General features: G+C 38.9%; 8 protein-coding genes across 16 annotated transcripts; 4 read left to right on the top strand and 4 right to left on the bottom strand.

Annotated features, from left to right (window-relative positions):
• The first annotated feature begins 603 nt into the window (after positions 1–603).
• Positions 604–4519, top strand: LOC308398128 (uncharacterized protein). Its single transcript, XM_080884568.1, has 3 exons — positions 604–789; positions 1240–1315; positions 1439–4519. Exons 2-3 carry the CDS (start codon positions 1241–1243, stop codon positions 3293–3295), a joined length of 1932 nt encoding a protein of 643 aa, XP_080740694.1. The 5' UTR covers positions 604–789; position 1240; the 3' UTR covers positions 3296–4519.
• Positions 4520–8591: 4072 nt separating this feature from the next.
• On the top strand, positions 8592–11316 carry LOC308398369 (uncharacterized protein). Of its 2 annotated transcripts, none has more exons than XM_080884945.1 (4): positions 8592–8691; positions 9746–9824; positions 10123–10341; positions 10993–11316. In XM_080884945.1, the coding sequence occupies exons 1-4, from the start codon at positions 8595–8597 to the stop codon at positions 11189–11191; spliced, it is 594 nt and encodes a 197-aa protein (XP_080741071.1). In that variant the 5' UTR covers positions 8592–8594; the 3' UTR covers positions 11192–11316. The 2 variants fall into 2 exon arrangements, with proteins under 2 accessions (XP_080741071.1, XP_080741070.1); XM_080884944.1 differs by having other exon boundaries at positions 9083–9824; positions 10993–11315.
• On the bottom strand, positions 10996–18127 carry LOC308398368 (G2/M phase-specific E3 ubiquitin-protein ligase). 4 transcript variants are annotated; one of them, XM_080884940.1, is made up of 14 exons: positions 18070–18127; positions 17557–17749; positions 17364–17476; positions 16501–16810; positions 16184–16263; positions 15951–16006; positions 15812–15839; positions 15705–15724; positions 15268–15357; positions 14861–15171; positions 14529–14716; positions 14019–14191; positions 12588–12802; positions 11614–12080 (listed from the first exon to the last, which is right to left on the bottom strand). In XM_080884940.1, exons 2-14 carry the CDS (start codon positions 17747–17749, stop codon positions 11845–11847), a joined length of 2013 nt encoding a protein of 670 aa, XP_080741066.1. In that variant the 5' UTR covers positions 18070–18127; the 3' UTR covers positions 11614–11844. The 4 variants fall into 4 exon arrangements, with proteins under 4 accessions (XP_080741069.1, XP_080741067.1, XP_080741066.1 ...); XM_080884943.1 differs by lacking the exons at positions 11614–12080; positions 12588–12802 and adding an exon at positions 10996–11086; XM_080884942.1 differs by lacking the exon at positions 11614–12080 and having other exon boundaries at positions 12670–12802; positions 14008–14191.
• Positions 18128–21657: 3530 nt separating this feature from the next.
• Positions 21658–33133, top strand: LOC308398895 (uncharacterized protein; the record flags this gene model as incomplete). Its single annotated transcript, XM_080885762.1, has 11 exons — positions 21658–21697; positions 22445–22716; positions 23038–23224; positions 23455–23497; positions 23701–23779; positions 24832–24954; positions 25147–25263; positions 25793–25835; positions 28340–28446; positions 31645–31761; positions 32742–33133. 11 exons carry the CDS (start codon positions 21658–21660, stop codon positions 32748–32750), a joined length of 1137 nt encoding a protein of 378 aa, XP_080741888.1. The 3' UTR covers positions 32751–33133.
• A 130-nt stretch (positions 33134–33263) lies between these two features.
• On the bottom strand, positions 33264–43525 carry slc7a6 (solute carrier family 7 member 6). The gene is made up of 10 exons (XM_080884215.1): positions 43273–43525; positions 39096–39678; positions 38880–39005; positions 37585–37729; positions 37346–37469; positions 37149–37252; positions 36922–37018; positions 36499–36648; positions 35949–36132; positions 33264–35853 (listed from the first exon to the last, which is right to left on the bottom strand). The coding sequence occupies exons 2-10, from the start codon at positions 39583–39585 to the stop codon at positions 35786–35788; spliced, it is 1488 nt and encodes a 495-aa protein (XP_080740341.1). The 5' UTR covers positions 39586–39678; positions 43273–43525; the 3' UTR covers positions 33264–35785.
• A 1395-nt stretch (positions 43526–44920) lies between these two features.
• adgrg1 (adhesion G protein-coupled receptor G1) lies at positions 44921–76206 on the bottom strand. 5 transcript variants are annotated; one of them, XM_080885341.1, is made up of 15 exons: positions 76079–76206; positions 55657–55726; positions 54382–54653; positions 53872–54058; positions 53599–53638; positions 53317–53395; positions 52252–52374; positions 51943–52059; positions 51443–51485; positions 51226–51332; positions 50940–51055; positions 50596–50858; positions 50418–50517; positions 49914–50191; positions 44921–46459 (listed from the first exon to the last, which is right to left on the bottom strand). In XM_080885341.1, the coding sequence occupies exons 1-15, from the start codon at positions 76169–76171 to the stop codon at positions 46332–46334; spliced, it is 2016 nt and encodes a 671-aa protein (XP_080741467.1). In that variant the 5' UTR covers positions 76172–76206; the 3' UTR covers positions 44921–46331. The 5 variants fall into 5 exon arrangements, with proteins under 5 accessions (XP_080741467.1, XP_080741466.1, XP_080741470.1 ...); XM_080885340.1 differs by having other exon boundaries at positions 44926–46459; positions 53599–53641; XM_080885344.1 differs by lacking the exon at positions 76079–76206 and adding an exon at positions 62778–62825 and having other exon boundaries at positions 44927–46459; positions 53599–53641.
• Positions 76207–78903: 2697 nt separating this feature from the next.
• syap1 (synapse associated protein 1) lies at positions 78904–84576 on the bottom strand. The gene is made up of 9 exons (XM_080884753.1): positions 84273–84576; positions 83907–84025; positions 82691–82757; positions 82038–82111; positions 81762–81901; positions 81415–81566; positions 79885–79934; positions 79622–79775; positions 78904–79517 (listed from the first exon to the last, which is right to left on the bottom strand). The coding sequence occupies exons 1-9, from the start codon at positions 84472–84474 to the stop codon at positions 79387–79389; spliced, it is 1089 nt and encodes a 362-aa protein (XP_080740879.1). The 5' UTR covers positions 84475–84576; the 3' UTR covers positions 78904–79386.
• A 294-nt stretch (positions 84577–84870) lies between these two features.
• On the top strand, positions 84871–87270 carry phospho2 (phosphatase, orphan 2). The gene is made up of 4 exons (XM_080885380.1): positions 84871–84951; positions 85466–85543; positions 85747–85841; positions 85921–87270. The coding sequence occupies exons 2-4, from the start codon at positions 85473–85475 to the stop codon at positions 86484–86486; spliced, it is 732 nt and encodes a 243-aa protein (XP_080741506.1). The 5' UTR covers positions 84871–84951; positions 85466–85472; the 3' UTR covers positions 86487–87270.
• The last annotated feature ends 17169 nt before the right edge of the window (positions 87271–104439 follow it).

Raw genomic sequence — 104439 nt, 5'->3', positions numbered from 1 at the left:
TACAAAACACATGCAAAAGACAAAACACATACAAAATACAAAACATATGCAAAATACAAAACACATGCAAAATACAAAACACATACAAAATCCAAAGCACATGCAAAAGACAAAACACATGCAAAAGACAAAACACATGCAAAAGACAAAACACATGCAAAATACAAAGCACAACGGAAGTGCTCCAGGACGCTAGGGGCAGTGTTGAGTTTTTGTTACCTAGTGGCTACATAAGCCATGAAGTTTCTAATGACCGGATTTGGTGTGTGGCAGTAAAAGGTAAATGAACCTTTTTTTTAAATTATTTGAATATATATTAGTGTTTGTGTATAAATCAACAACTAATACACATATGTATGGAAGCCCGTTTCCGCCACTAAAAAAAAAAAAAAAAAAGATCCATAACTCGAAATTTCGAGTTATCTTTCTCGAAATTTCGACTTATTTTCTCGAAATTTCGAGTTATTTTCTCAAAATTCGGACTTATTAACTCGAAATTTCGAGTTATTAACTCGAAATTTTGAGAAAATAACTCGAAATTTCGAGAAAGATAACTCGAAATTTCGAGAAAATAAGTCGAAATTTTGAGAAAATAACTCGAAATTTCGAGTTAGCGCTGCCAATAAGAAATCTACGTGGCTGATGTCATTTCCTTGTTACCCGGAAGGATATGGCGCAAAGGGGTGCGCACTCAAAACTGGATCGTGTCGTGAGCTGCTGTATTAACAACAAATGGCGCCAGGTTCTTCAGTTTTGAATGCCTTCCTACAAATGATAACTGGATAAAAGGTATATAAAAACAGTGTGACAGCGATTGTTACATACAAAGTTGAATAGAATGCAACGTCAGGGTTAACCAAAGGTACCTATAAGGTTTCTGTTACACGCTAATGACACCTGTTACGTCTGATGAAACAGACGTTTTGCTGAAAGCATGCGTAATAACTATACAGCACTGTATAAAACAAAATCACAAATCACCCAAAACAGGGAATATGACTGACAACTATATAAATAAGGAACAAAACCAATAAAACTGTAACCAGACAACTGAGAAAATGTGGGATTGACTGTATTGTGATGCTGATTGTAGTTACAGTGCAAATGGACACTTAAAAATGCAGTTCCCACTTCTCCACCATAGTCAGAGCTCATAATGTAGGTAGGCACAGATACTTTGACGATAATATGGTGGCTTTATTTTAATTTTGTAATTTTAATTTACATCCTTCCTTACAGCATGGGAGACTTGACTGAATTCTTGAAACAAAGAGAAGTCTCTGAGGAAATTATACAGACCTTGGAGAATGAGAAGGTACTTAATTCCAACAAGATACTGGTTGAAATGCAACTTTTCCTCATTGTTCTTAAGTTAAAAATAGAATTGTATTTTCAAGGCTGGTTGTTTCAATAAATTAAATTATTTTTCCATCTTTAGATTGATGCCAGTGTCATAAGTCTAATGACAGATGAGGAGCTGAAGACTTATTTGCCATCATACGGTGATCGTCTAGCAGTATTTGGATTTTGCAGACGGAGGGGCAGCAGCCGCAAGTCAGCGCTTTTTGAACGGCTGAAATCCAAACTGTCCAAAAGAAAATTATCTGAAGAGGATGGCAGTAGCACACGGCAAGAAGAACATTCCCAAACAACCCATAAAAGAAATGCTCTGAAGAGAAATAGAAAAATAGAAATAGGATGGATGCATTATGATGAAGACACTGAGGTTTTCAAGCAGGTTAGAGCTAGACGAGGAGGAGGAACAAGAAAAATAGACATCTGCAAGGATGCCAAGAAAAGGGACATATTACAGGTTGCAACAGGCCTGTTCTTTCCAGATGGAGGAAACATTCAGGGGCCCTTAACAGATTTTGACTGTGATCTGAAGGATTATCAAGAGATGATAGTCGATGATGCATTGACAGTAGGAGAACTTTATCATGTCACAAAACTTAATATCCTCAGGTTCTACCTCACCACAAAGAAAAAACAAAATGACAGCCTTCAGAGCTCCAACCCAGGTTTGCATCCATCTTCAGAAATTGAAGCGAGTCCTCAAAACCAAACCTCTTCTTTTACTGTCACTACAGTCCAAACATCTGCTCCATTTGAAACAATCAGCCATGATGTGACATACATTGAAGACACTCCAAACGATAACCTTCCACAATCTTCCACGCAGTCTCTAAGCGCTAACACTTCTCACAGCAGTGACATTATTTTTGTTGGCCCCTTTTCTGACAGTGAGCCAATAAATTTGGATGACACCCTGATTTTTTCTCCACAACCTGGTCCATCCAGTGAGAGAGTGAGGAGAGTAGTGGTGGTCCACAGAGGGCAGGTAATGTCAGAGCTCATTTCACATTTTAGTGATAAGGACCTTGAAGATGTCGACATCAAAATCCAGGTCTTACTGCCTGATGGAACACCTGAAATGGCCCATGACGATGGGGGAGTTGTGAGAGACTGTCTTTCAGAATTCTGGAAAGAATTCTATGACCAGTGCACCACTGGAAACGTTTACAAAGTGCCCTTCTTAAGGCATGATCTTGGGCAACCGGAGTGGGAGAGTGTGGGCAGAATCATTGCATTTGGATGGGTTAGAGAGAAATATCTGCCTGTGAAAATTTCACCTGCCATTCTGGAACAAGCTGCCTTTGGATATGTAAAGAGTGATATTGTGGAGAATTTCCTTAAGTTCATGCCTGACTCTGAGCGTACAGTGTTAGAGGCGTGGCGATCAGACTTTAGCACCGTGGACCAAGAAGAACTTATAGACATACTTGATAACCACAGCTGCAGAAAGATACCAACAGCCTGCAATGCCACTGAAGTCCTATTGGAGCTTGCACACAAAACACTTGTCCAAGAGCCTGCCTATGTTATTGAACAGTGGGCAAGAACACTCAGCACTGCATGGGAAAGCCTTTGTGATCTATCTTCAGTTTATGAAACCCTCCAACCAACTGTGAGAAAAGTTCTCAAGTGTCTCACTTTCCCTGAAACAATGACGGCTCACCAGAAGCTGATTCAGAAATATCTAACTACATATGTGAAGAATGCTGAGAAGGAACATTTGTGTTTGTTCCTCAGGTTTTGCACAGGTTCAGATTTACATCTGGGAAAGAACATCATCATTGGGTTTAACGAACTGAAAGGTTTCCAGAGACGACCTGTGGCACACACATGTGGGTGTGTACTGGAGCTGTCGATAAATTATGACAGCTATCCTGACTTCAGATCGGAGATGAACAGTGTGTTGGAATCAAATGTGTGGGTTATGGACATTATCTAAAGGTTTGATTCACGGACAATGGCTTAAAAGCCATTGTTGTTTTACAACAGATTATATTTGAGTTGTGAACTAAGACTAAAGTGTTCCCATGTGAATGTCACAGCAAAGGTTTCAGGTGTTTAAAAACTGAGTTCCAAGAAAAAGTATTTGGTGAAATACCACTGTAATGCAATTTGAGGTACTTCTTTGTGTTTCTGTGTTTTCCTATTACAACTGAGGCAATATTTTTCTAAACACTTGTGAAATGCATTTCTGCAGAGGTCTCAGAGTGGCAGTCTGGAGACCATTTATAAGCATTCCCATTTCCTCAGTCAGCATGTGTGCATGTGAACAATGAAAGCAGTTTTTCCACCTTTTATTCATTTTTTCTATTATTTGAATCCAAAATCAACTTTAAAAAATGCATTAGGTTAATTTTAATTTGTCAAATTTTATTAATGTAATGTCAAAAGATGACATGTATTGTAGTGGTTCACCAGAAAATTAGAGATTGAGACCCCTGCAATATGTAGTGTATAGTACATGTAGGAGATATATGCAATATCTCCTACATGTTTTATCATTGTGCACACATTTTACAGTTTACAAGTCAGGTTTTACTTTATCATTGTATTTTATTACAGTTATGTTTGTACAGTTCTGTTTAGCCATCTGGGTTATGGTGACTTTTGCTAAATTGAATGGCCATAAGGCACACCTATATGCTTTTATTTTGGATTTCTGTGAAATCAGCAATTGCTTAGCTGAAGGTTGATTTTTGGTTGGCTTTTCCTGATTTTTGTAATGGAAAAAAACCCCTGTGTATCATAGCCCCCTTTTTCAAAACTACATAGCCGATGGGGTAGTTATTTAAAAGATATTTTCCTATATTTCTGTTTTCATGTTTGAGCCTAATGTATTTGCTTCATAGTGGTTTTAGACCACACGTTCTTATTCTTTAATTGTAGGATATTGTTATCAGATCTTGCCATATTATCCTCAATCTCTTTTTATTGTCCCATTCTTTTTGTATTTTTAATAATAATTGAACTTTTGCAAAACATATTGCATATTTTTGTTGAGTGTATTATCGTACTTTTTCCAAGTCTTGTGCTTGCAATTAGCTTTTTATAAGAATACTTTAAGGTTTTTTGTGTTACTGTAAATACAGTACAGTTATTTTGTTTTAAGACAAGATGATGGCAAAAGATCTGTGTTTTATAATAAAGTGTTCAATGAGACAAATTACATCTTTAATTTTGGTAATTTCTGGGTTTTTATTATTCTGAGGCGCAATCCGAAAAAGCATATTTACAAAAAGTTGAAATCATAATTCCAAGGTGACATGCGCTGCATATCCTCCAAATAGCAGGTCTAACAGACATTATGTTTACATATGTTTTAATAATAAGGCTTTTAAAACAAAAAATTGGTTTGTTAATTGAAATAAACCATCCAAAAAAAAAACAACCCTCCAAAAATTAAATACAATTTTTATAGCCTTTTTCAATTGGCCCTGTTCGTGAAATACATTTTCAGGCCCTCAAAACCCATGTATGTGTGCCCCAAAAACGACAACCATCCAAAAATTAATAACTCATAAAAGTTTACAATTTAAATATGAAAATACAGAATTAAAAATGCATAACGATGTCTAACCTTTAAGGCAAAAGCTCCAACTCAGTAAGCATCAACTGCCTTAGCTTTACATACAGATCCACTGTATGAAACACATCATCTGAGAAGTCCAGGTTATGTTCTGACATGAGTTCTACACAGAGATGAAAGACATCCTCTTCACATGGAAAGTCTTTGAACACGCATTCTTCAAGGCAGGCTTCAACTTTGTCCATATTGACATGTTTGAGACAGTCCCTCGTAGGGCTGAACGATATATCGCATTTGCGATAATATCGTGACATGATCAAGTGCAATTTTCTAACCGCAAAGGCTGCGATTATACTGCGATTATATTATACAATTCATGGGCTGCATCCTCCTGAGGCCGCATTTGTAGACCGATTACGTCACAGCGACGCGCCGAAGGCTGTCCAAATTACTACCATATCCCAGAATTCATAGCGCGGCCCAGCCAAACTCCAGTTTCCAGCAATGGCGGCCGCTACTAAGTTTTAAAATTACTCATACTAATCTTTCTGGGTCACAAAATAAACTTTTAACATATTTTCAGGCGAGAAAGTAGTTGTGTAAACATCAAATATCTGCTCGGTTTATCAAGATATCCCATATTTGCAAAAGTGCTTCGACGTTTTCAGAGGCGTCTGCTACCCACCAGCTCGACAGCTAGCCGGGAGCTCGAGGGTTACTGATGCGGCCGAGAACGGCACAACTCCCGGCACATCATTTTCAGATCACCGCGGAGTTTCGCTGCTCGGGTTAAACGTAATATATAAGTCACTTAGACAACCTAAAAATGTTATTGTTGGGCTTTTTTCAGTGTTTTGTTTGTTCGTGAGTAAATCGGTTTGGCTGAGATTAAAGTTATTAGATTAGATAAAATAAAACTTTATTAATCCCCCGGGTGGGTTCCTCCTTGGTTTTCACACAGCTGACTAAACGTCAAACAGAAAACTTATTAAACAGAAGTATGAGACAGTCGAGAATTTACACCAGTGTCTGGTTATATTTTAGATAGCAAGAAGCAGACGGCCGAGTTTATTAAACTCCACCGAGACAGCGGTGACGCTAATCAGAACTAGCCTTCTGATTAGCTAATCATAAGGCTAGACCGTCCAATTTCACGCCTTTAAACTTTAAAGGCGTGTTTGTGTGTGTGTTTATACAATTGCTATTATGTTTGCACTTTATGTGTAATGTTACTGACTGCAGAGATCAGTAAGATGTGTGTATTTTTTATTTATTAGTTTTATTTATTTAATATTATTTTTTAATTGAATGACTGTCTAGTAGTTCACAGATGTCGAAAAACTGAGTGTGGTAAAGCCACTGATTTTTTTTATGTATATTTCTGCAATCTGCACATTGTACTGACTTTCATTTTAATGTTTACACCAGGGTTCCTTGTCAGCACTTTATGCTCAGATGTTTGTAAGCTAAAAATAAACTATTGTGTATGTTCAAATATACTGTTGTGATTGAAGAAGTTAAATAAAAATGTCAGTCATCAATTCATGCATCACCTCATGTCATCATAACAGAGGTCTGTCTTCCAGGAAAGAACAGTTTAAAATTAATGTAATATAGTATTGGCCATACTATATGATGTATTGCTTGTCTTTGTTTAATAATACAGAAGACAAATACCTTAAAAAATAATCGCATATCGCATCGCAATCGCAATATTGGGGCAAAAAATCGCAATTAGATTATTTTCCATAATCGTTCAGCCCTAGTCCCTCGCGCCATAAATGTCTGGGAGGGCATACATAAAAGATGGTCGGCCATGAGGACTTCGGGAGTTGTGGACTGGGCGCATTCTGTGGTCATTCCAGGCCAAAGCAACTTCATTTAATTCTTCCTAGATGAAAACAAAATGAACAAAAGAAACATTTTCAGGCATACAATATGAAAATGTTAATGTACAAAAGCACAACTAACTTCTACATTGATTTTCTTAGCTTACACACCATTAATTTAGCTTTGAGCTACATTAATGATATATATCCGTATATATACACACACATACCTATACACACACACACACACACACACACACACACACACACACACACACACACACACACACATCATGAACAGACAGATACTTATTTACTTAGTTTTGACCCACCAAAAATGCTAACCGAGTACAGAGAGAGGCCTAAACACATAAATAATCAATGTGTTATAATGTATAATTGTGTTCCTTGATATATATGTGGAATTTTTTTTTTAACAAAACAGTTTAAAAAAAAAAAAAAAAAAAAGCACTACTTTTCACGTGTACTTTAATATATCTGATGTTTCTATAATATACAAAGGCCGTGTGAGTTGTTACAAATTAAACAGTTACAATACATGTCGTTTACACAATCACCTATGTAAACTCACCTGTATAATGTGAAGAAAACAGAACTGGACCAATGATTTGTCCAAGAAAGAGTCTGAGAAGTGGCCATCCTCTCTTAGTTTGTCAAATAGTTCAATCCAGTACTGGATACACTGGCTTCGTAAGATTAGCCACCATCTTTCAATGCGTTGATTTCCTGTACTTGCTCCAAATATGACGTGCTCTCTTTCTGGTTCATTGTCTGTAAAGTGCAAAAATCGTTGCATGTGAGCCACATGGACGTTTTCTGTTCCTAGATCTAATCTCACTCGATCAGGGCAACCACCTTGTTGAATCACGGCATCCATGAAGTAGCCAGCAATTACTCTCGGGTCATTATTTGTCTTGTAAGCGTCTAGCCATATTATACTCCTTGAAAATCCGTCAATGCATCCACTGATTGCAATCCCAAATGGCTTCAGTTTATCGTAGCCGTCGATATGCCACACATAGTTGGGGCCTCTGCTATGATACACTCGCCTCCGCAGTCGTCTACGTGACCTCAAATCCACACCTTCTCCATCGAATAAACGGAGCAGAAGACGAACGGTTTCTCTGTCAGTAACAATGCCATTCATCCAACACTTCTGGTGCATCCAACGATACCCATGACACTGTCCTGAGGTTGCCAATTGTGCTGCCACCTCTCCCACCTCTGTTTTGTTCTTTCTGCGCCAAAGTCGGTTGTTGTGTAAAATCCTTTCAAGTGTACGGAGGCTGATAGTAATGCCATGTGATTCAGCTAATAACGCAAGAATCTCCTCATTTGTGAAGCCACGCTTAAAATACTCAGCAATTTGTGAATTCATGATCCGTATCTATAATTAGCATTTCTGTAGCATTTGTAGCTGAGGGCTTCAGCTTCCGGGTAACACGGAAATGACGTCATTCACATAGATTACTGATTGGCAGAGCTAACTCGAAATTATGAGAAAATAACTCAAAATTTCGAGTTATTTTTCTCATAATTTCGAGTTATTAAGTCGAAATTTCGAGTTGCTAAGTCGAAATTTCGAGTTGCTAAGTTGAAATTTCGAGAAAATAACTCGAAATTTCGAGTTAAGTATCCTTTTTTTTTTTTTTTTAGTGGCGGAAACGGGCTTCCATACATATGCTCTCAATTGTGTAATTTAAGTTATCTAGGTAGTTGTGTTTTGGAAGTTCAGTTTTACGCTAGCAACGTAGCTGTTGTGTTGGAAATGCGTCTGTGTATATACACTTTAGCTTAGGTCTGCCCTTTTCCGTTTTAATACTCCATTTTAAAAGAAAAATGCTGTTTGTTTCAGGGTAAGAATGTTTTGTCCATATTGTGGCCATAACGTGAGAGAAGTTGTCAAGTTCTGCGGTTCATGTGGCAAACATATTGAGTTTTTGGCGTTTGTCAACAACAGTAAGTATTTCACAAATAACATATATAAAAAAGGTTGTCTGAACCAGTTCACAAAGCTGCCATTTGGCTGTTTACAGTTTATTTACATTTGAATGCAGTCCTTATTTACTATATTATTTTTATGTTATATAAATTGCATACACATTATTTTGCAATCATTTAAACCAGTAAGGTATATATCTGTGAAGATTCTTAGTCGTCCAGGTTAGGGTTATAGTTGTAGACTTTATTTGTCTTGAATTTACTGAGGCCCAAAGAAGCAACATATTAATTTCGTTTAATAATGAGACAATACATTGGTTTTTAAATGTCATTGTTATTTAAAACTGCACATTTCTTGTCTGATGATCTATATTACCATTTCCCATCTTATTTTTTTTCTGTTTATAAGGATCAATTCAAGAAAACATTTCCATTGAAGACCTCATTCAGAAATATTTCAGAGACGGTTACTCCTATAATGAAACATTGGACATTTTGGCCTCAAAACATAAACAGAAGATCAGTCTGACCACACTTAAAAGTAGATTAAGAAGTTTATCACTGTCCCGCAAAAAACATTACTCAACTCAGGCCTTGATTTGTGCTGCAATAATAGAAGAGCTGAAGGGACCTGGTCAACATTATGGATACCGTTCAATGTGGCAGACACTGCGTCAGAAACACCATCTTTCTGTGAAAAGGCATGATGTAATGGTGATGATGGCAGAGCTCGACCCATCTGGAGTCCAAAAGCGCTCAAAGAAAAAGTTTTTACGAAGAGTTTACGATTCACCTGGACCAAACCACACTTGGCATGTTGATGGATATGACAAATTAAAGCCATATGGTTTGACTATCAGTGGTTGTATTGATGGCTATTCGCGGAAGATATTATGGTTGGTTTGCGGAGCAACTAACAGCAACCCAGAAGTCATAGCTCAACACTACGTTCAGTGTGCTTCAGAGTTTGGAGTCATACCAGTGCGACTTCGCACAGACTGCGGCACTGAAAATGGGACGATGGCAGCAATGCATTGTGCCTTACGGTCATCTCATCAGGATTTTTTTGCAGGAGCTGCCAGTCATATGTATGGATCTTCAATAACAAATCAAAGAATTGAAAGCTGGTGGTCGTACTTCAGAAAACAGCGGTAGGTTTTAAAATTTTTCAAGAAACAACTATATTAAGCAAATAAAAGTGTGGCTGTAATATATAGTCTGTGATGCAGAAGCCTTGATTTGTATTACACCACCTTTCCTTTATAGCTTCAATGTGTAGCCAAGTATAAGATAGAAAATTTAAACTGTCAATAAAGAAAGTGAGATGAATAGAAATCCAAAATGCACGCACTTTACATCAACTCAAGAAACAGTTTCATAAACGTAAGAAATAGTGAGGCTTTGAAGGATAGTGATTTTGAACTGATGGTATGTTTTTGTCTCTTCTAGAACACAGTTCTGGATGGACCTTTTGAGTGACATGAAGGAAATGCACCTCTTTAATGGTAGTCATGAACACATGTGCTTGGTGCGCTTCATTTTCATGGCTGTGCTTCAGAGGGATCTGGATGAATGCAAAAGAAAGTGGAACACGCACCTGATCCGTCCAGTTAGCCAGTCACGCTGTCCATCTGGTAAACCGGATGTGATGTATTACCTGCCTCATAGGTTTGTATCACTCTTGTCAATTTAAAATGTGAAAAATCAAAAGTCTGTAATTTAAGTAGAAATCACAAAAATGACATTTTTTTTAGCACCTTTTAATCTCTAAATGGTAAATGTCCTGTATTTGTATAGCGCTTTACTAGTCCCTAAGGACCCCAAAGCGCTTTACACAAACAGTCATCCACCCATTCACACACACATTCACACACTGGTGATGGCAAGCTACATTGTAGCCACAGTCACCCTGGGGCGCACTGATCTATGCACTTGATCATATAGTCTTCTTTTACTGTATGGTCATAAAAAACAGACACCACAGTGTTTGTACCACCCAAAATTTGGACTAAATAGGTCTACTTTTTTCACATGTTGATTCCAGTGCTAAAATTTATGAAAAGCCGTTTTATATTATCTCCTTAAATACATGACAAAAATCTGCCAATGTTTTCAGCAAGTCAATTGTTCAAGACAGGTAGTTACAGGAACTCTGACCACCTTCTAGTCTATTCAATGCCATAATACAGCCAGTGGTCTTAAGTAAAAGCATATGTTCACTTTAAGCATAATTCCCCCCCCCCCCCCTACAGAGACAAGGATGTTGTAGCGTTTTCTTAGTATTTTAATAGTAAAAATTTTCCTTGTACAAACTTTTAGGTTTGGTGGACGCGACTGTGGCCTTGCAGTTGGACATCAAGAGCTGAGCCAGTTCAGGATGAGTTCAACTCCCGATTTCTGTGGAGACCCTCACCTACAGGAATATTTTGAAGGACTAAACAGTGGCTTCAGTTCATCACAGACATTGGAATCTTGTGTGGAGAACTACATCAGACTAAAAGGACTTGCTGGGTTGTAATGCCAAGGTTCCCACACATCCCAGAACTGTGGATTCCACTTTGTGGTTATAATAATGCACCACCTGCACTTTTGTTAAGGCAAAAAAAAAATGTTTTTTGCTTCAAGTAGATCACAATTATAGTTCATCAGTTTATAGTCACTTAAAAAAATAGCCTTTGTGTTTTTCCAAATAAGAATATCAGTTGTGACGATGAGATCAAATAAATTATTTATCCTAACAGATGATATTGTGAAGACTCTCTTAACCTCCACCTTAAATGCAAGACACGTGTTGGTATTATTAGCTTTATTAATACAGGTTGATATAAAATAAAGGAGTAAAAACACTCTAATTTAAGTAATAAGATTTATTGTTAACGTTAACAAGGCAAATTACACTTTGCACTGAAATAGAAATTGTGTAAAATGTACAATATCTATGAATATATCTTTTCTAAATGCTGGATAGTAGTAAAGGGAATTCTAAAGCTAAGGGTACTAAAAAGTAATCCTTTCAAATCACAGACATTTACTTTAGCATTGTAACTAAAACAAAGGCCTTGGCCCAACAGATATCTAGCCAATTTCTTTAAACAAACCTTTTTGTATAAGAACAAAAACACAGTTGAAATGAGGACTATATTACAGTGTGAGGATCAAACTGTAAGTCGATCAATACAGACCAAAACCAGGAGAGTTTAATATTCCAAAGTCCATATCATCCTGGAACTGCTTATATGACTGAGCCATTGGTATCACAATGGTGTTTGCACATGTTTTCCCAATTGGGAAACGTGATGCATCACCAAACAGCAATCTTGGTCTTGGTTCCATTCCAGCTGGTGGAATGCTGTTTAGGCCCGTGGCAAACATCAGGATGTCTTGTAGGGAGACTGCTGTTTTGGTATCTATAATTAAATAGAATGTAGCTAAAGATAATTCTTTATTTTATAATAATTCCAAATACAAAGCAGAATATCAGAAACTTGGATCCTCAAATGTTCCAAAGTGTTATGTTTTTACTGTTTTTCCAAGATTAATAGCACAAACACCCATACCAGTTCAATATAAAAAAATATATAAAACAGCAGCTCTGTGGTGACTTACTATTGCGGTACAATTTTTCCATTTTAAACAGAAACTGTAAAGGTGATAATTTGACTCTGTTATTATTGTTTTGTTCATGCTAGGTAGCTCCCCAATAGCCACTGCTGGCAGCACATTCATCCCCCAAGGGATGAGATTCAACTGCTAAAAGACAAAAAAAGTGCTTCTGTTCTATAGCAGAAATATCACCTGACAGTTTAAACTTAAAAAATATATATCATAAAAGTAATATTCATGAAAGAGCTGCTTTATTGGTTTTCACTGATCGTAGAAATTTGTTTGCAGTACAAGTTTTGTATTAAACAAACCTTCAGCGTCTATCAGATAGTCTCGCCAGAATCCAAGCACCCTGGTTTCTTCCTGCCGTCTTGAACTGCCAGGTTCGCTCAGGACCACAGCAAACATGTCCTCTAAAAAATCAGATGTCAGCGGCTCTGGTCTTGAGCACATGAAGGGTTGGAACAACAAAGGATGCTGCTGCAGGGCATGGATTACACCAAGTGTTGCGAGGCCATCCTTAAATCTATAAGGGGAAAATTGTCATCAGCACTACAATAAAAAAATGAAAAACACTTTTTGAATGTTTTATTTTAATTATTCCGAAAGCACAATGAATTTTACAGACTTTATTGATCCTAGGGGGAAATTAGATCTCAGCATTTAACCCATCACCCTTGGGGTGAGCAGTGAGTTAGTGCTGGCTGTCTTACTCAAGGACACACCTGGTGTGTGGGCTCTCATCGAACGTGCTACCTTCTGAATCCCAGTCTGATGTTTTATCCATTGCTCCACCATGCCACCTTCCGAATTTATATTTTACCATCTGCATTTCTATTCATCAGCAAGTGAATGTTGGAAACTGGAGCTTAAGTTACTTCAGCCACAATGTTGCAAATGCATTTTCAGTCAGTACAGTACTGTAACGATGGTTAAGTGTTACTGGACAGTGACATGTTGGTTTTCTCTGCACACTGTTGTTGTTCCTTTAAGATTCATGTTTGGTTGGGCTGCAGAAAGTAGTGAGGGTGGTGTACAGGAAGGGGTGGGGTGACCTGGTTGTTCTGTGTGTGTGCCAGGCTGAAGAGAGGTGTAGTTCGAGAGCGCTTCCCCCTGAGTTAACAACCCGCTGGCTTATGTGCCGAATAAACGGACAAACTGAGACCCCAACCGTCTGGTTCTTGTGAACGTTACAGTACGGTTTATTCTCAATAAAATCAATAATGTAAAAGATCAAACCACCTGCAAAGATCAAATTTGCACTGCATTTTTTTAAAGTACCTGCCTAAACATGGTCATTGGCTGAACTTGTGTTTGCAGCTTTATCCAGTTTTATGCGGGGACTGATAAGTAACAAGAATTCTAATAGAATAAGTGTTTAAAAGTTTGAAATTTGATCTCTGTCCTCGCAGCTTCACATGATTTTTTCCATACTGAGTAAAGCACATGCATGATAACTCAAAAACTTTTTGCAAACATTAGGCTCAAAGTATAATTAACCATGGAAACTATAAGTAAAAAGGGAAGATGCAAAACTGTAAAATTAAGCAGAAACATACATATTATTCGAAAAAAAAATTGGTCAAAAGAATAGGCGGCTTCTGTAGCTGTGGTTTGTTATCAATTCATTATAGTGTTGCTTATGGTTTAAAAAACAATTTTGTTAAAAAACTATTATTAAAATACTGTAGCTACATTGCCCCATTATTTAGTATCAGTCCAAATACTTACAAATATGTTACCTTTGGATTGAGAAGTGGTTGCGGTATATGATGTACCACTTAAGGTAGTCCTTAATGATGTTGCCTTTACCATCTAAAGAGTCCGGAAATACATAGCAGCCAGCTGTCTGCAATAAGCTGCAATGCATTTCAATGCACCCATGGAGTTCCTTCAGCGTTGCAGCATTGGATATCTAGTGTTTACATAATAAAAAAAAGAAAATTGCAGTATCACAAGGTTGTTGTCCATGACGTTCACATCAAAATCATTTTAAATATAATTACTAGTGCACTTCAATGTTTGGTCTATATTTTAAAGCATGTTATTCTGGTATTGTTTTCTACTCCTCTACTTAAAGTCAAACATTTATCTTTGTTCATAATTAACAAACATTGGTACACTTAGCATGTTGATTAAAATTACAACTACTATGGAGCACAGCGTTACAATCCAATGTGCAATTAACACATCAAGCTTTGTGATAACAAAGGAAATTGTAGTTTTACAATCGAATATTTAAATCAACATACTTCCAACAGAAAAGCTTTTGTAGCTTCATCAGTTACATCTTCAATCGTGACCTCCACCACATCAGACTTTGTTGTCCCAATCAGATGCTGGTAGAGTGTCTTGGAGAGGAAGGCAGGCCCTGGACCACCATGTACCAATGATGTGGCAATCATTCTGCCAGTAAGGAAATATTCATCCTCTCTTGCAGCTGGTAATGGATTTATTTAGTTAGTTATGCTAAAATAATGCTTTAAATTATATGCCTTTTTATTTTAATAAAAAATTAATCATCCAAGCTTAACTTCAGAATGTATTAATTTAATTTTATAGTCAGATGGTATAAATTTCTCACCAGCGCTGTCAAATGTAAGAAATTTGCTGTCCTCAGGTCCATCAAAGATTCGTCGCGATCTAAGGCATTTCATTAATAATGTCAAAAATTCACGTTTAGGACCACCATTATCCATTCCATCTTCACGCTGTCCTGCATCATCGCTGAACTTCACAAGTATATCATCAGTTGGGTTGTAAGACACACGTCTAAAGCCCCGAGCTGCTCCATCCCAAACATTTGCCCTGTTTATATTAAATCTGCTGACAGATGTTTTTATTGTCTTAGACGCCAGCTCTTCGAGTACTTCTGCAGCAGACAGGCCATTTGTACTAGAACATAAAAAAATTATTAAATATCACATAAAATGAGGATGTTATTACTCACTTTTATCATATTTACATTCTCACATTTAAATGTATACTTACCTTTGTGTTTCACTCTCATCCTTTTCGATGAGAACTTCTTTGTCTGAGTCACTATCAATTACAATCGGTGCATAAACACTTGTGTATGTGCTGCAATGAAAAACATTTAGTGGGCAAAGTAGAACATTTCTTAAAATCTAAAGTTAACTAATATTTTATTGGTCTAGTGCAGTGGTTCTTAACCTGGGTTCGATCGAACCCTAGGGGTTCGGTGAGTCGGTCTCAGGGGTTCGGCAGAGCCTCCACCATGACATGCACGGCTCATTTTGTGCACCAATAAAAACATATCTATGTCTTGAATTTGAATTTATTTTTTTTTCACTAAAGAGGGGTTCAGTGAATGCGCATATGAAACTGGTGGGGTTCGGTACCTCCAACAAGGTTAAGAACCACTGGTCTAGTGTGTCAATACACAAATTTCTGTGTCCAAAACATACCTGTAGCAGGGACCTTGAGTCTAAATATCAAAAATATATGAACAGTTAATATAATTTATGTTTGTAGCCTGTATGATAATTATTAATGACATTTTTCAGAGTCTTACTTCAGAAGAAGTTTGCAAGTTTGACCCCCTGTAAAGAATTTAAATAATTTCAGAATTTACAATATAATACACAAGAATGTATTTTGGCTCCACCCTATTCACGGTCGCCGCACTGTATTCTCCACAATACAAAACTTACCTATTTCTTGAAGGTGCTCTTTCCGGCGTGCTGTGATTATCTGGAAAATCCCATACCTGATAAGTAGTAAAATAAGATTAACAGCACTTTTTAAAACTTTAAACTTTTCTTGATTATATTGGTGTATACAAACACACACACACACACCCACCCACACACACACACACACACACACACACACACACACACACACACACACACACAAAACACCGTTAAAAAAAAAAAAGACTAACCACAGTGTCCGACAGTGGGCTTTCTACTACTTTTACTTGAACTTCATTGTCCTCTTCAAATTCACACTCTGTGTTGCAATCTGCAAATATTCAATGATTCAAAAAATACAGTCTAATTTAAATATATGTATGTATTGAAAGGTATATCTAACAATTAGCAAACATATACAACACTTTGGCTATGCAGCACAAATTAAATATATTTAAAATCTGTGGCAAAATCATGTCACTCTCTGATTAACATTTTTTGGAAAAATCTTGAATTATTTTTAATATCTAAACTTTATGATTGTCACTGCTTTATCAAAATCACTTACCAGTATTAAAGAAGTCATCATGGTTACAAATGTAGAGAGTTACTCTTTGATAGGCCTTCCCTATGGCATCCTTGTATTTTTGGATGGTGAAAGGGGTGTTGGTTCCAGGAATTGTGCTAACTTCCCTTGCATCAGGGTATAGCAGTACATAGGGTCCATCGGCCATGGCCTGGTTAAAGTCCTTATGTTTTTTCACGCTGGCAGACAAGATTTGCTCAGTTGACCAGTGAGAATGAACATCAACCGGAAGTGACTTTCCTCGAACAGGTCTTATACCATCACTGGTCCTTCTCATGATGCCAATCTGTATCTAGAAATGAGATTAACAATAACATGTTTTTACATCTTTGTTCCTACATGGTCTTCCATTTTATTTCTGATCTGTAGTTGTGCTCCAGCTGTGCTATGACTCAAAAGACAACATTAGCGACTAAATATAGTTTTAACAGGGGGCATATATTATTGAAGGACTGTTGACCAAAGGCTGACAATTAAGAAATTCAGATCAGGTTAAAAATTGTAAGCCCTGTATCAGTGGTGAACTACAACCCCCAAGAGCGGCAACTAGATCGTTTCTAGTTTCTTCGACGTTCCCCGAGCAACACTAATGTCCAAGGTTGTGATTAGCTGAACACACCATATACAGGCAATGAACAGCAATCAGCCTGAAAGTAAATTAAACAGAGATAGTACGGGGGGGGTCCATAGCTGTAGAGGACATAGTTAGCCACCCTTGCAATATATACAGTTCCTTTCATATGCATATGGAAGTTTACAGTGATGCCTTGGCAGTGCTAAAGGTAATTTGGATTTTGTATTAGCAACAAAAGTGGTCAACTTCCACGTTCAAGTTTATGACATACCTTCACTGGTTTCTGTTCCTTCTGTTCCTGGTGTTTCTTTGAAAAAAATGCCTTTCTTTCCCTTTCTTTCACATCCCGAAATTTTATGAATGACTCCACTAATGATTTCCCAGCTATAAACAGAAAAAAAAAAGTTATAATTTTAGGGAAGGGACAGTTAACAAGATTTATTTAATACAAATATGTTTTTTACCCTGTGTAGACTGTATAGTTGTGCCAGTCAGGATGCTGGAACTGGTAGATGGAAGAGCTGCTGCCTCTTCACTAAGGGCAGGATTTCTCGACACAGTGCTGGTGATGTCCTTTAAAAACTTGATGTTTTTACCACATAGACTACAAAAGGCTGGACTGTCTGCCAAGAGGTGTCCACAGAAGGGACAGTACATCTGTAAAAATGACCCCATCAAATGTTTTACAAAATTAAGATTCACTACAACCCACAGAAAATACAAGTATTTCACATCTTACATTAAGACTCCTGAATGCACAGGAGATTACATATTTTATCTTAACTTTCATTATATATATGTATATAAAGTGCACAGCATGCTACTTTGGATGTTTAGCAAAGGACAGAAATCGCTAAAACATTACGTTTTCATACTTTTATCCATTTTTTAAAACCAGTTGTCTATGAGCAAAGCATAAACCAAGCGTTCATATTAATAAAAACAAACAATCAAACTAACAACAGTTTGCACATTACCTTTATTATGAGGCGTGGTGACTATCCTTGATGGTGTTTTCCGCTGGTATCCATCTCCATGTGTTTTCAACAAAATTGCCGTTTATTTTGCAAATCTAGCTCAACACTGCCCCTAGCGTCCTGGAGCACTTCCGTTGTGCTTTGGATTTTGCATGTGTTTTGTATTTTGCATGTGTTTTGTATTTTGCATGTGTTTTGTCTTTTGCATGTGTTTTGTATTTTGCATGTGTTTTCTCTTTTGCATGTGTTTTGGATTTTGTAAGTGTTTTGTATTTTTGCAAGTGTTTTGTATTTTGCATGTGTTTTGTATTTTGCATGTGTTTTGTCTTTTGCATGTGTTTTGTCTTTTGCATGTGTTTTGTATTTTGCATGTGTTTTGTCTTTTGCATGTGTTTTCTCTTTTGCATGTGTTTTGGATTTTGTAAGTGTTTTGTATTTTGCAAGTGTTTTGTATTTTGCATGTGTTTTGTATTTTGCATGTGTTTTGTCTTTTGCATGTGTTTTGTCTTTTGCATGTGTTTTGTATTTTGCATGTGTTTTGTATTTTGTATGTGTTTTGTCTTTTGCATGTGTTTTGTATTTTGCATGTGTTTTGTATTTTGTATGTGTTTTGTCTTTTGCATGTGTTTTGTATTTTGCATGTGTTTTGGATTTTGTAAGTGTTTTGTATTTTGCATGTGTTTTGTATTTTGTAAGTGTTTTGTATTTTGCATGTGTTTTGTATTTTGCATGTGTTTTGTATTTTGTAAGTGTTTTGTATTTTGCATGTGCTATGGGTTTTGCATGTGTTTTGTATTTTGCATGTGCTTTGGATTTTGCATGTGTTTTGTATTTTGTACGTGCTTTGTCTCTAGGGGCCACCGTACAATATAAATATCAATAAACAAACATGCAATATAAATATCACAATAAAATCATGCAAATAAAATCAACACTATGTACCAATACACAGATTGATAAAACATAAAAACATAAATTTCCACTGTATGACATATACATGTCATACAAACGTCCACCACAAGATGAGTATGGAGACCATGAATTATAAATAGAAGCAGACATGAAGATAGTGTTAAACCACCTGCTAGCCAATACGCCACATTGTATGCCATATCTTTTTATGAGGTATGAAGATTCATGTGCTTTTGTGCTGAAGGTTTTCTTCTGTTCTCAAACTGCTCTTCTCTAAGAGATCAGTCTGGGAGGAGTTCTTTTTTTCTCCAACTCTCTCCCCTCATGTATTGTGTATTTCATTGTTCTTCTCGTGCTGCCTCTTCTGAATTGTCTTCCCAATGTGATGTTTGTGCAATGTATGTATGGTCAGAAGGGGTCCAACTTCACTGGATGTAACATGCAGAGGTGGGACCAAGTCATTGTTTTGCAAGTCTCAAGTAAGTCTCAAGTCTTTATCCTCAAGTCTCAAGTCAAGTCTCAAGTAATGTCAGGCAAGTCAGAGTCGAGTCTCAAGTCACTGGTGTAAAAGTCCGAGTCAAGTCACAAGTCTGAAACTTTGAATTTCAAGTCCTTTCGAGTCTTTAAAAAAAAAAAAACGAAAAAATAATGTTGCAGTTATGCTAAATGTAAATATTAGACCATGTAATTTTAAAATCTGTGTTTTTCTCAACACATGACAAAATAGTGAACTTAGAAAATATACACAAATTGTGAAATTGCACCTCTTTAAAATGCAGCTCCAAGAATAATTTTCACCGACAGTTCTGAGATAAGCTGCATGTTATTCTTGGATGCGGTTGTAGGACCAGCTTTAAAATCGCATGACAAAAATATCATACACATTAAAAAAAACTGTATCACCAACGTAGCCTGGACAACATTTGCTAGTTAGATGAAGTCAGCTATCTCATCTTAGCATATTTATATGCATATTTATAATTATACGGTTCTTGGAGTGAGTGCATACACTCATGAAGTTTAGTAACTTCAGGTCACTGCAACAAGCCCAGGTACAGTTTACCGACGGATGGGTGCAGGACCTTGAAATGCACCGTGTAGAACGAAAGACCATCATACGTATCATAAGTTTACCAGTCTCACAAATTGTCGTCATAAATACACATTCCTTAACCGTTTATTAATAGGACCTTTGAGCTCAACGGTAATTAATTAGTAGTGGAAATAATTTCTGGTAGCGTTACAGAAATGTAGCAGTGACAACAATATTGTATGCTGTAATCACCGCGCGGATAGGAGGCGGCTGGCTTGACCGCGGCTCACAAATGACGGCTCACTTTACCGCAGTCTGTAATCGCACTGGGCAATTAGTGATACAAAAAACCTGTTTTATCCTGTGAATAAAAGTATATGTTTTTGTCAATGTACCATAATAACAGAAGCGAAACGCAATATTGTGTCAGGACAATTCACTATTTATGCACAATAAATAAAGGAGCATAGCGCGACAATTTCTGTTCAGCGCCAGACTTGCTTGTAACCTATATCACCAATTATGTTATGAAAATGACGTATTAACTACTAAAAAACACTGACCTTCGTGTAAATGCTTGGAGCAGACTAACCTGTGAGCTGGAGGGTTCTGGGACGTTATATTTGGTCTTTGAATGGCTGCAATCCAGGCCATCCGTCGCGTCTTTGTTACTTCGGAAACATGGCTTGAACAATTTCTCTTCAACGACGTAATCCGATAACAACCGATCTCTTTACCCGTCGGCTTCCCGTGGCTGTCATGCGACCGGCTATTGCAGTTAATAATACAACGGCTTCTTGACATTTTTGTGTTTCTTTTTATCACTGTATAACTGATTTTAATTGAAAGCCTGCGTGCGCTAGTACCGCTTGCCACGAGTTCCCAGAATCCTTTGCGGTTCTACCCGTGAATGACCTCACATTTTCAATCTCTATATAATATGCATGTTAAATTTTATATTTGGGGTAAAATATCAAGTCTTTTCAAGTAAACCGGTTCAAGTCCAATTCAAGTCCCAAGTCATTGGTGTAAAAGTCCAAGTCAAGTCACAAGTCTTAGAACATTTTTTCAAGTCAAGTCTAAAGTCATAAAATTAATGACTCGAGTCTGACTCGAGTCCAAGTCATGTGACTCGAGTCCACACCTCTGGTAACATGTACGTGTAACATTGCGGTGACAAATTAAGGCTCATCATCTAGAGTGCTAAATTGTCAGAAATGTAAGGTAGCTCAGTAAATGAACTTGTGCTCATTGCTCTGTATTATTTAAACATTCAGACCCCCAAAGGTCTTTTTAGTCATGTTTGTTTTGTCTGTGGTTCAACAGGTTTCTGTCTTCCTGTCTTCCATTTCTTACAACACATTCACACTGTTACGCATACACAACCCAACTCTGCATGGCCACAGATGCAGTATTTGTTAGTCCCGCAGTGGGAGCTTAGATGAATATGTTCAAGCTATTTCTGTTTGGTTATGTGTTTTGCGCTTATGAGTGTAAGCTTACAGTACACTTTAGTGGCAGATTTTTAATGGTGGAGTATACTGAATTAATGTTTTCTTCCATACTAAATAGTGAATTATAGGTTTGTGTAAAAACTTTTTTTCATTTCTACAGAACAGGTGTGAGCAACAGAACCCTGGCTGATGGAGAACATAGTGCGCTTCTTAATCATCCTCTCCACTGGTAAGATCACCACACAGGAACCACACTTTGTGATAGTTTGTTCATACATGTGTGCTGTATTCATGCTGTGCTGTGTCATACATTATACGTTGTTGTATGCTGCTGTGTGTAGGAATATTCACTTAGAAACATAAAAAAATAGGAGCATTTACTAACTTTTTCTCTGTGTAACCGCTATTTAGTTTGTGAGCATCTCAAACTAAATAAATAATTTAGTTTGAGGTGTGAGAATTAGAGTTTCCACTTTCACCTATACTCTTTCACTTATATAAGAGCTATTAATTATTAGCTTAAAGCACAGTACACACTGGCTTCAGTGAACTTATTTACTGATGAATCACATCTGTGCTTGTAAACTCTGATCTGAAAGACTGTAATGTAAACTCCTGCAGTGCCATGTTAAAAGTCCATCCATCTATTCATCTTCTGCTTATCCAATTCAGACTCGGACCCACACAGTGTACTGTAACTGTTTGTTTGTCTCTTTAATGTTATGGCACACACAATGCTTCCAGCTCAGCACCTTTGATTTCTCCATGGCCAGCTTTCCAGTTGGATCCACGCTCCACTGCAGGTCCCCAGCATCATTAAAGAACAAACAGTTCAGCAGAGTTCAGCAGTGTGATTCCTTCCACCTGGCCCAAAGCCTCCATGGCACTGCCCCTCCACTGCAGCAGAGCCAGAGATCACACCACTGCCACATAAGTTGAATATTTTTTTTTAATACTGTGTGCTGTATTTTAACAGTTTCCAGTAACAATGACAATGACCTGGACTGGAACTTTTGCGGCACATGGCACCATGGCAACAACCCCCTGAGCCTGAACCTCAACATCTCTACTGGCTGTAAAGGAATCTCCATTTCAGCCAATGAGAGCTTTCTGTCCATCAACGGGCAGATCACAGCCCAGTGTAGGAGATCTGAAGTGATTACCTTCAAGCACCTTGGACTTGAGTCAGGGGAGGACATCAAGTTCTGTCTGGACTGGGAGCCACTGCTGGACCAGTTAATGCTGACAGTAAGTGATAACAATTTTTAAATTTAAGTGTGGGTTCTAAATGCTATTTTTTTTTGTTTCATCATTTGACACCCATTATTTTACTCAATAACATTAAAGTTCAGGAGAACTCAACTAAAAATGAGCGTGAGGTAGTTAAATGAAAGATGTGGAAAAAGCACATGTGTATAATAATATACCACCACCACATTCTAAAAGCCATATAACAAAATGTAAAATTTATATGATGTTCTGTACACTGCATACACTACACTAGCTAAATTCAAGATTATTATGATAATTTCTGTTTTTTGTTTTTGTTTTTCCTGTTGTGATGTTCAGGTAGGAGAGAAGAAGCTTATTCTGTGCTCACCTGCAAGCCTGCAGGATTCCTGCTGCACTGACCTGAGTGATGTCCAAAACACACAAGAAGCAGACTACGGCATCCTCAATACCGAGATTAATCATGATTTCATCACCGACAAAACACGGATGGCGTACAACTTTCAAGCAAATTCCACCAACTACAGTAAGGAAGATTACACATATTGTGTCAGCATATTCTTGATAGAAAATCTATGAATGAAATATATTTAGCAAAAAATAAAATTGATGTTCTGTACTGTTTTATTTGTTCCAATAACTCAGTTTGTCTGTAATGTTGTTCATATTTAGCTTTGCTGAACCAGCATTTCAGATTTCTGTTATCAAGTGCAGCATGTCAGAATCAGAACTTTCTCTTCTTTTCTGTTTTTGCAGCAGAATTATGTGAACAGGCGAAACGGGAATCCGGCCCCAACAAGTAATTTCCTCTCTTTTCCTCACATGCACCAGTTTATTGCAGGGATATCATGGCAGGATGTTGTAGACTTGATCCTTCCTGAAGTACACAAACTTTGATTACAAACGAGGAGTGAAGACATTAGCTGTCTGATGTAATATTGCTCCATTCAAATGAAACATGACAAACTTATAATCATGGCTGTGCCTGATGTTTGTGTCCAGGTGTGCTGAGCCTCCATACGCTCACAAATCTGATGTGGAGATGAAGGAAGATTTCAAAGGCCACAGCGTCACATCACCTGTAAGACAAACACACAAAAGTTAAAGAGACTTGTCTTCAGATTAACCTTTTCTTTTCCAAACCAACCAGTGTGAGAAGGCTTTGATTTATTTTTAGAGAGTGGATGCTCTTTGTGATAGTGTGTCAGCTGTTGTATTGCAGTGTTACTGTTCTGAACTACCTCATCTTACAATCTCATTTAATTATAGCTACATTATAAAAACGATAAAATTGAACAAAATTTTATTTGTAATAAACTATACTGAAACAAAATGAAATTTATTAAATTTCAATTATTTTTCAAAAAAACATTTGCAGTTCATTGTAATTCATTTATGTCGCCCACTGTGGCACACAGATATATTTTTATAGGTTAAGAGGAACACAGAGGGCAGAAAACATGTCAGGTTTTGGATTTGTGTACACTCAGTAGTGTCAGTTATTATTTGGTGTAGTAATGAGTTTAAAAACTGGAGGAGTGAAGAATGAAGTTAGCCTTACCTTTGCTTTCTTTAGTGCTCAGGCTGTGATGAAATGCAACCTTTCCTCCTTAGACACACAAAAATGTCCCGCTCTGCAGAGTAATATCACCTCTTAAATCCAATTATTAGGTTTCTGTAGGTTTCACCTGAATCACACATCTGCAGAAGTGAGGTTTCACTTTCAGTCATACGACTGGGATGAAGATTCATATTTTTAGAGTTTGCACTGCTGACATTAGCAAAAAACCTTCTTTGCATCTGAGACTGTGTGCTTCCATTTTTAATCCAGACTTACTTTACAGCACATTTTTGAATAACCTAGAGTATTCATGCAAGTAGAGGGGAGAAGTGATGTAGTACAGAAAATAGGGTGGGAGGTTAGTCACATAAAAGTGACTGATGGCAGCATTCTACTGACGATTACAGGATGGTGTTGAAAGCTGACTTTTTTTTCCCTCTAAACGACCCTAAAATAGAGTCATTTAGTAACCCAACAATCTCAAAGCAGAGCCACAAGCAGAGCTGCAGAGTGAAGCAGGTTTTGCTTACATTGTAAAAACTCACAGTTCTTATATGTGCTGTCTTTTCCAGGCCATTGCTGGTAGACCTGTCAAGTCCAATATCACTGTCCACCTCCCTGCTGCCTTAAAACAAGCTGCGAAAAATGTTAACAATGTAGCCTGCACTTTCTTCAAGAACATCTCCCTGTTACAGGTAAGGCTGTTTGCCTTCAGTCGATACAGGCACATATGACAGGATTTCAGGTGACCTTATTTAGCTGTCAGCCTGCAATTTTTTCCAGTGTTCACATTTGCGATTCTATCTGGAATACTTTTGTTGCTTTGTGTGCAAATATTTATGCTGCATTGTGTAAGATGAAGGTCAAGTTGTGTGTGTTTGTTTCAGGAGGCTCACAAAACTGCCAAGCCTATCAATGATGTGGTGGAAATCACGGTGGAGAACGAGATCATCAGAAATCTGCCTGAACCCATTAGGATAGATTTTTACCATGAAGCCGTATCTGTAAGTTTGTGTGTTTCTGTGGCGTTTAGCCTGTATCAGTACGCTCCCCACCCACTTTATATTACTTAAAGCTACTTCCTTAAACTGACACTTACTGTACCAAATAGTAACTGCTGAATTGACTGCAATGTGCTGCAGTGCAAATATCAGTAAACACTCAGGGTGACAAATATGGCTCAGGTGCAGAAAACAAAAGCAAAATGCTGTTAAGTTCTGTAATATCAGCCTGTTGACCTCAAAGGTGCAACAAGCACAGAAACCATGTGTAGCAAAAATAGACTGCGGTCTTAATGTGCATAGTTTCTGTGAAGTAGTCACGGTGACACATGAAACTCCCTGTTTTTATGTTAACTGTGATCTAAACATTCTTTAGCATTATGGCGATACACAGTAAGCCAGATTATGTATGCAGCAAATAGGAAACAACTTTAAAGGAACTAAAATGTAAATATGTCCAACAAATGCGATATATGCAACTTCTTATTGGGAGATGTCTGCAGCTCACATCTTTGTTCCCTCTTTATTTCAGGAAAGCTATTTAAGGACATGTGTTTCTTGGGACACTAGAAAAGGTTGGAATCCTTTAGTGGCCATGCATACAGAGGTTTGCAAAAGTATTCGGCCCCCTTGAACTTTTTCACATTTTGTCACATTACAGCCACAAACATGAATCAGTTGCATTGTATTGGTCTTTCACGTGGAATTCCAAAGTGGTGTACACATGAGAAGTGGAATGAAAATCATACATGATTCCAAACATTTTTTTTACAAATAAATAACTGCAGGGTGGGGTGTGCGTAATTATTCAGCCCCCTTTGGTCTGAGTGCAGTCAGTTGCCCATAGACATTGCCTGATGAGTGCTAATGACTACATACAGCGCACCTGTGTGTAATCTAATGTCAGTACAAATACAGCTGCTCTGTGACGGCCTCAGAGAATATTGGGAGCAACAACACCATGAAGTCCAAAGAACACCAGACAGGTCAGGGATAAAGTTATTGAGAAATTTAAAGCAGGGTTAGGCTACAAAAAGATTTCCCAAGCCTTGAACATCCCACGGAGCACTGTTCAAGCCATCATTCAGAAATGGAAGGAGTATGGCACAACTGTAAACCTACCAAGACAAGGCCGTCCACCTAAACTCACAGGCCGAACAAGGAGAGCGCTGATCAGAAATGCAGCCAAGAGGCCCATGGTGACTCTGGACGAGCTGCAGAGATCTACAGCTCAGGTGGGGGAATCTGTCCATAGGACAACTATACTAGACCTCAGTGCATCGTTCGATACTGTTGACCATAATATCCTATTAGAGCGATTAGAACATGCTGTAGGTATTACAGGTACTGCACTGCAGTGGTTTGTATCATATCTATCTAATAGACTCCAATTTGTACATGTAAATGGAGAGTCCTCTTCACATACTAAGGTCAATTATGGTGTTCCACAGGGTTCAGTGCTAGGACCAATTCTGTTTACATTATACATGCTTGCCCTAGGCAATATTATTAGAAGACATAGCATACATTTTCACTGCTATGCAGATGACACCCAGCTCTATCTGTCCATGAAGCCAGATAACACACCAATTAGTTAAACTGCAGGAATGTCTTAAAGACATAAAGACCTGGATGGCCGCCAACTTTCTGCTTAATTCAGATAAAACTGAGGTTATTGTACTCGGCCCTGAAAAGCTTAGAAATATGGTATCTAACCAGATTGTTACTCTGGATGGCATTACCTTGGCCTCCAGTAATGCTGTGAGGAACCTTGGAGTCATTTTTGACCAGGACATGTCCTTCAACGCACATTAAACAAATATGTAAGACTGCTTTCTTCCATTTGCGCAACATCTCTGAAGTTACAAATATCCTGTCTAAGAGTGACGCTGAAAAACTAGTTCATGCTTTTATTACTTCCAGGCTGGACTACTGCAATTCGTTATTATCAGGATGTGCAAAAAACTCCCTGAAAAGCCTTCAGCTAATCCAAAATGCTGCAGCAAGAGTCCTGACAGGGACTAGAAAGAGAGAGCATATTTCTCCTGTATTGGCTTCCCTTCATTGGCTTCCTGTTAAATCCAGAATTGAATTCAAAATCCTGCTCCTCACATACAAGGTGTTGTGTCCCCCACAAGCCATGTGGGGGACACAGCAAACATGTGGAAGAAGGTGCTCTGGTCAGATGAGACCAAAATGGAACTTTTTGGCCAAAATGCAAAACACTGTGTGGCGGAAAACTAACACTGCACATCACTCTGAACGCACCATCCACACTGTCAAATATGGTGGTGGCAGCATCATGCTCTGGGGGTGCTTCTCTTCAGCAGGGACAGGAAGCTGGTCAGAGTTGATGGGAAGATGGATGGAGCCAAATACAGGGCAATCTTGGAAGGAAATCTCTTGAAGTCTGCAAAAGACTTGAGACTGGGGCGGAGGTTCACCTTCCAGCAGGACAACAACCCTAAACATAAAGCCAGGGCAACAATGGAATGGTTTAAAACAAAACACATCCATGTGTTAGAATTGCCCAGTCAAAGTCCAGATCTAAATCCAATCAAGAATCTGTGGCAAGATCTGGAAACTGCTGTTCACAAACGCTGTCCATCTAATCTGACTGAGCTGGAGCTGTTTTGCAAAGAAGAATGGGCAAAGATTTCAGTCTCTAGATGTGCAAAGCTGGTAGAGACAGACCCTAAAAGACTAAATAAATCAGTCTTTGCAGCAAAAGGTGGTTCTATAAAGTGTTGACTCAGAAGGCTGAATTATTACACACACACACCCCACTTTTCAGTTATTTATTTGTAAAAAATGTTTGGAATCATGTATGATTTTCATTCCACTTCTCACGTGTACACCACTTTCTGTTGGTCTTTCATGTGGAATTCCAATGCAATTGATTCATGTTTGTGGCTATAATGTGACAAAATGTTGTCACATTACAAAAGTTCAAGGGGGGCCAATACTTTTGCAAGCCACTGTATTTGACATTATTAATTATTATCTATCTGTATTTCCCATTTTCTTTCCCATAATTCCCACCAATGAGCTTTAACTGATTTATATTTTCCTGCTGCAGATTCTCTGCAGGTGAACTGGTCAAATGATGGATGTGAGACACAACAGAAAGGGGAAAACCACACTGTGTGTCTGTGTAACCATACAGCTTACTTCACTGTCCTGGTGGTAAGACACCGTTTTTCATACAACAATAAAAACAGTAATGAGATGTTGCTTATAAGTACTAAGTCGTTTTAAAGATGTATAAAATAGATGTTCTCTAGCATATCGAGACTATCTCTCCACACCGTTACATATTCCATATGTACGGGGTACGACCCCCCCCCCCCCCCCTTGGTCATGGCGTGTGGATATTTCTTTAAGACACTCCGGCACGCCCGGTGTGACCATGAGCTGGGTCCCCTCCAACACCTGCTGCTGATTCACTGCTGGCCCCTCCCACAGCATCCCTCCCATGGCTCCACCTCTGAGGCCTGGGCCAGTGGAGGTTGACTATCAAGCAGTGGAGGTTGACTATCAAGCGGCAGATGTTGAAGAGGTTTCCATCCTCTCCTTCGGTGTTGCCCACCTCTCCCTGGTCTGCTCCCTGCTGGTCCCTAGGCACAGTGTTGGGCGAGATGGGTCCCTTCAGCTCTTGATTGGAGCATGCCAGTTGTGGCAACTTGCCCTTCCTGGGGTCCCGTCTAATAGAGCGGACCTCAAAGTTGATGCTATCACGCAGCCATAGCGCCTCCTATCTCAGGTGCTGCTGCTGCCTGATTGGTCTGGTTGCAGGCAGTTGAGTGCCCTGCCCCCCAGCATTTATGGTCCCCTTCCCGCAGTTGGTTGCTGCCATGGTGGGAGTAGTAGCCTTTAGCCCTGCCCCTGGTCCCTCTGGATACCCCTTCGGGCCCTCATGTGCAGGGCAGCATGCCCTACAAGGGCGTGAGGGTAACTGCTGCCCTGCTGGTGGCCATTTTGTCGCTCGCTTTATAGGGATGGAGCTTGACACAACAGCTGCAGGCAGGGTGGGGACATGGTGAGCCTCCCCCATCTGTGCCTCTAAGGAGAGCAGGCTAAAATGGGGATGATGGCTGCAGTGTTCCCTCCCATGGCTCCGCCTCTGTGAGGCCTGAGCCGGTGGAGGTTGATTATCGTGAGGTGGATGTTGAAGAAGCTTCCTTCCCATCTGGCTGCCACTGGAGTGTGTCCCGGACGGGTGAACCCATGTCTGGGTTGCCTGATTCCGGGGCCCTCCCACAGTGTTCCCTCCCATGGCCCCGCCTCTGTGAGGCCTGGGCTGGTGGAGGTTGATTGTCAGGAGGTTGATGCTTATGACGCTTGGCTCCAGTCAGACGACCAGAGTTGCCTCATGGGACTGCCTGTCTACCCTGCAGCCACCTCGCTGTGCTGAGGGGCCTATACAGGCGTGTGGAGACAGCCGTGTTCAGTTGAGGCGAGTAGGACCTCGGAGCTTAGGCTCAGCTGTACTCCAGCCACCCTCCTCCCTCCTGACATCTTTTGAGTTGGGCCTCGTGGCCAGGACTGCTGAAGGCTGTGTTCCCCTGGCATATTGCCCGCGCTTCACCAGTTTATGCGCCAGTTGGCTCGGCCACCAGTTGACAGTTCTCCGGCCTGCGGCGCTGGCTCTCTGTCTGGGAGATTGCCCAACTGTTGCGAGTCTACGTGGCCAGCAGGGCCCACTCAGTGAGCTGACACCCATGGTGAGTCACTTCCCTGGCTTCACTGTAGCTCCAGGCTGTCTTCCCCTGGCGTGTTGCCCGCAGTTGCCGACTTACGCGCCAGTTGGACCTCGCTGCAGCGAGTGAGCATTCTCCAGCCTATTTTAGACGGATTTTCTCTGGCATGTCAGCTGCTGCAACTCCTGGCTGTGTTCCCCTGGAGTATTCCCTGCATTTGCCGGTTTACACGCGAGCTGGACCTTGCTGTGTTTGATTCTTCAGCCGGCAAGTGAGTGTTCTCCAGCCTGCAGCGCTGTGCACGAGTGTCTTGTTTGAAGTTCACTCTTGCTGCTCCCCTGTCTGCACACAGTGCTAGCGACCGCTCAGCCCTGGGGCAGACCTTTGGGTTAAGTCCCCGCTTGGCCTTCAGTGGGCTAGACCACACCTCCGTCTGTGGACAGCTGGGCGGCGCCGTGGCTGTGTGGATCGACCCTTCAGGTCGCATCCCTGCCTTGGCCCTTCATCTTTGCAGCTGTACTGCTGCTGCGGGCTGTGTTCCCCTGAGTGAGCTGACACTTGACCCTTGACTGTCCGCCAGTGTCTCGTCAGGCCCACTCTTGCTGGCCCCCTGTCTACGGATGGCTCAGAGTGGCTGCTATGCCCTGGTGGCGAACCTTGGGTCGCTCCTCACTTGGGCCCTCAATGGCCTGAGCCACCAGCCCCTCCCCTGTCGTGGATGATGCAGGTTGGCTGCTCAGCTCCTGGGACAGGCCCTGGGCCTCGTCCTACCTCGGCCATCCACTGAGTGGCCGAGATGCTGCGAAAGGCTCTTTTCCCCTGGCACTGTGTCACTGCCTAGTGCCAGGCGGGGATCTGTTGTGACTTGGCAACTCCAGCCGGTGGCTACGACTTCCCGACTGGAGCGTCATCGCGGATTTCGGTCACGGCGATAGCCAGCTGCTGTGCACGAGTGGCTTGGTAGGTTGTGTTCCCCAGGCGTATTGCCCGTGTTTGCTGGCTTTCATGCCAGTCTGACCTCGCTGGGGCGAGTGACAGTTCTCCAGCCTAGTGTAACTTCAGCCAGTGAGTGAGAGCTCCCTAGCCTGCTATGCTGGTTCCCTGTCTGGTGCTTTGCCTGTGTGTCACGGGCTTACATGGCCAGCACGGGGACACCCAGTGAGCTGGGACTTTGTGTCTGACCTCGAGTGTCTCGTTTGCGAGTTCACTCTTGAAGCTGTAGTGACAGTGCTGGGGCAGCTACTTGGCAGCTCGGTGTGCTGCGCTCCCTGGCGGTCTGCTTTGCGGTTCCCGGGCTGACCTTAATCGGCCAATCACTTGCGGTCCTGCATGACTGATTCAGGCCAGTCTGGGGTCTGCAGACTGCTGCCTCCACCCCTTGGCTCAGGCTATGCGTCTGCGAAGCCCTGACCAGGGTGGTGTGCCTGTTGGTGCGTGGTCACTGACTCCCAGCACTTTCACTCTCAGCGGTTCAGTTGCACTGTCTCCTCGTGGGGTGTCTTACAGAGTTACCCTGTACATATGGAATATGTAACGGTGTGGAGAGAGTCTCTGACTAAGAGAACCAAGGTTACACCGTAGCCTTACGGGGGGGGGGGGGGTTGTGTTGCTTTTTTTTATTTTTATTTTTTTTTTTTTTTGTGTATGAAGACCTTTTTCTGCTCATTGCACTGTCCACTTGTAGGACCTGAAGCCTCGATCAGTGTGCCAGCCCCTGGAACTCACTGCTATTCGATATGTAGGCTGTGCTGTATCTATGATCAGCAGTTTTGCTCTTATAATTTATCTTGGCAGAAAAAAGGTATGTGTGCATACAGTCTATGGAAACAGTTTTTAGATTTTTTTTTTTTTTTTTTTTTTTTTTTTTTTAAATTTACACTTAGGTAATCTGTTTCTTTTCAGTACTCCCATGCAAATATCTAGCAATGACTATTCCATTAGACACATGCCAGTATCTTCAAACACAAGGAGTTTGCATTGTATTTTGTATTCTTATACTATAACTGCATTTCTTGCATTATATAGTTCTGCTTCTAGATGTTATATTTCAACACTGTCATCCAATTAAATACACAGTACATACAATACATAGATTTGAGGATTTCAGTTTTTTGTACTTTCTCTTAAACTGGCTGCTGTAACAAGGTATTTTCTTAAGTTTTGGAATAAAGTGTTTTTGTCTTATCTTATTTGAAGAACATTTGGGGTATTTAAGTATAGTATACATATTAATATTAATATAGGATTACTGAATTATTGTAAGTGCAAGCAACAATAGAACAAGTTCATACAAAAACTTGGTGGCATTACTGTGATCTTGTGGTTAACTTGCTGAAAATAGAGATGCAGCTCATGTACCAAAATATGTGAGCCGTATCACCCTTGATGTTAATAACAGAATCGTATTACTGTTTTCTCACCACATTCTTGTCATTTAAAAACTGGAAATGTTTCTTTGTTTTGTTATGTTTTTTTTTTTAACAATTTCTGGACATGTGAACCAAATTTATTTTCAGATTAAAATACCTTTGCATGGTCTGGCTATGTTTGCACAACTGATTGTCGAGGTGTCTTAACCTCACACTATAAAGTGCTTTGAGATGACCGTTGTTGTGTTTTACTGCTATATAAATAAAATGTATTTGATCTCAAGTACAGCTGCAATCTGCAAAAAGTGAAAGAAAAGTGCTTTTTTTTTTTTTTTTTTTTTTTTTTGTTTCATCTCATCATAGATTATGCTGCCATTTGTCATTTTGGCTGTTTTTTGTTAAAATCTTTCAGGTTTGGTAAGCAAGAAGTGCTGTTTGTTGACATCATGCAGCACCCTTCACTCTACCTGAGGAACAGGTACCTGGCCACAGGAAAGACTTCAGCTTCAAATCATAATCCAACTACTCCCACAGTTAACTATGAAGAAAACTTCATGGTTAACTGTGTATTATGCAGCATTTTAGAGGCAAACAGTTTATTTATATGTACAGCAGTATGACTCTTTCTTTATCTCATACCAACTGTTGCACCTGTGTTTCAGTTTGGATCTCATATCCAGTAGATGTTCTTGTACACTGTGTCATCTTTATAAAGTCTCACAATCCAGCTTGTCACTTCAGCGTTTTCAGCATACCAAATCTAAGTGATCTGCAATTTTATACAAGCTGGAACAGCTGAGGTAGGTTTTGTTGCACACAGGTGAAACAGCTGTGGTCAAAGGTTTTGGTTTAAGTGTCACTAATGCCAAAAAATGTATTTATTTGCCATTAAAAGTCTTGAATGAATGAATTGCTCATGACTGCTTTTCACTGTGTCACAGAAACATGTATTAAAAAATAAATAAACAACTTGAATAAAAATGTAAGCAGCAAAGTGTATGAAACAAGGCCATGAGCGAAGCTGGTTTGGACCACGTAGTTGTTTGCCAACAATATACCCACCAATACAACATCACTGTAGTTCTCACCAAAGGGAGGAAAGCAGCAGTAAGATGAGCTCAGTAGTAGAACAGAATCAATACAATACCCATAGTTCATTAGATCAGAATTGTACAGCTCATGCAGCACCACCTGAGGCAAATGTTCCAATAGCTCGACTACCATGGTGAACATGACATCAATGATGATGATGACAATGACAGTGGAGACAAATATAATTTAGATCAATTACCCCAGTTGCTAAGAAAGCTTTCTACTTCCCTTTCCAAAAATAACCTTTTACTCTGCATGTTGTGTAGCTGAGACTAGACGGAATATAAGCCAAGAAAGAAATCCCATCTTATGAATGCTACGTGTAGCAGACTACATGTAGCATGCATAACATTTTATGACAGTTCATAAATTCATGTAAAAGTATCCTGATAACACCTGGAAGCTTTGAAAATAAACATGACCGTTTGTGCTTTTGTTCTGCGCCATAAATGTAATGTTGTTGATTCAAAATAATGATTAATAACTATATATTATGATAACTTGTTCGAAAATTCCTGACAGTCATTTTGATTGCTTAGAAAAGTCTCCAAATGAACAGCCACTATACTGTAGTGCAATTATAAACATCTGGATTAGAAATCAAGTAAAAACAGATGGTTTAAAATACTAAAGAATGTATATCTAATGCTCATCCTGTAATTTTTGTCCTGCTTCACTCAATTTCTCATTTTTGCTTTTAGTTAGTTACATTTGCTAGTCGAAAACATGTGGTTTAATGTTAAAATGCAGTGAGTCAAAAATAGCTATGAGACTAAACAGGGCACAACAGGATTGGACTCCTGTGCAGCTGCTGGAGCTGATCAGGCCCACTGAAAATTTAACTAAAAATGCTAATCAATCTTAATGAAACTAACTTCAAGCTGCACAGAGCAGATGAAACAGCAGGACGTCTGCTGAACATTTAGTCTAATTTCAAAATGGAAGACCCTGAACAGACTGAATGCTTTGCTTATGAAATGTTCCCGGTGTTTTTCAAGCCAGGCAAAAGATGTCACATACACAGACACACCCTTTATATTCCTGGGATAAAACCAGTCTCAGGATCATACCTCTGAGACAGGAACCGCTTTGACTAAACAGCAGTATTTGATGTACTCAGAATTAGACTGATCAATTGAGCTTCTTTTATCCATATCGCCCTGTAAAAAAAAACAAAGCAACCTCTATTATAAAACATCTACCTTGCCAAGTCACACATATTTCTACATATAATTCCACAATTCGCTACATCTTGCTTAAGATGATGGCCATTGCTGTGCAGCAAATCAATAACAGTGATCGCTCTGTGATGTTTACTCAGAATGTCCCAGGTTTATATCTGTAAGCCAGCTAGACTAGCTGTTTTTTCTGCAACTTTTCTCATTTGCAGTCAGGTTTTGACAGGACAGATCATTTAAAATAATAATTATGGAATTTTACAGACAATTTTCAAAAGCCATAAAGCAGCTACGTGCATACAACAACAGCTAGCAGACTGGACTAAAACTAAAGCTCCAAATCTGACCAAGGCACAAATCTGAAACTAAAAGGTTCTCTTTTGAGATGAAATGAAGATTCTGAGATACAAGATGTCTGGAGCATAGTTTACTTTAGGAGACAGGATGTGCAGAAGTTCCACAACTGGACTAAAGATGTGGAATGAACAAAGTGTCTGTGTGGACATGATTAAGAACAAAAAGAAATAGTGCATATTAGTTATGTGTTTCAAAAATAACAACAGTGGGTTTAAAAAAAAAAAAAAAAAAAAAAAAAAAAGGCTTACAGCATCTCATACTGTGAAACAGGGTGAGTTACACTAAACCCACCTCAGCTGGTCAGCTTGAAACACTCAAGAGTCACTGAATTCAACACATGGAAAACATGTTATGTTGGTTGAAAAAAAAAAAAAACAGCAAGAAACTGCAAGCAATGAGGCCAAGAGTAAATAAAGGCAATGACATTACAGGGATGAGTCACTGTCCTCAAATAGCAGTAGTAGTATTTTCTCCCCTTCTTCATTAGAAAATAAATAAGACCAATAGTTTAGATCAATGTTAAACACACTCACACCTTTTAGTTAGAACCCAGGAGAGAATATTAACCTGCATTATGCTCTGGTCCCTGCAGTCATGTTCATAGCACCAGTGAAGTCTCAAAGGCATATACTGTTTAAAAGGCATATAGTATATAAAATTACCTGCTAAACTTAATAAGGATTAATAATAAATAAACTGCATAACCACCTCTCTACTGCACCTTGAAATGTTTTCCCAGAACAAAAATCTTTGTTTGTTTTATACAGCTGAAGGCCACATCTGTTGGCTGTGAGGATGCACAAACTCCTGGGTTTTAAAGTGTAACAGTCTATTGACTTTTGTCCATCTCAGTCAGCACACAGAAGCAGGTGTACTGGGTGAAGTCAGTCAGAGAACCTGCAGAAAACAGACAACACCATGTTGGTTAGTTGACTCAGGTGAAGTTAAGTGAAAATGACAAATCCTTCTTGCTTCCCATGTAGTGCACTCACGCAGCAGCTTAGTGATGACAGGTGGTCGTTTGGACTCTGGCAGGTAGACACCCAGGAAGTAGACTGGAACACCAGACAGGGCAATGGCAATGCCGATCAGGGAGTTGATGGTGTCGCTGTAGAGAGGAACTGCCACCAGGAAAATGGTACAGAGGCAGAACACCACCGGGTATAATAATGAGAGCTGCAGAGAGAGTCACGAGTTCAAAAACAGATCCTCCTAAATAAAAACATAGTATGAAAATATTTGCTTCATCATTATTATTTTGGATTTTATATGAGTAAACCTACACTGTGACATTCTTCATACCTCAGCATAACATCCATCCAGTTACTGTAACTTTACTTATTAGTGAAACATTCAGCCTAATGTTGGCAAAGCAGAAAAGTGTGTGTAGAAGCTGTTTTTTTTTTCTAAAGCATTAAATAAAACCAAATTAAATCTGTTTCATTACTTTTAATACTATAATTACATATAATTAAAATGAGTCACCCACATTCTAACATTACATGCATTATATTCAAACTGAACATGGAAAACCTGAGATACCTTAAGAGGTCTGGGTCTGTCTGGCTCCTTCATGCGGAGGTAGATCTGGCCAGCGATGGACAGCCCCATGAAGAACCAGTAGCTAAAGCTGTAGTAATTGATAAGCTGGAAGACGTCTTCCACTGTCAGGTAGATCAGTGACATGACACACTGGACAGCAGACGGGGAAAATGACACCAGAATCTGAGTTTGTGTCATAGTTTGAGCAAGTACAATAGAACAAGTGTGCCAAGGGCCCCTTATGGTTTACGGCCTATGATAGCAGTTTGTATTATATCCTTTTATTTCCCAACACAAGAAATGAAACTGACACCCTTGAGTTTCAATAATGCAATCAAGGAGTAGTAATCACAGGATTCCCAGTGAGCTGTTATTAAGTAGGAGTTTCTTCCACCACTATAATCTGCATTTCTATTTACATACATTGAAGATCAGAGCAGGAATCGGAGTGAATCTCTGTATATGGATCATGGACAGAGCATCTGGAAGGTGACCCTCACGAGATCCCACAAAGAACAACCTGGACACAAAGGATACCATTTCTGCCATTTAAAGATAAATCAACCCGTAAAAATAAATGGTTAAAAAAAAGAAATCACCACAGTATATTTATTGCACTTCTTAAATCATTGCATATTTGTTTGTTCTACCTGGATGCAGCTATAATAGATGCATTGAGGCCTCCATAGCAGGACAAAGCCACAGCAATGGGAATGGTCCAGCTCATTACACCAAGCGTGTGATCAGCAAACGTCTAAGCAGTAAACAGAAACTGGTTCAACAACTTAAACTCAAACACAAGCATAGTTTTCCATTTCATTAGCTACTTTTCAGTTTGTTTACTCACCACTGCAACTGCATCACTGGCCAGTATAGCACTGACATCCAGAACAGCATAATAGGCAACATTAGTGAGGATGTAAATAATGGTGACAATCGGCATAGAGATGGCAATCGCCATGGGCAGGTTCCTGGAAAAACGGGGTATTTGATCAGGCTGAGTATTTTTGTCACATCTTTTCTACTGAGGAAAATAATAATAATATTATTAAAAAAAAAAAAAAAAACACTGAAAAGAAAATGTACTTTTCAGGACTTTTGATCTCCTCAGTTACAAAGTTGAGAGTGTCCCAGCCAGAGTAAGAGAACAGGGCAGAGTACAGCGCCAATGCAATGTCACCGGGGTCGGTAGATGATCCCTGAAAGGATGATTCGAAGTTGCCTGTGTAGCCTAAAATGGAAACATGACAATCAAAGCAACAGTCTGTGAAATCTCATTGCATTCAAATTAACAGTGATAAGATGCCACAGATACACAGCATTAGGTGTTCTGGCGAGAAGTATGTTGATGGTTCCCGAGATTTCAGTTTGGTTTGTAGCACCAAGCAGTTATAAAAGGATTCTGAGGACACATTCGTATGGTAATTAGTAGCTGACTTGAGGTAGCCCCTGCTTTATCACTCACTTTATTCTAAATGAACCTGTAATTTTCAAAATTTTATACCATATTCATTACGACATTGAACTTGCGATTAAGACCATAAAGTCCTTAGGAAAATGTTTACTGAAGCAATATCCAGAGTCAATTTGTCATAAACTTTCATGCAAAGATCTCTGCTTTACTCCTAAGCAGAAGTGTTATTATTTCTGAAGGCACTGCTGACCTTCAGAAATAATAACAATCTAAAGCAATCCATTAATCAGGATTAATGCATATCAATATGATTATACAGACCTTATCATTAATTGACTTTTTCTTTGGAACTGGAAGGATTCTCGTTTCTGTTTATAGTTTGGGTTTGTTCACCAAACACATTACAGTAGACTTTGTGTGGATGAAGTTAATCAGTCTTTGTACTGATCAAAAGAAGGACTTGAGACTGGTGGCTGCCATCTGATGATTTAGATTTTTTTTTTAACTTGTTTTTTTAATAGTGTGCATTTGCAGGCGATGACCACCACAGAGAAGAGGAAGACATCTTGACTTTACTTGAAGACTCCATAAATAGTTGTTGGCCTGACCAGGTAAACTAGAGAACTATCCAATGAGTTCCAAGACTGCTTTTGCATTGGGTTTGCTTTAAAACCTGGAGGATACATTCATTTTTATGAAAGTTCTGTACTATTTCAAGAATGGGTTTACAGCTACACTGTTAACTTTCTTCAGCTGCACTGATAATTCAGGACTGAAGTCCTGATTTAAAAGTTCCTAACTGACAAATAGACATTCCATGAATTATGCATCCAAAACAAAATTAATTTTCCTGACACCTAGAAAACCTCCAACAAGCACTAAAGCCAAGGGATCATCTGTCTGTGGATGTTATTTAATCATAATTTCCAAACTACATGAAAAGGTGAGTACTGTCGTCACCACTCACCTTGGCATAGCTTGACGATGCCAGTGACTATAATGACGATCAGGGCTGCCACCTTAGCGTAGGTGAAAATGTCCTGAACACGGGTGCCCCACTTTACATACGCAGAGTTGATGAATGTCAGCAGGCCTGGAAAGAGAGGAACACTTACTACTGCAGAAAAGGCTAGATAGATATGAGCAGACAGAAGTTGGATATAAACAGAACTAAAGTACTTACAAACACATGCTGCAGCAATGAGCCTGGATGCCGCATACGGTGGCTCACATGTTGGAAAGAGCGGCTGCACCAGGTAGTTTGCAAATGTGATGGCTATGACTGCCTGGCTCGTGGGCTCAATAATCAGCAGAGATGTCCACAAACGAATAAATGCAATAAAACCACCAAATGACTCCAGTATGTATGCATAAGAGGCTCCTGATTTGGTGATTGTGGTGCCCAGCTCAGCATAACAAAGGGCCCCAATTACTGAGAACAGACCTCCAATCGCCCAGATGACTAGTGAGAGTCCGTAAGAGGCACTGTAAATGAGGACACCCTTCGGGGACACGAAGATCCCAGAGCCTATCATGTTTCCTACGATCAGACTGACTCCATTAAGCAATGAGATCTCTTTTTTAAGCTGCATGCTCACTTTGGGTGTTTCCAAAAAGGTAGAAGAGTCACCAGAATTGCCATTCATCTTCTTGGACTCTTCACGGTTGGCCATGGTGCCGCTGCAACAGGGCAAAACCAGCAAGAACTGAAGACCGGCTGTGTGTGCTACAGTCCCTTGTCAATTTCTGAGAACCTCTGAAACAACCTGTCCAACAGAACCAGAAGAAGAAAATTCTTATTGGTAAAGTAGAGAGTAAATAAGATAAGATAAGATAACCTTTATTAGTCCCACACGTGGGAAATTTGTTTTGTCACAGCAGGAAGTGGACAGTGCAAAAGTTATGACGCAAAAATTAGAATACAATAAGAATAAATACAGTACACAGCTGTACAGAATAGAATAAAATAATATACTATATACAGTAGAATAAAATAGAATAAAAATATACAATAAGATAAAAATAGAATACGAATACTATATACAACTGAGTAAAAATACAACGATGCCAGAAAAGATTATTGCACTTAGTCTTATTGCACATGTGTGGATGTGTGTGTTTGTTCAATTAAAGTCTTTGTTGTGGAGTCTGACAGCAGTGGGGAGGAAAGACCTGCGAAATCTCTCCGTCCCACACCGTGGGTGCCGCAGTCTCCCACTGAAGGAGCTGCTCAGTGCTGTCACAGTCTGCTGCATGGGGTGGGAGATGTTGTCCAACAGGGATGACAGCTTAGCCGCCGTTCTCCTGTCACTCACCACCTCCACTGGTTCCAGAGGGCATCCTAGAACAGAGCTGGCCCTTCGGATCACCCTGTTCAGTCTCTTCCTGTCCCCAGCAGAGATGCTGCCGCCCCAGCAGACCACACCATAAAAGATAGCAGAAGCCACCACAGAGTCATAGAAGGTCTTCAGGAGTGGGCCCTCCACCCCAAACGACCTGAGTCTCCGCAGCAGGTACAGCCTGCTCTGCCCTTTCCTGTAGAGGGCGTCTGAGTTATGAGTCCAGTCCAGTCTGTTGTTCAGATGAACACCAAGGTACCTGTAGCTGTCCACAGCCTCAATGTCCATACCCAAAATAAATTCTCAGCAGTCAGAGAAATGTCCAGTGATTGATTTTCAGGGTATCACTTATTGCCAGAGATAGTCAAGTGGAGAAACATAATTTATAAGGCTATGACATGGACCTTTTTCATTGTGCATGGAGGATGCTGAAGGTTGTTCAGCCTTTAACTTCTGTTAAAAGGGAAATAATTATTTAAAAATAAAAACCAAATTAGAAATTATAAGGCTGCAAAAGTAGTCTGAATATGGGAGAAGCAGTTTAGAATATCAGTGGCTTTCTGTGTTGTCAGTGTGGAATGTGCAATTTACAGCTCAATTACATGACCACAACTTGATATGATGAGCTGCTTATTAACTCTTATTATATTCTGCATTAATCATCATTAATGGGCAGCTGCTTGTGCCTGTGTGCATGCGAGGTACATGCTTCACTTCAATCATTAGGCATCTGTTCCTCACGCACAACCTGGCCAGCACACCACCTGTTTACCTCATGATAATTTAACAATCAATGAGTCAAACAAGGTCACAGCTGTTGACTCATCACTCAACAACAGAGGAGATAGAGCTGCCTTCATGGCTGCGTTAAGCTGCCTGTGCCTCATTAAAGCAAAGGGTGACGGTGGTGTGAATCTCCATATGTGCGAAATGCAACAGGTATCATGCAACTCTGCTAACGATCCTGAAGATTACACGACACAAGAAGGATTCAGCATTCAAAGAGAGTTAAAACTAAACAGGCATCCCTTGGAGATCTTTTCATGCAATGGTGATATTCTGGATTTCAACTGACTTTCTCCCTGTGGTTTCAAAAGAAGGCTAAAATATAAAAATAACAACAAAGTACACTGCGTAGTAGGTCAACTGTCCAATGTTAAGAAACACTTGACTACTGTATATACAGAAGATTTTTCCAAGCACAATATATCCAACTGTTAGATTGTTTGACTGAACTGAATCCATATCCATGTTATTTTTATCCATTAGATAATCAGTACTGTACATCAAGCTTCAGTAACTGCAACCCCAAAGCTGGTTTAAAATCGGTAGCATTCAAATCAAATCACATCTAATTTATTTCTATAGCACATTTAAAAGCAACAGAGTTGACCAAAGTGCTTCACAATTAGTTAAAAACATGAGAAAACAATAAAAATAAAAAAAACAAATACAGATGAATTATGTAAGGCAAAGACAATGTATAACATAAAAACAAAATAAACATATTGTTTTGTTTTCCACATTGGAAACGGTGGCTAAAAAATAAGGTTGGTAACAAAAATGTTTATTGTTCAGGAAAATCGCTGCATTTCAGAGGAAAATTGTGTTCATGAACCAAGTAGTTGCATCCTCATTCACTTCATATTCTTTTGATTAACAGACCCAAAAAACCATAACCAATAGTTAGCCGAATCCTGCTTTTGAAGATCTGTTTTGTAAAAGAATCAAGAAATATTCCCATGAGAACTATTTCAAAATTGCTTCCAAGCTTTCTTATATTTTGCCTTACAGTTGTACATTGCGCAACAAAGACGTGATGGCAAGGAGGGTAGTTTTTATAGAAGAAAAATGACCAGGAATTAGTAGGTGAAATGAATCATACTGAAATCTATCTGTACACATCATGTATTCTACTGGTCTCAACAAGTATGTAAGCATGCCAGCATGTTCTGCAATTACAACAAAAAAAGGTTTTATCTGTCCTTGCATTCCATTCAAGATGTGTGTTCAGCAGTGCAGGAGGAGCTACAGGCAGGTAAACACGATAACAGACAGTCCCTAGTAACAAAAGCAAGCAGGGCTTTTAGGGTTTGTTTGTTTTTTTGTTTGCTGTAGTCACAATATGTCTATTGTTTTATATAATTATTAGAGTGGACCACCGTAACAATCTTTAATTTTGGTTTTTTGGTTTCTAAAACGCGGTACTGTTGTGCTGAGCAAAAGCAGCACGTTCAATGACACGTTATTCCCTCCTTTGTGAAATACATTTGTTGGAAATCTAATAAATAATGATGTGAATTTTTTTTCTTCTTAAATTAAATCTGTAAAATGTTGTTTTTAAGGCTAGAGAATTAACCTATATACGGATATGATCTAATAGCTCTCTTGCCAGTCCCCTGCCTACCTCAAAGTCAAAATAAAACATCTGTCAACGCAAAACAGCAGCAGCCGGTGTTTTCTTCCTAAAACAATAACCTTACTTCCGCTTAAGACTTTCAAAATAAAGTTACAACCATCTAGTGCATCTCTGGTAGAAAAGGGCTTTCTCTATTTTCTCGCACATTCTCTCTTTATTTTTCAAGGCAACCTTGCTACATTTTGTTGTCAATTTTATCAGTCAAATCCACGTTCATCAGGTTTTTCGTTACTAAGCATTTACCTCAATTCAAAAACGAAAATGCGTGCGCGGTGAATAATGATATATAGTAAACGAACAAAAAAGTGTAACAATGAATAAAATGGAAAAAATTGGTCTAGTTTACCTTAATGTTAAAAACAGTTAGAACATGAGACTATCCAAATTATATTAGCCTGTTAGCTTATTGTTTGAGCCGACTCACTGCATATCATAGCTTTGATTTCTTTGAGAAAAACCATGAAGTTGCTTTTTTCTTTGTTTTGTTTTTCCCTAACAGCAGAAATTCCCCATCTTTTATCAAGCGACACAGCTTTAATTTCTCACGAATTTAATTGGCTAATTGTAATTTTGGCTTTAATTTTGAATGCGGAGCTTCTTACCTCCTGTACCGTCTCGCCTCTTTGCGGCTAGCTTGTAGCAAACGGACTCCCCCTTTCTCCCGTTTCTCTGTCTAAATTCAGATAGTGCTAAAACTTCCGAACACGAACACATTTAACATAAACTATGCCCGCTAAGTGACGACGGGTTCAGAGCCGTGCTTCCCAGTGGTACCTGTGCTGGTTTTCCTCCTGTCTAATGATTTTGACAGCTGGCCAGCAGTGCGTCCTCATCACCCAGTAAACAACCGGCTGCTGCTCAGGAGGAGACGTCGTCACGTGATCTTGCAGTATTTTTGGCTCTTCGTATACAACTGCGCATACCCATGATCGACATATCATTGTTCCGATACCAAAGAGGGACTAATTGTGTTTACACTGAGGCAAAAAAGATGACAAAAAGTCATCACAGGATGCTACAAATAATAGTATCATCAAGTTGTTGCTGTCATGTTCCTAATCACTTCTCTCAGTTATATTGGCCCCTTGGCACTTGATGTGAGTGTGTAAAAAGCACATGTGTAATTAGAGCATTCCTGTTAGAAGCATGGGGCAGAGGGGTACTTGAACAGAATGTGCCAATATTCTGTTAGTGAGATGTCAGGTGATGAAACAAATGTATCCATGTCAGCACACCCGCAAAAATCCAGGACACATTCATAGCTGTAGACCTTTTGTGCAATGCATAAAAAACAAAGTAGTGTATTACAAAATAACTTTAAGTGATGGGTCTTGTTTCCTAAACAGCAAAAACCATGAAAGGCTCACCACAGAGCAAGTAACTGCTGGCAGCCAAAAACAACCAGTCATAAGTTATTTATTAATGCAACAGTACCGGTAACCTTTTGAGCTCTGATGCCTCACATCACGAGGGTCCTGGGGAGTTTGCATATTTTCACCATGTGCTAGTTTCAAATTCTTTGATTAAACTCAAAATGTGATCTTTTAAGCTTCAAGGAATTATACATGCAATTTCAATAATCATTTTATCCTTTAAACACTAAAATTGACCAATTATGAATTTGAACAATGATTTTAAGACTTGATTTTGGCACAATGTGTATATATAGCAGCTGGATGGCATAGTGGTAACACTACTTCCCTCCTGACCAGGGTGTCTGTATCCAATAGGGGTCGCCAGGCTAGGGCCTGCATATTTAGTATAATGTATTATTATTCCTTTCAATAGGGAAAGTCAGTGTGAAGTGTTCTGTTTTATTTAGTTTATTATGAATATATTACATGTTAAGGATGATGAAATAATGTTTCCATTGAATCTTTGGAACAAAGACCTGTCCTCTGAAAGACACCATGTCTGAAAAGACAGAATAATGTGACATCCATATGCTAGGAGCAAGGATGTATTTTATTGCTATGGTGCAAAAAAATGTAAAACACTATCATGAAATTTATTAATGAAAGTCTTTTGAGGCATTAAGAAAAGCCATGAATTTTTTCTTCGAAGTATCAGGCTGGCTTCTTCCACCAAATACGTACGCACTGTATCACAATAGAGATGGAAAACAAGCAGCAAGAAAGCAACAATTAAGAAAAAACAAAACCCAGGGGAGGAAGCAGATAAGAGGGAGGGAACAGGAAAACAGCAAGCTGCAAATGTTCTTGTTGTGCAGTGTGGCATGCATCTACACAAACACACAGCAGTTCGACATTTTTAACCAAAAGATTTTTTTTAATTAAAAGTCAATATATATCCAGAAAACCAAAATATACACATTAAATTGAGTGACATATATTTTAGTTTTAAAATTTTGAAAAAAGTGCAAACATCACAGTATCTAAAAGCTTACATATGTGAGTTCTGCTGGACATGACTGAAACATAACGCCAATGAAATACATGACAATTTTACATTTCTATTTATTACTGGAACGCATCCAACCAAATAAATGCATTTTGGCCCATTTTAAAGACAAAGGTCTGATAATCAGGTTTGAAAAAAAGAAAAACAGTCACTCTGGATTCATTTATAAAATATTCACTTATTAATTTACAGTGTGGACAAATGCAATATGGAATTTACCATCTGCACATTAAAACAGTTCAAAAGAAAACTCACTGAGGCTCAACAAGTACATGTTTAAATGACCGAAAATCTAAAGTGCTACTTTAAACAACTTAGGAAGCAGCTATAAAAAAGCATACATGATACAAAATATAAAATAAAAAGCTTATCTAAAGTTCAAAACATCGTCAATAGTATTATATAGCTTTCTTTTTTTTATATACAATAGAACAGTAACCTGCATCTATTCCTGCTCGCAATTTCCGTGTTGGGAATAATTCATAATTATTTCCAACTTACAATTTCTAATTTCACATACGTTAGTTTGAACTTTGACATCCCCCTCCTGTACAACTAGAGCCAGTCTAGCTTTTCTGCAAACGCAGGCTTTAGGCCTGATTAAGGAGTTCCTGAGTGATACTGTCATTTCTTTGCCACGGGCCTAAATTAAAAGAATCAAGTGATTAAATGCCTTTTTGTAATGCAACTTGAGTGAATTATTGATATATAATATTTAGCTAATCGCCACCAAAATTAATTATAACTCAGAATGTGTGACATATAGAGCTATAAATAAACAGCAAATATATTTTGTAAAATGTTTCTTTTTTCTCCTGTTGTAATGATTACTAAATAGAACACAAGCTCAAGAATAAATAATTTAGAGTGAATAAAAAAGGTTTGTACACTCAAAGTTTGAGAAGTTACAGCAGCTGGATTATGTTTGGGAAGGAATACTGACCCATCTTCACTTTTACAGTTACACAGCAGGTCATATTTGTGTTTGCCCGTACAGCTAACTTGTGCTCGTTACTACCGAGTTACAGAGTTAAGAAACGTAGGATATATGGAGAACCTGCAGTACCTTTTTTTTTTAGCTGTAGCTCATATTCTCCTGCAGTTACCACCCCTGACAGACACATTTCATCAGAACACTCCTCCAGGAGAAACGTCCTGGTCGACCTCCAGCTCCTCCATCACTGGTGGTATACTGGCATTATTTTTACATTCAAAGTCCGGCTTCTGCATCTTTGTTCATTTAACTCTTCTCCTGGGCCTGGAGCATGTGCTGCCTGGTAGATCCGGTGCTGCTGCTGCCAAGACCAGAGCCACCAGCCTGCTTCTGCATCCAGTCCAGCATGCAGAATCGCAGCATCAGGAAGAAACCTGTGAGCGACAGACGAGAAACCAAGATTCAAAATGGATTGTTTTTACTCAGTTGCCACAGTATCTGATTGTTTTAAAAAATCTTTGACGTGAGTGTTATAGGGACAGAAAATTTGCAGTAAATATGCTAGCAGGAAACGAGCATGATTTGCAGTAAGAATAAGTCAGTGGCAAAACGTTCTCAGATATACTACATAAAAAATGAGCCTTTAATATCTGTTATTTGCAGTAAATGCCACCACAGCTCTGGAAAACCTCCTGTGTTGTACCAGTGCCAAAGACTTCACGCCCCAAGGACCTCAACAGCTACAGGCCGGTGGCTCTGACATCCCACCTGATGAAGACCCTGGAGCGGTTGGTCCTGGCTCAGCTTCGGCGCCTAACAAGCTCATCACTGGACCCACTTCAGTTTGCCTACCAGCCTGGCATTGGAGCGGATGATGCCGTCATTCACCTCCTACATCGTTCCCTCGCTCACCTGGAGACCGCTGGAAGCACTGTGAGAATCATGTTCTTTGATTTCTCCAGTGCCTTCAACACCATTCTTCCCTCGGTTCTGAAGGACAAGCTGGAGAACTCTGGAGTGGACCATCACCTCACTACCTGGATCCTGGACTACCTCACCGACCGACCACAGTATGTGAGGACTCAGGGCTGTGTGTCGGACAGGGTCGTCTGCAGTACGGGGGCCCCACAGGGAACGGTTCTGGCTCCGTTCCTCTTCACCATCTACACTGCAGACTTCTCCCACAATTCCACCCAGTGCTTCCTGCAGAAGTTCTCTGATGACTCTGCAATAGTCGGCCTCATCACTGATGGGGACGACAAGGAGTACAGAGGACTGACTCAAGACTTTGTGGACTGGTGCCAGCTGAACTACCTCCAGATCAACGCCAGTAAAACCAAGGAGCTGGTGGTAGACTTCCGCAGGCACAAGCATTCTCCACTGCAACCACTGAACATCCAGGGTATGGACATTGAGGCTGTGGACAGCTACAGGTACCTTGGTGTTCATCTGAACAACAGACTGGACTGGACTCATAACTCAGACGCCCTCTACAGGAAAGGGCAGAGCAGGCTGTACCTGCTGCGGAGACTCAGGTCGTTTGGGGTGGAGGGCCCACTCCTGAAGACCTTCTATGACTCTGTGGTGGCTTCTGCTATCTTTTATGGTGTGGTCTGCTGGGGCGGCAGCATCTCTGCTGGGGACAGGAAGAGACTGAACAGGGTGATCCGAAGGGCCAGCTCTGTTCTAGGATGCCCTCTGGACCCAGTGGAGGTGGTGAGTGACAGGAGAACGGCGGCTAAGCTGTCATCCCTGTTGGACAACGTCTCCCACCCCATGCAGCAGACTGTGACAGCACTGAGCAGCTCCTTCAGTGGGAGACTGCGGCACCCACGGTGTGGGACGGAGAGATTTCGCAGGTCTTTCCTCCCCACTGCTGTCAGACTCCACAACAAAGACTTTAACTGAACAAACACACACATCCACACATGTGCAATAACACTAAGTGCAATAATCTTTTCTGGCATCGTTGTATTTTTACTCAGTTGTATATAGCATTCGTATTCTATTTTTATCTTATTGTATATTTTTATTCTATTTTATTCTACTGTATATAGTATATTATTTTATTCTATTCTGTACAGCTGTGTACTGTATTTATTCTTATTGTATTCTAATTTTTGCCTCATAACTCTTGCACTGTCCACTTCCTGCTGTGACAAAACAAATTTCCCACGTGTGGGACTAATAAAGGTTATCTTATCTTATCTTATCATTCCTCAGCAGAACAGCTCACTTCACGTGTTTCTAAAATCATTCAAAAGCCTTAAAATATTTTTTTAACTCAAAGATATTGCATAATTTTAATATTTTTTTATTTAAAGAATTTTTGAAAATAAATTATTTTACAGTGTACAGAGGTGAACCAATACACTCGTGTTTTTATCAGCTGCCTGGATGTAGCTGAACAATGACTCTAAAAATGATGAACAGAAAATGAAAAATTATATTCTGTTTTGTAAAAAATAAACCATATTATTTACAACAACTTCTGCTGACAAAAATATAATACAATAAATAATCTGTGGTATCATTTATGTGGTAGTTCTTACAATGATATCATAACGATTCAGTTTAAAAATAATCTTTAATCTTGTTTTACTGTTACGAGACATAGTTTATTCATTTCTATGCTGCCTGCCTTTGCTTGGATCAGATGGTCTTTGTGTTCGTACCATTCCAAGCTTGTGTGCTAGCAACAAGGAAGTTGCAGAGAATCCTATTCTATACAAACGTACAGCCATTATAAATGCAGATAATGTCATGTCAGCAAACAGCTAGATTGGGCTCTAAATTGTTTCTATGTTTAAGAAAATAATACACCTGTAGGTAGGGTCATTTACAGACGTAGCATTTAGCCACTGCATGTTATATGGCTGGCATAGAACACATTCTGATACCACTATGCAGCAATAATGGGGTTAATAAATCACATATTTGGTGCTGAATCAAAAACAAGCATGCTGCATGTGAGAGGAAACAGCTTTGTCTCTGATAGGCAACAGCAACTGAAGGCCTTGATTAATCATGGCCATTGTCTCATTCCCACACTGATACAATAGGCCACTGGCTCCACATGTACAGTCACAGTGTATGAGCCAACAATGAATATACTCCCATCTAACAACCGACTATAAATAGTTAAAAGCTATAAAAGCACGTGGAGATTATTCCAAGTCACTTTTTCTTTGGATCTGTGTATTTATTAGATGACAATGATGTAATTTAATGTTGAGAAGCATCATCATCCTCTTTTGACAGCTTTCTGGAATGTATTCATAAATAAGAACAAATGCAAAGTAGTTCATAAACATGAGCTCATCATGTTTGCAAAGCCAATGGCATGTGTCCAAGGAGTCTGTCATTTCCATTGTTTCCATCTACTGTGCTACAAAAACATCTACATAACACACTGAGGTAAAGTTGCATTGTGTTACAGGCTATGTGGTGTTGAGGTACACATTCCTTATTTGCATAAAGTTGAGGTGTAGGGTTCTATATGCAAATTAGGGGTATCCAGCATAATATAATGCCTCTGGAAACTCCCGAAGGATTTTGAAAGATGAAGATGCATGGCATTTCATGCCTCAGTTTAATTTTTTTTTCCTTTTTTCTTTTGCTGGATATTTACAAGTGAGTGGCCATGTTGGTTTTTGTCTGAAAAGCAAAGAGTCCATGTGAGCTGTATTATCAGGAGCAGTTCAGTGTTCGCACAGCTGTAGGAGAATGTATGAGAGTGAGAGCATCTCTCAGTCATCATGACTGTCGAACTGCTCATCTATCACGTGATGGTCTGCAAAATATCCTTATGGTACTTGTCCTTAAGTATAACATCTCATTTTAAACCTGAAGTGTAATCTGGAATCACTGTACAGCAAAAGCACTGACCTTGAAATGAGTTGAGGATACAGGTGATGAAGAGAATAAAGGTAGAAATGGGCTCAAACTTAAGGAAGGCCAGACCCCAAGTGGTCCCATATAAGCAGCTGAGGCCCCAGATGCTGAGAAACGCCACTCGGTTCTGTTTCCATTCATCCCTGGTGCGGATCTGCCTGTAGACCAGGAACAGCATCACAAGGCCAGATGACACCAGGAGGGCCAGAGTCATCATGTTGGTCAAACAGAAAGCTAGCCAGCCTTTATTCTCATTTATATCCATCCAACACCTGGAAAAATCAAACAGTCAGAAGACAAAGAAAAAAAAAATCCAGAATAAAAATGCAAATATAAAGGCCAAATGATGTTCAAAATATGCTCAGCATTTTATTAAAGATTCCCATAATCCCCTTGAAATGTTTTGCTGTTGCCTTGAAAGCATGATTTTAAATACAAGCATGTGCTTGTATTTATTCACTTTCCAAATAATTTTAGATCAGATAAGGAAAGGCTTACATCTTATATGGATTCTCAGGGTCTTCGCTTGGTGGCACCTCTATGAGCCCATAAATATCACCTATTGGAGCCAGGATGACAACGGGAACAGCAGGAAGAGCTGGAAAAGAATAATCAAGAGTCTTACATGTGCTTTACCTTTATGTGTCACGAGATACATTTCAGAAATGAAACTCACCAAAACCAACTAGGTTCCAAATGTAGGGCTTCAGACGGGGGGTGAAGACCATGTAGACCAACCAGAAAGTGTGCAACACTTCGATGCCCATCCAGGCGAAGGAGCAGAGGAGGGCGTAGTGAAGTACTGCTCCTACCCAAGTGCACACACTTTCCCCTCCCACGTTAGCCAGGACTCCATTGAAGAAAAAAATCAGGCTGAGGAAGGCGAGGGACACAGCTAAGCCCACATGGATGGGCAAGGACTGCTCCTTTGATCGCCTCCTTGAAAGTCAGTGGAAAGTTAAAATAATAAAATAATAAAAAAAATATCTATATTGTATATTACATTAATAACATCTGTACCTTTTCCTGCAGAGATATATTATAAGAGCAACACAGCTGATCAGAGATACGGCACATCCCAGATATGTAATGACAGTAAGCTCCAGCAGGTGGGGCACTGGTTGACGATTCAGGTCCTGCCATAGGAAACAGTGCAGTGAGCAACATGGCCTTCACAAGACACACTGGTACAATGAAGACTGTTGATTTCTGTGTATCTTTTAAAAATCATTACTAATCTCATCACTATTGGTTTCTGTCTGTTGTTTATTTGTTGTATGAAAAGCAGTGTATCCGCATGTCTCACCACCAGCACAGTGAAGTACGTCAGATGGTTACACTGACACACAGTGTGGTTTTCCCCACTCTGTTCTGTCTTACATCCATCCTTCGACCAGTTCACCTGCAGAGAATCTGCAACAGGGAAATATCAAATCAATCCGCATTGCTGAAAATTATGATAAACGAAAATACAGATAAATATGTAAAGTAGCACATAATATTCATCTCTAAATGGTTCCAACCTTTTCTGGTGTCCCATGAAACACATGCCCTTGTTTTTCTTTTCTGAAATAAAGAAGGAGGGGAGAGACATGAGCTGCAATGTCACCACAATGTCAAAGAATATCCACGTCACAGGTGCTTTTATGTGTTGTTGTGTGCATTGCACAGATGCAATAGACAGCCTCATAAATTGCATAAACAACAGTCTGTTTCTGCCAGACATAAGGTTAGAAAAGAAACCTATAAGTGGTTTCTGTGTGTTTGCTGCACCGTGGAGGTAGATATGCAGACGTCACGGAAGTAAAAACCATCTTGTTTGTCTTTTAACAGCATCCACACCTGAGCCACATTTGACAGCCTGTGTGTGTATTGACATCTGTACTGCTGCACATTGCAGTCAATTTCAGCAGTTACTATTTGGTACAGTAAGTGTCAGTTTAAGGAAGTAGCTTTAAGTAATATAAAGTGGGTGGGGAGCGTACTGATACAGGCTAAACGCCACAGAAACACACAAACTTACAGATACGGCTTCATGGTAAAAATCTATCCTAATGGGTTCAGGCAGATTTCTGATGATCTCGTTCTCCACCGTGATTTCCACCACATCATTGATAGGCTTGGCAGTTTTGTGAGCCTCCTGAAACAAACACACACAACTTGACCTTCATCTTACACAATGCAGCATAAATATTTGCACACAAAGCAACAAAAGTATTCCAGATAGAATCGCAAATGTGAACACTGGAAAAAATTGCAGGCTGACAGCTAAATAAGGTCACCTGAAATCCTGTCATATGTGCCTGTATCGACTGAAGGCAAACAGCCTTACCTGTAACAGGGAGATGTTCTTGAAGAAAGTGCAGGCTACATTGTTAACATTTTTCACAGCTTGTTTTAAGGCAGCAGGGAGGTGGACAGTGATATTGGACTTGACAGGTCTACCAGCAATGGCCTGGAAAAGACAGCACATATAAGAACTGTGAGTTTTTACAATGTAAGCAAAACCTGCTTCACTCTGCAGCTCTGCTTGTGGCTCTGCTTTGAGATTGTTGGGTTACTAAATGACTCTATTTTAGGGTCGTTTAGAGGGAAAAAAAAGTCAGCTTTCAACACCATCCTGTAATCGTCAGTAGAATGCTGCCATCAGTCACTTTTATGTGACTAACCTCCCACCCTATTTTCTGTACTACATCACTTCTCCCCTCTACTTGCATGAATACTCTAGGTTATTCAAAAATGTGCTGTAAAGTAAGTCTGGATTAAAAATGGAAGCACACAGTCTCAGATGCAAAGAAGGTTTTTTGCTAATGTCAGCAGTGCAAACTCTAAAAATATGAATCTTCATCCCAGTCGTATGACTGAAAGTGAAACCTCACTTCTGCAGATGTGTGATTCAGGTGAAACCTACAGAAACCTAATAATTGGATTTAAGAGGTGATATTACTCTGCAGAGCGGGACATTTTTGTGTGTTGTTCAAGTGTTGTTTTTTACCTATAAAAACATATCCGTGTGCCACAGTGGGCGACATAAATTAATTACAATGAACTGCAAATGTTGTTTTTAGTTCATCCCTGACACAATGATCATCTTCTTGAGCTATCATTAGTTTTTATTAAATTTCAATTATTTTTCAATTTCATTTTGTTTCAGTATAGTTTATTACAAATAACATTTTGATCATTTTATCTTTTTTATAATGTAGCTATAATTAAATGAGATTGTAAGATGAGGTAGTTCAGAACAGTAACACTGCAATACAACAGCTGACACACTATCACAAAGAGCATCCACTCTCTAAAAATAAATCATCAAAGCCTTCTCACACTGGTTGGTTTGAAAAAGAAAAGGTTAATCTGAAGACAAGTCTCTTTAACTTTTGCGTGTTTGTCTTACAGGTGATGTGACGCTGTGGCCTTTGAAATCTTCCTTCATCTCCACATCAGATTTGTGAGCGTATGGAGGCTCAGCACACCTGGACACAAACATCAGGCACAGCCATGATTATAAGTTTGTCATGTTTCATTTGAATGGAGCAATATTACATCAGACAGCTAATGTCTTCACTCCTCGTTTGTAATCAAAGTTTGTGTACTTCAGGAAGGATCAAGTCTACAACATCCTGCCATGATATCCCTGCAATAAACTGGTGCATTTGAGGAAAAGAGAGGAAATTACTTGTTGGGGCCGGATTCCCGTTTCGCCTGTTCACATAATTCTGCTGCAAAAACAGAAAAGAAGAGAAAGTTCTGATTCTGACATGCTGCACTTGATAACAGAAATCTGAAATGCTGGTTCAGCAAAGCTAAATATGAACAACATTACAGACAAACTGAGTTATTGGAACAAATAAAACAGTACAGAACATCAATTTTATTTTTTGCTAAATATATTTCATTCATAGATTTTCTATCAAGAATATGCTGACACAATATGTGTAATCTTCCTTACTGTAGTTGGTGGAATGTGCTTGAAAGTTGTACGCCATCCGTGTTTTGTCGGTGATGAAATCATGATTAATCTCGGTATTGAGGATGCCGTAGTCTGCTTCTTGTGTGTTTGGGCCATCACTCAGGTCAGTGCAGCAGGAATCCTGCAGGCTTGCAGGTGAGCACAGAATAAGCTTCTTCTCTCCTACCTGAACATCACAACAGGAAAAACAAAAACAAAAAACAGAAATTATCATAATAATCTTGAATTTAGCTAGTGTAGTGTATGCAGTGTACAGAACATCATATAAATTTTACATTTTGTTATATGGCTTTTAGAATGTGGTGGTGGTATATTATTATACACATGTGCTTTTTCCACATCTTTCATTTAACTACCTCACGCTCATTTTTAGTTGAGTTCTCCTGAACTTTAATGTTATTGAGTAAAAGAATGGGTGTCAAATGATGAAACAAAAAAAAAAATAGCATTTAGAACCCACACTTAAATTTAAAAATTGTTATCACTTACTGTCAGCATTAACTGGTCCAGCAGTGGCTCCCAGTCCAGACAGAACTTGATGTCCTCCCCTGACTCAAGTCCAAGGTGCTTGAAGGTAATCACTTCAGATCTCCTACACTGGGCTGTGATCTGCCCGTTGATGGACAGAAAGCTCTCATTGGCTGAAATGGAGATTCCTTTACAGCCAGTAGAGATGTTGAGGTTCAGGCTCAGGGGGTTGTTGCCATGGTGCCATGTGCCGCAAAAGTTCCAGTCCAGGTCATTGTCATTGTTACTGGAAACTGTTAAAATACAGCACACAGTATTAAAACATAATTAACACATTTAGCTAATTGGTTCTCCCACTTGTTTTGAAAATGAAAAATTTCGTCTACTTCACAATGGTATTAGTGACCAGTCCAGATGATAAAAACAACCCTCTTGCTGCACTCTACTGTATGTGCTTTCATCCTGGTGGTAGTTTAAGGGCAGGGATTATTCAAGAGAGAGAAGTTAAGCATTTCTAAAGTAGACCTCTTGCAGGGACTTTGCAATGTGGACTACAAGTGCTCAAATAATATTTTTCACTTCTCTTCACTGAGGTGATTTAAATATTTGTGGTTTGAAGCTACTGGGAAACTTAGTGGGTTGTATTGCAGTTCTATAGTACTGAGTGTTTCCTAGCATGTTGTCGCTATATTATTTTCCTCCTCCAGGGCTTTGCTTTGGTTACATGACTGAAAGCAATGAATACTACACCTCCGCATTCAGTAACACAATCCTGCCATCTACCTGCATTGTTTGCTAAAATGTCACTACTTTGGCTAGACTTTAGGTTCAGGGCAGAAAACTGACATGTAAATGAATGTGTGTCTGCCAGCACTTGGGTAATAGGTCACAGTTACAATTTACAAATTTTAAACTTATGATCAGTTCATGAGCTCGGCGTTGCATTGATTCCTATTGGAGCCCATGTGTCCTGCCTTGCTTTATGATACTGACCGAAGAGTTCTTATGGTAGTGGAAGCTTTAACTCTCCTGTGTCAGCAAAGTATTTCCTTACTATCTGAGGCACTCTAGTTGTCTAATGCTCACAAACAGAGGTCACATAGAGAAAAATACTATAAAGGAAATGCTATGAAAAACTGATAATCTAATATATTTTTGAGAATTCTGTCATGTTCATTTAATGTCTCTTCTAGAATATCTATAAAAAGGGCAACATAACGTATAATGTAGGAAGTGGCACAACATGAATGCAGTTTGCTTTATGATGAACAAGATAAAGTATCTCTAAGACCTTACCAGTGGTGAGGATGATTAAGAAGAGCGCAAACTTCAGATTATCCATCGGCTGCAGCTCGGTTGCTAACACCTGTTCTGCAGAAATACAAAAAATGAAACGGTTTTAAAAGGGGAACAAATTTATAACTGCGTAAATGCTTATGCAAGGAGAACAGCAATTTAGCACCATTAAAATCAGTGGCTAAAACTGTGTGTGTGTGTGTGTGTGTGTGTGTGTGTGTGTGTGTGTGTGTGTGTGTGTGTGTGTGTGTGTGTGTGTGTGTGTGTGTGTGTGTGTGTGCATGGTTAAATGAAAGAGCACAGTGTTAATTTGCAGCCAATTTTAACCACATATAGAAAATGTTAGAACAAATAAAAAAAGCATATCAATTACATTCTTTTTACATGAAGTCATAAAAAACGAAACAAAAAGTTCCCAGTTTAATGTAATGACATTTTCTTAGTGATACCATTCTCATTTGGACGCCTGGTTTGTTATCTGTCCTTATATATCAGTGAACACAAATGAGTTCAGCCTCAAAATAAACACAGCGACCTTTCTAAGCTCTTATCAATGGAAACAGTCTTCCCCTTGTAACGGGAATGAGAACACATACACATGCATCAGCAATTCAGTCTTTCCATAACCCTACAGTGAGCTGCTTTTCCTCCAAGGTCAAGTGCTGAATAGTCAAGCAAGCTTATACTGACAGTTTCCATGTCCACCACCAGTTAGTGTCTAAAGCAGAAAAATATACAACTGGGAATTTTCTTTGAAAAAAATCCACTTTGCATCATATTAGAGAATCACATGACTGTCAACAGACGGACATGTCTCAAATAACCACAAATGCATTTTTGTCATTTTCAATTTCAACCAAAGACGGAAACTCATCCTAGTCTGGTGTCATTGCTTTACATCACCACATCCAAACAAGCTCATAGCGTGGAAGTTAAAACCTAACAAATACTAGATCTGTGACCACGTCGCGTGGGTTTACTGCATGGTATGCGTGACAGTGAGAATGTCTGGAAAATAATCAAAAAAGCAGACAGGAACCTGTTGAACCACAGACAAAGCAGGCAGACAGACAGAAAAAAGAACAATAGAAAGACAGGGAAATATCACACTGCATATCCTGAGAGGACAGCTTGCTATTTATAACACCCACACTCGATACTTGAGAAAGATATAAGCCTTGCACAACCCACCCATTAATGCACAGAGACATACAAATAAGCAAACAAACACACACAAACAGGAGGTTTATTTGATGAACACACAAAATGCTACCTTACTTTTTTGCATTATGCGGCACTTTCACTGATGCTCTATTGGCCTGGCTTCAGTTTTAGAGTTTGATAAGTCGGTGATGTTAACATGCTCAGTTCTTTGTTGTTTTTTTGCCTCTATATCTTCCTCTTTCCTCCCTTTTCCTTCTCTTGACACCCAAATTGGTCAATGCAATTGGCTGCCCCTCCCAAGGCCTGGTTCTGCTTGAGGTCTCCTCGTGTCAAAAGAGAGTTCTTCACCCCCACCATTGCCATATACTTACTCATAGAGGATGTCTGTTGTTAGGATTCTCTCTATAAAAACAGTAGGGTTTTTAGCTTACAGTACAAATTGCCTTGAGATAATAATCTGTCATGTAAATAAAGTCATATTGAATTAACTGCATTTTCTTATATATACCGACATGAGAATGCTCTAAATTTTAGAGCGTTAGTCTGTTCTATCGTTATCTGTGTCACATGTCTTCACTATGGTCATCCCAGTCAACACACAAGCCTCACCACTTGTTACTCAAGCATTTAGTTTGAGAGCGACAGCTGAACATTAGCTTTCCTGTGAAGATGCCACGTCACACCAGCCAGTTCTCTCAGCTGCGACACTTCTTGTGATGCAGAACTGTGGTTTGACATAAGATATCTTCTTGAAATGAAGCCAAGAAGACAATATCAAAATATCCCACAGTTTACTTTTCAGTTCAGTTATCTAACACAAAGACGTGTGAAAATGAAACCTTTGTATTTTCCGTGTCAAAGTGTGGTTTTGGCATTTCGTTCTCTGATAATTTAAAAGTGACAAAAGCAAAAAAGTTGCTAAGGTGTAACTTCAAGCGGTGCATGCTTGAGAAACTAATGTGTAATATAGTGACCTGCCAGGAAGGAGTGCAGTAATATTTCTCTGCCTCAGTTAAACAGATATTGTAGTTTAAAATATGTTACTGTCTTTTCATTTATCAAGGCTTTAGGATCTTTAGAAAACTTATTTATCTGAATTACAACTTTTACTAGAATAGCATGATACAATATGATATAATAACATGATTCATTGTGGAGCTCTGTATCATAATTTCAGCCTCTATGTCAGGAAAAAAGTGATTTATGAGATATTGAAAACGATGTGATTGGTGGTGTCAATTTACTGTATTTTTTCCACCCAACTATCTCTACGGTTAACCTTGAATGGTCAGAAAAAGAGAAAATATCCACTGAGCGGCAGTTCTCTGTGTAAAAATATCTTGTTGTTCAGAGGAGGAGCTTGCTTTGAACTGATAAGAAGGCAACAATTACTCAAATAACAATCCACATATGTTCACCAAAGGTAGATGATAAACTGTTGCAATAGTTTGATGGGTGAGAATTTGGTGTTAATAAAAGCATTCTGTCCTGTATCAACAGGTCAGCAGGTCAGAGTGGTAGTGGTAGAGTCTTTGTACATAACTTCCAAAATGCCACTGACTCCCTGAGTATTGTTGCTATGGTTGTCCATCCCTTTACAATCACAGAACAGCCATCATCTAATGACTGATTTCAGGATGATGATGCACCGTTTCACAAATTCAAATGGCCTCTTCATTCACTAGATCTTAATCCAACAGAGCACATGCAAAATGGGAGATTCACATCACGCATTTGCAACTGATAAGTCTGCAACAACTGTGTAATATCATCATGTCAATATGCTCCAACACATCTGAGGAATGTTTTTTTGTTGAATATGTTACAACAGTTCTGAAGGCAAAAAGGATCCAACCTTGTAACACCAAGGTGTGCTTAATGAAGTGGCTTAAGAAGAAGTAAGCTTGAGCATGGGATAATTGCTGTTATCAGTGTGTCTCATGAGAGAGACATCTGTTAAGGAAAAACATCAATTCCATCGGTCTGTTTCATGTATGTTATTACAACGGAAACGAAAGCTCAAGAGACCAGAGCTTGGATGAATCTTCAAAAGCAGTAAGTGATGAGCTTGTTTGGTGGCCCTTGTACCATGGTACCATGCTAGGACAGAAATGAGCTGTTGTGGTACCTTAACCTAAACACACACCTCTGTCTCTCCTGGTGGACTCGGAGGAACAGGAGTCCCTCCCTCTGTAGATACAAAAGGATCATTCTAAGGTTATAAAAACACGACAATAGTGTCATCAAAGTCCTACATATGACCTTTACACCTACATACCAATTTGGACTTTTTCGAGCTAAAATTCCCAAAATGATCCTTCCACAAAACCCTAATTTAGTTTGGCTCAAAATGTCAGCTGATCTCCTCCTACATATATACATATAAGCTGAAATAATGAAGTTGTGAATAAACATGGGTGTGGTTACTTTGTCAGCTGTTCCGTTTCTCATGAAAGTACATTTTAGAAACTACCCATATCATCAAAGAGAGTTCCTATTTATATAAATAAATAAATAGGTAAGAAGGCCAATCTTGAGGCTTTAAAATGTTTGTCTTAATTTGTTATGTCTTATTGTTTGCATCTTCATAATAGAGTCCATGGTCCCAATACGTACTTAACACAATCCCCAAACTTTAAATTTAGAGTTGGGGTGAAATATCAGGTGCATCGCAGTGGTGATGAATTCACACACAGCATTAGTGTATGATTTGTAGCAGCATCACCCACGAACTGCTCATTACAGTTTTCTCATTATATCTACGAAGAGATCAGAGGTTAAAAATAAATGGCCACTGTCACCACACCCAGAGCTACAAGAGTGAACACACACTGTAAGCTTAGTTAAGGTGACAATGATGCCTATTATCAAATCTTTTATGTGCAATTATATAATTGGGTTCGAGTCTTTGCAAAGTTTGCAGTGACACAAATAATTTAAACAAATATATCCACTCTCTCTTACACAATATTTCAGCTTGTCGTGTAAACTATCTCTAATTCTGCACTCACTCTCTATTGTTCATGTACACTGGCCAGGGATCAATTCAGCACAAGAATTTCCCCTTTTCTTTCACTTCCTATGCTTGTGTGAATGTGGGTGTGAAAGAGATGCAATGACCAAAGCCTGGCATACGTGGAAGTGTGTTAGTGAGACGCAGTGCTCGCATACCGTAGCAGTCTTAGAATTTCTCACCTTTCAGCACAAAGACTCCACACATCCAGAAACTAAATTCACTCCATTTGTCACTCCTACACATTTATAAGATGATATGATAAGAGCCTTTGCCTCAGCATTTATGTGAACACATGCATCCATTCAAACTACCCACAACTGTGTTAACGAGACAACACTTGTGATTCCCCCGTCTGCTTGATTCTGTTTTCCAGTAATGACATATGTGGGTCTGACTCACCTGCCTATATGAATCATCTTTACAAGTTCTCACACTATGGCACAAAAGTCAAAACAATGTGTGACACAGATGGCAGAAAATGATACCAGACGGAGTACGCAATCTGTGTTCCAAGGTACATGGATATGTAACACTTTTATATTTGCTAGTGAATTATCCAAACCTAATATATTTTGCCACAAAAGTTTGAAACGTTTCTGCTCATCAAGGCCGACTGTCTTTGCCGTTCTTCATTCTCATTCATCAAACATAAACTACACTGAGAAGTGGACATGAGAAGTCTGCAACAAATGCGTTATGCTATTGTGTCAATATGGACAAAAATCTCTGAAGATTGTTTCTCTAATGTTTTTGAATCTTTAACACGCAAATTTTAGGCAATCTGAAGGCCCGAGGGCCCAACCTTGAACTACCAAGGTGTTAGTAATGAAGTGGCTGTGAAGCTTGAGGTAGGGCTGCTCGATTATGGCAAAAATGATAATCACGATTATTTTCACTGAAATTGAGATCTCGATTATTTGACGATATTTATTTAACCCTTTAAGACCTACCATAGAACCAAGTCCACCAGAGCTTATATATTTTTTTTTTACATGCTGTAGTGCCATTTTTGGGAGCATTTCAAGTTGCTATACAACTGTTATAGCCCATATTTTAATAATATGTATGCATTAAGTCCATAGTAATTACATTAATTACAAAAAAGTGCAATAAACTACAAAACAATTGAAAATCGTTTTTTGTTTTTGTTTTTTTTACATATATTTCTACTTGGGGAAATTTAAGAGGCTTATCCCTCAAAACTTTAAATACAAAAAAGTTGCAAAAAATAGTTTCCCACCACAGTAAATTTATTTTGAGTGTCTTCATAGTTTTATTTTGGAGATACATCAATTTTTATATACTGCAGGAAAAACAAAAAACAATCCTATGATGCAAATTTGCAAAGAAAGCAGCATGTGCATCAAAATAAACTATTTCCAGCAGTGCAATTCGAGTTCTAAGCATCACAGAAACTATTCAGAAAAGTCAAACATGACTTATAAAAACACCAGTATAGGCTTTTAAGGCCTACAAGTAAAAAACTACATTTTCCGTGAAAATGAAGTCGGTTTCGGACAGGAAATGGCGGACATGCGATAGTTCGCGTTGACGTCTTGTTCAATGTGGGAAGTGTTACGAACAGCTGATCAGATCGGCAAAGCGTGTTTCTGGAATATTATTTTTTTGTTCCTGCAAGCGCTTTTTATGCAATTTTTGCAAAGCTTTATGTGGAAGGGAACCGTGACCGAGGACAAGCTGATGGCATAAGATGTAAGTACAACTCCTCTGGTTTCATATGCAAAACAAATTATTGCGCTAGCTTACGCGGTTCAGGTTCTACAGGGATTTAAAGGGTTAACAATAACAATGTATTGAATAATGACTTTAAAAAATAATATAAAATAGTGTGCAAATACTGATAACAGTGCAAATGTTTGCAATATAAAAAATAAATGAAAAATGTAAACATCTATGTTTAGTGAACTTTGCAGTGTTGCTCTCAGTTACGACACTGTAGCAAAGTGTACACACTATGTCTACTTGATCCACGTCAAGTAGAACCCATAATGTTTCCACACCACTGAAGTTTTTTTTCTTTTACCTCTCTTTTCAACCAACGGCAGTCACTCTCCTCCCCAAATAACTTCTGCATAGCTTTCCGAGCTTCCCTTGGGTCTTCTTAATTGTTGTGACACATGTTGGAAATGCAGAGAGGTGCGCTTGATTTGCCACACGGAGCAGCGTGAGAGTAAAGCACGAGGGAGGGGCTAATAATCGGCTCAGTCATTTTTAATGATCGTTGAAAGCCCAGATCGTAATCGTGATTAAAATTCGATTAATTGAGCAGCCCTAGCTTGAGGATAGGTAATTGTAATAATAATAAAGAGACAAATCTGTTTCAAAAATCCAGTAGTTTAAATTTGTTTTATGTATGCCTTTACAATAGAGACTACCGCTTGGTTATCAAGCAGGGTTATAGTTGTTATACTTACAGTTGCGGTGTATGTTTGGTAGCAGTTTACTACCACAAATACACTGTGCTAGAGTACCAATAAATCTGCTGCGGTTGTACTTTGACCTACATAACCAACCTGGTTTACGCTTGTACTACAATATAAGGTAGTCTAAGGTAGTGATCAACATTGTGGCCAGCGCTTACAACTGTATGGGCTGCGTTGACAGCAATGTGTAGTTACCTTTCTAGGCAGGCATAATCTTGTTTTGGTTCTGGCATATGTGAAAACGAAGTACTGACTACTGGTACTTTTTGGTGTGGGTGATATAAAGCAAAAGAACGAAAACCAAAAAAGTGCCATCTACATCTAAATCAGACACATGGACTTATTTTTTTCTTACAAGGGCAAGACAAAGTAGATGGATTTGTAAAGAGTACTGTATGATAGTAAAAAGTCTGAAAATAATCAGCCATGGATGCCAAAGTAAACACTAGAGCTACCTCCCAATTCAGAGTGAGCTAAGAAGATAACATATCGATCACCTGGTCTTGATGAAGACAATGGGATCCAGATATTTGACACCATCTCAATGCTTTTTCATGTATACAGCCACACCTAGGTTCTACAGAGAAGGGAAGTGCAAAGTTGAGGAAAGGTACAGCAGAAAGGGTTGCATTAACCTGACACATGTGGACATCACAGGCACTGGATTCATACAACACCTCACATCTCAGAAATGGTGATCACTCTCTAGGTTCAAGACTTATTTAATGGTACAATAGTCTACATGTTTGCATTGAATTGGTAAGTAAATAGAAAGTATTTTAGTTAGTCAGTAAACTGGACTAGATTGCAATAGAAAAAGTTCAGTTTGTCAGGTGCATGCAACTTTAATTACAAGTTTGAATAAACTGTGTTGGTCAGTCTGGCTGGTTAACAATCACACTTTGCTGTAGAAAAAAATGACTGAAGACATCATTTGCAACAGAAAATATATGATAAAACACAATATATCACAATAACTTATTGCAATATTTAGCAAAAGTATCAGAATCACAATAAATTGTATCATTGAGTTGGGTATTATGATAATATTGCCCCTTTGGGTCTTTGGTAATTCACACCTCTAGCAGATGAACTGAAACGCGTTGCATCGCCTCAGACAAAGACCTGTGCAATGTGGGCTAGATGTTAAGTGTGTTGTGTTATTTTGGGACACAGCCCACGCCACGACTTCTAGCATCTATGCAGCACACACATTTGCTAGATATAGCCATAACTGAGCAACGAAGTATACCAAAAGTATCTTAATGTAAATGCGTGTGACAGACTTATCTTCTAGTGAATTATAATTTACTTGTCAGTTGGGTTGATTTTCAACCAAACACGAAAAGATGAAGCTCTGACGACAGTAGACGAAACTGCTAGGATCAGCATTTCAGCGTTGCCACTGAGGGCATGCTAGGATGCTCACATTAGCATTTCTCTTCAAAAGTAAATGTTTATTTCATATACACATCTCACAAGACTTAGGTATCACATTATACAATTCACTTGTGAAAAGGGGCAACATTTACATTTTTAGTCTATTCTTAGTTTAATCTTTCATGAGTTAATGAGAATGTTTTCTACAAATGATAAGCACCTCCTATTAAACCCTTTGATATACGTGACCTGGTTTCAGTAAAAGTACCTTGAAAATACCATTTCCTGTCATTCTCAAAGATTTAAAGTACCTCAGGGTAACATTTTCTGTCACTGCTTTTCATGTCTGTCCTTCTATTCTGCTGACTAGTCACCTGAGTTAAATATGTGAAAAAAAAAAACGACCCATCCAGTTTCACCATTTCTTTTACCCTCAGTCTTGGAACAAGCTGGAGCATTTTAAATTATAGACATATTAACATATTTATTATGAATGTGCCTTTAAAGTAGCCTGAGTTTGTTTCCTGTGGCAGTTTTCAATCTAAATTCACCCCACTCGTCTACAAGCAGCAGAGTGAAGCAGCAAAGAATGTGCATGGAAGAAGAGTAAGCCAGGGAACAAAAGCTGCTCTTTGTTGTCAGGCTTTAGAGCTGAAGTGACAGCGAGCATGAATAAGGGTCAAAGACCACTGGCTGATTCAGAGGCTGGTTCAGCCAGTGGTTAAAAGAACTGTGCACACCCATACTGACAGCTTACACTTACAAAGCTGTCACTTACTTTTAAATTAGAATATTCGCTGATTGCATTGAAACGTACGTATGTGTTTGGATTTACTTATTTTATGGCTCTATATGATTTTTCATCAAGAAAAATGACAGAATCAATTAAGGGACAAAAAAGGGGTCCTTAATAAGCATTTCAAGCCTTTTCTAACACTGGCTTAAATGGTGCTGCTAGGAGGAGACTTCACTGGGCTACACTTTTGTGCAACCGTTTCCTAAAAGATAAGACGTTTTTGTTTTTCTGAAGCACATTACATGAAGCAATGGGCCCAGCAGTGCTGCTGCTGTCATGTTGATTTACAGCACTAACGCTGAGCGGCTACTGAATGAGTCTCAAAGTGAGATTCTATTTGTAATAAGTTGTTTGTTTTTTCTCATCTCACCACATGCAGCAGACACTCAACTAAACCCCAGGAAAGCTGAGTCAAAGCAGGAATGCGGAGATATTTTTCAAGGTTAGGTGGAATATGGGTCGTGGGGAATGTTCCTGAGGGTACATTTGCATTGGACCTTGCATACCTTCCCATAGCACCACAGTGATGCAGGGTGCATGTCTGTGCATGTGATTACATGGCTCCTTTATCTGTATCTCGACATACTCTGCGAGGAAATTGGAGGAGCAGGTGGAATGCTGCACACATTTCCTTCGGGGATATGAATAAATCAATAAAACAACACACATACGAACTCTGGCACGGACAAAAGACTGCATATTATTAAGTCTAAATCACCCCCAGTGTGGCCTTAGGTGATCGCCAAGGGCTTTGGTTCGCCATCAACGGCTTTCTTTTCCTCATTATTAAAAAAAAAGAAGTCAGCACAAAGGAGAAGCGCTTTCTGCAATGAGTCACACAACCACAGCAGCATTTGCATTTCTCAAGATGAATGGTTAAAAAAAATACCCTTCTCATTTGTTACTTTATCACTTTCAGTTTCCAGTAGTTCTCATATCTGCATGTGCTGCTTTATCTAATTTAATTTGGGCCATTGCCCATCTTCTGTTGTTCAGGAGTTTTTTTTTTCTACATGAGTGAAGTCTTTTGATTGTGCATCTCATCACTGACAGGAAACCGCACGCTACAGCTGTAAGGAGAGCAAGTTCGAGCTGTTATCACTACCTTTGATGGCTGCCTTCAGGCAGCAGCATGAACCCAGACATCACCTCTTTGTACAGATACAGGCTGAGAGAGGTGAAGAAAATGGTAACCAATGTCACAACCTTTTTACTGTAAACAGCGCACTGATGTATTCCTAGCTCAAGCACGCACATAAGCAATGAAAAAAGAAATTAATGTGAAATAAACAAGGCAAAATAACACATTAAAAATGGGTCGACCACTGTTAACCAAGCCATTTATAATAAATACTAACACTGAACCACCATTATTATCTTACAGGGCATGTAACAAATGAGCCTTAGTATCTCTCTCCTTTTTAATGTTTTTGTAAATTAATTATCACTTTATAGCACAAAGATTATTTAGTAAGATTATTTTAGTTTATATTTTATTCACAAAATGTTTTCATAAATTAATTGAGGTGCAAATGTATATCAGAGATACTCAAACGCATACATAAATAGATACACACACGTCTATCTAGCTATCTATAATGTGATATATACATATCTCTCTGTCTCTCTATACACACGCACACATACACACATATATATAGAGAGAGCGAGAGATAATGTGATATATACATATGTGTGTGTGTTTAACTTTAGCCTAGGTTTCTAAAGCCAACCAATATGCAGCATTATTCTTCCATGAGCGCGTAGGCTTACCTTGAATATTTCCCCCGTCAGTATTCGAGGTTTCAGGTCTCCTCGTGAAAATCACCACCACGCTTTATGATGTTCAAAGTCTTCACCTAACACTTTCGCCCACTGTTCCACTCGCAGTGAACCCACTAAAAATGGAAAAGTGTAGTTCCACACGCCCGGGATTCTCCAATCAAAGAAGCGAAAATGTTAACCGGGATAAGGAAAAGTTCATCCTGGACCGTTGCTGCTATTTTTTTTTCCCGGTAATTGCGGCAGCAGCAGTTCGAAACCGTGAAAACGTTTTTTGTTTTGTTTTTTAAAGGAAAGTGAGCGATTAAAAAAAAAGTGTCCCAGTAAAACGATAATTGAAGCCGACCACCGCGAAGCCTGTCCACAGATAACTAGGTGTCCGCGCCGGCAGCTGTCGAGTTTACTATAATAAGGGAACTTTTCCTTTAGACTTTCAAAATAAAACCTAAGCAAAATAAATAAATAAATAATAATTAAATAATGCAAAAAACTCATCTTGTAATCTCAGACAGATTCTATGTGTTTGTTAAAAGCATATGCATCTTTAAAAAAAACAAGAACTAAATTTAGCCATAGAGTAATTTAGTTACCTATATTTTTTAGGAAACTGAACTTGACTAAGTTTCAATTTCACACTTTGGTCATTGGTGCTTTTATTTTGAAGCCACGCAATTTTGTCCGTATCTCTCTCTCCCTCTCTTTAAAATTCCGAGTTTCACTTGACTGCTGTCACAGCAGCAAGGTGTTCAACGGAAAGCCAGACAGAGTGACTATCCCTGGATCTTGGGGGGAGGGGGGGAGCAGAAGAGAGCGAGAGAGAAAGAGAGGGCTGAACTGAAGAGGACAGGCGAGAATCCAATTACTCATTCTACTTCTAAGAACATTCTCAAGGGGACAAACCTCAGCACTGCATAGCTTTATTGAATAACTACCCACTTAATGCGATTGTTATTGGCATATAGACATTTATTACATTATGCTTTGTTATCACATCTTATAAACCTCCTAAAATTTATAATTGTATTCATATCGATTTATTTTGTTCACTGTGGGAAGGTTTGTTCTGAGTTGGGCATTGCTTAAAAGCGCAAATCAGTTATTCTATGCGTGCTTAAATGCCACTTAAGTAGGCTACTTCTTAAGTGCCTGAACACTTGAAAAGGCAGGCCTGTCTCCACCTTATCAATAGATCAACATGCCATAAAAGTGACTTATTTTTTGTGATACTGATATCAGGAAGGCAGTTATGACTGTACAACGTCAATGCCACAAGCAGCTGGCATGCTTTTAGACTTCAAATATCACCACAAACCACAGCTTCACCTTGGAGATGCTTTGAACAGAGATGCAAAGAAATCAATGAGAAAACCCCACAGGTGAAGTGCAAAAGACTAAAATTTTGTTATAATGTGATATTTAGCATGAACAACAGACAACCAAGGCCCTCGGTGTCCTTAATTACAAAAAACAAAAGTGTAACATTACGAACAGCTGTAACACTGTTCCTTCCTTGTGGTGTCCAAGATAGATTACATTCTATCAACTAGTTTATAAAATAATCTTCAGCTGCATGAGACTAGGAGAAGTATTACTCTACATATTTGAGCTGAGTTTATGGCTCAGCAGGCAATTCTTCCTAATCGCGACAAATTTTATGTTGCAAGATATCAAGCAACAAAGGCTTGAGTGTCTTACTACTGGCAACTTTCAAGAAACCCCAAAGCTGCACAAAATATAGACATAACCTTTTTTCAAGGTGCACACATGCACAAAGTGTATGCTTGTATATGTTCAAAATCTTTTTTCGTGCACTGTCTTGTGTGGAAGTATTATATGCAGTGGCTTGCAAAAGTATTCGGCCCCTTTGAACTTTCCCACATTTTGTCACATTACAGCCACAAACATGAATCAATTTTATTGGAATTCCACGCGAAAGACCAACACAAAGTGGTGTACACGTGAGAAGTGGAATGAAAATCATACATGATTCCAAACATTTTTTACAAATAAATAACTGCAAAGTTGGGTGTGAGTAATTATTCAGCCCCCTTTGGTCTGAGTGCAGTCAGTTGCCCATAGACATTGCCTGATGAGTGCTAATGACTACATACAGCGCTCCTGTGTGTAATCTAATGTCAGTACAAATACAGCTGCTCTGTGACGGCCTCAGAGGTTGTCTAAGAGAATATTGGGAGCAACAACACCATGAAGTCCAAAGAACACACCAGACAGGTCAGGGATAAAGTTATCGAGAAATTTAAAGCAGGCTTAGGCTACAAAAAGATTTCCCAAGCCTTGAACATCCCACGGAGCACTGTTCAAGCCATCATTCAGAAATGGAAGGAGTATGGCACAACTGTAAACCTACCAAGACAAGGCCGTCCACCTAAACTCACAGGCCGAACAAGGAGAGCGCTGATCAGAAATGCAGCCAAGAGGCCCATGGTGACTCTGGACGAGCTGCAGAGATCTACAGCTCAGGTGGGGGAATCTGTCCATAGGACAACTATACTAGATCTCAGTGCATCGTTCGATACTGTTGACCATAATATCCTATTAGAGCGATTAGAACATGCTGTAGGTATTACAGGTACTGCACTGCAGTGGTTTGTATCATATCTATCTAATAGACTCCAATTTGTGCATGTAAATGGAGAGTCCTCTTCACATACTAAGGTCAATTATGGTGTTCCACAGGGTTCAGTGCTAGGACCAATTCTGTTTACATTATACATGCTTGCCCTAGGCAATATTATTAGAAGACATAGCATACATTTTCACTGCTATGCAGATGACACCCAGCTCTATCTGTCCATGAAGCCAGATAACACACCAATTAGTTAAACTGCAGGAATGTCTTAAAGACATAAAGACCTGGATGGCCGCCAACTTTCTGCTTAATTCAGATAAAACTGAGGTTATTGTACTCGGCCCTGAAAAGCTTAGAAATATGGTATCTAACCAGATTTTTACTCTGGATGGCATTACCTTGGCCTCCAGTAATACTGCGAGGAACCTTGGAGTCATTTTTGACCAGGACATGTCCTTCAACGCACATTAAACAAATATGTAAGACTGCTTTCTTCCATTTGCGCAACATCTCTGAAGTTACAAATATCCTGTCTAAGAGTGACGCTGAAAAACTAGTTCATGCTTTTATTACTTCCAGGCTGGACTACTGCAATTCGTTATTATCAGGATGTGCAAAAAACTTGCTGAAAAGCCTTCAGCTAATCCAAAATGCTGCAGCAAGAGTCCTGACAGGGACTAGAAAGAGAGAGCATATTTCTCCTGTATTGGCTTCCCTTCATTGGCTTCCTGTTAAATCCAGAATTGAATTCAAAATCCTGCTCCTCACATACAAGGTGTTGTGTCCCCCACAAGCCATGTGGGGGACACAGCAAACATGTGGAAGAAGGTGCTCTGGTCAGATGAGACCAAAATGGAACTTTTTGGCCAAAATGCAAAACACTGTGTGGCGGAAAACTAACACTGCACATCACTCTGAACGCACCATCCACACTGTCAAATATGGTGGTGGCAGCATCATGCTCTGGGGGTGCTTCTCTTCAGCAGGGACAGGAAGCTGGTCAGAGTTGATGGGAAGATGGATGGAGCCAAATACAGGGCAATCTTGGAAGAAAACCTCTTGCAGTCTGCAAAAGACTTGAGACTGGGGCGGAGGTTCACCTTCCAGCAGGACAACGACCCTAAACATAAAGCCAGGGCAACAATGGGATGGTTTAAAACAAAACATATCCATGTGTTAGAATTGCCCAGTCAAAGTCCAGATCTAAATCCAATCGAGAATCTGTGACAAGATCTGAAAACTGCTGTTCACAGACACTGTCCATCTAATCTGACTGAGCTGGAGCTGTTTTGCAAAGAAGAATGGGCAAAGATTTCAGTCTCTAGATGTGCAAAGCTGGTAGAGACAGACCCTAAAAGACTGGCAGCTGGAATTGCAGCAAAAGGTGGTTCTACAAAGTATTAGTGATGGGTCGGTCGCGAACGAAATGGCTCTAGAGCCGGCTCTTCGACGTGAACGACGCGAGCCGGCTCCTTATCACGAGCCAGTTTTTTTGTTTGTTTGTTTTTTTTCTTTCTTTCTCTCACCCTCTCTCTTGCGCTTTTTTTCCGCTTCATTCAGCACGCGAGCCTTGTGCTTTACGCTGGGCAGAGGGGGGAGGGGCGGTAGTTACACTCAGTAGCACAGGAACAGAGCAGGAGGGAGAGACAGAGAAAGAGCCAGGGATAACAACGTCACATTAGAAAGGTATAGTAATCATCCACAACTATTTTCAGTTGCAGATGATAAAGGATTGAGAAAGTTTATTCATGCAGGTCCATATGACAGACAATATGCATGTTCTTTTTGTTTTCACATTATAATTTATATTTAATTGTGTTGTGGTTTGCAGTGTTTTGTGTTGTTTCACTTTAAATTTGTAAAAGGAAAAAGCTGAAAATTTAAATAGTTAAAAATTGAAATGTGAATAGTTGACTTTTGTATTATATGATTTATTTATTACATTTTATGTGGAGTGAATAAATAAAAGTATATTTACGGTGGCCCCTACAGACAAAGCACATACAAACTTCAAATCACGTACAAACCCTGAAGCACGTACAAACTCCAAAACACATAAAAAAACACGTACAAACTCCAAAACACGTATAAACTCCAAAATACGTATAAACGCCGAAGCACATAAAAACTCAAAACACGTACAAAAGGCAACAGAAGTGCTCCAGGATGCTAGGGGCAGTGTTGAACTTTTGTTACCTAGTGGCTACACAAGCCAGCCAGTACCAACGACCGGATTTGGTTTCTGGTAAAAACTGTTTTTTTATTATTTGACTATATATGAATGCTTGTGTATAAATACACAAACAATACACATATGCTTTCATGCTTTCAATTGTGTAATTTAAGTGATCTAGGTAGCTCTGTTTTGGAAGTTCAGTTCATGCTAGAAATGTGTTTTGGAGTTTGTACGTGTTTTGTCTCTAGGGGCCACTGCATATATTTATATATAAACATATATAAATAAAACCACTTTTTTTTTACATTAGTAATTCCTTTTGTGCATAATTTTATATTATTGTTAATAATAAATTAATTAAAGCAACAAAACAACCTGAAGAGCCGGTTTGGAGCCGAAAGAGCCGGAAATCCCATCACTACAAAGTATTGACTCAGGGGGCTGAATAATTACTCACACCCCACTTTTCAGTTATTTATTTGTAAAAAATGTTTGGAATCATGTATGATTTTCGTTCCACTTCTCACGTGTACACCACTTTTGTGTTGGTCTTTCACGTGGAATTCCAATAAAATTGATTCATGTTTGTGGCTGTAATGTGACAAAATGTGGAAAAGTTCAAGGGGGGCGAATATTTTTGCAAGTTACTGTAATATCCAAAACAAAAAAAGAAGTTGTGGTTAAAGCAGCATTTCCTTCTCAATGCTGTTTCCTTGTTAATAAAATTAGGTTTGAATGAACTTGACTCTGATTTGCATTGCACAAAACTGAGAAATCCAGGAAATATCTTGAGCTGCAGGTTAATGTTTAAACCCCCAGCACTGATATCTGATACCATTTCTTGTACTCACACAACAATTTAAAACCTATTTTCCACTGCAAACCTCTTAAAATATCAAATTTAAGCTTTTGTATTCCTCTGAAAAGACAAATATAGAAGAATAAGAAGGGAGAAAGAGAGAAGGAAATGGCTTGGTCGAGCACCTGGCTCCTATTTTCAGTTTAACTGTCTACATGATTGGTTGGTAATACGTGCATGTGTGTGTTCTTGTCTGGAGCTGAGTTTGTCAGCTGCATTGCGTGGGTTAAGGTAATAAAGGGCTCACTGTGTGTGCGGTGGCAGGTGTGCTTGGAATCATGCACACACCCAAAGACAAACACAAAGGACAAACAGGAACAGAACTAAAAGTGAGAGACCTTTGTCATCTAGAAGAAGTGCAGTGCAGTTTTGAAAGTAGAGGTGAGAGTGCAAGTCCGGTTGGTGAATGGGTGCCAGACAGACAATTGAGAAGAGGAAGAAAATGCTGATGAAAGGCAGCAGTGTAAGACCATTACGCATCTGCGCAACTTAGCTATCTTATCTTCCATCACCATGCAAAACCATAACAGACTACTCGAGTGGCTGAAGTCCTTCCTTAATACATGACCTATTAAAGGCTTTGTGCTAAACGGCTAAGGTGCAGCAGAAGAGAAAATATTTGATCATGTTTGCCAACATCAAATAATGTCCTGCGTATTCTGCCTCCTGAGTGTATTGGATATACACTGAATAGTATCCCCTGTGGAACGCTCCAAATGCAGTCAGAATCTAGGCTGAACTGCAAGACAATTACTTATACAATGCACGCGGTGATGTCACGTTGTGCAAATGTCAGCTTCACAGGAAAAACAGACAAGCAAAAAACTGTGTTTCAGTCAATCGTACTGCAATTATGGTTTCCCACCAGCAGCTACCAAAGAATGAGATCCAAAAGAAAATCCTCTTCAAGCTCAAGTATTATTTTGGAACAAACATGTTGCCAACACAATAAAAAGTAACTGTGCAAATACTCAGTAGTGGTAGGGGAAACACACACACCACTTTGGAATGAGACACTTGCTAAGGCATTCTGTTGCACTGTGCACACAGAAATGTAAGGCTCTAACAACTGTAACACATTTAGCTACATGTGAGGCCTTGACAAGTTTTTTCTTGTTTCACATCTTGTGTGACGTTTCACTGGTTCGACCATCTTGACCTAAATCTGAAGTGTTCTGAAATGTAATTCTCACTTTCAGTCTTGCTCAGACTATGTTAGCTTGTGATCTCTTGGTAGGTGTTTCTCACGGGGGCCCCTTTCTTGTTAAATTAAGAAACAATGGTCAAAGCTTTCTGGGGTTCTCAATAATTACTTTATAGCTCTGTCATAAAAGAGAAGCTAGCTTTTGCAGCAGAAACAACAGGGTCCTGAATCAGCTCTACTTGCCACAAGTTCATCTGACCTCGGTACATTTCACACCATTTTAAAACAATTATTCAAATGGGTATACAACAAAGATAGTTTAACTTAAAGTTGTTAGTTCCTGACACATAATTAGCTAATTGGATGGGGCTAAGGCACTTGAATTCTCTGCTTTGTCCCAATTGACTCTGAAGGCAGATGTTGGCGGTGGGAGTGATGTCACTCGCAAGTTCAGAAAAGACGCCTGGTCACAACTGTGCAACAGTGGTAGTGCATTGTACAAGTTTTTACAGTTTTGGTAATGTTCATGTGCACGACTACCATTTTGGACTGTGAAGTTGGGGTTTGTGGAGCTGAAAGTCCAACTTGAGGGAAACTGGGACTCAGAAATTCAGAGATCAAATGCAGCAGATCCATAAACAGCAGTAGAACTTTAAAACTTGTAATCTCTACTGCAACCTTTGTGTATTTCGTGTTATTGTGACTTGCTAAATAAGTTATAGACATGATCCATGAATGTGCTACAGGGGGGTTTTAACCACAAAATCAAGCACTGTGCTGTCTTTCTAATGATGCGCTACCTTGCTAAAGCACAAAACAAATTCTATTTTTTCTTGCTTTTCTCACTTCACTGCTAGAATCGAGTCACTGAGTGGAAAGTGGACAACTTGCAAATGACTCCCAGATCAGACATCCAACTTCTGGGGGAAATGGAAATCAGCACTGCATACAGGCTTTCTGGTTGTAGGAAAAGTGGAACAGACTACACAGGGTACCGCTGGCTGGAATGCTAGCCTGGAATAAAACAAACAATAACAAACTTGTCAGATATGAAACTATATCTATCAAAATGACTGAGCACAACTTTAAACCACTTACTTCCTTTTAGAAACAACCAGAGAGAATGAAGCAGCAGCAGGTCCTTCCCCAATTGATGCGACATCAGGTGAAATCATATAATAGCAACCTAAGGTTTTTCCAAGCAATCATTTGCATTGATAGCAGTTTCAACAATACTAAAAGTATTATCCTCAACTGTATGCTGGACCAATGGTTCTCAACTAGTGCACAATAATGTAAGCATAACTTCCTTAGGAAGCCAGTGTGCACAGCATATTGAGAAAAAAAATAAAAATAAAATAGAAATATTACAGTATAACTTCACTCCATTGGGCACATTTCTGGAAACTCAAAGGAGCTCATACAAAACTCTATTGTTAACCTGCAAGACACACTAACTCACTCAGGGGGCAATCGGAACAAGTCACATGTAATAAAACATCTACTTCAGGTGACATTACGGAAATCAGAAAAGTCAAAATCTTTAGATTTGTCAGTAAGCATGTGTTCACCATTTTTTAGCTCCTAAAAGTCTTATTTTACACATTTTTCTTGACAATAGCAAAATATTGCTGACAATCACCACACATAGCGCCAGATCAACAGATTCTCATCAATCCTTCCTCTTACAATCCAAGAAGTGAAAATATGCTGTTTGTCACATCTGTTGTTTGCACGCTTTTCCATGCTCGATCTAGATGTTTGTCTTGCAAGGTATGGAAGTATGTTTAACAAAAATCATATCTTAAAAATGTTCTCTGCATATCCGATTGAATACTGTGATGATAACTCTTGGAGAATAAAGCTACTTAGCGCATAATAACTTGTCACAAAGTGACAAGTCACAAATTGTTTGCACAATCAACAAAATGTGAAAATGTTTGCTCATCGTTCTAACAACTTCAACTCTAATTTCAGAATTGCGCAAAATAAAAACTGTAATAAGTAGCACCATATGTGAAACCAGCCACAGCTGCAGTCCAACCACCAGACAAGTGTGTCTGATTGTCAGCAATGAAAGGAAACCTTGTGTCTAGAAAGATAACTTACAGTTTACCACGTTCCTTGCTGGGGCCCCTGGGTGTCTCTGAGTGAAGACTTATCTTTGACATATGTGCACATTTAGCACATGAAAATTGGGTGTTAGGGATTTTAGATTAGAAGCTGCACAAGATGCTTCAAGTCCAATTATGAAAGCAGATAATGGTAAAGGATATTCAGACCATATATGTATAAAGGTTGACATTTGTGTTAAGTGTCTGTCCCTGGTTTTCTCACCTTTACCTCATTCTAAAAGCCTCTAGCTCCTGATTGGTTAGTTCATGGACAAGGGCTCAGAGGGAGGAAATTTACATGGTGGTAGAGATGAAATGTGAACAATAAAGATGCTTCTTATAAAGTTATCCATCTCCCTCTTACTGATTCTTCTAGATAAGACAGAACTGCATGTGGACCCACATATAACAACAGGAGTTCAACCTTATCAACTAAAACAGTCATGTTTGATTACTGATTTAATCTCCCCCAGCCTATTACAAAATAAATATGGTCACTGTCTTTGTAACACCACCAAACAAATCAATAAATGAAAGCATCTTATTTTATTCTGTGAAGGTGAAGTCAATGCTGAAATGCATTATGCTTAGAGACAAGGTGGGGGAGGTTGACGGATTAAGGAAGTGTGAGAAGAGACACAATAGACAACATGCACCACGATAATTAGTATTGTGTAGTAGAGTGTGTATTATGTATAGCAAAACAATCACCTTACCACTTAAATAAATGAAAAATAAAAATTAACTTATTCACTTGGAACATTCAAACTGAGGAATTCATTTGTGAGGTTTTTTAAAGAAAAATATGCTTAGGAAATATTTCTATGCTAACATGAATTCAGTGGTGGTATACTTTCAAAACAAACAAACAAACAAACAAAAAACAAACAAACTTTCTTTGTTGTCTTTGTTTGATAGCAGCCTCCACCCTTTAGCAGACGATTGGGAGTACAGTACCTCCTCTGTATGTTTCTTTCTTCTGCAGTCCTCACCTAGGATGTCTGAACACCAGCAGTAAAATGTAATAACAGCATATTGTGTGCTGCACATGAAGTGTGAAGTGCAGTTCAGAGAGTTCAATGGGGTTTTTCTTCATTTCTGTTTCTTCTTCATCCTCTTTATCTTGAAGTCAGACAGAAGATCTGCAGGCTATGGGGGCTAGACACACAACAACACACATACGCACAGACAAGTCTGCCCCTATGCATTATTAAAACACTATTAAAGCAGCGTCGCACACAAGCAGTAAACCACACACATGGGTCCTCATCTGCTGGGCTTTATCACCATGGTGATGGTTGTGCAGCTGACTTGAGGCCAGCTGGTGGAGTCTAGCTGTGATGATGTGATGTGAGTGACATGTATGTGAATTAGAATGAGAGACAGAACAAAGAGAGAAGACATCACACAGCAGCACTGAGAATGAGCCTACCCATAAAACTGCCTGGAAGCACCTCAAACACAAGGCACAGCTCACATACAGGGTTTATTGATTCTTGTATTGATTGCTAGTCCCAATGAGCATTCATTTTGCAATTCATTTCAGCATCCTTAAAGTGGTAGGAGTAGCATTAACACTACAGACAGTGTGGCATCTGTTCCTTCCAGTCTCATATAGACTGTAAGGAGCGTGCTGGGGCAGGTTTGCTGTCTGGTTGGCACAAGCAGAGATATGTGTTTGTTTCATTTCATGATTACAGACTTTCTACTACCAAACATCCAGGACATCATTCCACGCTGACTGAATCACTCTTTTGAAGGACTTTCTTTTCTCACCTTACTCCGAATTCCACTTCACATTTGGCTAGGACAAGCATTGTTTGTACATAGAAACAACACATTATATTGCAAGTACTTTAACTCAGTTTTGAGGGGGTACAGGTATGGGCATTTCTGGGAATTCAAAGGGCTTCAGAACTTCCATTTTATTCTCGTGGGAAGAATGTAAGAATGTGGCATAATTGCAAGGTCAACACTGTGGACCTCTGAAATTATATTGAAGTGGAAGAAAAGAACATTTGAAAAGCACTTGACCTGGTACTGAAAAGTTAGATGAGAAATTTGAATTGGATTGCCATGTTTCTCACACGACATTTAGTACACAAATGAAATTATTATTCGTTAGGATCTCACAAGAGACTGAAAAAAAATCTATTCATCTGCAATAATTAATATTTGGTGGCATGTTTCTGTTTTGGAAACTCTCTGCATTCTACACAAATATAGCATAGAAAAGAACAGGCATCAGTGACAACAAATACAGCATCAAGTGTACTATAGGATTAAAAAGTCAGACACTGTATGAAAGCAGAGGCTGGCCTCCAATACTAATGATGTACTTGAATGTTCATTTAGTTTACTGGAGGGTTCTCTTGAGTTTTTAAGACTGTACTGCAAACAAAACAAAACAAAACAAAAAAAAGATCACTGACTTCTACCGTCACTGACAGTGGAAAATAAAACTTTTCACATTTTTGTCAGAATGGATTTAGTGGATTTTATTCCTCATCATCCCCCAAAACCTCTATGTTATAGACTTCTAAGTGGCATGACTGTATGAAATATTTCGAAACATTTCAAAAATTAGGCTGAAAGCTGAAAATGATAATAGGACGTGTAAAGCACACCGATCATGTGAGTTTGATGTTTACAACAAAGGTTACATGACTGTGTCGGTTGCACATCTTTCCTGTCTGCGGTCTTTGTCTTCATTTGTCTGTGTGTTTGTTTTTTATACATCTCTTGCTGTTTTAGACTGATGGCTATTATGAATGCCTGTTTTTTTCTGCTGAAATACTCGTGTTCCTCCCCCCAGTTTAACAAAATTATTTTTAATGTTTCATAACTTTCTTTAAACAAACATTTAAAGAAAACTGTATTTTTTTAAGCACTGAATATAAATTACTGTTGAGGCAGGAATGACTCTAATAATCATGCAGTTAACTGATAAAGCCTTAGACTTTGATGTATTTATTTTCTTTCCTTTTTCGTAATCCAGCAACCTGAGATTAGTCTCAATAGAATATCTAGACTTTACTTTCAGTTAATGAGCATGAGATAAACTGATATGTGGTTGCTAACACCATTGTTGTAGCTCTGGCTCCACCCTGAGGCTGAACTGTGTTATCTGCTCTGGATACTCTTCAGCTGGGTGTAGACAGAAAGTGCTGAGTATATGGCATTTCAAAACTGTTTAATATGCAGGACTGCTTTGTTTTTTCAACACAGGATTAAATATTTATAGTGATTTGCAAATTGCTGTTTTCTTTCATTTATATTCTAAAGACTGTACCAGTGATTTTGGAACTGGATTATAAAGCGTGACCACTTGTGTGAAAAGCAGTAGGAATGTATATACAAATGAATCCATTACCTGTCACTGAAAAGTGTCACCAGTGTTCGATCTGGGTGAGGGGGCACTAAATCCTCACTGAAAGTCACCAAACATACCTGCGACTGTGCAGACAGTCACAAAACATAAAAGTAAAAAAACATAGTCAAGTCATTACACATAAATATTTTAAGGTAGAATAACGTTATATGTAGTAGGTCAGAGCTGATTTAAAAGATTTGTAACATAGTTTAGAAGTTTCCAAAGGAAGGTTTTCAGGTTATCAGCTGCGGTTATCAGTTTTCCTTGACTTTGTGTCCACCTTGAACATGAGGCATAATTTTCCATAACAGATGCATTTTTATTAAAGGCTGACATATAAAACAGAATGACACAGCAGTAGCAGCAAAACACACAGACAGATATAATTAGAGAGAAATGCACCTGGCAGTTTAGTGTTACAGTCTTCTTTATTTACATACATGTTACTTTACATTTGACTTTGACTAGTACTCTGTACTAAGATTATAGCAAGACGTATATACGACTGTCCAAGCCACCAGGAACCAGCAGTGAAAAACTAAGATTAAAAAACAAACAAACAAAACATAATAAAGACCATTTTTCTCCATTATAAAATTCATAGTACTTGTACTGGAGTATCATCTAGTGATATTTCTCATCAAAAACACAGCTGATTAGGAGAACCAAATAGAGGAAACTCATTTAGGAGGGAACAATGAACTCACTAATATGCCAGAAAATGACTGCTGCCTCCAGCAGAGGTGACACATTCTTGCTATAATTGGATCTACGACACTTCATCAGATACGAGATAGAAATGAGAGTCGTGTAAAGTTCCTCCCCTTGTGCATCAATGGTCACGATTCATTAATTTCAGCCCAGACAAGTGACTATAAACGCATCAAACACACTAGCTGTCATCAGACTGGAGCATCTTCTCGATCTCTTGATCCCACTGGTCGTCTTTGTTGCCCGATTCAGTCACCACCTCATACTCCTGAAGTTCTTGCTGCAGCTCCTTTTCCCAATCTGCTGATTCGTCTGGATATGAAAGGGAGGAAATATTATGAGCAAAGCCATTCTCTTACAGAACAAGAAATACTTTGAGCTTAAAAAAAAAGGATAGGAACTCTTCCAAAGCCAACCATCAGGAGAAGGACTGTCCTTCTTGTCCAGCACCAGCTGCTCCATCTCTTTCCTTAGGTCCTCCTGGTTTATGGCCGTTGAGTCAAAAGCATCACTAACAAACTCGGACACTCCGGGACTTGTTGAAATCTCCTCATCTTCTTCATGTGTTGGCTATGAGGAAAACAGGCAGCAGAGAAAGAGGAGAGCGACTCTTGGTTTTTTTTTCTTCTTAACTTCTCAAAAGGTGGTTGGAAAAGTTCAACGTGTGCAGTGCTTTTACCTTCTGTATGTCACTGATGGAAACTGGCGGCGTTTTTGGTCTGACATTGTCTACAAAGAAATAACACATTGATATTACAATGGACTTACTCTTTAACCTCTGACCTTTGGATGGTGTCTGAGGTCATTTATCAAAATATGAGCACAAACCTTATTAGCTTTTACCATGGATGCCGCCTGATCCATTTAGGTAACTCTATAATACTATATGATATGACTTCTTTACCTTTCAGTCCTTAAATAAAATATCTAATTTGTTTACCAGTTCAACCAAGCAGAAAATAAAAAAGAAATGACGTTTTACATGTTTATATTGAATAATTAAAAAAGACAGATTTCTTTCCCTAATTAAACAATTGAATCAGACATTCAGATATTGTGTTGGAAGTCCACAAGTGCTTCCCAAACAGTCCACAGGTGCTTCCCAAACAGTCCACAGAGCTTCCCAAACCGTACTAAAACAGTATTTAGCTCCATTTTATACATTGTAGCAAAGTACTGTGACTTGGGGGTAGTGTTAAAAATATATGGAACAACTGGTAATGTGGGCTGCTCTTTATGTTTCCACCGGTTTTGATCCTTTAGCTTAGAGAGGAAGCCTTCATTACATAACATGCCTCTTCCTGGTGATCATCCTTTTCCTGGTTCCTTTAGCTTATCAACCAATCAGCATTCTATCTACATAAACCATCACTGTTGGGTAACTTGTTCTTGGCTTTTTGGACAACTGCTCTCAGCGCTACTGAAAGCCTTTGTGTTTGCTGGATTACAATTTCTCTCTCTCTGTAGCCAATGAGCTACTCAAACAGACAAGGACAATAAATTCCACATCAGTCTTAACAAACACTGTATGTGCCCATTTAAATAAGGGAGGAAAAGAGATTTCAGCGATGCATTAAGATGATTGGGTTTTTCCATTTCCTTCATTATTATTTCACATCAAATAGACACCTTCCTTTTATTCTGAATGCTGTTGCCAGAGTATCAATAAAGCCCAAGAAAAGAACACATGGCAGCAATTTCTGCCATCGATTCCAGTGTGTCAGAGAACAATTTAAAGTACTGCTGTTTGGATATAAAGCTCTCTGTGGCTCTAGACCACAAAAGATCTGACTGAGTAATCTTTATTGTACAAGTACTCTTGAATTCTCAGACCATCTGCCAACTTTTCCTAGAGAACAAAATAAATATAGCTTTTAGCTCCTTTCACAGTATCTGCTTTTACATTTTAAACTGATATCTTTCCAACTTTAAGAGAGAGCTGTGCCCCTTTCTTTCTTACATGGTGTTTAGGTGCCTGCAAACTGTAAAATAACACAGCCTAAGTTGCAGGACTGTGAAGGTCTTTGACTGTATAAACCACCTTTATAAAGCCATGATCAAAGATTTTGAAAAGAGATTTTCAAATCACTACATTTTAATTTTTCCACTGTGGAATTGGGGTTGTAAATCCGCCTGCCTTCCTGCAGCTGTGATACCACAAAGTTTTCTTGGTGATCTCTACCTCTCTAGCAGAGCTAAAAATTCAGACCTGTTAGGACGATGTCTTCAGGTGAAACACTGGCCCCTTTGTCCACACTATCGTTCCGCTGCTGCTGGGCTGCCAGGGCTGTGAGCTGAGCCGACTGCTTGATCAGAGACACCCGGTAGAAATAGTTCCGCCAAAACATCTCCTCCTTCACACTGTCAAACACAAACATGTCACCATCCATTTTTAAATATCAGTTTTAGGTTGACTCTGCTATAAATGGAGGCAAAAACAGGTACATTTGCACACACACACACACACACACACACACACACACACACACACACACACACACACACACACACACACACACACACACACACACACACAAATGTTTGAGGAGCACTGACTGTTTAGGAACCAGGTCAAAGCGCATGCGATTGAGGAGCTCATCTTCTTCCAGCATGACTGCAGCTAAAGGATACATCTGCTCCATGTCAAAGTGGAACTGAACACCAGCGGGAGGGTCGCGGAGGAAGTTCCTCTTGTCCTAGAATCAGCAACCAAACAGCTCAGTTTCTACTCAAAGCATAATTTATAAATTTAAATAAGTAAAACAGTAGCCACAAAAATAGCTACCCATTCATACATTTGTACTATATACTGTGCATGATGTCTTTGCTTACAGCGGACAGAGCGAGAATCTGTTGCTGGATTGTCTCCTCTTCATTGTAGCCGACCCAGGGTGGCACTGCTGCTTCTACACAAACATCAGAGCATGTGTGCACACACACATTCAGTCATGTACCATCAGTTCTCTGAGATGCACACATGTACAAACCTGGCTCTCTGTAAATAGAAGCTGCTTGGCCAGTAAGTGACGTATGCTGATAAAATCGTGATAATATCATTTCTGCTGCCCCTCACAGGCGCAATGTAAAAATAAATATTAAACAGTTTATCCCAGTCAGGTCTCACAAGACTCCAATTTTAAACAAAGTGTGTCAATTTCAAAGTGTAAGTCTTGCTTTCAGAAATTAATATTTGAACTTTTGATTGATATATTTATTTTCATAGTGGTTCAATAATTGACTTTGGAAAACATTATGACTACACTTCATTCACCTTGTAGCACCAGTTTAATTCTTCATTGCTCAGATTCAATAAAATTCTGGAAATATCATGCAGCGATTTTGATCCATATTGACATGATAGCACCACACAGCTGCTGCAGATTTGTCACTGTAATCCCAAAGGTGTGTAATCAGCGTATGTGGTGACTGTACGAATCATTTGAGGTCATCAGTAAATAACATTCATGCTTTAAAGTCTGGTTTACCTGATTTCTTGGCCTTCTTCTCCTGGACAAATTTCTCTTGCTCTTTTTGGAAGTCCCCTAAAAATGTCTACACACACACACACACACACACACACACACACACACACACACACACACACACACACACACACACACACACACACACACACACAAATAAATAGATTGGAAAAGCTGATGCATAAATGGAAAGTGTTAACAAAGCAGGAAGTCCTGAAAAAGTTATGATAAAATCCAGGATTTTACTTGCATATGAAAAAATCTGGAAACTTTGATACAAATTTTAAACTTTAACACTTTTAGACTTAAAAATACTTTGAAATTTTTTTTAAGTAATGTTTAATCTATGGAAGCTTTATTTGCCCCTGATATTTTTTATTGATCAAACTGCCAAAAATAAGAAGAGGGTGTGTAGACTATATACAGCACAGTGCGCTTATGTGTATAATCAAACCTTTAAGTCCAGAGGCCAATGCTACTTAATAATAATACAATACTGCTTATCCAGGTAAGCTCAGGCTTAACCCCTGGGTTTTCTGTACTTTGAAGGTGGTTCACTTCTTACTCGGGGTAAATCGCTATCTGGAGCAAGTTAAGATCCAGAATAGAGATCAGCAGATATGAACTCACTGCCTACTAATTAATCAATTCTCCAGAAAATAGCATCACTATTCCTGGAAGATCCCTCAAACTTCTGTGCATAAACAGGAGTCTAAAGTTTTCTTCTATAGCGTCTACTGTCTTTGTTTTCCTAATAAGAATCAGAAATAAATACTATAGATTTCTAGACACAACTTTATTCTTTTGGTTTTAATAAACAAACTATAAGTATTAATATCTGATCCTAAAATAGGACGCCGACAGTGTACTTGCTGAACTCATATGAAACTTATGTAGACTAAGCCAATATTTGAATAAAAAAAACCAAACAAACCTTTACTCTCAAACCTTTAAAGTTTGCAGCTGAGAATATCAAAAATAAAACTGCTGGGAGAAGGTTATGCTCATCTTCTTATTAGACTGCCAGACAGTAATCTTAGGTTTCAGAGTTCTAGGAGAAACCCTGGGTTAAATTAGCGAACTGATAACCAGCTTTGTGTGCCAGTTCGGGGAAAGCAAATACAGAAAACTGACCTACAAACCCACAAATGCACAGATGAACCCCACGCCGTTTTTAAAATCTGAAAAACCAGTCAAAAAGAATCTGAGAGCAACATGCCTTGTCTATGATGCCATCAATTTTTCCTTCTTCCACTGTCTTCTTGATGGTCTGGGCAGTCTCCACCATTGAATCAGAGATTTTCTTGGTGGCACTGGAAGCAAAACTGAAGATGTAACCTTCAAATGGAGAAAGAGTCTGTTAATAAAACCATTGCCACTGCAATAAAAGATACATATATGAGAGAACAGATTCTCCTGCAGTCATATTTGCTCTTGCTGGGAGTGAAGAACATACAAAAAAGATGAACAGGAAAGCCTTCAGGGTTCAACACAGAGAGAAAGACTAACGTCACGCTGAGTAACTTTGAGCACGTAGCTTAGAGTTAATTAAGAGTTAATCATCCAGATATGAGCTGTTCCTCACCGCCGAGTCCTGTGGACTGTTCCGAGTTTTCCTGCTCCGCCTCTGGTGTTCCATCCTGGTCAGCTGGCTGCTGTTTGTTTACCTCGGTTTGTGCTTCTACCACCTTCTCTTCCTGCCCCACATTCAGCTTTTCCTTGTCAACCGACGTCTCCGTAACGGTCGGGCCCTCCAGACCCAACCACGTCCCTAAACCTTTTAACATGTTGGTGGAAAAACACCGATCGATTAAATTAAAGATACGGAAAAACAATCTGCACGGACTCTCCTGACTATACAACCAGGAAATAAACTGACGTTTTCTTCTTCTGCGTTCTCGTGTGTGCACTTGTGCGATACTGCCACCCGGAGGCCAAATATGGGAAGTCTGGTTTGATGGGTTGTTGTTAGTGCTATGGTGGAATATATGAATAAAAAAAAACGGTATTTATCAGTAAAAACTATCACAAAAGTGTTGCACGTTGAAAGATCTACACCTTTCCTAAAGTAGAAAAATGGTATGTCTTATAAAGTACGTGCTCATTGTTGGCAGTAGAGGAACTACTACGTTTTAACGCAACATCCAAAAGAAGCTGCAGGTGGCGGTAATGAGCTGAGATTTGTTCCACTTTTTGCGGCAAAGCAAGATAAGGAGAAGGAAGATAAGGAAGATCGGTGAATTCCTGACGGAGGACTCGTACCGGTAATTTTGCAGTTGCTCAAAATTTTACATTATTATTATGTGTTTTATGTGTATTTATCTTGGGTATAGTTTACTACAGTTTATTACAGAAAGCTATGTAATCCCAGTCACGTGTCTTCAGCACATTAGGAACCGCTGTGACTGACTGACTGACTAGCTCTACCCGTGGGCTGTTTACTTGTAAGGGGACGAGTTTACACCACACTTCCTTTAAAAAATAAGGCATTTAAAAGTTCGTTAGTTTTAACGTAGTTTTGATGGAGAAAGGAATAATAAATATTGTTAAATAAATGTTATTTGACATGTCAAGTAAGGATCGGCTTTAATGGGAAGGGTAATTTTTTAGAAGCGGAAGTGTGGGCTCAGTTACTTGTGTTTTGAGCTGATAAGACGTAAATAGACCGGTTGAGAGCAGTATCCGTTACCAAACGAAATAATAGAAGGGTGGAGCTTAAAAATAACTATTATCTTGCTTAATTTATTAGTTAGTTTTGTGTGCTATTTTGCTTTTAAGGTGCCAAATGAAGATACTGATGGTGTTTGATTTTGACCACACCGTGGTCGATGCCAACAGTGACACTTGGGTGGTCAGGTAGGTCAAGAAAGTTTTACTTCAGCTCTTTCCATGTTTCTTTGTATTTATCTGTATGTATTATCTTGACAAAGATTTTCTGTTGCACTGCTCCTGCTACTACTCTGCAATTACTGTTTTATACTAGGACCTTAATACACCATTAGAGAAACACTATAGCTGAGTTATCCTGATTTCTCTTATTTATATATTCCTTGTGTCAGGTGCCTTCCTGATAAGACACTTCCTGGCTCTGTGGAGAATTCGTACAGAAAAGGCTACTGGACTGAGTACATGGGCAGGGTGCTGAACTACATAGGTGAGTCTGTCATGCTGTTTGTTTTTGTTTTACTACTTCCTGAAATCTGCCTTCAACATTTTCTAATCTATGCCCGCAGGTGAGCAGAAGGTGAGCCCAGACAGGGTTCGCAGTGTGATGGAGACCATCCCCTTCACAGCTGGAATGACTGAGTTGCTGACATTTATAGCAGAGAATAAAAGTGCCATTGACTGCATAGTCATCTCTGATTCCAACACCTTGTTTATAGAATGGATTCTCCATGCTGCAGGACTCCAGGCGGCTGTTGACAAGGTTTTTACCAACCCAGCTAAGCTCAATGAGTTGGGCCACATTGAGGTGCAGTGCTATCATTCTCACGCCTGTGATCAATGCCCTGTCAACCTCTGCAAGAAAAAAGTCCTGGAGCTTTACCTTTCTCTGCAATCTGATGCCGGCGTGGAGTATGAGCAAATCTTTTATGCGGGGGATGGGGGGAATGATCTCTGCCCTACTTCCTGTCTGAGAGGCCGTGATGTTGTGATGCCAAGAAAGGGATACACTCTGGAGAAGCTGCTAGCCAAACTGGAAGGTCAGGAGGGCAACTTTTCTGTAAGAGCTAAAAACATTGCCTGGAGCAGTGGCACTGACATTCTCCGGGAGCTGAAAGCAAGCATGCAGTCGTAGCCGTGGCACATGAAATATTACAAATATTGAGCCTGCACTGCAGGATCCATTGTGCCGCCTGTATTCTTTTTTTTTCATATTATAATTCAAAATTTTAGAATAGTTTATGAAATTTTTAACTTATTTAAAACGACAGCATTTGCACATGTAAACCAGTCTTTTAAAAAGGGTAATTTGTCTGCAGGGAAATTTACCTTTATCTTTTATCTTCATGATCTTTACAATTTTTCTAATTTTCCGTGGTGATCGAAAATAGAGGCGCCTGAAACCACTAACAATACATAGGCAGTGTGTCACAACGGCAGCTTTTACATGTGCAGTGTATGTTAAATACTACGTAAGAATTCAGTTAAGATTATATTTAGTATAGTATTCAAGATCTGTTGTTGGGGCTGATCCAAGAAGCAGAGATGAACCAGCAAGTTAACTTGATCTGATAAAGTAGAAGTCAGGGAAATTTCTGAGCAGATTTGAGACATGGATTAATTTTAGTCCCAGACTACAAGAAAAATTAAAAGATGTCTCCATTGAAATGTTTCTGGACTAGGGTTTCTAGAAAGGTTCATGTTAAAGGCATTTTATTAACCTGAAAACCTTAAATCAGTGTACTTCATGCAGTCTGCACTATATCTAGCCACAGTACTGTGCAAAAATATTGAGCCACCCCTTATTTCTTTATATTTTGGTGGAAAGATAGAAAATTGGTACAGCAGTTTATTGAAACATGTGGAAACATGCATGGAAATTAAGTGTATATATATATATATATATATATATATATATATATATATATATATAACAAAAACAGCATTTTTATACAGTTATAAACATAAAAAGTCAATATTTGATACGACCTTTACTTTTCAAAATTTTTAAGGTATTAATTTATTTTATTTTTTATTTTCCCCAAACCACGAAAGAGCCTCCTGTTTTACACACTGACTGATGTGGATTTCTTCTAAAAACACTTTGGAAATCAGCTCACTGGTACTATAATGCAAATTCATGCCTGTCAAACTGTGTCATCTTTGGTGTTTTTTACTACAGAAGTGGGGACATCATTGTGTTTTTGTGACAGGCTGCTAATAAACATGTTCTAATAATAGGCCAAAAGATAAAAATTTTAATTCGTTCTTTGTTTTGTGGGTCTCAACACACACTTGCTCAATTTCCCAACCTTGAATTAAGCCTGGTGATTAAACTCTTTACTCAGTGAAGACCTTCACTGATGTTCTTTTCTTTCTTTTTAAAATTTTATTCATTTTGTGAGCACCAGACTTGGTCTGTGTTTGGGAAACTGGCTGACTGGATATATGTTAATATTTCCAAACCAATGAACAAACAATGGGTTCTGGATATCGCATTTAATTAAATTTGGTTTATAGTTTACAAATGTTAGTTGTCTCTTCACATTATGACCGAAAGCTTAAAGCACTCCTACTAACTTGAGTAATTTTTCTTTATGAATCTGAGAAAAACACTATACCAGTTCTTCCCTGCTATATTCTGTGTAAGACATTTTGATTTCTGAAAAGAAAAGCACTGATGTTACTGATGGCATTATGGTGTGTTATATTTAAATGCTCCAGACAGTGTTACAGCATGCACCATACCAGGAACTTGAAACTGCCAAATGGCATGAAGTTGTCTGTCTTAGTGTAAACTGACTAAAAATACGTCTGTAAAAGGCACATTATAATGTAACTACAGTTTGATAAAATAATATTTTGTGTTGTTAATGTGTAATTCCAGTGATTAAATCAAATTAATTACCTTTTTGATTATTTTTTCTCAGGTTTTACTCAAATCCTTCTAGAGGCAAGTCTTACATCTCACCAGCAGTGATAAAATATTGGGGCCATATCTTTAAAGTATTATCTCCAATATATTTCCAAATTAATGTAGTGCAAATATTTTCCACTGCAGTAATTAAGATGGTTTTGTAACACTGTGATGGTGAGGTGAGATTTCATTATATTGTGAGGTATTGCTTTAAATCGTGTTTCACAATGAACAATTATACTAAAAATACTAAATGTAGTCCAATAGATTTTTGAGGGGTACTGACTATACAGACTCATAAATGGATGAAAACAAGCTTCTCGTTAGAAATATTAAATGAGAATTGAGAATGAGACAATTATGAGACTAATTAAGATTAATTGTTGTCCTAAAATCTAAAGTAATTTTACGACTCAGTGACAAATATAAAAGCTAGCTTCTAGACTCTCTAGATGAAAGGATAAAATGAATTGAATTTAACGACACATATACATATATACTAGGGGTGCAACGATATTCGTATCGATATTGAACCGTTCGATACAGTGCTTTCGGTTCGGTACGCATATGTATCGAACAATACAAAATTTGTAATTTATTTTATCAACTTTACTTCTGATGATGCTGTCTGTGTTGAGCGCTCAGTGAATCTGCGTTCGACTGCTCCGCCTAGGGTCGACAGTGCAGCCTAGGCGGAGTAGTCGAACGCAGATTCACTGAGCGCTCAACACAGACAGCATCGTCAGAAGGAAGAGTGCAGGGCAAGCTAGCGAGACAGAAGTTAAGCTCTCCTTACAAGATGGACCTCCTCCACCCTCATTCAGATCTGGCGTTTGGAATTATTTTGGTTTTCATGTGACGTATGACCCTGAAGGTAAGCGAGTCATGCACTAAAGTAAAACAGTATGTTGGATGTGCCATGCAATGCTCAATTACATGGGTGGGAACTAGTGCGTTAGCGCAGTTAGCTCGTTAACGTGTTGGCCGTCTAGCCCCATGCACGGGCGATCGGCGGTAGCTCGTTAACGGAGATTTGCCGTGTTGTGGCGTTAAGGTCATTTCAACGAGATTAACCTGAAAGCACTAGTGGGAACACAACGAATATGACTGCACATTTACACCGACATCATCCTAGTGCAAAGACAAGTGGAAGCAGAAAAAAAACAAGCAAGCATGCTACTAACTTTAGCCGAGTCATTTAGACAGCTGTTTAATATGCTGCTGAGAATATAGCCCAGAAGAAGCGGATAGTATAGCTTTTATTTTGGAAAGAGACATTTCTCTGTAATAAACTCTCTTTTCCAAAGATGAGTGATTCCTCAATCAGATACAGGGCTCGCAATATCGCTAGCCCGATGTCCCGGGGCTAGCGATTTTTTCAGTCGGGGTACCAAAATCTATCTCTGCCCTGCCCGTCGGGCTATTGTAGGAAGGAAAAATATATGTCAATGCTTTTGCATTCTTTCAGAAATGTAGCTGGGTAATTATGTCATTGGGTGAGCCACTGTCAATATGTGACATATTGAAATCGCGTTTGAATTTGCACTTGTTTTTTTGCTTTCACTTTGCAATTGCGCGAACTGTGTATAGAGAGCAACAGCACTGATCTGTGAGTGATGATAATTTGTGCACCAATTCCTCTGACATCGTCTTATTAATTGTTAGCTTACTATGCAAACATGACAAGTGAAATCTCCCGCAGCTTACACATGTGAGAGGTTGATCGCGCAGAGAATCGCTGAGCTTATGTGAGTGCGTGTGTAAAAGCATTTCAGTTCTGCTGAGCCAAATAAGACAGGTCAGGGTGAAGAAGTGACAGCCAAAGAAAAGCTTACCACAAAACGGAGAAGTTATGACAAATCAGACTATAAGGCAAAAAGAAAGTGCAGCTTTATGGTTTCATGGACAAAAGAATTTCTGTGGCTGCAATATGACGAGCTAAATAACCAGGGCTGCACATAAGTGGTCCGCAGGTGCGTATTCGCTGTCAAAATAAAAAACACGCACAAGGGTTAGGGTTAAATTTAAAAACTGTACTTTTGAGTTAAAATATATATTTATAATTTTAATAAATGACAAATTAAAAATGCATGAACATTTTTTTTGTATCGAAAAAATATCGAACCGTGACACCAAAGTATCGAACCGAACCGAACCGTGAATTTTTGCACCCCTAATATATACATACATATATACACACATATGTATGTATACGTATATACATGTACACACACACACACACACACACACACACACACACACACACACACACACACACACACACACGTGTGTGTATATACACACGTGTATACACACACTACTGATGATGTGTCCCTAAATCTTAATATGATAATCTAAATCAGCTCTCTAATCCCCCCCCCCAAAATGGCAGATTAGCTTGGGTAAAAGATGGAAAGTTGAGGCACACAATGATGTGTGTTGCTGGTAAAGTAAAGTTTCTGGGCTGCCCTTCCTCATAACAGCCATCTCTTAAGATTCTCGCCTTTTAAAGCAATGCATTATCAAGGACTACAACATTTGGTCCTTTTTCTTGCCCAACACTAGCCCAAAATATTTAATCCTCTGGGGTCCAGGGTATAATTGACCATTTTTCACTATTTTTGAGGTTTCCTCTACATTTCACCTTTAAAAACTATTTACTTTGCCTTGTTTGTGTAACCGAGGACAAGGGATGAGTAAACGGGGCAAAGAAATAAATTGATAATTTATTTATTACATTAATTAGACATACAAATTCCCAGTTATTTCCAGACAGGACTTACAAAACATCCGGCTGATGCACATGAGACTTACCACACAAATGGTGCGAAAAATAACACAACACTGCAAACCGTTACACCCCGTTTAGCGACACTGCAATCGATTTACCTGTGGCACGCACTGCATTCAATAAGATGCCACACACACTCCAAACATGCTAAACGTCACAAATCTCACAATCTCAAAAAATCTCACGAAACTCACTCTCTATTGCTGTCTTCCTTTCTCTCTCTCTGGACTTCACTCCTAAAACTTCTCCGTGTTCCTAAGCAACCAAATGTCATGTTGCCATATTATTTTTGATTGGTCGACATGGTGCATTTTTCCACCAACACGGACGGGCTGTTTTTTGTTTTGTTTTGTTTTTTGCTCATAAGCAGAGAGTGCTTACTAGCGCTGTCCTTAGACAGTAAACGTGACAAAACTATTGAGGAAAAAACGCCACGTATATATTGTTTATCATGACTATCAACATAATTTAAAAACTGGTATATATCACCTTGTTGCTTTGTCATCTTGAAGTGGTCATGTGATTGGCTTATCATGACTACTTTATTCTTCCTCTGTCAAAAAGCAGCACTCATGTGATTGTTTTTCCCCCTAGCTTTTGTGGTGCCCAAATTTATGCACCTACTTGATTTTGTTTAAACAATTATTGCACACTTTCTGTAAATCCAGTAAACTTCTTTTCACTTCTCAGATATCACTGTGTGTGTCTCCTGTATGACATATTTAACTGACATTTTTTTATTGTAACAACCAACGATTTATACGGGAAAATAATGGCTATTAACAAGGTTGCCCAAACCTTTGCATCCCACTGTGTTAGTATATTTTGTCGTTAGTATAATATGAAATAAATTCTACATGTGTCAAGTTGTGTGCCAACATTTGCTGTGTAGTAGAACTGAGACATTAGTCATTATAAAAATTTATTTGAAATAATATTAAAATTTACAAACAGAAAAACATTAAACATAAATATATAAAATATAAGAATTTACAGAGAGACAGGAATAAAAAGGACCCAGCTGCTCTCCAGAGCAGGAACAAGACTGAGGAGGAAATGCTCCGTTGAAGACTGGCGTGGCATCTTCAGGGACACCAGGATGGCCAGCTCCACTGCCGATGGACCGTCCTGGGACCTGTCCCTCATCTGCCTCGGAGCTGTCCTCCTCTGTGGGCCTGTAAAACACAGCACAAAACACAAAGAAATGAGAAGGCTGCTACTACACTGTTCCAAAAAATAGTAATGTCAAAGTATCTTACTGTATATCTTACAGTTTTGTACTGTCTTTCTAGAATATCATTAAATTTACATAAGTAGACTGTGATTTTACATGTCAAAGGTAAAATAACATAACATCGCTGTAAATATAGTAAAACACAATTTACTTGTTTTTTAAATATATATTTTTTGTACATATGCATATTTAGATTGTAAAAATACATTCAGAAATGTATCATAATTTCACAAATATTTGTCTGTTATGTGAGAGAATGATCTGTTAAATTCAAATGTAATACTATGGAAAATATATAAAATGATCGAAAATGAATGAAAATAATCAATAATTAAAGGAGTATTTCAATTATAATTTTGCTGAAAATTTCATGTCATCTTGGTCTGATTCAATGATTCAGAGATAACAAGTGAAAATATAATTAATAGGAATAAAAACAAAAAAAACAAACATATAAAACACTGCACGGCCACGCTGTGCTAATTATATATTTTAAAAAATAAATGTAGAGGTAGGAATTGCAATTAATAAAAATCTCAAAGTATTCACAACATTCCTGAACAGAAATAGGCCTCTGCACCTCGGGTGAGGGTGTGGCCATGAAAACAATGTGACATGCCATTGGATGTTGGGACACATAATAACATGACGCTAAGCATCGGCCAATGAATGTGAACTAACAACCACAAGGTCGTGGGTATGGCTGTACTGTAGGAAAAAATCCTAATATAAAAGTATTTTACTGTGCATTGTACAGTTTTGTTCTGTTCTTCTAGAATATCTTTAAAGTTACGTAGATAGACTGTGATTTCACATTTCAAATGTAAATTAATGTTAAATCACTGTAATGTAATAAAACATAATTTTCATGATTATTAACTGTATCTGTCTGTACATATGCATATTTAGATTGTTAAAATACATTCACAAATGTATCATGATTTCACAAATATCTGTCCGTTATTTGAAAGATTGAACTGTTGAATTCAAATGTAATGCTATGGATTTGATTTGATTTGATATACCTTTATTAGTCCCACAAGGGGAAATTTCATAAGGCTGCCGACCCATTGCACGCAATGGCGTCGCCATCTTACCCTCTGACCATACATACATTACACAAAACATCACATGGGGAAGACAGGTCAGAGAGGTATAACAATGGAAAATGCACCACATGAGGAAAGATAAAGAGAAAAAAATAACTCCCACCAGACTGAGCTCCAACAGGGAGATCAGTTTGAGAACAGAAAAAAACACCTCTGCACATAGCACATGAAAAAACTCTTAATACACCAAAGAACACAAGTATCACATAAGTATTATTATCATTGCTATTTAGGACGATCGTGGCTCAAGAGTTGAGAGTTTGTCTTGTGATCAGAAGGTTGCCGGTTCGAGCCCCGGCTCGGACACTCTCGGTATTGTGTTTGTGGTCAAGACTCTTCACCTACCGCTCACTGGTGATGGTGCGATATGGCAGCCTCGCCTCTGTCCCAGGGCATGTAATCCATTAATATTTAAGCTAACTATATATTTCTGTACATTTACGTATTATGATTCATATTGCCACATTCATTGACCTTGTTTATAGGTAATTTCATTGTTTAATCACATTAACATGTTCCTAATTTAATGTTTAAAATCACTTGAAAAGGCAAGATCCCATGTAAAATTAGCGCAACAAACTGTATTGTCATTACTGGAAATAACTGTATTTTTACAGCTACCTCCGTGCAACTGATATAAGGTGCAGTAAGCTGAAGACAGCTTCAACCGTCTGTTTGTTGAAAAATAGTAACGCGACCGCACCGCATTTTCTTGTTAGTAACGGTAACGGCGCTGTACTCGTTACTGAAGAAAGTAACGCCGTTAGTGACGCCTTTACTTGTAACGCCATTATTCCCATCACTGCCAAAGCCATAAGCCTTGGTAATTTTAAAAACATGATCATTTCATTGCTGGAGGTGGACACCTTAACATGGGCCTCTATGGGGACTGAGTCACTTCTGGAGCCAACCTCAGGTTACAATTAAAGGAAATGTGTTTGGTACTGGCTCACTGGCTTCATTTTTCAGCCCTGGAGGTTGCTGCTTGGGTATTTAGAACTTCATGGTAGAGCTGTATTGGTTTGGTGGAATGATTTACCAAATTTAATTTAGGCTGCTGTTGTCAAATTTCGCTTGGAGCCCAGCCTCTGAGTTACTGGACTAGTTTGCACTGCCTCTGTCTATTTCTCTTGCTTGATTTTTCACTTGTTTCTCCAAAAAAAAAAAAAAAAAAAGGAAGAAGAAGAAAGAAAAAAAGAAAATTACAACACACTTGTGTATTACATCACACCTGGAAGGGTTTTTTTTCTCAGTTCTTGATCTGCTGTGCTTTGGATTGTGCCTCAGCGGTACATCAGTACGGATTATAGTGTCTGCCAAATGAATAAATGCAAATGGGCTGTTGTCACCCAGACTTCAATCAGTGGCAAATGAAGGACTGATTTATCATTTCTATCCAGAGAGGCAGTTACATCCTATGGAGATGCAAAGATATTCCTTCCTAAGACTGAAAGCCCCCCACACATCAGTAGGTTGGCACAAATGCATCACGGTTGGAACATAGATTTAGAGTATGAATCAGGACCAACAACTCAATTGCACTTGTCTAAGATCTAACCTGGTATTACAGTCCAAGACAAGCAGGCTTTGTTTACTCTCTGAATTCACTCTTCAGTAGCAAGAGGGTTTAGATGAGGATTTTTGTATTAAACGAAGATGCTTAGAAACAGCCATCTTGAATACTGAAGCTGTCAAACTTGGGTACAAGTTTTCTGAATTTGGACTATTTTCCTTGGAAAGTTTGGCAAAAGATTGTTCGGAAGCAGTCAGTTTCATTCCAACATATGATTTTTGCATCTGTAACTCATTTGGTATGCATAGTAAAGGAAACTGGATGCAAATGGACCTGCTTTCCCATTTTTCTTTCACAGCAATACAACCAAAGTAGGTCGTCTTGCATGTTTTAGAGTTGGGAGACCTTTTACACCTTTCAGGATTCCTCTCCTGACAAAAAAACAAAGAAATTAGTCTCTCCTTCCAGGATCAAAGCAGGGATCGTTTGGTTGTTAGAGGAATGTGCAAACTGCTACACAGTGGAGCTGTTAAAGTAACTATCATGCAGTAAAAACAACAATAACAACAAAAAAGAAACCCACAAATAATATAAATGTGTGGAAGTACAGGGCAGGTCCTCTTCACACAAATGTAATCATGAGATTGGCATTTAGAGGTTAACTTTCATAAGAAGTTCTCAAATGTGTACAAACATTTTAGTTTGAAAGTAAAGATGTTATTTACTTCTCTCATCCAAGCTGCTGGGGGCAGACGCGGCGCTTGTGTTGGCCTTGGGTGACTCGTGTCTACTCCTCCAGAGTCAACATAACCTTGCTGAACGTGAAAAGCTTGCTAAGGGCTGCTGACCTACTGCAGTTTTGAGCAGTAAAAGGGGCCTCCTGGTTGTGGACAAGTGCTTCAACATGCTAGCATTCTCTCAGCTCTATGCGCGCCCTCCTGCTGATGAAAGAAGCCCACAGGCTGCTAGCAGGCAGGTCAGAGATCAAATCTCTATTCTGCTTTTCTCTCTTTAACATTTTGTCAGGTGTTGAAATTATGTAGCAGATGGATCTTTTGGTTTCAAGGGCAACTATATCTAAGAAAAGGTGTAAAGTTTCACAGTGGATTTCAACCACCATAATATTACCCACATCCACGTAGCTGTGTTAGCAAATCTAGTCACAAAAAACAAATAGAAAAGACAAACTTATCTGAGATTTGTTTAGTATTAAGTGCCTGCTCTTGACTGTATGTGCAAAAAGACACATTACTTTTAATTTAACCTTTTTATTAAAATAAATCTATGATTGTCATGCTGTTGCTCCCTGCAGAGTATGGGATGTGCCTGGTGTCTTTGAACAGCAGGCTGCGCATGGTAGGGGGCCAGACCACCCTCACTGAGTGCTTCAACCCAGACACAGAAGAATGGATCCCACTTGTCAGCATGAAGGAGAGAGGGGTAGAGTGCAGGGCGGTGACCATGCTGGGCTGTGTGCAAGTCACAGGGGTTTCTTCCTCCACTAAAGGGACCTACCTGCAGCGCATAAAGAAGTATAACCCTCATACACAGATACAGAATATGAGAAATTGTTAGAGATGTGCCTGGAGTGTAAATTTGCATGGCTGTATCTGAGTTCATGATGGTACATTATGTGGATGGATCAGACCATACTGAATTGCAAAAAAAATGTAAGTTTAATCAATCATGCACTTACATTTCAATTTAAAAATGACAAATATTAATAAATGAGTAAACCTATTTTTCACTGGATTTATTTTGTATGATCAGTGATGGAAAAGAACAGATCTAGGAAGCACAATGTGTCCGTTGGACATTGGTCATGGTTACAGCAAAGTAAAATGATTGAGACCACCGGTGAAAATGTATTTCTTTTTTATGTAATTTAATTTGCTTAAATGAATATGGCTCATATTTAATATTTAATAATTCATTATGATTGAACATTTAATTATTTCTGAAACGCTGCATAAGTCAGAGAATCCCAATCAATCTGTAGTTTTATTTGTTCTCTGTCTCTCTTTCTCTTTGTGTGTGTGGCTGGGTGGGGCTCGCTAAGGTACACCCTGCTCTGTAGAACCTGGTTTAAGTTAAAAAATGTAAAGGGACATCATTAAACTGGGGAGGTTTTCATGAAAGGACACCTGAGATTAAGTATGAACTCCAAAAACACAAGCAGCACTGCGCTTTGTGCCTCTACAACACTGCTAAGAAAAGGTTTTGTGGGCTGATGACACTATATTAATGACTTCAGGCTCTAAGGTGATGGATGAGCATCAGGATTTGAAGCATGCTTGAAGTGTACTGTTTTTTTTAGTGTCCCAAAAACTGGATGGATTGTGCTTCGTTTACCCGATGATGACCTCTCATGATTCCTTCCATTGAGGCATTTCATTGTCTGTTCTTAAGCTGCTTTCTTTGTTTTCTGACCTGGAAAACTCAAGCACTTGAAATGAACTGGACCTCTTTTTGGTTTATGAAGGCATGTCACCTCTCATCCAAGAGGCTTTTCAGTTCTGATGCACTAAAAGTGTTTAACCCTTAGTGGGCTTGTCCCCTGGGAGGTGGTGTTGAGAGTGGTTAATCCACTCTCCAATCCTCTGCTCATAGTAACTTACATGATGGGGGTGGGGTAGGGTAATGTCTCACAGTGAATTCACACCTTGGCCCGTGCGACATTAACAACTCACACCTTGACTCACAACTTGACTCATGTGACTGCAAACGTCTTACATGATTACAGGGTGGGTCATTTACTCTCAGGATCACTTCTGAGGGGACAGCTCCAGTTGTGGTTACACACCTGTGACTTTCAGTCAGTTTTTACTGGGTAATAGTTAGAATGTATCTTTATTTTGAACTTGTTAAAATAGTATAGCAACAACAACAGAAAAAAAAGGAGACAAACAAATAATATATCAATATAGTGCCAAATAAATATTGTGAACACGGTAAACAATCTGTTTAGTTTGGCAATATCAGTGATAGCATGTTAGCAGAGTTAGTATGTTAGCATGCTAATATGAGCTTTAAGCTAGAAGTGCAACACCCTCTAACTTTGTCACATTCTTCTTTTTGAAAGAAATAAAAACTGCAATTTATTCATTTTTTCTAAAATTTTTTAATTCAGAATTACTCATAGTTATGGCAATTGTAAAAAGATTGAGTTCCAGATTGTCTGATTAATTGATAATCTGTTTTGAAATTGAATTAGTGCATGTGAAATTGCTAGTGCTGGATATTTATATAAATAAATCTTTTACTATTAAAGTTTGCGGTGTTTTAAACTATAGAAAGAGGAAGCAACTAAAGTGTGACACATTAATTATACTCAGTGACAGCAAGTCTGGCATTGGCTGTAATAAAGCAAATATGCCTTTGTAAATCATGTGAAACCCTATTAAGTATGTGCAGAACTCAGTCTGAACTAACATGACAAATGCTTACCCTTTTCTACCAATTACTCCTACATCCATGCCCATTGTTCTCTTTGACAATAATGGCCTAGATCTAAATCTCCTTGACCCATTTAATTTCAAGTTCCATGCAGGACTGCATAACTCTGCTCTTTCTTGCAAGTTTGGTGCCCTCTGCAGCATTGTCGGCGTGGGTTCAAGTCAGAGTAATGAGCAGAAGCTGCCAAGTGATGGCAGTGTTGTTCTATATTGAGTAGACTTGAAAAGCAGTAGAGTTTGTGAATAAAAATGGCTCTTACACACGCTTTTGAGATTTTCTTACATTTTGAGACCAAACTCAGAGGAGCTTTGCTCTTGACAAGCAAGGACATGAACAATCATAAAATCAATGAAAGAGCTGATGGACAAGAAAGTCGTGGTGAATTGCCTTTGGATGTAGCCAGAGTGAGTGATCATCCCTTATCAGGTGTGTGGTGCAGGATAAAGCCTTCTCATTTAAGCTGTGTTACTTGCAGAATACAGTTTTCCCACCCTGTGAAAGCCAGAAACCATGCAGAATTTATCAAACCCTCAGAACATTTTGTCAAGTTACCCTTGAGGAAGGCTGTTAATCCTCAGCAGTAGTTAATATAGCACACTGCAATGGGGATGGAACCCGTGTTATTTTATGCTTTCATATTAATGTAACAGTTTCAAATAATTTAGCACTAATATCAGCCCATAACAATGGAAGACAATTAAACTGTGTGATTCTGTAGTTGCACATAGCTGTCAATAGAGGTTGATAGAGGTCAATGTGACTAACAGGAAAATGAGGAGGGCATTTCTTTAAACACCCAGCATATTCTGCTCCTGTTCCTCCCTTTCATCCGCCCTCTCACCCAAGTTCTGCTCAAAGCCCCGATTCTTGTTGTTTTCGCCCACTTAAAGCCGATAATGAAATGTATGCACTGGGTGATGCAGGCGATTTATCAGAGCAGATGTGTATCTAGGTGAGTGCCAGACCAAGTCTCTGGTGCACAGCGGCCTGACAGTTCAAACTCCACACCGGCTTTAGTAGGGAATCCTCGCCTCGCCTCTCACCCAAGGGTTGTCATTGCCAACGTATGTGCCAGCCAGCCTTATTACAATTAATTAGCCGATGCTGAAATGTTCTCACACTTCAGAAGCGATCATGTCTCATCTTGGCCAGCGAAAAGGCTGCTGGTGGGCTGTTGTCATGTTGGCTGGCCTGATAAATCTGGGATGACAATATACTAGCAAATCATGTTTTTTTATAAGACCACTTTAATCTTCATGTGATATTTTACTCTGAACTAAGAATATTACAGCTGTTGAGAAGTTGGATCGCTTTTTCCCCGGGCACCTTATGATATTTTCCTTCTCCTAAGTTAACATTATAATATTAATCTTATATTTGCATGAATATCTCGCATGTTAATAATAGTATCCAACTTTAATATACCACTATTACAGTTGCGCACAATGCATAGCAGGGAATATATAACCTATATAGCCTGAATTAATAAAAAAATTGTTTTACAGATTCTACATTATATTCATTGGCTAATTTATTTGATCCCGATCACGCTGCAACGTTCCATAAATCCTTATTAGATGTTACAGATAAATTTTGGTTCCATTCTTCTAAAATGTCTTTGTTTACAACAGTTTCTCTTCCTGAGGGCTACAGCATTAAATCTGCTAGTGTGTTAGTGTGTGACTGAATATTCCATGATGTTGCCTGCATTATGTTGCAAGATTAATTGTAACTTACAAGCTGGGCGTAATTCAGTCCACTCTGTTCATCACACACATTTTCAAACTGGCAAGAGCAGATGCCTTACTCAGTTGATTAGTCAAAATGGAAATGATGCTAAACCACTATTAGGTCCATTGCGTGGGACCTGATGCAGCTGAACTTGACTCTTGTACATTGCTTGCCTAATGAGGTGTCTAGTATTCACAGATATAAGCTTTACTTGTAAGTCTTTGATTGGGAATTACAGTAAGTGTTATTTCATAGTGTTTCTGTGAGAGGTGTCGTTGCTTCACAGAATATTTTGACCACTTTCTGATTGAGGCAAAAATGACCCTTTTTTAACCATGAAGTAGTAAATTGATAATGAAATTTTCACTTGCTGTAGGTAACTGGTGTCAGAAAATAGAACATTATATGCTATTATTTCTTTTTCTTTTGTCTTTTTTTGTTTAAAGCAAATTTGGTTTTATACATATTGCAGCAGACAATATTGGTGGATGAGACGTGTGTGCAAAAAAGTGAAGAAAAATCCTGAAAAAGAGAGATATTGGTTTAATTTATCTGATGTGTACACAAGTGGTCTCACAGCAAAATGGCACACGTTCTTGAGTTTGTCAAAATTCCTATTCCGAGATTGTAACTTTACCGTAATCGCTTGCCAGTCTCATATTTGCGCCATTTCCAAATTAAACTTTGATTCTCAAATGCAAACAACTACAGAGGCCCCACTGAGAATTAGAAAATGTTTCCAGCACAAATAAAGTGATCAGCTGGTCATGCAGATGTTACAACAAAGAGTAACGTTATTAGTTAGCACTAAGCCAGCTAGCGAGCTAGCTGAAGTCTAAAAATGAAATATTAAAACAAAGAAACAACTAAATACTAGGAAGAGTTAGTCGACATATTTGCCACTGCATGGCTAGCTGCAGAAGTATCATTAAAGTAATGAAGACAACATATTTGAGAAGCTTTGGGTGAGGGGTGGTTAAATAGATACAAGACAGTCTTTGCGGGTCAGTCATTGGGGAACACCTACACACCTGTGAGTAAATGAAGGGCAGACCAAGCTCATCAATTAGGACAAAACTGGAGCCGACAAAGAGATTCAGATGGCTCTATCCACAATGAAGTTTGTAATTAACATCTTGCTCTATGATTCGAAATATTTGCTACCAAAATGTCACAACCCCAATCAAATCTGATCAAATCTGTACACCATAAGGTTTTAAAAACTGAGCAGAAAAAAATGTTAACAGAACAGTGGCCAATTTTGAAAGGGACTCAACAAATGAAATAGAAGATTAAACACAGAGGCAGGTTCACGTGTTGTCAATGGACTTCAGGACTTTCAAAACGATGTTAAGAGAAAATACTAGTAAAAAAGTAGTACATGCAAAGAAAGCTTGCTAGTCAAGGCACTGCTCTTTTATAAAACTCCCATTTCTAATCTCTGAGAAGACTGTGTACTTAAAAAAAAAAATCCAGAGCTGTAGAGACATAACACACTTTATGACCTGGCTCTTTTACTTAAAATGAATTCCTTTATGAAGCTGGGATCCTCAGTCAGAGGTGACTTTTATATGCGGTGCTGAAAGATCACAAATCATAATTGGACCTCATCTCACCAGTCTCATCTGAGGAACCAGACAATGGTGATGTGGCAGAGAGCTGATGGGAAGAGAACAGCTTTATCTCTCCAGCACTGCCATTAGTCTCATGCATCTTCACAACATCTGTACTAGATGAACACAGAGATGCATTCAGCCTGTGGTAAGGGTAGGTTTTTTTGCCCATCCTGACCCCCGCTGTTCATCCGCTGACATCAGTGTGATGAACTGCCTGTCAGTGAGTAAAACAATTTGCTTCTAAAGGATGTGTTTGTGGAACTATGTGTGAAAACTGAAACTATTATATTTCTGATGCCTTAGTTTTTTTATGCAGCTGAGCAGAGACTGGAGATATGTGGGCCAGTTGTGCAATAAAACACCACATTGTTGTTATTTTGTGGTTAGAATTAACCACTGCTCATTTCTTGTCTCCTATCAGATACTATTGAGTAATTTAAGGTACTGGCAATCTCCTTCCCCCTTCATTTCCTTCTCTGCAGGCTGTCATTTACTCTTCTCTCATCTCTGAACTCATAATCACTGTCACTCAACACATCTTCACCTTGACACATAAATACTTGTATTTTATTGTGTGCGCTTGCCATATTTGCAATACAAAAGCGTTAGTTTAAATAGAGTGTTATTTTAAAAAGTGTTGATCCTAGAAACTGGTGTCAACATTGTTACCATAAGTTATCAACCCTAAGGCTAAAATATACAGCTTAATAATAGGTTTGATAATATGAAAAATAAATACTCTGATGAATCAGAACTAAAGTATTCCTCTTCAAACATATTCATTGCCAATGATTTAAACTGAATGTGAGGTAATAACTGGTCATGGAAAATAACCTTCTATCATCAGTGGTTTGGGGTTTGACAATTAAAAAAAGGTCTGTTTGAGTGGTAGCAAAGACTATTTCACAAAACCTTGATGGGAAATTCTAAAGCAGCTTGAAGCACCCATATATTTACCTTTCTTCTGTTTGTTGCTGGCTGGGTAGTGTTCAGAGCTATTGGGGAACAGAAAATACAAAGAATGAGCTTAAAGTCCAAAATTTTTTGTTGATGCAAAACAAGGCGTTAAGTCTCTGTGGGATCGTCACTATAAACAACTCTTTGTCATTATATATACTTCATTTTTTATTGCATTGGCACAGAAAGCTGCCATTAATTGCAACATAAATTACATAAAAGATAGCAAAGTGTGAACATAACCTCCATAACCATTTGTCTGAAATACTACCTCAAGTCTGGGAAACATATCTGAAGATCCATTTCTAGTTAACATTCTAGTTGCTACAAAAGTTTTCTTGCAGAACTTTTTTTGTTAAAAAAAAGAGTGTATATATTAGGGATTTTCATTTACATATATTTCCCTTCATATCCCATATGAGTGAACATTTGGTTTAGAAGCTTTGATAAAACCAAGGTTGGTAACTCTTTCTCAGCTGTCGTGCCAATGAGCTCAAAACCCTGAATCTGAACTGCTTCACTGCTGAAGACTGCTGCGACTTTAAAAAGTTACATATTAATGTCTCAATTAAAGGTTGAACAGTATACTGTTACAATACTGAAATACTGAGTTCATTTATTTATTATTATTTGGTTTATTTATTATCCAAAGATATCAAATTAGTGTAATTGCAAAATCAAAATACCTTTATGTGGTGAAAAAAGAGATATATCACACAGTCCTGTTTGGAAAGCATAAAATACTTCAGATTGAAACCCACAAAAACTTGACATCACACCAGACGAGGCCCCCTGGGAGATCTGTGGCATAAGGGGAACTCTACCACAAGTAGAAGTGGCCAAGCAGAACCACAGAAGACACAAAGTGAGGAGATTCTCATTCTTGAACAATTCTGTTGCATGCTGCATGCAGAGGTCAGTGTATGGGTCAAGGAACTGCATGTAGAGCTGCTTGAGGCCTACCTTGAAGCAGGACAAGAAACCATGACCTTCTTTCGTGAGACCAAGCTCAAATGCACTGGCAGCTCTTGTGTTCTATTTCAGATCCAAGTCAAACTAATACAAGACAGAGAAGGCAGCAAACAAGTAAAAAGTCATCCATCTCCATTTTTTGTCACTGTAGGCAGGAATACACATCAGGCTAGAATGTAGAAGGTCACACAAAAGATGCTAAGACTCACCATCTGTGCACTTTGATAAAGCCAGGAGGTATTAGAAAGTCAAGCAAAAGGCATAGATCCTGTGTGATGACCTGTGGGTGTTGCAAAATGTGCCCATGTGTTTGCCTTCCAGGGGAAGACGTATCGGAAATGAGAAAGGCTTAAGTTCAAAAGGGGAAGAATCTTAAGATCAGTTCAGTGTTAGAAGGAGTAAGGTGCCAGTGTTTCAGGGGATGCAATCTAGCATCTTTTTGTCTTTAAAATCGGCAAAAAATATAGATAAACCCAACCCTGACATGGCCAGTCTGGATTGTGTTCTACCAGCTATTTGTAAAATCATCTTTTCATTTCACTACTTCAAGATTTTTTTACCGCGTTTCAAACTTTTTGTTGTACAGCAGGTATAACAAATAATATTTGTGAGACAGGTTTAATCTACCTGCTCAGAAAGAGGCAAATGCTAACCCTCAGCACTGTTAGAAACCAAAAACAAAGAAATTCACCTTTGTCCAGACACTCTAAACAAAGGCAATGTTACCCTGGGTGTGTAAATAAGGAAATCTTTGTAAGCACGCCATTATCAGCTGAAAAGGTCACATCACTG

This window comes from Rhamphochromis sp. 'chilingali' (genome assembly GCF_963969265.1).
Source record: "Rhamphochromis sp. 'chilingali' genome assembly, chromosome: 6".
NCBI classification, from domain to species: Eukaryota; Metazoa; Chordata; class Actinopteri; order Cichliformes; family Cichlidae; genus Rhamphochromis; species Rhamphochromis sp. 'chilingali'.
The sequence above is the reverse complement of the archived record's forward strand: the minus strand, read 5'-3'. Positions and strand labels throughout refer to the sequence as shown.

Coding starts and splice junctions, on each gene's coding strand:
- LOC308398128 (XM_080884568.1), top strand. CDS start 1,241: ATGGGAGACTTGACTGAATTCTTGAAACAAAGAGAAGTCTCTGAGGAA. Junction 1,316..1,438: donor AGACCTTGGAGAATGAGAAG/GTACTTAATTCC, acceptor TTCCATCTTTAG/ATTGATGCCAGTGTCATAAG.
- LOC308398369 (XM_080884944.1), top strand. CDS start 8,595: ATGTTTTGTCCATATTGTGGCCATAACGTGAGAGAAGTTGTCAAGTTC. Junction 9,825..10,122: donor TCGTACTTCAGAAAACAGCG/GTAGGTTTTAAA, acceptor TGTCTCTTCTAG/AACACAGTTCTGGATGGACC. Junction 10,342..10,992: donor ATGTATTACCTGCCTCATAG/GTTTGTATCACT, acceptor ACAAACTTTTAG/GTTTGGTGGACGCGACTGTG.
- LOC308398368 (XM_080884940.1), bottom strand. CDS start 17,749: ATGTACTGTCCCTTCTGTGGACACCTCTTGGCAGACAGTCCAGCCTTT. Junction 14,717..14,860: donor TCTTACATTTGACAGCGCTG/GTGAGAAATTTA, acceptor ATCCATTACCAG/CTGCAAGAGAGGATGAATAT. Junction 12,081..12,587: donor CTATCTGATAGACGCTGAAG/GTTTGTTTAATA, acceptor ATTTAATTATAG/ATACCAAAACAGCAGTCTCC.
- slc7a6 (XM_080884215.1), bottom strand. CDS start 39,585: ATGGCCAACCGTGAAGAGTCCAAGAAGATGAATGGCAATTCTGGTGAC. Junction 37,019..37,148: donor TCTATTATAGCTGCATCCAG/GTAGAACAAACA, acceptor CTTTGTGTCCAG/GTTGTTCTTTGTGGGATCTC. Junction 36,133..36,498: donor ACAGACCCAGACCTCTTAAG/GTATCTCAGGTT, acceptor CTCTCTCTGCAG/CTCTCATTATTATACCCGGT.
- adgrg1 (XM_080885340.1), bottom strand. CDS start 76,171: ATGTGCAGCACACAATATGCTGTTATTACATTTTACTGCTGGTGTTCA. Junction 52,375..53,316: donor GCCACAGCGTCACATCACCT/GTAAGACAAACA, acceptor TGTCTTTTCCAG/GCCATTGCTGGTAGACCTGT. Junction 46,460..49,913: donor TATCCTCAACTCATTTCAAG/GTCAGTGCTTTT, acceptor TGTCGCTCACAG/GTTTCTTCCTGATGCTGCGA.
- syap1 (XM_080884753.1), bottom strand. CDS start 84,474: ATGTTAAAAGGTTTAGGGACGTGGTTGGGTCTGGAGGGCCCGACCGTT. Junction 84,026..84,272: donor ACAGTCCACAGGACTCGGCG/GTGAGGAACAGC, acceptor CTCCATTTGAAG/GTTACATCTTCAGTTTTGCT. Junction 79,776..79,884: donor CCATCAGTGACATACAGAAG/GTAAAAGCACTG, acceptor TTTTCCTCATAG/CCAACACATGAAGAAGATGA.
- phospho2 (XM_080885380.1), top strand. CDS start 85,473: ATGAAGATACTGATGGTGTTTGATTTTGACCACACCGTGGTCGATGCC. Junction 85,544..85,746: donor AGTGACACTTGGGTGGTCAG/GTAGGTCAAGAA, acceptor TCCTTGTGTCAG/GTGCCTTCCTGATAAGACAC. Junction 85,842..85,920: donor CAGGGTGCTGAACTACATAG/GTGAGTCTGTCA, acceptor CTATGCCCGCAG/GTGAGCAGAAGGTGAGCCCA.